The sequence below is a fragment of the Dermacentor albipictus genome, chromosome 5 (genome assembly GCF_038994185.2).
Source record: "Dermacentor albipictus isolate Rhodes 1998 colony chromosome 5, USDA_Dalb.pri_finalv2, whole genome shotgun sequence".
Classification (NCBI taxonomy): Eukaryota; Metazoa; Arthropoda; class Arachnida; order Ixodida; family Ixodidae; genus Dermacentor; species Dermacentor albipictus.
The window spans coordinates 152,715,216-152,837,111 of NC_091825.1; the positions used below are offsets into that span (position 1 = coordinate 152,715,216).

The window sequence follows — 121,896 nt, forward strand, 5'->3', positions numbered from 1 at the left end:
AGGCAAACCGCACCAGCTGGCACTCATCCCGTGTCTTCGTCTGCCGCAACCTTGTCCGGTGTCCTCTTTTGGCGCTGTAACCCTTGTCTCATGGGAAACTCCAAACTAGCTCAATCAAGGACAATTATATGTTATCTCAAGTTCATTACACCCCACCGCGTTCAGCCTACACCACCGGTCGGGTACAGGAAACCGCACCTCAGAGGATGTCGCAACACTTTGAAGGCCGCCCTTGATCCCTTTCGACGACCGCTTCGACAAATTTGTTAAGCCTCAGCCTGAATAACTTCGATCATACTTAGGCTTGTTTTGCTTGATCAGATCATCATGTAAAAAAAAATTATGGCAGACGACCCAACGCACTTGCTAGTATCAGCATTAATTGAAGCTTAAAACTTTGATTGAGATGCTTCAAATAAATGTTATGCAATGACAGACATGACGCTTGCAACTTTATTTCAAGTATACGCACATGGAACTGTTCCGTGTTCTGGGGCCATATAACGTAAAACTATTCCAATATGTTTTTATTCCAAACTCCTGACGTCAAATTTGCGTAACCACCGACGCAAGCACCGGGCGGTCACCTGCATGGTTGTCTGAACACACCAATCAAACGCTCTACTCGTTCACAGGAGGTCTCTTTTGTTTGCTTGAAAAACGAATATTGCCTACACTGAGCGGCTTGTCGTATCTAATTCGCTGACAAGAAGCGAGGAGAACGCTCAAGTGAAGAGGGATTCGATGGGGCAGAGCCAGTGCACTGAAAATTGATAACTGGATGAAGAGGGTGGTGCCGGCGTCTGCGATTGGTCCGCTTTCCCTTACTTGGCTTGCGGTGGCTGTTCGAAAATCGCGGCAGAATGGAAAGGAAGCTTAAGAATGACGCTAAAACGGATCCTCAGCAAAGAAGAGTTGGCAGAAGGAGGTCGTAAACGTGCCGAAAGAGCTCTAAAACGTTACACGGTCACGCAAGAAGCTTTATTATACGCAAATAAACCCATGATCTCCGGCAGATGCGAGTAGCCAGCGCCTGAGCAATCGGCGGCAGCCATCTTGTATTCCTTTCGGAACGGGGCAGCCTGCGGCTATTCAGAAGAAAATTCAGTTTTGTTTGGCATATTAATGCTTCTTTAACGCGTACATGTCACTTTGACGCGGTGAGCTTTCGCGGTTTTGTGACGTCGCCTGACAGGCAGCTGAAGTGGGTGCAGCCCGAAAACTTTTGACCAATAGCCGCGGGCTAATGGCGAAAAGACGTCGAATCAGAAATAACTGTTTTTCTTTATTCGGTCAAATCATGCATAATGAGTGTGTACACACCATATCAGATGGGGAGGTATCGCGCTTTTCGTGACGTCGCGTGACAGACAGGTGAAGTGGGGGTGGTACAAAATAGTTTTTGACCAATCTTGGAGGGCTGATAGCAGAATTAGAATAGAAAAGTTTTGAATAGTTTTACGTTACAGCGCCCCTGCACCGTGTTTCGAGGTTGTCGGAAAGACGACCCATGCGTAACGCGAATAGACGAGGACAGGCGCTGTCCTGTCCTCGCCTGGGGTGCTCTGTCTCGCGTTACGTGCTGGTCGCAGTAATCGACCTTACTCCTCTTAGCTCGTTTAATTGCTACCGCAGCAGCATTACCTTCGCAGCGGATACCGCCATCGGCTCAAGGACGTAACCTCTGGGCGATGCACATCAACGCCGTCCTCCATCTTCCGTCACAGTTTTGCTGTTGTGCACTTCCGTTATTAGCCAATAACGAAAATAATAAGAAAATATAATGAATCGTTACAAATGACGACGTCACGAAGTAAGTTGCCAACACACGATTCGGTCTGCCTAATGAAACGCGATAGTAGCCGAGTGTCGTGTCTGCCACTGCGGTCTTCCACGCTGAACTTTACACAACACAGTAGACGCACACAAACAGACGTGTTCAGTTGTGAGACTGGCTTTCCTTGTCTCGTGATGCGCGATGTGTCCAAGTTCGAAAACTGAAAGCAACCGCGCGTTTCTGAAAGTTCACGTATATTGAAACCTAATCTGCAGTGAGCACTACTTCACAGCTCTTTTTCCTTCCGTTTCGCCGCTTCTCGGTACGTCTTCACGTAAAAGTTGACGAACAGCCCGAGCCCCAAAAATCCTTGCGATATCGCCAACAGCGCGAGCGCCCTCGGATATCCGCAGTCGTAGAACAGCGTGATGGCCATGTGCATCATGAGGCCGACGAACTGCACGATCTGCAGCTGGGTCAGGTGGCGCTTCCACCACAGGTACTTCTGCACCGTAGGTCCCAGGGCGGCGAGGAAGTAGTAGGAGTACATGATGACGTGGACGAACGGGTTAACGCAGAGGCCCAGCAGCGTTTGACCGTCACTACCGAAGTTAGTGTAGATCCATGCGTTGAGCACGACCAGGAAGTGGTGGATGACGTGAAGGTTGGTAACCTTGGAGTTTTTCTTTCGGGCGAGGAAGAAGAACGTGTCCAGGAAGTCGGCGATTCTGACCCAGGAATACCACCAGTTCAAGTTTACGATGGCCGCCGTGTGCTCGTCAAAACTTTTCTCGTAGTCGATGCCCTGGCAGAAGAGGCTGTAGCCGCCTTGCAGGTACGAGTGGCGCACGTACTGGACGCAGAAGTAGGCGCTTGCGACAGCGGTAGCCAAGTTGTAGGCCAGGATGGCTCCTCGCAGGTTGAAAGCTTCGCGGTTCTTCATCCAGCGGGGACCGGCGACCTTGGCTATGTACACGTACCCGATGAGGACCGGAAATACGAACCGAGCGTCGCTGTGGATGCTCCACTTCTTGATCCTCGGATCGCGCAGGGACCAGACGTACCCGCACAGGTTGCGAATGTACGACAGCAACGAAGGAGACGACGTTTGCATACTGGTGTCACTCACACACGCGCGCGCGTTGCAACTGCGACGACGACGTGTCTAGCTGTAAAACGCCAAGACTTTGGGTGACTTCGACGTCCAAATCCCGCGTACACTTAGGAGTTTCAGCTCTGGCTTTTATCCTCACGTGAAACACGGACCAGGTCTGTGAACCGTCTCAGCCGGGGCCGCATTGAAGTGAGCGACGCGTGGGCCACGATGAGGACAATTCTGCTGCCGTCGGCGAGGAACTTATGCGCGATTCAAATGAATGGGCGAGGAGGCTAATCGGATTGCGTCGTCGTCTGTCGATACTGATGTGGAGGAAGGAAAAAAACTACCAGGACCATGACGTCACACAGCCAACGATCGGAAGTGAACCTACTTTGACGCCATTCTCTCCTGTTTTCTTTCTCCATTCGGTGCCGCTCAGTGCCTCGCACGTGGTGGGGATGCGGCCGGCAGACTTCTAGGCACGTTGCACGCCATGTGAAAGACTTCGTCGACAGTAAAACATGAAGGCTCGCGCTTATTTCATGTGGCTAAATGTGGCCCTCCGTTCTATGTGTTCTTTTCTTTTTAAGTTTATTTTCTACTCAAAGGGTGCACATATCTTCCCGGCGCAACACTGTACTTTGTCCCCGTCGTAGCCGATAGTGCCCGAATCGATGCGCGTGGAGGACGAGGAAAGTACTCTCACCCTTGTTCTTATGCAGCGTGGCTTCGGGAACATTAAACGAGGAAGGCACCGAGAAACCGAAAACAGGCTATACTCCTGCGATGCGGCTACGGACACTATAGTTCCGAAGCGACAAATATGGCGAATATATAGCACGGGCTCATGTCAAAATCGGTCGACGCATATTCTGGTTAGTACTGGCAGGAGCAAAGCGATAACTTATGTAGTCGTTAGACATAAATTTCTTTCCTGTCAGATCAGCGGTCCGTGTCGTGTGATGGTTGCTGCGGCCCTTAGAGACGAAAGGATGACTTGGTATATGGCTACATTTCTACGCCCTTTATATACAGGGTGTTCCAACTATTCCACATCGCGTTGTTATTAAATACGGGCCATTCTACGCGAATAAAGCCAAGTACATATTGTTCGCAGTCGAGTAGAGTAGTGAGTACCCGCCGTGGTTGCTCAGTAGCTATGGTGTTGGGCTGCTGAGCACTAGGTCGCGGGATCGAATCCCGGCCACGGCGGCCGCATTTCGATGGGGGCGAAATGCAAAAACACCCGTGTACTTAGATTTAGGTGCACGTTAAAGAACGCCAGGTGGTCAAAATTTCCGGAGTCCTCCACTACGGCGTGCCTCATATCAGAAAGTGGTTTTGGCACGCAAAACCCCACATTTCTTTTTCTTTTTTGTTAGAATAGCGAGTGAGATCACTTTATTTAGAATCCGGTGATTTGGGGCCGCCTAGGTGGGCACTGGGAGCTGTTGCTCCCCCGTACGGCCTCCATGGCTCGCTGGACGGCCCACACATGGCGTTAACGTTCTAAGCGGAACAGCGCGGCCGACCACCGCGCCGGTAGATTTTCCGAGGATACTGCCATTTTATCTCGATATATTTTACATCCCCACAACATGTGTTGAAACGTGGCGCTATAGCAGACTTGCATAGTTTGCTTGCATCGCTCTCGTATATCTTGAGGTAGAAAGTATTTAATTGCAACTTAAATTAATTTATATATTGTTTTAATTGTAATTTCATTTATTGCAGTTTAATTTCTCGCAATTCGCTATGTTTTTAATTACTGCTCTGAATGACAGGCTGTCAATGAAGAATTTGTAGGAAATTAAAAGAAACTTATAGGCATGTTTTCAGCCAGGTACTTCTTGCCCGCTTATTTTTTCCCGGTTGATTAAAAAAAGTCTGCGAAAATGAAAGATTACGCCTGGCTAACCGTCCGCCCGCATCAAAAATGCAGCGCCCCCAAACACGCCTTCGTAGCAGTTGATCGCAAAGCTTTATTTGGCGCGCCCTGCCCGCGACAGCGCGACACAATGGCGCTGACAATAACTGGCGAGGGATGCGCGTCGTGGAAAGACTGCGCACCTGTGTAGCGTCTTTGATGGCGCTGCTTTTTTGATGCAGGCGGACGGTTAACCACGTGATGTTTTTTTTTCATTTTTCGCCGACTTTTTTTTTTATATCAACCGGAAAAAATGAACGCGCAAGAAGCACCTGGCTGAAAACATGCCCGTCTTAATTTTCTTGCAATTTTGTACAAATTCTTCATTGACAGGCTGTCATTCAGAGCAGTAATTAAAGATCAGCTAATTGCGATTTATCATTGAATTGAATGACATGAACGAGATATTAGTGGCGGCGTCTCTTCTCGACTGGGAAAAATATGCACTTGGTTATCTTCGCGTATATAATAGCCCGTCTTTCTTTAAAAACTGATGCACGATGGCTGGGACACCCTGTATAACAGACCCTTGTGCCTATCTATAGTCACGAGTCATCGAGGAACACCCCTCGGATCATAATATTTCTTTCTTTCGTATTTATTTATTTATTTCTAACGACGCTGGGACATTCTACACACGAAGGCACACACGTGCAGTAGTATTCACAGTGCTCACATGTTCTGAACACAAAACTTCCACTGTTAGTCTCTGCGTTAAAAGCCTTACAACCAGGGTTGCCAGGTCCAAAATGTGAAAAGTAGCCAAAAAATCTCGGAAAGTAGCCAGAAAAGTAGCCAACTTTGGCCACATACAGAAATGTAGCCGAAAAAGTAGCCATTGCATGGAAAAACGTTGCATTTTCACTTCTTATGCAATTCTGAAGACATTATCACAGCCAACACTTAAAGTTGCTTTTAGTAAATGTAGGATCATACAAAAATATTATGAAGCGCGTATAAATGACTACAGCTAAGAGCGCTTTGATCAGCACGTAATATGACTAGAATATTATCACAAATTAGAATCACAGTGTAAATGTTTGAGTTAATCTTGGCGCACATTTCTCAAAGAAGGTCAAAGCTCGAGGCATCCTCGAGCGATCGCTTTTGCGATTATTTACGTGCGATTTTGCGTCTTGGCTTCGGATGTGTCGCAGGCCATTTGTTACGCTCTGCAAAGTAAGATGCCCAGTCGCGCGAAATCTCGCAAAAGTGATCGTATTCCAGAATACAGCTGTATATTTTCAAGCTGGGAACACATAAATGGACCGACTACGCCGAGAGCGCGACGGCCAGACCGGCCGCTGACATGCTGGTAGCATGTTTACGTTTATCCCGTGACCACATGTCCAAGTGTTGAATTTTGCAAACTTCGGGCAGCTTCGGGTTGTCTCAGGATCCCACCTCACGTTGCCTTCCCATCAGGACCGGCACTAGCTGGCTGCCGTCTCGCTGCCAGCGGGCTGCCAGAACTCCGAAAATCGAAGAAGCCCTATGCGTGGAAGGTGGAAGGCCTGACGCGGAACATCAGTGCGAAGACGGAACACGCTGTGACGTCACCAGTGCGAAATCCTTTGCATGAAGTGAAAGCGCCACAGTCAGATTGACAATGATGATGGACCAGCTTGAAAAGATTTGAAGTGTCGTTGTTGCGGGTTGGCCTAAATATTTGCTAATGTTGCTGCATAATATGAACTACACAAGTTTTTATCCATTTTTTTACAGTACTCAAGCTATTTCAAAAGTAGCCAAAAAAGTAGCCAAGTAGCCAAGGCATTTTTTCCCCGCCAACAGCCTCAAAAAGTAGCCAATTTGGCGCAAAGTAGCCAAATCTGGCAACCCTGCTTACAACGCATGCTTTCTACTATATCAAAGCGTGATCAGGACAGGCAGGGAGCAACAATGCCTTCCTGTCTGACTTCGTTTGAGATCGAGCGCATGCCGTAGCAAGAAAGGCCAAACCTCAGCGCCGGCACCCGTCCGTTCCTTCGTTTCAGTCCTTCGTAGTATAATTCGGCGGCGAGTTTTCACCATTGCTTTGTGCGAGTGAAGGCCACCATTGGCACATTGGCCTGCGCGGTCGTTTACGTCACATTCCCGAGCGCGTCTAAAAGAAGCGCTTCGTTTTTAAATTAAAATAAAGGTGTCCAAACTTCACACAGTGGTAATGGCCACTCGTTTCGCCTGGGTGTGCGAAACGTACAAGCATGTTGAAGGCAAAATAACCTCTGTTTGCCGTAGTCCAGTGTCGCAGTCATCGCCACGTGCTGCACCGTGCCTTAATCCTTCGGCAGCGGCGATAAGAGGGAAGAAACAAAACACGCTGGCGTAAGCTGTCGCAGCGTTCTCTTAACCACTATACGATTCCGGACATCCTCGTATCGAGTAACGTCGAGGCCGAGCATGCGCGACGGACGTGTCTTTACGTATGCAAACCGGTATATCGCCTGGAGCTCCTGCCATCGTCTACGTTGTTCTAGTTTTCACTAACGACCACCTCCTTCCCATCTTCCAGCAAGGAAGGCGCATGCATGCCGTTCCGTGATCCTTATTGCCGAGAAGTCCACGCGGGTGTGAAAAGAGCACAGTGGCACGACTATAGTAACAGCGCAGTGAGGCAATTTGTTATTTTTTGCATTGCAGACGCGTACCTCTTTCCTGGCAATGTTTCGCACGCTTTCCCTGTGCTTAAGTCATCCCTCTCAGCCCCGAACGAGACCGACGAAGGCCCCACGCACGCCATCTGCGTAGCTATACGCCGAGAGCGGACTCGGGCGTCTGGTCGTCGGCTGCATGCGCTCCGGCGCCGGTCGCTGTGCTTTCCTTCGTTTCCCGGTCGTGTTCGATATGCGAACACGCAGCGCTGTGGCCGCACACTCGTCTTTCCCACGTTTTCTGGTGGTAAAGTTTATGTACCACCAGAATACTCAGGCATTTAAGAATGTGTTTTAGATTTCTGCAATACATATATGTTTATATAAAACGCAGAAACGTTTTCTGTTTTTCGGTAAGCAGCCGTCGAACCGATTTAAATGAAAAAATAATTGCATTCAATAAGAAAAGTACACTTTGGTGTCTGTTGGTAACGAACACTTCATTTAGGCCCCTAAAATTGTTTACATAAATTGTCGAGAATCAGTAAATTTTACTGAATGCAAGTAATAGCTTTACTGAGTGGATGCCAAGGGAAAACAATCGTATTCGAGAGTGTCGAATAGGCGTGATGAGGTTAGTTGAGGGAAGGGAAAATTAATAGCTGAAAGGCAGAGAGAGTAACCAGTATAACTGACCGGTTGGGTATACTATGTAGTGGTGGGAAGGAAACGGCAGAAAAGATGAGGAGCAAAGAAGGGAAATATCATCTGTACGTAGAAACATGACAAGTGCGCTTGACAATGGTTATAGTCATTCGTCCAGTCTCGGTGGGTTCTTCAAACACTTTAGTGCCGTTAATGTAACTCTGGTTGACGTCGGCTGGAACGAAGCTACAAGGATGTTACCGCCCGTGAGAAGCCGTTCGTCAAGTTTTAAAAAAATATATATATGAGGTTTCACGTGCCAATTGATTATGAGGCACGCCGTAGTGGAGGACTCCGGAAATTTCGACCACCTGGAGTTCTTTAACGTGCACCGAAATCTAAGTACACTGGTGTTTTCACATTTCGCCCCCATCGAAATGCGGCCGCCGTGGCCGGGATTCGATCCCGCTACCTCGTGCTCAGCAGCCCAACACCATAGCCACTGAGCACCCACGGCGGGTTGTTCGTCAAGTTTGTCGTGCTTGGCTCAGAGCGCTGTCTTTCGCGCGCCGAAACAGACACATCCGCAAAGAAGGTGCAAAATTTGTCTCTTTGCACGCTCAAACTTCGCATTCGGGACTTCTGGCTGTTCCGATGAGGAAAGAGTAGGCGTTTTTGAACGATGCTCCAAGGCACTAGACGACGCCTTAGAGTTGTAGGTCACGTCATTGTAAGCCGTGCGAAAGGAGGAGCTTCATGTGATGATTCAGTGAACGAAGGCCCTGGTTTGTAAAGTCCGCTGAATTTCATTGGGCCAATGTATAAGTTTGTAGGCGAAAAACTTGCGGGCCTATACGATGGAGTCGACGATGTGCAGAACCTGCAAAGGTACTCATACACTCACTTGGTTCGATGTATCCTAGATTGTAAACCTCTGACTAGAATCGTCATTAAAATGTCTACGTGAAGGCTGGTGTCATCATTCTTGCCGCCCTCCGTTCGCCGCACTGTCCAAGCTTTCAAAACGCGTGTCTCAGCAGTGCTGCTAGCAGGAGCGCGGCCTTCCTGGTTAGAGACGTGCGTAAAAGCATGCCTACGAAACTTTGAACATCGCCGGGAGAGGCAGTATGCAAAGTTTCGTATGCCATGGAACTGCAACGAACCTAACAGGCTAATGATGATGGTGGTGGTATTCTGCGAAGTTAACGCTTCCTTTGAAAGGAGGTAGTAGAGAAAAGAATATAATAAAGACCCGATTTCCCAACCGCGAAAATGGGCGCTTACTGTGAAGCTGACGTCAAGGTGGCGTTCAGTCAAACGTCAGAAGACAGGGGGCGTTCATTTCTCGCCATTGTTTCTCGTCGTCCAGTCCATCTGGAACGGTAATGTGCGCCACAATTCGCGTAATCTAGCGAGTGAAACAGCTCGGGTAGCGGCTTTCGTGCCATAAGCCTAATGTCCCTGCTGTCGGCCCCTCGCGGTGATTTAGGAGCCCGTGAGCTGTCATTCGACGGCGCCGACTATCGCAGTGCAGAGTAGGATGCCCCTGACAACACCGAGTGAAACAAAATAAAAGCACTACTGGAGTGCTTTCTTTAAATCGCCGAAAAATTGCCGCGCGACTAGCCGCTCGAGGCACTTTGCGAGCATTAGCGAGCTCCTTTCATACTTGAAAAAAAAAAAAAAACACTTTTATGTAGCACGTATCGAGCAACAGAGAGCTGTACCGGGAGCTTTTCATGTCGCTCTGCAATTTTCTCATTGACACTTTTCATATAACTATAATATTTGAGAAGTTGGTTAATTAATTGCGACTAGTTATGTTATTAGGCGGAATGCAAAAAAAAAAATTAATCTGAGTGTCTCCAAGCGACGGCAAGCAACATTACCTAGGTTCTGTCCAGCTACGTGGCATTTGCATATTCTTAAAGTTTGGCAAGTTACGTGGGACACTCGGTATATGCGTCACCCTTTCCTTGTGGTGCTTCTCTCTTCTTCTTTTTTTCTTTTGTTTATGTAAAGATTACTGCGATGCCATGTGAGATGGAGGCTTTAAAGTAACGCCGGCTTGTACGCTCAGCGAGAGTTCCCGCCCTTCCAAAGCCGCAGAATCGCGGGTGGGCGGGTATACAAGGGACTGCCTGTGCAGAGCGCGAGACATCAAGCTGCGTCAGTGACTTAGAAATTAAGTGCTGGATCATATACATTATTTACTGCATGCATAGTGTTCTCGGCTTATTTTCTTTTTAATCTGTGCCAGCAGCCGTCCAACATCTCAACTTTCATAACTTCTCTAAATGACGCAGTGGGAACTTAGAAGGTTTAGGTGACGTATAGTTGGCTTGCGTTGACGTAATCATGGCCGCCATTCCAGGGTGCTAGCACGTCGTGTCACTGTGTAAACAAGAAACGTGGCAGCACGACAGACGCGTACTGCAACGAGCGATAAATCGATAACAATGGTAATTCCGTGAAAAACAGTCACAGTCAGAACGCGAAACGATGCGCGCGTGATGATATGGTGCGCTCACGTCATCGTGGCCGTCATGCTTTGGTACTAGAACGGTGAGAAGCTGCGTCCGTGACGTCTTATACTTCTATCTATACTTGAGGTCCCAGCTAGCCTCCGTTTGCACTGGGCACTTCGACTATAGCGCACTGTGTTAAATGTTTACACAGCCACTGCTTAATTAGACTGTCGGAATTTATTTATTTATTTATTTATTTATTTATTTATTTATTTATTTATTTATTTATTTATTTATTTGGTTTGGCTTGGTTTAGCGTAGCAAATAACAACAAAAGCTTCGAGAGATGCGCTAGTACGGGGACCTTAAACTAATTTTGAAGCGTACGAATTTTCGCTGGTTTGTTCATGATTTGAGCAAAAACAGCGCTGTGTATATGTATGTGCTTTGTATATTGTGTACCACTCTGCAAGAAAAACAAAAAAGACGGAACAGGAGCATGCGTAGAAGTAATGTGGAAGGGAATCAATCGATAGGAAGGATACCTCCTTCGGGAGGAGGGAAATCGGAGGGAGTGCATGCACCGCTACCTTCTTGAGTGTCGAAGCTTTCTGACATCAGTCGCGCGCGCTCACCAAAGTATTTTGACACATTATTGTGCAATCTTTAAAAAGCGGCTCACAGTGACGTTCAACGCCATGCAGTGACAGGTTGCTATCTCTAGATTGCTTACTGACTTTATTTGTTTGCGCGTGCGATCATTCACACAATGCCCCGTTTGTCTGAAATATATAGAAACGCCAGCAGGAAAGAGGAATCTAGTAGTCATTGCAACGGCACTTAAACAACCGTAGTCTAGTTAGTGTGTGTGTGTGTGTGTGTGTGTGTGTGTGTGTGTGTGTGTGTGTGTGTGTGTGTGTGTGTGTGTGTGTGTGTGTGTGTGTGTGTGTGTGTGTGTGTGTGTGTGTGTGTGTGTGTGTGTGTGTGTGTGTGTGTGTGTGTGTGTGTGTGTGTGTGTGTGTGTGTGTGTGTGTGTGTGTGTGTGTGTGTGTGTGTGTGTGTGTGTGTGTGTGTGTGTGTGTGTGTGTGTGTGTGTGTGTGTGTGTGTGTGTGTGTGTGTGTGTGTGTGTGTGTGTGTGTGTGTGTGTGTGTGTGTGTGTGTGTGTGTGTGTGTGTGTGTGTGTGTGTGTGTGTGTGTGTGTGTGTGTGTGTGTGTGTGTGTGTGTGTGTGTGTGTGTGTGTGTGTGTGTGTGTGTGTGTGTGTGTGTGTGTGTGTGTGTGTGTGTGTGTGTGTGTGTGTGTGTGTGTGTGTGTGTGTGTGTGTGTGTGTTAGCAACTTTTCTTGGTCTTCGTCTTCCGAGTGACTTTTCGGCATATGCTTGCCAGCCTATTTTGGGCTGTGAACGACAGCCGAGCGCATTCCCGGCTAACAACCTTCCTTAAATTGTTCGATGTCCTGTGCACGTACGGAATTACCGCAACATATTGCTGCAAGCGGCTACCCGGCTGAGTGTCCCCGAATTCTTGCTTTTGAAGTCAGCTGTGAGGCACTCAACGATATATACTCGTCAAAAGCTTTAAGGCTTGCGTATACTCTGCACGTTTCAGCCTTTCTACTTGAGATGTGAAGCTTGGTCTCACTGCGGAATCAGGGCCGCTTTTATGCACGCTCTTGAGGTCTCCCGCTAAATTTTCTTTGAGTGAACAAAGGTGTACGGAAGAAAGCGCTTGCGAGAGCGGGGTCGCCTACCGCCAGCATATGTGATTATCTGAGGAAAAGTATATTCCAAATCTAAAAACAGCACCTTATAGTCCGACGAAAGTTCAGTGGTCAACCCTACGGAATTTCTGCACATGTGTTAACTCGCACCTCGGTTCCCGGCTTCGATTTCGCGCGATTTCCTGCTTAGTGGGCCACTGATATATAGCCACTGGAGTCGCCGCGGCGGTGATTAAGCTTTTGAACGCTTTGCCATTTAAACGTGACTCGCCACGTGTCTAGGTGGCCGCGACTAAAGTTAAAGCCATAAAGCTGCGCATGCGCCGACGGTAGGACGCCCCGCTACCACGTCACTGCGGCGATGGTACCCCAGTCTGACGGCGCTTCGCGCGCCTTGTGCATCGCGTTACGATAAAACCCCTTCTGCTTATCGTCAATAAAAGCCGAGTGAAAGCGAATGTCAGTCACAATTTTTCGCGACAATGCCGAAAAGCTCCCTTTTGTGAAAGAGACGTAAGCTACAGACTATACGCGCAAATGGCACGCGTCGTTTCGCGGCTCGGCCCGCTCCACATCGCTGCCTCGAGTTCAGCCCTGCGCCGCATGCAGTGCGCGCGGTCCTGCCGCCGCGTGTCGGTCATCACTCGCGGACAGCTCCGCTACTCGCGCGCAGAACAATGGGGCTGTAGAGCCATCGTCGCGGCACGCTTCGCATTGTTTCCACGCCAAATGTGCCGCCTGCGGGGCAACGTGCGGCGGGCAGCCTCGATCAACTCGCCACGCGCCCAGCACGCGCTCCAGCAAAGAGGGCCGACGCAGATGCTACGCAGCCGAACGGGCTGCACGCTCGTGCGGGCGAGCTACGATGGGGCGCGCACGTGGCGAGAGCGAAACCGTGTTCGCTCCCGTGCGTGGAACGGCGTAGAGCACGGTGACGGCATTTAACTTTGCCGCTCACCCCGCGCTGTATGCTGCGTCAAAGCATCGTATTCTCGATATTATGTTTCTCAAAGCTTGGGGTTGAAACGCAGGCAAGTGCGCTAATTCAAATGTTCGGTGTTATTAGTGCGACTGCCACGAGCGAAAGTGCTTCGAGCGGCCAGTCGCGCGGCAATCTTACTGTATTCGCGGGCTTCTTTCACACTCGGAATAAACACTTTTCTGTAGCACGTACTGAGCAACAGAAAGCTATATCGGCAGTTTTTGATGTTGCTCAACAAGTTTCTCATTGACACTTTTCATCCAATGATCTAATTGCCTTGGTTCTGTTTATCTACGTGACATTTGCATATTTTTAAATCTTGGTGCATGATAGTTGGAACATCCTGTATATTGAACACGGCGTGGTCGGCTTTCTGTTAACTGTCGATAAACCTTTCTGCAAAAAATACTCGAGTGAACTCTGGCGCTGCCACCTTTCAGCTACTGTTAGAATGAAGGAGTAGTACGTGGATATGTCTAATTTCCGTGTTTGGGGCATCACAAGTCCTTTTGCCATTACTTGTTCAGCTTTACCTTTCTAAATTTCCAAGCAATCATGTAGTTATCTATGCAAAACGTAGGGTGTTTTATTTAAGCTGCGCCATAACATTATATTTGAGTAAAAGTTTATTAATAATAACCACTGCTAATTCGTTTTCTAAGTTATCCACAACTGAAAAATCACTCAAGCGTATCAAAAACGCTACTGTAGACTATGAATTAAGTTTTCCGTGCTCAAGCTCAGTAGTTCGCGGTATGAGACTTAGCGTATCATCAATTATATGTTGTGCATTAGAGGTCTTACATGGTCTTACATAATCTTAACTGAAAGAAGAACACGTGCACAGTATTTCCTCGTCATGAAATAGCAAAACTGCAGCTAATCCTTGCAAATTGTCCAGCACGTTTTTGACACCCTTCGACTCAGCATCGACGTAAACAAATTTTCGAGCGTTCACCAGGTTGCCACTGTGGCCGAAGTTACGTCAAACAGGGGGCGTCAAATAGGAATTGGAAAGAAAGAAAAAAAATAAAGGTAAAGAACAAGAAAAAAAAAGTAAGAGGAAGGGCGTTCCAATTGGAGGCGTTCACACGGGCCGATGAATCTCAAGAAGCACAGTAGCTCTTGCACGGCCTTCCGATGCTATGTTGAGTCCCGTCGATGTAACATTGACCGAGGCCGGTCGCCCAACTGGTTGAGCACAACCGAAAATGATTGTCTCTGCACACTGCACGTACTGCAGGTACTTGCACAGAACATGACGGATTGTTTACTATTTGCCGCAATGGCCACAAGCTGCGGTGTCGGCCATCTCTATGCGGGACGCGTGGACATTGGTCAATGCGGCGCCCAACCATAGCCTGCACAAAATGGTCGCGTTCAGACAGTTACTGCGCTGCACTTTACCCCATGTTTTTCCTTCCCAAACCAAGAATCTCTCTCTCTCTTCGGGGGAAGTCTTGGTGAAGTCGAAGCTTAAGGTTGGTTCCAGGGTGTGTAATCGGGCATTCATGAAATGTAGCTCAAAGACTGAAATACGTCAGCTATTCAAGGCGAGCAATCTGTCGAGCCTGTACGCAGCTTTTGTTGAGCTGAAAATAGAGGCCGTCGTATACGCAGAGAGACCGGTCGTAAGTCAATAGAGCTGCAAGAAGATTTCGCAACGTTATAGCGCACCCTGACCAGTCCCATAGTGGCGACAGTAATCTCGGGCAGGCTTTCCGTGCCGGCCTGTCAAGAAAGTGGAGTGCGTCAGCCTCACGAAGTGGAACTTCGCTCGCCTTGTGCAAATGCCGTGCAGTGATGCCTCCGGCTCGCTCGGGGGTCAATGCGGTAGGACGCTCGACGGTCAGGCGTGACGCAAGGCGCGTGACAGCGGTGCGTAAAGTCGATGGAACGGCGACGAGCGGAGTATTCCCAAGAAGGGTGCCTTTGTGGTTCGCTCTCGTTAAAGCTCGAGGCACGTTCTGCATCATGGAATCAATAAAGTGATAAAAGTTTAGAGGGACGTGCTTGAGAGCGGACGTGCGTTTGAAGCTTCTATTTGCTCTTCGTGCCTATTTTTAATTCTCCCTTCAGCGTCACATGACATTTCGTTTGACCGCGGTCGTAACGAAGGCCATCAGAAAAGTGCTGCAATCATTGTGCACGGCGTTGGTCGAGAGGCGCCCAGAGATCTTGGAGCCCCATCTTTCATTCCCCCCATCCCACTCCCATGTGTAGGGTAACAAACCGGTTAAGCTAAACTGGTTAACCTACCTGCCTTCCTTCTCCACTTTTTCCTTCCTTCCTTCCTTCCTTCCTTCCTTCTTCCTTCCTTCCTAGGCACCCACGTTCGCGCTCGGACTCCAGCCGTTCCCGGTATTATATATATATATATATATATATATATATATATATATATATATATATATATATATATATATATCGAAACCTCAGTCTTGACGCATCGTCGGCACCTGTGCCGTAGAGCACCTTTCTTTGCCTCGTGTTTTGCGCCATTGAAAATGCTGATGCCTGCAGCGGTAGCTTAGTTGCTATGACGTTGCGCTGCTGAGCTCGACGTTGCGGGTTCGAACGCGGTCGCATTGCGATGGTGGGAGACCTGCGAAAATTGCTCGTGCACGTACTGAGATTTAGGCGCATGTTAAAGAACCCCAGTTAGTCAAATTTAATTCGGACTGCGGCGTGCCCCCTAATGCATATCGTGGTTTTGGCACAAAAAATATCAGAGAAAAAAAAACAGATTTTATTAGTATTTTCTCTGGTGCTCGCATTGTCTGTGCGTAGTCGGATCCGAGCGTCCGCATTGTCTGCTTGATTGTGCGTTCTATCGCGGGCTGTACGTCATTTTTCCATTCAAATATGTGTGAAATGCAGATATTATGCTCTTCTTGGGCAGCCACTGAATTGATGTAAATTAAGTTCTGATGGAATATGGCAGCGCACTTCGAAACAAGGTGCACAGAGTGAACAAACATGAGCGCTGCGTTTGCTCGCTCTGTATCACGTCCTTATTTCGAAGTGCGCTGCTATATTCCATCATAATTGACAAACTATAGTCCACCACTAAGTATGAACCAAAATCTTTTCCGTTTTAACGGAGAAGACGAAATCTCGTACACCGACTGTTGCTGGCAAAATTTTGATTTTGGGTTTGAAATATTGTGAAAAAGTTATACAAAATTATTGAATTTCATAAGAGCTGGGACGTTAAGTTTACAGCTCTTTGACTTCTCACCGAAGAACAGGTGTCGATTTAGGGAGAACCGAGTAATTCTGCAAACGGTGTCTCTTAGACCGGCTAAGGCGGATAAGTCTGACATGCTATTTTACATTTTACATGTACTTGTTACTCTGACTACGTGAGTTTTGCTGAACTAGCATTCATTATTTGTTCCTGTGCTTGATAGAATACTTAACGTATCGATTTTGTCCACCTTAGACGGCCGTAATAGGCACATCTCAATGAATGGGGATTGTGGAGTTATGAAGCTGCGTAATCTTTCGGTGAACATTCGGTGAACCGGTGAAAAGTTTGAAGAACTAGGGAGGAATCCGGCTCGAGACAATTCAGCTGTTTGGTATGTAGCGCACGAGATGCGGCTTATACAGCATGTCGATTTAGGGAGAAGGGGGAAACGACGTGCCGGTGTGGGGGTCGAACCGACAGCCGGCACATTGAATTGTTGAGCAAAATAGCATTATTATCGTTATTTTTAGTGTTATATATATATCTCTCATTTAGCATTATATTTGAGATTATATATAGATCGTGTATGGTGCCAGCCAACGGGTCACGCCCAGCTCGACCTTGCGTCGTATTTGCGCCGCGATGCACGTCCAGTTCCGGCAGTCGGCACGTTGGAAGTGCATGCTCTGACGCCTGTCCCGTGCGGAATACTTCTGTGTGCTCGAACCGATGGAGCCCGGTGCTCGTTCCTCTCTCACGCTGCGCAGTGAGCCGGGGATGGAGGTCGAGCAGCAGCCGGTCGGCGACCCCGCGGGCGCCGCGGGCGGCACGGCGCCGGCCTTCGACGCCTTCCTGCAGACGGGTCGCACGGGGCGTCGTAACGCCCTCCCCGACATCCTCGAGGAGGGCGCCACTAACGTCAGCACCGCGTCCCTGCCTTGCTCCTTCCAGAAGCTCTCGTGCAGCGGTAAGACGCGCGCACATGCGCCCGCGCTGTGTGTGTGGCCAAGCGCAGCGAACGCGGTAGCGCGGGAAAAAAAAAAAAAACTGACTGTCACTTTTGCACGCGCTACAGAGGATCCGGAGCCTGTGCGCACGCGAGACATTCATTAAATTATTTTGACATTCTATTCAAATGCGTTGTTACTTTTATATTAGGTGTTTTCTCTTGCTTTTCTCTTCACTTGTTGTCTTTTTCGATCGCCTAGACATCGCCACTGGGTCTGCGTGGTAAATGGCACGTTAGAGCTGTCGTGGCAAGTATGTATGCATACCATTAATGCACATACGCAGGTTCCTTGAAGGATTTTTTTTAACACTGTAATCGACGAGGATAGGTGTACATGGGCTTGTATAAATGGTGCCTTCTAGTTTCTTGTAGCGCAGGCAGAATGAGAGGGACACGGAAAGTCAGATTAGACAAACACACGGCGCTAACTCTCAACAACAGATTTATTTCCTGTTCTCGCAGGTGTACCTATACTCATCAAAATGTACTCATCAAATGAGGGCCCGGAGGGGGGGTGGGGCGAAGGGATGCGGAACGACGAAAATAAAGGGGCAGAAAGCACAGGTACGAAACAAAACGCAGGGTTTTTTCTTCTTTTTTTTTAAGGGTCACTTGAACGCAGGAAGCTCAGGAGCTCATTGATCATCATCTTTCGTTCCGACAGCGCCCCAGGAACGTTTCCTCCCAAAGCGGGCTGTTGTCGGCACAAGCGACAACATTTCTGTAGGCGCAGGCAACTACTTTATCGTCTTTGTCGAAAAATTGCCATATTAAGGCCTGCTCCAGTCCATACGCATACACAGCAAAGAATATATCTTCGACAGCATGTATTGTCGAAGTTGACAATGACACAGGCGGGCGCTGTTGATCAAGGCCCGTTGGCGGAGAGACAGCAGTCTTGATAAAACGCTGGCATAGAAATGTTGCTCAGTGGTATAGTTTAAAATAAAATGTCAGGGACGTATAAGTGGCTTTTATTTCTAAGGCTTTTCAAAGGAGAATTACTCGCAATAACTCGTTGGTGTAAAAATTTTGACGCCGTGGGGGAGGAACGCTATCAAGGCACGTTCGTCGTCATACACGTCAACGTGTCTTGTACGTCAAGTTAGATAGCCCTCGTTGCTAGAACGAATGCTTGAACACAACCGTAATCCTGAAGAGCTCCTGCTAGTGACGTACGGAAGGGGTGAAGTCAAACGGAACCAACCAATGCGTTGGCTGTGAGAATCTTCACTATCCTTCCTTTCAGGTTATATTAATCGCCAGGAAACTTTCGAAAAGCTGTGATCGAGTATTAACCACTGTTTTCGCCAAAATAGGTGCCTCTGAAGCTAACTTTGACTGAATGCACCTGCAAGCTCATTCACACGCTGTCATAAATTTTTCCGGGATGTAATAATTTTTTTAGCATCCATTTTGAAACGTGGTGATGACTTTTGCCAGTGACGGCGTCAGCTGAAACTGCGACTGAATCTTCCGTTTTTCAACCTCTATCACGCGACAAAACGGCGGCAACGGTGACGTCGTCGCTTGACATCCCAGACTTCGACGTGTTTTAGTGAAGTTTGTGGCTAACCTTTTCTAGTGAATATGTGAACTACGGAAAACTTTAGCTCGTGTTAAGTACTTGACGAGGATTTCTTATGTGTGTTTATCTGATGCGCAATATGACATTCAAACTGACACATTGTCAGTAAATTACTCATTGCAAAGGTGGTTAATTACTTTTACTAGTTAGTGCATTAGAAAAAGCGAGCAGTGTACTTGCGAGTACGATAAGCAACTAGTGGAAACGCACATCAAATTACGTTAGCTCAAAACTCCCAACTTTTTTTTAATCACGTAAACTTCGTTTCTTCTTCCTTTCTTCTTTTTTTTTTTTGGGGGGGGGGGGCAGCGTATACGTATATGCCGCCGTTAGCTTTATATTAAAACTTCGATATTTCCGCGGTTTTTCCTGGTTGGCGGACGGCGATCTAACATCGTAGAGGGTGACAAAATTGAATGTTAGCGAGTTAAGAGCGGGGATAAGTTCAAATATGGCAAATATGGATTTTTTTCCTGCTACCATTGAAATATGTAACGCTTTGCCCCGGGAAATTATTGGCATGGATAGCGTAGAGGAATTTGTGGAGAGGATAGAAGAATACCTTCTTATGCTATAAGACATTGATGCGTTATCTTGGTTATATTATGTCTACTTATGTATTATGCTTACTTATGAGGCTTACGTTTTGTTTGTTATCGGTTGTATAGGATGTTGTGTCGATTGCTGTTGTATCGGTTATGATCACTGATGTATAGTTGATGCATTGTACTCCTGCGTGTACCGACCCGTCCACTCCCTGTAATGGCCTGTATAAGGCTGACAGTATTTTTCAAATTAAAGAAATAGAGAGAGAGGGATCGAGGCGTGTGATTGGTTGACGCAGGCGATGATGTCATGCACATATGAGTAGGCACGGGAGCAGAAAAGAGGTGAGAAGGTTCTCCACTTGAGAAATGCAGCTGGGTAACCGGAAAGCTATCGGTGACTTTGACAATCATTTTCGACGGTTTCTTTCGGAGTACATTACTTTATTTCTGTTTTGTCATGCAGACCCGTCACCGAACACCAACTCCGCAGAATCGTCAACGGACAAGCCTTCGACGTCGCAGGGGCCACCCAAGTCCTAGTGTGCCTGCCCCTCGAACACAGGAACTAAGGTGTCTGTGTTGGTGAAAACGTTGTTCCCCATGAACTGGCCCTCCGGCCAGGGCTGCTTCAAGAAGTCCCCAGCCACACCCACACGGCAGGGCGGCCCTCGGCGAAATTCTCATTCGCACGGATTGCTGGTAGTGTCGCTGTTACGCGCTTAATGTTTGCTCTGCACTCCACTTATGATATGCCCGTTTGATACAGCGCAGCTCGAGAGAAAGAAAAAAGCAACAGTATCTGGACAATGTGAACCACTAAGCGGCTATTTCGTGATGTCACACCAGCGGCAGTGTACGCGTAAAGACCCGAATAGCATTCCTGAAAATGGGACTCTACAAAACAGGCCTGCGTTCAGAATCTGGCAACTCTTCGGACACTCGTGCTTTTGCGTCTAGTTCATAAATTCTAAATTTGGAAGTAAAGATCAAAACGCAGAGATCTTGCGCACCCCATGTATGCGCAGCTATGTATGGCAGCGTGTTGGGCATACGTGCTGAAGTGTTCGCTGTGCGCCCCCTTTGTTAGGTGCAGCGTGCTCCGATCCGATCGTTTTCTCATTGCTAAACGCCTCGAGTGTGCTGCCTTTTTGTTACCAGCGTCTACGTGCAGCTCTCACTAATTTGTGCAGGTTTCCACGTAATGCACCTTCCTTAAAGTTCCTCTTTTCCTCAACACGCGCAGTCATGGCAAGGCAGCTTGACACGTCGTACACTTGCCACGGAGTGAGCCCTTCCTTAATGCACTTTTATATTTATTTATTTACTCGTTGTTCGTAACTAAATGTCGTCCGTAAGCTTATACCAGCGCGAGCTCTTTGCTTCGGCTTTCGGGTCGGACGGCTCCGGCCCTGCGCCGCAGCGCGCGTGCGTGCAGCTCCGATCGTGTCAACTGATCCCGATTCGGTAGCGCCTGCGGCAAGCCTTGTTTTTATTTTAGTATGCGTGCGTAAATACAAAAATAGCCCGTTACGCGTGGTGTATGTGTACTTTTCCGAACTGTCTCGTGATGTTATCGCGAAAGCGCGTGATCGCGAACCCAAATCGCGACGTTTTGTGGCATTAGTGATACGTGACCGACTTTCCTTTAATGGCGGACGTGTTGCGCGGGCGGGGGAAGCGCCAGAGAAGCGAGGCGAAAAGAAAAGTAAAAACGCTCGCCTTGAGGTGCTCTTCGTCTACAGAGCTTGTTGAAGGTTCTGGTTGTGTTTTGTACACAGAGAAACGAGAGAAATAAACTTTTCAGTCTATACGGCGGTTTGTGCTCATTGTCAGTCCATCCAGCTATAGACATTCCACGTTAAAGGGATACCGAAGAGAAAAAAATAAGGTTAGCTGCATCAGTAAATTACCCTTGCACAATAGGCCGCCCATAGTTGAAGGTCTCACGCCAGCTCGCCCTGACGGTGTCTTTTCCGGCCCGGTTAACTTGTTTATCGGCAAATGTAAACTACATAGTGTTCTAAAAGAACCAAAGACTAAATCTGTGAGCGCGCCGTGGTTGCTCAGTGGCTATAGTGTTGGGCTGCTGACCACGAGGTCGCGGGATCGAATCCTGGCCGTGGCAGACGCATTTCGATGGGGGCGAAAACACCCGTGTACTTAGATCTAGGTGCACGTTAATGAACCCCAAGTAGTCGGTTTCTTCACTACGGCGTGCCTCGTAACCGGAAAGTGGTTTTCGCACGTAAAACTCCATAATTTAATTTTTTTTTATCTGTGAGGTCACACTGATGTATAGGCACCTTGGTATCGACGCGAAATATTTAAAAAATGTAACTTTCAGCTTAGTTCTCTCTGCTAATAACCAACCTGTTTTCCGCGAAGGTAGTAAAATGCTGTATCAGTCTAAAGTGATAAAGTGTTTGTCTTTATGTAGTGTCCTTTTAATGTTGTTGTCGTATAATATGTTCTGTAATACAAAAAAACTGTGCAGATCTCACGCGCTGTAGCAATCAACGGTACATGAAGCACTTCCCAGGCAGTTGGCCATTCTGCACTCTTTGGGGTTCTGCAAAGTGTTACCAAACGGTCCAACGTTATTGTGAATGCTGTGTGTGTGTGTGTGTGTGTGTGTGTGTGTGTGTGTGTGTGTGTGTGTGTGTGTGTGTGTGTGTGTGTGTGTGTGTGTGTGTGTGTGTGTGTGTGTGTGTGTGTGTGTGTGTGTGTTTCTCCGGCGAAGACACGTTGCAGCGTGTTTCGTTGCACGACTCGAGACGACCCTGAAGGCGGTGCAGTCTGACACAGCGCCTCAATTAAAGTTCGCCAGGAGGGAAGGAGAGAAAGTGGCGCGCTCTCACTCTTATTAGTAACTTGATATGCGACGGGACGCATGACAGTGGTAAAAATGATTTTCACTCAAGCATTTCATTCTCGAGTCAGTGGCTGAAAGGAAACTGGCGCGGGCGTGTGTGGCGTGGGGATGTAACAGACATCAAGATAAAATGGCAGTCGCCTTTGAGCAGCGCGGTGGTCGGCCGCGCTGCTCAGCTCAGAACTACAAGACCAACTTTGGTTGTACAGGAGCAGCAGCTCTCATTGGCCATCTAGGAGGCCCCAGGCGCGGGCCTCCCAATCGCCGGATTCCAAATAAAGTTATCTCGTTCGTGTGATCTCGCTCGTGTGATCTCGCTCGTGCATGCTACTTGCGATACTCGTCAGATGTCTGAACGAGCTAGCTCGCGTTGGCACGAAAGAAGCATGCGTCTGATCGTGACCTAATGGTAACAGCATCGGGCTGTTACCATTAGTCTGTGACGCAACACAAGAAAACTAGAAGCATTTTTCACTTAAAGGAGTGACCAAATTGGTGGCATAGGTCCGGTTGAAACTCGCTTTGGTCGTACATGTCCTTCAAGTAACCAATCATTTGAGCAAACTGAAATTTCGGAGTAACGATCGAAGACGCGCATGTTAGATGAGGCTACATACCTACGCACGGTAAAAGCGAATGATAATCTTATCACTGTTCTTCGCTCGTGCAAGCCAGTACTTTGAGACGATTGGCCCGTGCGTCACGTGGCATGGCACTCCGCTTATAAAGGCGAGTTCGTGCCACTTCCGTCCCCTTGCCGTTGTCGTCGCGCACAGTTTCACGCCTTACACGGTGCATGTTCCACCCTCTAGTAACACTTGCAGAACGCGAAACGATAGTAGATAGCTGGCTACCTTCAAAATGCTTCGCATAACGATTCCCGCAGGGAATGGGATCTGCTTTTGAAAGGTTACTAACCTCATCGAGCCGAGTTTCGCCGTCGCCATCAATTTGACCTTCATTTGACTGCAGCTGCGCCGTAGCCTTGGCAACGCTTCACGTGACTCGCCGCGCCGAGCTCTGGCGCCGCCGCCGGCTTGGCGCATGCGCTCTGCGCAGCTGGGTCGCCGCCTGACCACGTGACTCGCCGCGCGCCTGGCTAAGAGTGTCGCGCTCGCCTAGTCAGTGTGAAGAGAGGCCGGGCTAGGCACCGTAGCCGGGCCGTCTTCTCTGAGCGTTGCGCAGGAGCGGGAGGCTTTGAGCCGTCGTCGCCAAGCGGCGTCTGACCACCCCGCGGATATCGCCTAGCCAGCTGCTTCACTGAACAGGGTCCGCAATGCAACAGATCGCACCGTCAAGATCAATGGAGCGACCGCGTTCGCGCCCTGTCCGTTTGTGCTTCGACGCTGCGTATGATCGCGGCGTCTCTCTGCATGTTTAGCACCTGCGCTTTCCCATGTGGCGCAACAGGCGTCGCACCGTCGAACGATGTGTGTCTACCCAAGCCTCATCACAGTCATGTCTAGCCACCGACCTAAGCACAGCCGTCATACCTGGCTTACCAATTATTGTATACCTTAGTATAACAATTACAGCTAAATCAAAGTTTAACCAAGTGAAACCAAGCTTTCGCTTTGCATATCCAGGCTTAGCTAAGCTAAGCCGCAGCCAATTTTTTATTGTACAAACAATGCTATGGAATAAAAAAATTATGTAGATCCCACGCACTGTGGGAATCGGTGTTATGCGAAACATTGTGCAGGTTTCTGGAAATCCAGCATTATTTGGGGCTCCGCAAAGCGACACCAGGTGGACCAGTGTGTTAGTGTAAATTGAATAGTTGTGTGAGGGTCGCGAGCAGTGGCGTAGCTAGGTCGTCTGGCACCCGGGGCCCATAGGTCTTCTGTCACCCCCCCCCCCCCGGTGTAACCGGCGGAAAGGGTGTCTTCAGGCGTATATGACACCCCCCCCCCCCCCCCCCGCCACTGGCCCCTTGCACCCGGGGCCCACGGCCCCCCGGCCCCCCCTGTTGCTACGCCACTGGCTATAGGCTTACCGTTCTTTCATTTTTCAGAGAAAATTATTCTCCGCTTATTCGCTTATTTATCGCGTAAATCGGCATCAGCACGTGCGTGCGAAGTGATCCATGCAAAGAACGAGCACTTTCAAGGGAGTTTATTGGACCTGCCCAAAACAATTATTTCCCTGGGCTATAGGCTTACCGTTTTTTCATTTTTCCGAGAAAATTATTCTCCGCTTATTCGATTATTTATCGCGTAAATCGGCATCAGCACGTGCGTGCGAAGTGATCCATGCAAAGAACGAGCACTTTCAAGGGAGTTTATTGGACCTGCCCAAAACAATAATTTCCCTGGGCTATAGGCTTACCGTTTTTTCATTTTTCCGAGAAAATTATTCTCCGCTTATTCACTTATTTATCGCGTAAATAGGCCTTAGCACGTGCGTGCGAAGTGATCCATGCAAAGAACGAGCACTTTCAAGAGAGTTTATTGGACCTGCCCAAAACAATAATTTCCCTGGGCTATAGGCTTACCGTTTTTTTCATTTTTCCGAGAAAATTATTCTCCGCTTATTCACTTATTTATCGCGTAAATAGGCCTTAGCACGTGCGTGCGAAGTGATCCATGCAAAGAACGAGCACTTTCAAGATAGTTTATTGGACCTGCCCAAAACAATTATTTCCCTGGGCTATAGGCTTACCGTTTTTTTTCATTTTTCCGAGAAAATTATTCTCCGCTTATTCACTTATTTATCGCGTAAATAGGCCTTAGCACGTGCGTGCGAAGTGATCCATGCAAAGAACGAGCACTTTCAAGAGAGTTTATTGGACCTGCCCAAAACAATAATTTCCCTGGGCTTACCGTTTTTTCATTTTTCCGAGAAAATTATTCTCCGCTTATTCACTTATTTATCGCGTAAATAGGCCTTAGCACGTGCGTGCGAAGTGATCCATGCAAAGAACGAGCACTTTCAAGATAGTTTATTGGACCTGCCCAAAACAATTATTTCCCTGGGCTATAGGCTTACCGTTTTTTTTTCATTTTTCCGAGAAAATTATTCTCCGCTTATTCACTTATTTATCGCGTAAATAGGCCTTAGCACGTGCGTGCGAAGTGATCCATGCAAAGAACGAGCACTTTCAAGAGAGTTTATTGGACCTGCCCAAAACAATAATTTCCCTGGGCTTACCGTTTTTTCATTTTTCCGAGAAAATTATTCTCCGCTTATTCACTTATTTATCGCGTAAATAGGCCTTAGCACGTGCGTGCGAAGTGATCCATGCAAAGAACGAGCACTTTCAAGAGAGTTTATTGGACCTGCCCAAAACAATTATTTCCCTGGGCTTACCGTTTTTTCATTTTTCCGAGAAAATTATTCTCCGCTTATTCATTTATTTATCGCGTAAATAGGCCTTAGCACGTGCGTGCGAAGTGATCCATGCAAAGAACGAGCACTTTCAAGAGAGTTTATTGGACCTGCCCAAAACAATTATTTCCCTGGGCTATAGGCTTACCGTTTTTTCATTTTTCCGAGAAAATTATTCTCCGCTTATTCGATTATTTATCGCGTAAATCGGCATCAGCACGTGCGTGCGAAGTGATCCATGCAAAGAACGAGCACTTTCAAGGGAGTTTATTGGACCTGCCCAAAACAATAATTTCCCTGGGCTATAGGCTTACCGTTTTTTCATTTTTCCGAGAAAATTATTCTCCGCTTATTCACTTATTTATCGCGTAAATAGGCCTTAGCACGTGCGTGCGAAGTGATCCATGCAAAGAACGAGCACTTTCAAGAGAGTTTATTGGACCTGCCCAAAACAATAATTTCCCTGGGCTATAGGCTTACCGTTTTTTTCATTTTTCCGAGAAAATTATTCTCCGCTTATTCACTTATTTATCGCGTAAATAGGCCTTAGCACGTGCGTGCGAAGTGATCCATGCAAAGAACGAGCACTTTCAAGAGAGTTTATTGGACCTGCCCAAAACAATTATTTCCCTGGGCTATAGGCTTACCGTTTTTTTCATTTTTCCGAGAAAATTATTCTCCGCTTATTCGCTTATTTATCGCGTAAATCGGCATCAGCACGTGCGTGCGAAGTGATCCATGCAAAGAACGAGCACTTTCAAGAGAGTTTATTGGACCTGCCCAAAACAATTATTTCCCTGGGCTATAGGCTTACCGTTTTTCCATTTTTCCGAGAAAATTATTCTCCGCTTATTCGATTATTTATCGCGTAAATCGGCATCAGCACGTGCGTGCGAAGTGATCCATGCAAAGAACGAGCACTTTCAAGGGAGTTTATTGGACCTGCCCAAAACAATAATTTCCCTGGGCTATAGGCTTACCGTTTTTTTCATTTTTCCGAGAAAATTATTCTCCGCTTATTCACTTATTTATCGCGTAAATAGGCCTTAGCACGTGCGTGCGAAGTGATCCATGCAAAGAACGAGCACTTTCAAGGGAGTTTATTGGACCGGCCAAAAACAATAATTTCCCTGGGCTATAGGCTTACCGTTTTTTTCATTTTTCAGAGAAAATTATTCTCCGCTTATTCGCTTATTTATCGCGCAAATCGGCATCAGCACGTGCGTGCGAAGTGATCCATGCAAAGAACGAGCACTTTCAAGGGAGTTTATTGGACCTGCCCAAAACAATAATTTCCCTGGGCTATAGGCTTACCGTTTTTTCATTTTTCCGAGAAAATTATTCTCCGCTTATTCACTTATTTATCGCGTAAATAGGCCTTAGCACGTGCGTGCGAAGTGATCCATGCAAAGAACGAGCACTTTCAAGAGAGTTTATTGGACCTGCCCAAAACAATTATTTCCCTGGGCTATAGGCTTACCGTTTTTTCATTTTTCCGAGAAAATTATTCTCCGCTTATTCGATTATTTATCGCGTAAATCGGCATCAGCACGTGCGTGCGAAGTGATCCATGCAAAGAACGAGCACTTTCAAGGGAGTTTATTGGACCTGCCCAAAACAATAATTTCCCTGGGCTATAGGCTTACCGTTTTTTCATTTTTCCGAGAAAATTATTCTCCGCTTATTCACTTATTTATCGCGTAAATAGGCTTTAGCACGTGCGTGCGAAGTGATCCATGCAAAGAACGAGCACTTTCAAGAGAGTTTATTGGACCTGCCCAAAACAATTATTTCCCTGGGCTATAGGCTTACCGTTTTTTTCATTTTTCCGAGAAAATTATTCTCCGCTTATTCACTTATTTATCGCGTAAATAGGCCTTAGCACGTGCGTGCGAAGTGATCCATGCAAAAGAAATAGGCTTACCGTTTTTTTCATTTTTCCGAGAAAATTATTCTCCGCTTATTCGCTTATTTATCGCGTAAATCGGCATCAGCACGTGCGTGCGAAGTGATCCATGCAAAGAACGAGCACTTTCAAGGGAGTTTATTGGACCGGCCAAAAACAATAATTTCCCTGGGCTATAGGCTTACCGTTTTTTTTCATTTTTCAGAGAAAATTATTCTCCGCTTATTCGCTTATTTATCGCGCAAATCGGCATCAGCACGTGCGTGCGAAGTGATCCATGCAAAGAACGAGCACTTTCAAGGGAGTTTATTGGACCTGCCCAAAACAATAATTTCCCTGGGCTATAGGCTTACCGTTTTTTCATTTTTCCGAGAAAATTATTCTCCGCTTATTCACTTATTTATCGCGTAAATAGGCCTTAGCACGTGCGTGCGAAGTGATCCATGCAAAGAACGAGCACTTTCAAGAGAGTTTTATTGGACCTGCCCAAAACAATAATTTCCCTGGGCTTACCGTTTTTTCATTTTTCCGAGAAAATTATTCTCCGCTTATTCACTTATTTATCGCGTAAATAGGCCTTAGCACGTGCGTGCGAAGTGATCCATGCAAAGAACGAGCACTTTCAAGAGAGTTTATTGGACCTGCCCAAAACAATTATTTCCCTGGGCTATAGGCTTACCGTTTTTTTCATTTTTCCGAGAAAATTATTCTCCGCTTATTCACTTATTTATCGCGTAAATAGGCCTTAGCACGTGCGTGCGAAGTGATCCATGCAAAGAACGAGCACTTTCAAGAGAGTTTATTGGACCTGCCCAAAACAATAATTTCCCTGGGCTTACCGTTTTTTCATTTTTCCGAGAAAATTATTCTCCGCTTATTCACTTATTTATCGCGTAAATAGGCCTTAGCACGTGCGTGCGAAGTGATCCATGCAAAGAACGAGCACTTTCAAGAGAGTTTATTGGACCTGCCCAAAACAATTATTTCCCTGGGCTATAGGCTTACCGTTTTTTCATTTTTCCGAGAAAATTATTCTCCGCTTATTCGATTATTTATCGCGTAAATCGGCATCAGCACGTGCGTGCGAAGTGATCCATGCAAAGAACGAGCACTTTCAAGAGAGTTTATTGGACCTGCCCAAAACAATAATTTCCCTGGGCTTACCGTTTTTTCATTTTTCCGAGAAAATTATTCTCCGCTTATTCATTTATTTATCGCGTAAATAGGCCTTAGCACGTGCGTGCGAAGTGATCCATGCAAAGAACGAGCACTTTCAAGAGAGTTTATTGGACCTGCCCAAAACAATTATTTCCCTGGGCTATAGGCTTACCGTTTTTTCATTTTTCCGAGAAAATTATTCTCCGCTTATTCGATTATTTATCGCGTAAATCGGCATCAGCACGTGCGTGCGAAGTGATCCATGCAAAGAACGAGCACTTTCAAGGGAGTTTATTGGACCTGCCCAAAACAATAATTTCCCTGGGCTATAGGCTTACCGTTTTTTCATTTTTCCGAGAAAATTATTCTCCGCTTATTCACTTATTTATCGCGTAAATAGGCCTTAGCACGTGCGTGCGAAGTGATCCATGCAAAGAACGAGCACTTTCAAGAGAGTTTATTGGACCTGCCCAAAACAATTATTTCCCTGGGCTTACCGTTTTTTAATTTTTCCGAGAAAATTATTCTCCGCTTATTCGCTTATTAATCGCGTAAATCGGCATCAGCACGTGCGTGCGAAGTGATCCATGCAAAGAACGAGCACTTTCAAGGGAGTTTATTGGACCTGCCCAAAACAATTATTTTCATGGGCTATAGGCTTACCGTTTTTTTCATTTTTCCGAGAAAATTATTCTCCGCTTATTCGCTTATTTATCGCGTAAATCGGCATCAGCACGTGCGTGCGAAGTGATCCATGCAAAGAACGAGCACTTTCAAGAGAGTTTATTGGACCTGCCCAAAACAATTATTTTCATGGGCTATAGGCTTACCGTTTTTCCATTTTTCCGAGAAAATTATTCTCCGCTTATTCGATTATTTATCGCGTAAATCGGCATCAGCACGTGCGTGCGAAGTGATCCATGCAAAGAACGAGCACTTTCAAGGGAGTTTATTGGACCTGCCCAAAACAATAATTTCCCTGGGCTATAGGCTTACCGTTTTTTCATTTTTCCGAGAAAATTATTCTCCGCTTATTCACTTATTTATCGCGTAAATAGGCCTTAGCACGTGCGTGCGAAGTGATCCATGCAAAGAACGAGCACTTTCAAGAGAGTTTATTGGACCTGCCCAAAACAATTATTTCCCTGGGCTATAGGCTTACCGTTTTTTTCATTTTTCCGAGAAAATTATTCTCCGCTTATTCGCTTATTTATCGCGTAAATCGGCATCAGCACGTGCGTGCGAAGTGATCCATGCAAAGAACGAGCACTTTCAAGGGAGTTTATTGGACCGGCCAAAAACAATAATTTCCCTGGGCTATAGACTTACCGTTTTTTTCATTTTTCAGAGAAAATTATTCTCCGCTTATTCGCTTATTTATCGCGCAAATCGGCATCAGCACGTGCGTGCGAAGTGATCCATGCAAAGAACGAGCACTTTCAAGGGAGTTTATTGGACCTGCCCAAAACAATAATTTCCCTGGGCTTACCGTTTTTTCATTTTTCCGAGAAAATTATTCTCCGCTTATTCACTTATTTATCGCGTAAATAGGCCTTAGCACGTGCGTGCGAAGTGATCCATGCAAAGAACGAGCACTTTCAAGAGAGTTTATTGGACCTGCCCAAAACAATTATTTCCCTGGGCTATAGGCTTACCGTTTTTTTTTCATTTTTCCGAGAAAATTATTCTCCGCTTATTCACTTATTTATCGCGTAAATAGGCCTTAGCACGTGCGTGCGAAGTGATCCATGCAAAGAACGAGCACTTTCAAGAGAGTTTATTGGACCTGCCCAAAACAATAATTTCCCTGGGCTTACCGTTTTTTCATTTTTCCGAGAAAATTATTCTCCGCTTATTCACTTATTTATCGCGTAAATAGGCCTTAGCACGTGCGTGCGAAGTGATCCATGCAAAGAACGAGCACTTTCAAGAGAGTTTATTGGACCTGCCCAAAACAATTATTTCCCTGGGCTATAGGCTTACCGTTTTTTCATTTTTCCGAGAAAATTATTCTCCGCTTATTCGATTATTTATCGCGTAAATCGGCATCAGCACGTGCGTGCGAAGTGATCCATGCAAAGAACGAGCACTTTCAAGAGAGTTTATTGGACCTGCCCAAAACAATAATTTCCCTGGGCTTACCGTTTTTTCATTTTTCCGAGAAAATTATTCTCCGCTTATTCACTTATTTATCGCGTAAATAGGCCTTAGCACGTGCGTGCGAAGTGATCCATGCAAAGAACGAGCACTTTCAAGAGAGTTTATTGGACCTGCCCAAAACAATTATTTCCCTGGGCTATAGGCTTACCGTTTTTTTCATTTTTCCGAGAAAATTATTCTCCGCTTATTCGATTATTTATCGCGTAAATCGGCATCAGCACGTGCGTGCGAAGTGATCCATGCAAAGAACGAGCACTTTCAAGGGAGTTTATTGGACCTGCCCAAAACAATAATTTCCCTGGGCTATAGGCTTACCGTTTTTTCATTTTTCCGAGAAAATTATTCTCCGCTTATTCACTTATTTATCGCGTAAATAGGCCTTAGCACGTGCGTGCGAAGTGATCCATGCAAAGAACGAGCACTTTCAAGAGAGTTTATTGGACCTGCCCAAAACAATTATTTCCCTGGGCTTACCGTTTTTTAATTTTTCCGAGAAAATTATTCTCCGCTTATTCGCTTATTAATCGCGTAAATCGGCATCAGCACGTGCGTGCGAAGTGATCCATGCAAAGAACGAGCACTTTCAAGGGAGTTTATTGGACCTGCCCAAAACAATTATTTTCATGGGCTATAGGCTTACCGTTTTTTTCATTTTTCCGAGAAAATTATTCTCCGCTTATTCGCTTATTTATCGCGTAAATCGGCATCAGCACGTGCGTGCGAAGTGATCCATGCAAAGAACGAGCACTTTCAAGAGAGTTTATTGGACCTGCCCAAAACAATTATTTTCATGGGCTATAGGCTTACCGTTTTTCCATTTTTCCGAGAAAATTATTCTCCGCTTATTCGATTATTTATCGCGTAAATCGGCATCAGCACGTGCGTGCGAAGTGATCCATGCAAAGAACGAGCACTTTCAAGGGAGTTTATTGGACCTGCCCAAAACAATAATTTCCCTGGGCTATAGGCTTACCGTTTTTTCATTTTTCCGAGAAAATTATTCTCCGCTTATTCACTTATTTATCGCGTAAATAGGCCTTAGCACGTGCGTGCGAAGTGATCCATGCAAAGAACGAGCACTTTCAAGAGAGTTTATTGGACCTGCCCAAAACAATTATTTCCCTGGGCTATAGGCTTACCGTTTTTTTCATTTTTCCGAGAAAATTATTCTCCGCTTATTCGCTTATTTATCGCGTAAATCGGCATCAGCACGTGCGTGCGAAGTGATCCATGCAAAGAACGAGCACTTTCAAGGGAGTTTATTGGACCGGCCAAAAACAATAATTTCCCTGGGCTATAGGCTTACCGTTTTTTTCATTTTTCAGAGAAAATTATTCTCCGCTTATTCGCTTATTTATCGCGCAAATCGGCATCAGCACGTGCGTGCGAAGTGATCCATGCAAAGAACGAGCACTTTCAAGGGAGTTTATTGGACCTGCCCAAAACAATAATTTCCCTGGGCTTACCGTTTTTTCATTTTTCCGAGAAAATTATTCTCCGCTTATTCACTTATTTATCGCGTAAATAGGCCTTAGCACGTGCGTGCGAAGTGATCCATGCAAAGAACGAGCACTTTCAAGAGAGTTTATTGGACCTGCCCAAAACAATTATTTCCCTGGGCTATAGGCTTACCGTTTTTTTTTCATTTTTCCGAGAAAATTATTCTCCGCTTATTCACTTATTTATCGCGTAAATAGGCCTTAGCACGTGCGTGCGAAGTGATCCATGCAAAGAACGAGCACTTTCAAGAGAGTTTATTGGACCTGCCCAAAACAATAATTTCCCTGGGCTTACCGTTTTTTCATTTTTCCGAGAAAATTATTCTCCGCTTATTCACTTATTTATCGCGTAAATAGGCCTTAGCACGTGCGTGCGAAGTGATCCATGCAAAGAACGAGCACTTTCAAGAGAGTTTATTGGACCTGCCCAAAACAATTATTTCCCTGGGCTATAGGCTTACCGTTTTTTCATTTTTCCGAGAAAATTATTCTCCGCTTATTCGATTATTTATCGCGTAAATCGGCATCAGCACGTGCGTGCGAAGTGATCCATGCAAAGAACGAGCACTTTCAAGAGAGTTTATTGGACCTGCCCAAAACAATAATTTCCCTGGGCTTACCGTTTTTTCATTTTTCCGAGAAAATTATTCTCCGCTTATTCACTTATTTATCGCGTAAATAGGCCTTAGCACGTGCGTGCGAAGTGATCCATGCAAAGAACGAGCACTTTCAAGAGAGTTTATTGGACCTGCCCAAAACAATTATTTCCCTGGGCTATAGGCTTACCGTTTTTTTCATTTTTCCGAGAAAATTATTCTCCGCTTATTCGATTATTTATCGCGTAAATCGGCATCAGCACGTGCGTGCGAAGTGATCCATGCAAAGAACGAGCACTTTCAAGGGAGTTTATTGGACCTGCCCAAAACAATAATTTCCCTGGGCTATAGGCTTACCGTTTTTTCATTTTTCCGAGAAAATTATTCTCCGCTTATTCACTTATTTATCGCGTAAATAGGCCTTAGCACGTGCGTGCGAAGTGATCCATGCAAAGAACGAGCACTTTCAAGAGAGTTTATTGGACCTGCCCAAAACAATTATTTCCCTGGGCTTACCGTTTTTTCATTTTTCCGAGAAAATTATTCTCCGCTTATTCGCTTATTAATCGCGTAAATCGGCATCAGCACGTGCGTGCGAAGTGATCCATGCAAAGAACGAGCACTTTCAAGGGAGTTTATTGGACCTGCCCAAAACAATTACTTTCATGGGCTATAGGCTTACCGTTTTTTTCATTTTTCCGAGAAAATTATTCTCCGCTTATTCGCTTATTTATCGCGTAAATCGGCATCAGCACGTGCGTGCGAAGTGATCCATGCAAAGAACGAGCACTTTCAAGAGAGTTTATTGGACCTGCCCAAAACAATTATTTCCCTGGGCTATAGGCTTACCGTTTTTCCATTTTTCCGAGAAAATTATTCTCCGCTTATTCGATTATTTATCGCGTAAATCGGCATCAGCACGTGCGTGCGAAGTGATCCATGCAAAGAACGAGCACTTTCAAGGGAGTTTATTGGACCTGCCCAAAACAATAATTTCCCTGGGCTATAGGCTTACCGTTTTTTCATTTTTCCGAGAAAATTATTCTCCGCTTATTCACTTATTTATCGCGTAAATAGGCCTTAGCACGTGCGTGCGAAGTGATCCATGCAAAGAACGAGCACTTTCAAGAGAGTTTATTGGACCTGCCCAAAACAATTATTTCCCTGGGCTTACCGTTTTTTAATTTTTCCGAGAAAATTATTCTCCGCTTATTCGCTTATTAATCGCGTAAATCGGCATCAGCACGTGCGTGCGAAGTGATCCATGCAAAGAACGAGCACTTTCAAGGGAGTTTATTGGACCTGCCCAAAACAATTATTTTCATGGGCTATAGGCTTACCGTTTTTTTCATTTTTCCGAGAAAATTATTCTCCGCTTATTCGCTTATTTATCGCGTAAATCGGCATCAGCACGTGCGTGCGAAGTGATCCATGCAAAGAACGAGCACTTTCAAGAGAGTTTATTGGACCTGCCCAAAACAATTATTTTCATGGGCTATAGGCTTACCGTTTTTCCATTTTTCCGAGAAAATTATTCTCCGCTTATTCGATTATTTATCGCGTAAATCGGCATCAGCACGTGCGTGCGAAGTGATCCATGCAAAGAACGAGCACTTTCAAGGGAGTTTATTGGACCTGCCCAAAACAATAATTTCCCTGGGCTATAGGCTTACCGTTTTTTCATTTTTCCGAGAAAATTATTCTCCGCTTATTCACTTATTTATCGCGTAAATAGGCCTTAGCACGTGCGTGCGAAGTGATCCATGCAAAGAACGAGCACTTTCAAGAGAGTTTATTGGACCTGCCCAAAACAATTATTTCCCTGGGCTATAGGCTTACCGTTTTTTTCATTTTTCCGAGAAAATTATTCTCCGCTTATTCGCTTATTTATCGCGTAAATCGGCATCAGCACGTGCGTGCGAAGTGATCCATGCAAAGAACGAGCACTTTCAAGGGAGTTTATTGGACCGGCCAAAAACAATAATTTCCCTGGGCTATAGGCTTACCGTTTTTTTCATTTTTCAGAGAAAATTATTCTCCGCTTATTCGCTTATTTATCGCGCAAATCGGCATCAGCACGTGCGTGCGAAGTGATCCATGCAAAGAACGAGCACTTTCAAGGGAGTTTATTGGACCTGCCCAAAACAATAATTTCCCTGGGCTTACCGTTTTTTCATTTTTCCGAGAAAATTATTCTCCGCTTATTCACTTATTTATCGCGTAAATAGGCCTTAGCACGTGCGTGCGAAGTGATCCATGCAAAGAACGAGCACTTTCAAGAGAGTTTATTGGACCTGCCCAAAACAATTATTTCCCTGGGCTATAGGCTTACCGTTTTTTTTTCATTTTTCCGAGAAAATTATTCTCCGCTTATTCACTTATTTATCGCGTAAATAGGCCTTAGCACGTGCGTGCGAAGTGATCCATGCAAAGAACGAGCACTTTCAAGAGAGTTTATTGGACCTGCCCAAAACAATAATTTCCCTGGGCTTACCGTTTTTTCATTTTTCCGAGAAAATTATTCTCCGCTTATTCACTTATTTATCGCGTAAATAGGCCTTAGCACGTGCGTGCGAAGTGATCCATGCAAAGAACGAGCACTTTCAAGAGAGTTTATTGGACCTGCCCAAAACAATTATTTCCCTGGGCTATAGGCTTACCGTTTTTTCATTTTTCCGAGAAAATTATTCTCCGCTTATTCGATTATTTATCGCGTAAATCGGCATCAGCACGTGCGTGCGAAGTGATCCATGCAAAGAACGAGCACTTTCAAGAGAGTTTATTGGACCTGCCCAAAACAATAATTTCCCTGGGCTTACCGTTTTTTCATTTTTCCGAGAAAATTATTCTCCGCTTATTCACTTATTTATCGCGTAAATAGGCCTTAGCACGTGCGTGCGAAGTGATCCATGCAAAGAACGAGCACTTTCAAGAGAGTTTATTGGACCTGCCCAAAACAATTATTTCCCTGGGCTATAGGCTTACCGTTTTTTTCATTTTTCCGAGAAAATTATTCTCCGCTTATTCGATTATTTATCGCGTAAATCGGCATCAGCACGTGCGTGCGAAGTGATCCATGCAAAGAACGAGCACTTTCAAGGGAGTTTATTGGACCTGCCCAAAACAATAATTTCCCTGGGCTATAGGCTTACCGTTTTTTCATTTTTCCGAGAAAATTATTCTCCGCTTATTCACTTATTTATCGCGTAAATAGGCCTTAGCACGTGCGTGCGAAGTGATCCATGCAAAGAACGAGCACTTTCAAGAGAGTTTATTGGACCTGCCCAAAACAATTATTTCCCTGGGCTTACCGTTTTTTCATTTTTCCGAGAAAATTATTCTCCGCTTATTCGCTTATTAATCGCGTAAATCGGCATCAGCACGTGCGTGCGAAGTGATCCATGCAAAGAACGAGCACTTTCAAGGGAGTTTATTGGACCTGCCCAAAACAATTACTTTCATGGGCTATAGGCTTACCGTTTTTTCATTTTTCCGAGAAAATTATTCTCCGCTTATTCGATTATTTATCGCGTAAATCGGCATCAGCACGTGCGTGCGAAGTGATCCATGCAAAGAACGAGCACTTTCAAGGGAGTTTATTGGACCTGCCCAAAACAATTATTTCCCTGGGCTTACCGTTTTTTCATTTTTCCGAGAAAATTATTCTCCGCTTATTCGCTTATTAATCGCGTAAATCGGCATCAGCACGTGCGTGCGAAGTGATCCATGCAAAGAACGAGCACTTTCAAGGGAGTTTATTGGACCTGCCCAAAACAATTACTTTCATGGGCTATAGGCTTACCGTTTTTTTCATTTTTCCGAGAAAATTATTCTCCGCTTATTCGCTTATTTATCGCGTAAATCGGCATCAGCACGTGCGTGCGAAGTGATCCATGCAAAGAACGAGCACTTTCAAGAGAGTTTATTGGACCTGCCCAAAACAATTATTTCCCTGGGCTATAGGCTTACCGTTTTTCCATTTTTCCGAGAAAATTATTCTCCGCTTATTCGATTATTTATCGCGTAAATCGGCATCAGCACGTGCGTGCGAAGTGATCCATGCAAAGAACGAGCACTTTCAAGGGAGTTTATTGGACCTGCCCAAAACAATAATTTCCCTGGGCTATAGGCTTACCGTTTTTTCATTTTTCCGAGAAAATTATTCTCCGCTTATTCGATTATTTATCGCGTAAATCGGCATCAGCACGTGCGTGCGAAGTGATCCATGCAAAGAACGAGCACTTTCAAGGGAGTTTATTGGACCTGCCCAAAACAATAATTTCCCTGGGCTATAGGCTTACCGTTTTTTCATTTTTCCGAGAAAATTATTCTCCGCTTATTCACTTATTTATCGCGTAAATAGGCCTTAGCACGTGCGTGCGAAGTGATCCATGCAAAGAACGAGCACTTTCAAGAGAGTTTATTGGACCTGCCCAAAACAATTATTTCCCTGGGCTATAGGCTTACCGTTTTTTTCATTTTTCCGAGAAAATTATTCTCCGCTTATTCACTTATTTATCGCGTAAATAGGCCTTAGCACGTGCGTGCGAAGTGATCCATGCAAAGAACGAGCACTTTCAAGAGAGTTTATTGGACCTGCCCAAAACAATTATTTCCGTTTACCGTTTTTTTTTTCATTTTTCCGAGAAAATTATTCTCCGCTTATTCGCTTACTTATCGCGTAAATCGGCATCAGCACGTGCGTGCGAAGTGATCCATGCAAAGAACGAGCACTTTCAAGGGAGTTTATTGGACCGGCCAAAAACAATAATTTCCCTGGGCTATAGGCTTACCGTTTTTTTCATTTTTCAGAGAAAATTATTCTCCGCTTATTCGCTTATTTATCGCGCAAATCGGCATCAGCACGTGCGTGCGAAGTGATCCATGCAAAGAACGAGCACTTTCAAGGGAGTTTATTGGACCTGCCCAAAACAATAATTTCCCTGGGCTATAGGCTTACCGTTTTTTCATTTTTCCGAGAAAATTATTCTCCGCTTATTCACTTATTTATCGCGTAAATAGGCCTTAGCACGTGCGTGCGAAGTGATCCATGCAAAGAACGAGCACGTTCAAGAGAGTTTATTGGACCTGCCCAAAACAATAATTTCCCTGGGCTTACCGTTTTTTTCATTTTTCCGAGAAAATTATTCTCCGCTTATTCACTTATTTATCGCGTAAATAGGCCTTAGCACGTGCGTGCGAAGTGATCCATGCAAAGAACGAGCACTTTCAAGAGAGTTTATTGGACCTGCCCAAAACAATTATTTCCCTGGGCTATAGGCTTACCGTTTTTTTCATTTTTCCGAGAAAATTATTCTCCGCTTATTCACTTATTTATCGCGTAAATAGGCCTTAGCACGTGCGTGCGAAGTGATCCATGCAAAGAACGAGCACTTTCAAGAGAGTTTATTGGACCTGCCCAAAACAATTATTTCCCTGGGCTATAGGCTTACCGTTTTTTTCATTTTTCCGAGAAAATTATTCTCCCCTTATTCGCTTATTTATCGCGTAAATCGGCATCAGCACGTGCGTGCGAAGTGATCCATGCAAAGAACGAGCACTTTCAAGGGAGTTTATTGGACCGGCCAAAAACAATAATTTCCCTGGGCTATAGGCTTACCGTTTTTTTTTCATTTTTCAGAGAAAATTATTCTCCGCTTATTCGCTTATTTATCGCGTAAATCGGCATCAGCACGTGCATGCGAAGTGATCCATGCAAAGAACGAGCACTTTCAAGGGAGTTTATTGGACCGGCCAAAAACAATAATTTCCCTGGGCTATAGGCTTACCGTTTTTTTTCATTTTTCAGAGAAAATTATTCTCCGCTTATTCGCTTATTTATCGCGTAAATCGGCATCAGCACGTGCGTGCGAAGTGATCCATGCAAAGAACGAGCACTTTCAAGGGAGTTTATTGGACCGGCCCAAAACAATAATTTCCCTGGGCTATAGGCAGTGGCGTAGCTAGGTCGTCTGGCACCCGGGGCCCATAGGTCTTCTGTCACCGCCCCCCCCCCCCCGGTGTAACCGGCGGATAGGGTGTCTTCAGGCGTATATGACACCCCCCCCCCCCCCGCCACTGGCCCCTTGCACCCGGGGCCCACGGCCCCCCGGCCCCCCGGCCCCCCCTGTTGCTACGCCACTGGTCGCGAGGCTACTTGTGTGTGCCGACAGCAGCACGGCCTCGTTGAAGATGAACGTGTGGTAATACGTTATAGTTTCCATTTATTAAAGCGACGCGATACAGGAACCTGCCTACCGCAAAGTTCCACGAATCGGGCAAAGCCAACCATCATGGCAGGGTGTCTACCAACCGGAAAAACCGGGAATTCGCAAGGATGTTGAGTTGTCTGGAAATACTCAGGGAAAACTCAGGGAATTTGTGCTTCAATCAGGGAAAATTCGCTGTAATTTTATTGAAAGGGAACGAAAGTCGCGGTAACGCTGACTCGAGTAACAGAGAGGAATCGTAACGAATGGTCTTTGACGCCGTGTTGTCGGGTGGAGGAGCTGCCAGTGTACAATCAATGACCACCGACCTTCCGGACGCCTTCGTGGCACCACTACGTACCCCATAGGGTCAATCTGTAAAACCGTCTCAAATTTCGGACGTAAGAACACTTCGCCGTCCGATTTTCCGAACTGTTTGCCTTGACCGTAGATCCGAAAAGATATTTAATCAAAGCGAGCACCGCCGCCATTTTGATTACCTCGCCGCCTCGAACCGGCGCTCTCGCATGCAGATCCGCTGGCAGCCGTAGCCACCATAGTAGCCACCACTGCGGCAACGCCAGGCCTAGCTGCTTCGACATTCGCTATTAAAGGGCACTTCACCATGTCTGGCCATGTTGAGGTGACAAGCGCAGAGCATACAATGCGCGTTAACGATTGCGTGTGCGAAGAATTACATCGCTACGCACCGCGTAAAGGTCTGAAATTTCAATCCGAACGCTGTTTTCTCTTTCCCTCGCGGCGACCGCGCTCCAAGCCGGACGGTGACGTTCTTGTGTTTCTGCGCCTACTTACTCGGGTCTGCAGTGTGACGTCGCTCGTGGTGAGACCTGAATTTGAGCATTAATCAAGGCAACATCTGTTATTTGTGTGATCTGTTGCTTGAATTGACAAATTGAAGTTTTGAAAAATAATAAAACACACAAACGGAATGTCTGCGTGTTTTTTGTTTTACTTCGCACCGAAGCAAGAGAGATGTACTTCTGCTTCGTCTGCTTGTTCCCACGGTCGTGCAATCACGTGCGCAGGTACCGAAACTGCCATTTTCTACCGTGTTCCAGCCAGTGATCATGCTCTGCGATCCGCTTGTTCTGCCTCAGTATTCGTGTAGCATGCATTGGTAGTCATGTGTCCTTGTACACAGCGCGCAAAATCGTGCGCTGCACGAAACCGGACAACGCCGTCAGCAGAGAGAGAGAGAGAGAAGAAAAAGAAAGAAAGAGAACGAGGAGAAAATAATGAAGGTGGTGCCCGTGCTAGAGGACATGTAACAACTTCCAGCGTACAGCCAAAATTTTCTATGGGACCTGTTGAGGGGTCTTTTAAGAGAAAGCTTTAGCTCGGGTCCAACTCCGACTCGGCCTATTCAAATACATGTAAAACGCGAAAACGCATTTCTGAGATAATTTCTAGATCGATTTTGATAAAATTAGTTGCATTTGAGAGAGAAAGTTCAATTCTAGTGACTGCTGGAAGCGGAATTTTGATTTAGAGGCTGAAATTTGTTGAAAGAATCTTCAAAAATTCGAACGTTCGACAAATATAGAAGCACGAAGTTTACAAATTAATAGCTCTCCGTCAAGAATAGATATCGCGGTTCTGTAAACGTAATCCATTAGATCATTCAAAGCGGACAAATTCTCTATGTCAACTAATATATTACGTGAATTTGTTACGTTGTGTACAAGGGTTATGCGAAAGCTGTACTTCCATATTACTGAATTTCTTTAGATTCATGTTTAACATATCAATTTTGTCCGCTTAAATGTACTATGAGATGTAATTCACAGAATTGTGATATCATTTTTCATTGCTCAGTTACGGAATTGTAAACATGATAGTTTCGTTTTCTGAAAATTTGCGATTTTTGCCAATTTTCAGTAAAAAATTGACAACCTAAATAAAAAATTTGAAACCAACAGTTACTAGATTTTAATTTTTTTTCTTTTAAATGCAACCAACCTGGGCAAGTTTGGTGTAGTGGTTGCCGAGAAAAACGAATTCTCATTTTACATGTATTTAGATAGAAGCACCCGTGCTAAAGCTTATGGCGTTTTTCACTGGTCGATCTGGAGCGGCCGCCGAAATCCTCGAGCGAGCGCTCGGGTTTCGCGAATCCGAATCGGCCAGCGGAGCGCACAAATGCTCCGTGGGGGATCACACAGGAAGTCTGCGTGCACGTCGCACAAACCGGTTCCGGAAACCATGCCCGACTTCTGCTCTCTACGTTTCCACGGCAACCAAACTCACCGTCCCCCGTGCGTAATTTGACCACGGCAATCGCAGAGTCCGTCATTTCCAAGTCGCGCCCGCAAAGATTATGCATGGACAACGTGCATAGAAGGCTTCGTACAGCACCTGCGTCACCTAGTAATCGCTGTCGTCCGAGCTCTCATCGCTAAACGCGAGCTCTGCAGCAGCAACGAACGCAGCCATTTTGCGAAGCAACACAATGTTGTGCCAAGGAGGCATTGGTTGTGCGTACCAACCGGTACCGATTTCGCTTGAAGACGGAAGTGACGCGTGCTATTTCCGCCCGAATCCGCGCCTCGGCGGCGGAGCAAGTGAGAGCGATCCGGCGCGGAGCGAGTTGATCCGAAACGACCAGTGGAACGCGCGAACCCGCTCCAGATCGACCAGTGAAATTCGGATTCATTGCCGCGGAGCAAGAAATCCTGCTCCGAATCGACCAGTGAAAAACGCCATTAGCTTCTTGCCGTTCGGTGCCGTGTTTTTCATTGACAGAATTCGGCGCTGTCAGCAATGGCACCGACTCCGCCTTTGTGATCCTCGCGATTGTTTTCCAAGCTCGGAAAGCACGGCGCGTTGCACAATACCGGTTCCCAAAAGTCAGCTTCGCCTTAATACAGCAATGTTACGCTGTGAAGCATAGACGAAATTATTTGCGGTGAAGCTTAACAAGCTATGGAAGAGGCAATTGTGAAAACAAAGTGTCGCCGTGCGCCGAGATGCAGGTGTTTCTCATCCAAACCAAAATGAACTTTTTAAAGCGGTGAAACGAAACTCTGAGACGTCGTGCGCGGGCTGAGAGTATTTCAGGACAGTTGAGGTTGACTTACCAGCTGTTGCGAGAGAACCTCAGTCGTGACAAAGTTCGGGCCTCATACCAATGAGCTTGCTATCAGTTGATCGTAATAGCTCATATTCGAAAATATTTGCTTTTGTATGCATGTCCTTTTTATTCGTATTTGAGCATGTCCGACTCGATTTGCTATGGGTATTACCATTTTTTTTTATATTCTATTCGCTGTGCATTTTACTAACCCCTCCCTTCTGTTTTCTTCTGGTATAAAATAAACGCTACTCCTTGCTATTCAAACTGGATATAGTCGTTTTTTTTATTTATAGATAGCGACAGCATCGGGCGATGTGGTGTCAGCCCGTCTTGGCATAAAAGAAAGTTGTGTGTCACTTAGGGAATTTTGCAAAGGCCCTCAGGGAAAACCTGGACAACTCGGGGTATTTGGAAATGTCAAGTTTGTAGACACCCTGCACAAGCTTCATTCTCTATGGAAGTTTCCTAGCTAAACATCACAGTTGTCGGATAAATCCGTGTTTAATAGCTTTCTCGCTTCTTAGTACCCCATGGCCTCCAACCTACGCGGCACTTTCGATACCGGCGTGCATGGCCGCTTCGAAAGACAAAGAGCAACACTCAGCGTTATCGCGCTGCGTCCTTTACATTTGCGTTCCCAAAGCATCACACGAAGCCATCGTCACCGCAGGCCGCTTCACAGGCGATGGCCTCTCGGTGGTACTTTCGACGTGCCTCCCAGGTGCCGCAACATGCGCGCTTAGTTCGATCGACGCTGAAAGCTGGGCCCTTTGCATTAAGTTGCCAGGAGAAGCCGGCTATTCTAAATGCCGTCGTTTTACAGCCGGTGCATTTCGTATACCGTAAGTATTACGTATGCGCGTAGCATAGAATGTTACAATAGCAACGATGAAAGAATGTGGGCCTTCAAGGTTCTTATACCTATATGCTCAGCCGATTGTCACAGTTTTTATGTCCGCTGCCGACCTGTTTTTATGTCCACTGCAGCACGAAGGCCTCTCCCTGCAATTTCCAATTACCCCTGTTCCGCGCCAACTGATTCCAACTTGCGTCTGCGAATTTCCTACAATTTGCTGCCGTCCTCGACTGCGCTTCCCTTCTGTTGGCACCCATTGTGTAACTATAACGGTCCACCAGTTATCCATCCTACGCATTACATGGCCTGCCAGCTCCATTTTTTTTTCTCGTTTATGCCAATTAGAATATCGGCTATCCCCATTTGCTCTCTGATCCACACCGCTCTCTTCTTGTCCCTTAACATTGCGCCTAACATTTTTTCTTTCCATAGATCTTTGCGCGGTCCTTAACTTGTTCTCGAGCTTCTTTGTCAACTTCCGAAATTCTGCCCCTTATGTTAGCACTGGTAGAATGCTTACATTAAGAGTATAGTGCCTCTTAAACCGCAGTCAATTAATTAGGATTGCAGACCTGAGTGAGTGGTGTAATACGCACTTTTATTGCTATTATTATTACTGTTTTATTGAGGCTGCTACAGAGATTCACCAGTCGCACATACGAAGAAAACCCAGGGATCGGTCCTAATGAAGCTTCCCAATAATAAATTTTTGTGCATCTCTCGCACTCTGGGAATCATGCGAAGTATCACTCTTTACGTTAATGCAAGTACTTCCGCCTATTTACGCTATGACTAAACGTATATCACCGATTGGCCTTTTCGGGAAAAAAGGTAAGCCCATTAAAATGTCAGCGCAACCAGATCCACTAACTTCCCTGGAAAGCACCGGTTTGGCGCATACATCACTTTTTCTGCTAATGCAAGTGTTTCCGCCTATTCAAACGATGAATAAACGTATATCACCGAATGGCTTTTCAGAAATAAAGGCAAGCCTACAGCCCATTAAAATGTCGTTGCAGATCCACTAAATATATATGTAACGATGTCATACGTGCCCGCAGGCTCGATATGCACCCTGGAAAATGCTGGCTCAGTGCATACATCACTCTTTTGCTAATGCAAATGTTTCCGCTTATTCATGCGATAAATAGGCGAGTCACCAAGTCACCAAGGTGGTTCAGGACCCTTTTAACCCTGTGATACACAATGTATACTGCGCCGTTTGAGACTTCGAAATTCAAATTTGCGCACGTGAAACGCAAGTAGCGACATTGTTAGGCTACAGCTAACTGTCAGTTGTGCATAGCTTATGAAGCTAATTGATAACTGCAGTGCTAATTATATTTACTCATACAATGTGTTGCATTAAGTACATATGTACCCTCCATGGCGAGAAATAAAGGTGAATAAATTATGTGTATTTTAATTGATTTAGAACTGTGTGTGGGCATTACAGGGTTATAGATACCCTCCAATATTGTTGGTGTCAATGTTGGTGGATACCTTGAACAGCAAACTCTGCAAAGTAAGTATTTGAAAACTTCAGCAAGCAGCGGCATATTAAACGGACAGCGAAGCCTAAAATGGCACGTGACTTCTACTGCAATATTCACAATGCATCTTGAAGACATACCACAGGTATACAGTTCATTAAATATCTCTGGATGAGGCGCCTCTGGAATGGCGTCTGTGTATTGATTGCTGAACTGCAAGAGGTACACATGGCAAAAATTTGCTTGTATATCGAGTGTTGATATACATTTCCTATAGCAATAAAAATGAAACTATCAGGTATAGAATTTTGTAGCTCAGTAGCGAAAAAATATATAAAAATTCGGTCACCGGCATTTGAATTTATCTAAAGCAGACAAATCTGATGTACACTGTTGAGAAGTAGAGTACTAATTTGTGAATAGGACGTTTGAAAAAAAAAAAGAAAAACCTTGTACAGTAAAACCCCGTTAATTCGGATTTCACGGGACTGGAGAAAATGTCCGAATTAACCGAATGTCGAATTAACGAGGTTTCGACAACAATAACTCAAAAAATGCCAAAAATATCAACATACCTTTACTTCACGAAATAACTGGTTATTGTTGCTTGTTCTGCGCGAGAAATTTGCGCGGAAAGCACAACTTTTCAGAGTCCATGTAGGTGGTGCAGTCCGCGCAGACTGTCGGGAGAAACTACACAGATGTCCTCCAAAACTCGAAACTCCAAACGTCATCGACTTCTTTAGCAGTGCGGCGCGGCACTTCACACGCATCCATGACGGGCGCATTTTCGCTATCGGAGTCGGGCTCTTCGTCGTCGTTGAGGCGATCGGCAACGTCACTATCGATGTGGATGTATATTCGTCCAGCGGGACGTCCGGAGGCAGAATTCTGTCGAAGCGACTGTCATCTTCCTCGGCCTTTTGGTTAACATCCGCATCCCCGGCTTCCAAAGAATCACCGTCACGGACAAAGCCGCTGTGTCAGGAACCAGTTCGCAATTAGTGCGGGAGTCGCGTTGCTCCACACATGCCCCACCATGTGCACTGCACTGAGCAGAGTTGCATCATATTTTTTCTTTGCCTCCATACAGAGCAACATGCGCTCAAACACTCGTCTTCTGTATGCCGTCGTGTTAGGCGGCAAGAAAAAAAAAAGCAGCTGCATGTTTGTCAGCCCCTACACATTATTGTGCGCACTACAGTTATCTAGAACAATTAGCGCTTTGTGCGATTTTGCACAAAAGCGGCGGTCCAGACAGTTCGCGCAGCCAGGCCTGAAATATCGCTGAGGTCATCCACGCATTCAGATTCGAGCGATCGTCTACGGGAAGTTTCTTTATGCTTTTGAAGCATCTCGGCTTTTCTGCTTTGCCGATTATCAATAGCTGTAGTCTCTCCGTGCCAGTCATGTTGGCAGCCAGCAAAACTGTTATTCTGTCCTTGCTTCGGTCCCCTCCCCCTTAAATGTGACGGTTTTATCCGGCAGGGCTTTGTAGAAGAGGGCCGTCTTGTCTGCGTTAAAAATGTTGCAGGTATCATAATCGGCTAGGCGTGCGGGTAATCTGGCCCTCCAATCTTCGACAACGCCTTCATTCACAGCCCCTTTCTCGCCGCACACGCTTCAGAAGACCAAGCTGTGTCTTTTCTTGAATCGGTCGATCCAGCCTTCCGAAGCCTTGAAGTCTTCGATGCTGAGCTTCAGCGCGTAGTTTTCGGCCTGAGCACAGATAAGGGGGGCCCCTCAAAGGCAGCTGTCCATCGCGCGAATCGGCAAGCCATCTTAAATTTAAGGGACACTAAAGCGAAACAATAAATCAGTTTAGGCCAATGAAGCTTTGTTTGAGAACCCTGCAGGCAGTCATTTCAAAATAATAGTTTGATCATTAGATCAGAAAATGAAGGTCGAAGTATCAGTATTTGAATTTCGCGCCGAAACACCGATGCAGCTACGTCAGTCTGGCGTCAGGGATACCAAAGTAATGTTTTCGCTTTTGGGCCACGTTGGCTAAGTAAAGGCTCATGAAACTTGCCATGTTTAATATTCGGTTCCATTAGAACACAATGTAGTCAGTCTGTATTGCTATATAATTAAATAGGCCCTAGAAGGTGCCATCAAAATCCATGACGTCACAGCGAGCAGGTGCGGGAACTTCCAGGAGGCGTCGCCACCCGTCTTTCGTTTTTTCGCTTTTTCTGGTTTAGCAAGCGTCTTATTGTAGTAAGAGTGGTACTTTTAGTGTCGTAGAAAGGTAATTTACTGATGCAGAATAAATTATTTTTCTCGTTAGTGTCCCTTTAACAATGCTTCTTCAAGTTTCAGTTGCGCTGCCATTCACAGTCTCTTCCTGTTGTCAGCGAACTTGTCGCTGTCGTACGCCTTTGTACGTACGTCATTGTCGCCATGTTTTTTTAGACGTAGGTTTGTCTATTATGTAGCAATACAACACACATGGCGGCCCTGACGTATATCCGGCCTTTCGGCACTCCTAGCACATGCAAGCATGGCCTATGAGATCAGCGCACGCTAATCGGACACGCCATCGCTGGCGGTGCGATTTGAACACCCCCTAGTGCCACCCGATCCTAATACGTCACGTGCCTCTGAGCTCCGCGAACTGTCCGAATTAACCGAACACGACCAAATCTGTACGAATTCACGGGTTTCGTGCCATAGGGTTATGTACGTGTTTGACGGGACCAGTCGGCGTGTCCGAATTAGCCGAATTAACGGGGTTTCACTGTACAAACATTGTTGCAAACCCATATTAAGCTGTAAATATACATTTGCCCACTTTAGATGCTCCGACGGATGCAGCTTACAGGACCCTAAATCGGTTTGGTTGCATAGCTACAAATTTGTAAACTTTGCGTTTCATATATACTATTTTCGATATTACAAATTGTTTTCTTTTGTAAAAAAATTTAGGCCCTTAATCAAAGTTTAGCCTCCTACAGTCACTAGAATTTAAATTTCTGAAAAGCAACTAACTTTATAAAAACCAGTCCAGGGTTTATCTAAGTAAAGCATTTCTGCATTTTCCATGAATTTGAAAAGGTGGTGACATAGTTGGGCTCGAGCTAAAGCTTCCTCAATGCAAGAGGCCAAATCTAGCTCCGATTGCGTTATGGCATGGCGCAAGAACTAGTGCCATCTGTGCATGCGACTCATGCATGATCCAAGCAACGGCTTATCTCCTCTAAAACAATGATACCATGGTAAGCCACGTGGGAGTACGGTGGCCAAGATACAAGCGATATTCGGATTACGTTCTCATTACACGTGGTTTTAGCAAGCAACCCCCCATGCTGGCCGAACTGCACGTTTCACATCAAGATGTGCATTGGATTTGAGCAATATTTTTTTTTTAATTCTTGACAGCATTTAGTTGGAGTAGCCAATTTAGTTTCAGTTTGAGTAGTTGGAAGTATCCACTTTCCTGAATATAATCGCGGGTCATGACCAAGTGGCCAAGGCATAGAGAAATGTAGCTCCGATTGGTGCTGGGATTCCCTTGTGATCTGACCGCTGGTGGGTAGCACACCCTCTTGTGCTTGTTGCTAATGCTTTGATTTTCACAGTGCAGGGGATCCGTATAAATTGGTTGGCATTTTTTCTAGCTTACCAAGCCTCCTCCTACGGTAAAGGTGGCCGTTTCAACTATGCAGGCATAGTAGTTATTGACACACCATAATTAATATTTCTCTTTAGTCTACCTTTGAATAGGAAATGACTATATGCAAAGCAGTACAAATTTATTCAAGAAATGGGGGAAAGATGGCTCTACTCCATGGTTTCAGTGTCTTTCGATTTATGCTTGTGCTTGTGTCTACTCTTGTGGTGATGAGACCGATGATGCTTTTTGTGCTCATGACGTTCTGTTGACCTGCAATAACAGACACATTGATGTTAGAGCCTTCAATTCAAAACAACATTGACCCTATTTGTTTCAGTCTGTGCTGTGGTGTCTTGACCTGAGTCATCTTACAGAACTAAAGCCTGCTTTTGTACGTAGACTCATGCTCCAGGTAAACAAATTAACACGAATAATCGAAATAGACGAGATTGAGCAAGATATTCAGGGCGTGTTGCAAAAACATATTTTCAGATTATCACAGTTTCAGGCTCTTTTACTGACTAGCTGATTTGCTATGCTAATTTCAAGCTAATTTCCTATATGGGCAGTGGTGGTGGACAGCAGCTGTTCTATTGAAATGTCCCAGGCAGTTAGTCTTGCAGTGTTCCTACAGACATTTGCCCCTCCCATGTTACGCTAATAACACACCTGAACTAACTTGCAGCCCTATTGCACATAGTACAGCAAAGAAGAAACAAAAACTGCACACTAGGTAACAACTGCAACAGCAAGCTAACTGAAGTAAACTTTACAACCTAAGTACTATACAATATAATTCAGGAAAGGAAAAATTGCCATCCACCCGTATGCAACACAAAGCTACAAAGGAAACCCACACGGGTTTCTTAGAAACAAAGTGTTGTAGTTGAGGAAAAATTCGTCCTGGTCTGGAATTCGAGCCTGGGACCAACGCCTTTCTGGGGCAGTTCTACTATCTGAGCTAACCAGGAGGCTATCCAGGATAGCCAACCAGGAGGGCGAAATAATCAATAACTTGAAGCACAATGACACTAAATATGGCAGTTCAGTTCTGATTATTTTTTCTTTTATGAACCTTCCTCCACCTTGCGGGAGTCTGCAGAACTGATTTGCCATATTTAGTGTCCTTGTGCTTCGAGTTGTCGATAATTTCACCCTCGCGCTGCGATCTGCTAGCCTCCTGGTTGGCTCAAGTGGTAGAGCAATCGCCCCAGAAAGGTGTTAATCCAGGGTTCGAATCTCAGACCAGAACAAATTTTTATTCAACTATGAAGCTTTGTTTCTGAGAAACCCATGTGGGTATCCTTTGTAGCTTCATGCTATATACGGGTGGATGACAATTTTTCCTTTCATGAGCCTTCCTCCACCTTGCAGGATTCCACAGAATTGATTTACTAATCTAAATTCAAACATATCACTTCCACACAAAGTGCACATGCATCACAGCAAATAAAGAGTTATGCCAATGGCAGAGAAGCTCAGCATGCTCAAGAACACACAACCACCCTAAAATCCACAGGAATTACTTGCAATTTTCAGTGTGACCTAGAAAACGAAGAATTGGACCACTGCAACATGGCTGCCATCATTGTAAAGGCCTATTCATAGCCTTGATAACATTGCAACAAGATCAACATGCAAATTGAGATAGCATAGAGCATTTGACAGAAAGGCCTTTTCAAATCAGAACTCAAGTCAACACTGTAGGTAATATTTCTGCACTACACCAAATGATTATGACACCATTCAGTGTGCCTGAAATACTTATGTACCGTACATTGCGTTTGCATGATCAGGAAATGTGTTTTAGAGGTCAAAGGAGCTCAGCGGTTGCATCAATGTTCTCTCTGTAAACTGCTCCGTAACAAGCTCTCGCATATGCCACACACGCACACATGCACACACTAACCTGTGTCTGCTGTGGGATTCATCGGAAGGCTTTCTGTCGATGCTGCGACCATTAGTGTCGGGGCTACGACTGCGCCTCCATTTTGATGACATTGATGACACCACAGATGACTCCCTCTTATCCCTCCACTCTGATGCACGAGGCAGTGGCTGTCTTTCGATGTCATCCTTTTCTTCCAGTCTGAACATGAACATAACAAAAATTCACATTCTGATGAAATTTGGAGCTATCTACTTGCAGTCGCCAAATGAAATTCTGAGGTAGCTATCCTTCGCTCCACAAAGCAATGATGATGCCAGCTTTATTACAGAGGGATTTGTACATAGAGTAGAACCACTTTGATACATTCCTGCTATGCTTTCCTGGCTGTTACACTTACGGCACACCACTAATGCAGCACTGACTGCCATCTGTCGCCACTGGAAAGCCACTTCGCAGCACCTGTCAGGCGGCCTAGAAAGATTGTGGTTGACACATTCAGGTCATCATCAGTCACCAATTTTTGTAAGTGCTCACGAAGTGAGAAGCCAAGAGGAGGTGGACAAAGGGTCATGGATGCTATTGGATTATTGTTAATTTTTTGCGCGGTTACTTCAATACACAAAGCTGTGCAGTAAGTGGAAAAGGGGTTTCAGTGTGCGAAAACAGGCTGTTATTATTCACAACTGTACCCAAGTGCCAGATGTAAATTACAAGCTTCGTTAATTGTGACTCGCTGCTGCCATTCCCTAAAATTTATGTAATAGTCTGGCCAGCTGGAAATATGGCCATGCAAAAATACTGCAAGTAAAATTAATTTATTCTGGTATAAAAGGTGAACAACAAGTCCAAAACACAAAAAAGCTGCAAGAAGAAATTTTCATGCAACTCAATGAATGACAAGTTAAATTTAGTTTGTGGTAGGTGGAAGCGGTCCCCTGCTTACTACTTTCTTGCCTTTTCTGGTAATTTCAGTACAGGTCTATTATTTAGGACTTCTCATAAGTTGCCCTGCCTTGCAAGTTCAACTTGCAAGACAACTAAAACTCATGAATAATCTAGATCTCCATGATGCAATCAGACTCAATTCAAAATAAGATCATACAGTGTGTTTCACAGCAAGAAAGCTCTGTAAAGGAATTTGGTATGTGGCATTACGATCAGGGATAGCCATCACTACCGAAAGCAAATGGCAAACAATAATGACAGTGAGAAAACTTGCCTATCTAAATGTGTACTCAAGAAAAATAATAAGAGTAAGGCATAACCAGTGGCGTAGCTAGGTCGTCTGGTACCCGGGGCCGATAGCTCTTCTGTCACCCCCTCCCCGGGTGTAGTCGAGGAAGGCGAGGATATCGACAATTTTCGGGTGTCTTCAGACATATATGAATCCCCCCCCCCTACTGGGCCCGTGCACCCCCCCCCCTCCCATTGCTACGCCACTGGGCCTAACAGCTATTACCTTGGTGAACACCCTGCTCCTTCGTCATTTCCTGTTTGAAGTTGCTTGAGGTACTCTGTTTGGTTTTCTATGACCTCTCTGAGGATCTGGAAAACCAGGATGTCAAATTTACCATGGGAACATGAAACTCATGTGACAGGAAACTCTTGACCCTTACAAAAAAAGTGCTATACATATTAGCTAATTCAAGCCATAAACTCACTAACACATTGCTTGGCTAATGTTGAGTCAAATGTCTGCTGATTTTCATGAGAACAAGGTGCCCTTTTTTTTAAATTTGCAACGTACTCTTCTGAGGCAACAAGTTTTTTTTTTTTTTTTTCAGACAAATGGCCCACCAGACATGCCTAACATGACAACAAAGATAAATGACAGCATATGGGCACTGCTACTGACAGCATAACAGTAATAAGACAAAAAAAGCTTAACAAATCTGCAGCTACACTGCGACTCCTCGTCACTGAATAAGCTAAAATTTTTTCATGTTCTAGATAACCTTATGTAAGTTCTGTTATACTGGTTAGCCAAACTGCATCCCAAATAAGGCTGACACGATCTGCCATAGTTTATAAAAAAAAGACAGCACAAGAGAGAGCTCAAGGCTATTTGAACAAGTGGAGACAAAAATGCTTAGACACCACTATTCAGTCAAATGCCATACTAACAGAAAAGGAACCTTGTCTATTTGATAATGACAACTCTTCTCATCTGTGCAACAACTGGCATGAAACCACTATTTGACTTATGTCTGTAGTTCACTAACCTGCCCACGCTACAATCCTGAGATTTGGGGAGACTTGAGAAGCAAGCAAAAGAATTAAAATAAGGTGATTGAGAGAAACACTCACTACAATTGAATTCTTTCTGTGCATTAGTGAAATTGTAACTGCCACAAATAACAAAGCAGGTAAGAAAAGATAGGACATCATGATGGTCATATCAATGCCAGTGCTGCCTTTTACAGAGAGATGCTGTGGAAAAGTGTGGTAATAAGTATGGACTCAGAGTTACTCAATGCAATGGCGCAGGCATTCCTTGGCAGTAGCTTGATGTACAAAAATTCTCTTAGCGCTGTTGTTAAATGGAGGAGCTACAGTAAAATTATTGCGCCACGGTAATGTGTCAATTCACTTCAGCTACACTGACGAGCCTTTCTTGTATATGGCTAGACTAATGCCAGCATTTGAGGTGATAAATGGGAATCTACAGTTTATGGGAAATGCCATTCTCATCTGTACAACTGCACCATGTCATCAAACTCTGCTCATTGTACAGATAATTCAGGAGACTTGGCAGGTATCGTTACAGCATCTGAAACTATTGCTTTTTAGACCAAAACATGCCCAAACAGCTGTTTGCTGTATTATTCAATAGAAATGTTGCCTGTTACACTTCATTAACAACCAACATTTTATTACACTGAAGCAATATCATTAGGGATCATACCAGGAAATCTGCAGTTATTCCAATTGGGTGAGCAAAAAAAGGAATTGCAGATTATGTCACGAATCGCCAGCTTTCTTTATCATGCAGACATATTTCCAAGGCACTAGGAAGGCACTAAAACTAAAATGTGTTACCTCTGTGTATGTCTTCTGTGTAATGTGGACATTCTTAGCCCTATAAGACTGCCTTCGACGCTTGTAGTCTCGCATCTGTCTTTTCAACTCCAACTCACTGGGCGGGTGTTGTTCATCTGAAAATTGCAGCATATCTTGTATATGATACGACATTATGAGTGTTCTCAAACTGTGTCCCCCCTCCTCTCTCATTAATGGCACCATCACACAGTTGCAAAATGTTTAGTACACATATAGAAAGGAAAAAAAACAACAACGTGAAATGAGCATATACATCCCAGTGAAATGTGTACCTAGTTTTGTTCAAACATGGAGACAATGCACAGTACAGTAAAACTTCATAACAGTCTATCCAGTACTTTGCCAAATATGGCAAGTCTGGAAATGGAAAACCAGGAGCATTAACAAATTTGAAACCTCATGAAATCCAGAAACATTGCTCCCTGTTCACTGCATATGAAACTCTGCAACAATATGAAGCGCGAAATCTTTGGGTCAAACAATTGAATGCAGTGGATCAATAACATATATCTAAATCTCAATGCATAAGCATTTTTGAACTCTTCCCCTCATTTGAATGTGGCTTCTCAGGTCATGTTTCAATCGTACGACATGTCACTTTGCTGCAGAACACCACAGTAATTGAGCCATTAGAGCGGATAATACTAGTATGAACTGAATCAGAGGCTGTGGTCCAGAGTTGCGGAGTGGGGCCAGTTATTCCATTCCTACTCCATTTCGAAGAGTGGCGATCCCCATAATTCTACTCCCTTTAACCCCTCGGAATGGTGAGAGTTGAGCCATTTACACTCCTGGAGTGGCTGGGCCGGTTCATTCTATTCCTCTAATTCCAATAAATGAAGTGCCTTCTCTATAATTGGTTATACTTGCACTTGCATGCCTAGTGACAAAAAAAAAATGTCTTAATACTTCCAACAATGTAACACACAATGCTACATATGATTCTTTCAAACAATAATAAACATTCTTTGAGGTCTATTATCTTTTCAGGGTGTTGTTGAATGTAAACTATCTAATTAATAGAGGTTGGCAAATACTCCAAAGTTTCAAATATGAATAGAATATTTCACGAGAACAGACTGGCGGGCTAGTTGGTACTGAATAACCTGAGGCAAAGCGAAAAAAAGCACAACAGAAGGGATCGAAGATACAGCGCTACAAACAACTTAGCAGCGCTGTGCCTTTGTTCCCTTCTGTTGTCGTAATGCTTTTTTTGCGCTTTGCCTCAAGAATATTTCACAATATTCACATTCGTATCAGAAGTGGTGAATATTTTGTATTTTGAGACATTAAAGTATAAGCAAATACTTTGAAACAACCGAACGATAAAGTATGGTTACTGCTCTCTGTATGCTAGGCAAAGTGTCACATTTTATCAGAAGTGAAACAATGAGAAAAGCTTTCAAAGCAATGCAGAAACAAAATGGGCAATGCAAGCTTTGTTTTAGGTCTTGCAACTGAAGCCTACATGACGTGCGACTTTTACTTGTATTCTGTCATTTAGTGTTGTTGGTTGTCAAATCATGGAGATTTTTCACACTACGTGTAATGTTTCTTTTACAACAGGGCCTTTTACATACGTCCATGGCAAAGAAGTCCTTGAACAGCTTCTCTCTCTCTTTTCTTCCCCTCCATCTGTTTTTTTTTTTTTCAGCAACCACATATTTCGCATTCTTGGAAAGCTAGACATAAAGCAGCCAATAATTTGTCAATTTTCTTTGCAACCAGGTTCTAGAAGTGGTTGAGAGGATATCCGTGCAATTCTTTAGTGACATATTAGTGATCTAGCGTTTAAAACTGATTCTTTGTACCCGATATAGTTAGCTGTCCTTCTTTCACTGATCAGTAAAGGCGTGGTACCTAACTACATTGCAATAAGTATTCCTGCTGCAAATATATGCATCTACGTTTGACTATTCAATATTCTATACTTCTTATTAGCATTCAATTAATACTTAACAGAATTCTTTAAAATATTACAGGGTTTTATATGCCAAAACTAGTTTATGATTATGAGGCACGCCGTGGCGGGGGACTCAGGAAATTTTGACCACCTGGGATTCTTTAACGTGCACCTAAATGTAAGTACACAGGTGTTTTCGCATTTTGGCTTTATCGAAATACGGCTGTCGTAGCCGGGATTCGATCCCGCAACCTCGTGCTTAGAAACCCAACACCATGGCCATTAAGCAACCACAGCGGGTACTTAAAGGAATTGATCTTCGTCCACCTCTGCTTATTAATTATTGGAGTAAAGCAAATCACAAATTAATCCTATATCGTGTGCCCTGCAGTGAGTGAACAGAATTATTTGAGGAAAAATCAAGCAAGATTAAGATGGTGATCATCAAGAAGAATGCTGCTGTGGCACTACACGAGTTCCTAGCCAACAGAGTCACTGAAGCCTGCTGCCTCTTTTTTGGTTCACATTTACTGGCATCTTAACAGGCACAATTTTCCTGCCCAATTCTCCTACCACCTGTTATCACGCCTACTGGATACTCAGCAGTGTGCGAAAAAATATGGCGTGCTTTCCAAACCACCGTGGACTTGCACAGGGTGCAACCATTTGCATACCTGCCAACACTTACGATTTTATCGTAAAATACCCAATTTTTAGCGCACCTTTACAATTGTTGTAATGGCACAAACATTACAAGATTTTTCATTTGTGTATACGTTTAGGGTAAAAACAACTTTAAAAAAGACAAATACTATTTCTGAGTGATTTTTCATGGTCAATTTTTTTATTTATTCACTACATATATAAATGTGCCCACGTGGCAGCAACATCAACTAATAGAACCAATGTATAACAGCAACCTGATCATCCCTTCAGAACAAAGTCTGCGAATCACTGATAAACAGCCAATATATATATATATATATATATATATATATATATATATATATATATATATATATATATATATATATATATATATATATATATATGTGGTATTTTTACTAATTTTTTTATACTTTTCTAGCTTCCACCGTCGTGTTTTTCAAATTCTAAAGTTGGCAGGTCTGCATTTGCCATGTGGTACTTCTTGGCCTACTCCTTTGTCGTAGGTCTTGCTTTTGCTAAATCGAATCATTCTTTACAACTCCTCACTAAAACTAACAAGTTATGAGCTTAACTCCCAATTAACAGTTCAGGAATTAACTCGGTAGTAAAGGTTGCCATCTTTAAATGCACTTCAATGTTGTAACGAAGAAAGGTTTCCGTATCACCAGAAATGTGGAATGAGTAGAATAGCGTGTTATCCCCATTCCATTCCAACTACATTTCATAATCTCGGACTCCCATTCCAGTCACACTCCATCTGTCCCAAGGGTGGCACCCTTCCATTCAGAGTATTGGAAAATGTGGAATGATTCCGGACTCATTAAAATTCCGGAGATGGCACTCTGCAACTCTGCTATGGCGAACTCGCTAATGGTACTGCAAACCATGAGCTCTTGCACCACTCAGGCCAGTTCAGTGGTAGTAGGCCATGCAGTGACCACACCGCTAAAAGCAACTGTATTGAGCAAGTAACAGGAAAGAAAGATGAGAAGGATGCTCTATGTTCCAAAGGCAGAGAACTATGCTTATGCCATGTAAAACTAGAAGATATGGGTTACTGTCCTAGCCCTTGATTCCAGAGCGACATTCACCACTAGTCAGCCTACCTTTGTCAGGCTTCTTTTCAAAGTTGACTTGGAGGTCCTCGAGCTTCACAGCAGATGCCTTGTTTGTGGCTTTTGCTCGCTCAACCACATAGTCGTAGACTGCAAACCTCTCTGCAGCAGTGAGCTCCGAAAAGCAGCGTTCCATTGTCAATGGCACGCCATTCTTCACCTTCTGGCAAACTTCGGCTGTTTGCAGTACATAAGCAGTGTCATTTCGTCAAGAACTACCCTACCATGCCCAGCAGGAAAGAGAAACTGCGACTAACCAGTACGGTGAACACATGGATCACACACAGAAACACAGCCCATTTACACTGATGGAGCTTTCTATACTGGATGATGTTCAAGTGAAGGTTAAGTATTTATTAAAAACCATGTATTAGAGATACAAGGATTATGTTTTCTGGTGACATACCACTCACGCTAGCAGAAGTTAGAAATTTGTGATCACTTTCTATTAAGTAAATTCACAACTTTGAATTACTTTAGAGCACACGTTGGAAATATGAAACTGAAGCGAGTTCTCACAGCCTACCTGTGTAGCTGGAATCCTAAGAATACCAGCAGTTTTCATTATATTAATTATCAAAATCTGCATCAGAAAGCAATGGTTGGGCGACATGTTTGCTCTAATATGACCATACAAAGCACCACACAAACTTTAGGTTCAGAAAATACCCTGTGCTAAATTGTAGAATATTGCCACTACACAAGCTTCTCCTATCAGATTTCTCCATTTCTTGCCTGGGTTCACTGTTTTTGGTGTTTCTACTGTTTTTCTTTCTTCACGACACTGCACAAGCTTTATGCACTGCGATTACAATGAATGCAAGATAGAGCCACGAAAAAGTCAAGCAAAGGCATCTATGATGCATTTATTCATTACAGTAGTGCTGCCAAGTTCCAAAGAGGTACCATTCAGTAAAAAATAAAAGGATATCCTTAAGCGAGGATACACAAGTCTTGCCACAAAGAGCATCATTATGGTGGCCGTAGCAGAGGCAAGATGAGCTGAAAGTAATCTGCAGTGTTAATACGACTTTCTATGAATGGTTAAGCATGATTGAAATACAACATTAGCAAAAAACCGATGACAGCTGCTCAATTAAAATAAATTGCACCATGTTATTGGAGGCTTTACTTGAACCCAACAGCAATTTTCCTGTTAAAATATGCATGCAATAGTTATGCTCCAAGTAGACAATCGCTGGGCCAAATATAAGATATAAATGAATGACACCTGTAAAACCCCGGTTGTTTAACACAAATGACAAAAACACATATCAAAATAAGTATATAGATAGTACATCTGCCAAATTTTGCTAAACTGCTGTAAAATTACCTTTTGTTATAAGCCATAACTTGTAATGAAACCAAAATATTCTTTGTGGACAACGCAACACATCACACTATAGCTTGGGACCATACATGTTTTCCATTTGCACAATAGGCACACATCCTGTTTTTGCTAACTACACTGCCAAGCATCATTTCCCTTGCTTTCGTATGGCTTTATCTGAAAACAGCATAACTTATTGCTTAAGTGCAGCTCTCAAGCTTAGTTCAGTACAAAAGAAAATTTCCACCATAACCAATTTATGCATTCTGGGCAGCTATCAGTCTGTTAACATATTTCTCAACTCAAGTAGCATGCTGGCAGAACTATAAATATATCAACAAAATAGTGAAGACAGAGTAGTTAGTTGGGAGCTTGATACTATTAATTTTTAGAAAACAAAGAATTTGCATCAATCACATCAAGTGAATTTCTTAAATAGGCACAATCACTCTGTTTTTTGTTTGCAGTAGCCTACCTGGAACATCTCCTCTGAATGCTGCATCTGTAATTATCTTGCTTTGAGTTTCCCTGTCTGTAATGGAGAATGGATGAAAGCTGGCAAAATCAATTCACTTAGGCCGCATCACACATCACCTTACCTATTAACACAGGAACAACTGATGTGGACCTTCCATAAAAGAAATGTGAGCTTGGTGGGGCAGCCTCCTGCATTTAGCAATAGGGAAAAAGGATAGCACATTATAAAGGCAGGATGCTGATGTCAACAGAAAAACTTGGGGAAGTTTCACCAACATAAAAAAATTCATGGCTGTTCTGCAGTATTATGGAAAAAACTGCTTTTTATTGGTATTTGAGTAAAGACATTTAAAGGAACTTTAAAATGAAGTATGAAATCGGTATGGACAGGTATAATCTTTGTTCAAAACTTTCTTACACACACACACACACACACACACACACACACACACACACACACACACACACTATATATATATATATATATATATATATATATATATATATATATATATATATATATATATATATATATATATATATCTTTGGCAGGAAAAGGCTGATTATTAGTGGAGAAAAAGTAAGGCCAGAATTCTATGACTGCGTTTAAACTGCAATGCTGATGACATCACCAGGACATCATGAATTTCATGGTGTTTCTGTACATTTAACTTCATCATCATCATCATCATCAGCCTGTTTTATGTTCACTGCAGGACGAAGGCCTGTCCCTGTGATCTCCAATTACCCCTGTCCTGCGCCAACCAATTCAAACTAGTGCCAACAAATTTCCTAATTTCATTGTTCCACCTATTCTGCCTTCGTCGACTACGTTTCCCTTCTCTTGGTACCCATTCTGTAACCTTAATGGTCCAACGGTTATCTAACTGGCACATTAAATGACCTGCCCAGCTCCATTTTTTTCTTTTGATGTCAATTAGAATATTGTCTATACCTGTTTGCTCTCTGATTCGAACCAGTTTTCTGTCTCCTAATGTTATGCCTAGCAATCCTCGTTCCATCGCTCTATGCACGGTCTTTAACTTGCTCTCTAGCTTCTTTGTCGGTCTCCAAGTCCCTGCCAACTATGTCAGCACTGGTAAAATGCACTGATTGTACACTTTCCTTTTCAGTTGTAATGGTAAGCTTCCAGTCAGGAGCTGACAATGTCTGCCGTATACGATTCAACCCATTTTTATTCTTCTGTGTGTTTCCATCTCATGAATAGCGCTCCCTGTAACCAATTTACCTAGGTAAACATATTGCTTCACAGACTCTGGAGGCTGACCGGTGATCTTGAACTCTTGTTCTTTTGCCCAGCTATTCATCATTATCTTTGTCTTCTGCATATTAATCTTCAACCCCACTCTTACACTTTCTCTTAAGGTCCTCACTCATTTGTTGAAACTCGTCTGCATAGTTGCTGAATAGAATAATGTCATCAGCGAACCGAAGGTTGTTGAGATATTCACCGTCGATCCTTACTCTTAAGCCTTCCCAGCTTAACAGCTTGAATACTTCTTCCAAGCACACAGTGAATAGCATAGGAGAGATTGTGTCTCCCTGTCTGACCCCTTTCTTTATAGATATCTTCCTGCTTTTCTTGTGTAGAATTAAGGTAGCCGTGGAATTTAAGTAGATATTTTCCAAGGTATTTACGTAAGCATTCTGGACTCCTTGATTACGTAATGCCTCTATGACTGCTGGTATCTCTACTGAATCACACGCCTTTTTGTAATCTATAGAAGCCATATAGAGAGGCTTATTGTACTCCGTAGATTTCTTGATTACCTGATTAATGACATGGATGTGATCCATTGTAGAGTATCCCTTCCCGAAGCCTGCCTGTTCCCTTGGTTGACTAAAGTACAGTGTTACCCTTATTCTATAGGAGATTATTTTGGTAAATATTTTATATAATACTGGGAGTAAGCTAATGGGCCTACAATTTTTCAATTCTTTAACGTCTCCCTTTTTGTGGATTAGTATAATGTTTGCATTCTCCCTGTTTTCTGGAACCCTTGCAATCGATGGACACTTCTTATAAAGAGCCGCCAGTTTTCCAAGCATTATGTCTCCTCCATATTTGATTAAATCGACTGTTATTCCATCTTCTCCTCTCGTTGTTCATAGTTTCATCTCTTGCAAGGCCCTTCTGACCTCCTTGCTAGTTATAGGAGGAGTTCCTGTATCCTGTTCATTATGATGCTATCCCGACTCCTCTGGGAATTGTACAGGTCAGTATAGAATTCTTCCGCTTCTTTTACCATATCTTCGAGATTGCTGATGATATTACCCTGCTTATCTCTCAGCGCATACACTGCTTATGTTTCTGCGCATGCATCTTGGTTTGTCCAATAAGTTTCTTTCTCACCGATTTCAGGCTGCGTCCATTTTTTACAGCTTCTTGTCTGACATTATAGTTTCGAATATCGCTTATTTTCGCCTCATTGATCAGTTTTGACTGTTCCACGAATTCTATCTTATCTTTTGAGTTGTACACTTTCATTCTTCGTCGTTTATTAGGACCTTTGTTACTTGGGAGAGCTTACCTACTGGTTGCATTGGTGCTTTGCCTCCTGCTTCAATTGCTGCCTCTGAAGCCAGCCTAGTTAAGGTTTCATTCATCAGCTCTATGTCATCATCATCTCTCTGTTCTAAGGCTGCATATTTGTTTGTAAGTACCAGCCTGAATTCGTCTGCTTTCACCCTTATTGGCTCTAGATTTACCTGCTACTTCTTGACCAATTTTGCTCTTTCTCTCTTCAAATTGAGGTGAATCCTAGCCCTCACTAACCTATGATCACTGCACTTTACCCTACCTATAACTTCTACATCCTGCACTATGCAGGGATCAGCAGAAAGTATGAATTCAATTTCATTTCTTGTTTCACCATTACGGCTTTTCCAGGTCCACTTTCTGTTGCTACACTTCCTGAAAAAGGCGTTCATTATTCGAAGCTTATTCCTTTCTGCAAATTCTACCAGCATCTCTCCTCTAACGTTCCTAGAATTGGCGGCGTAGTTGCCGATTGCTTGTTCACCAGCCTGCTTCTTCCCCACTTTTGCATTGAAGACGCCCATTACTGCAGCATACTGAGCTTGCAACTTTTCTCATTGTTAATTCAATATCTTCATAAAACTGATCTACTTACTTCCATGCAAAAAAAAAAAAAAATTCTGGAAGTTCTGAGACTGCCCAATTGATTTACTTTCAAATTCACAACTCCCGGAATACAGGAGAAAAGAATCAGAGAGAAGCCAACATATACACTTTGATCAAACTGAGAGTTTTGTGTGTTGGCATGTGAATGAGTTCTGCAAGGTGCACTTGCAATTTTTACATGAGGAGAGCCTGCACACTTTCATTCAGATACAGTTCATACACCACAGGTTAACCTGTTTGAATAAAAAAAAGACCATTAAAAAAGAACTATCTATGAATAGATATTACACATATTATATTTATAATTTCAGAAGGAAATCGAGCTGAAATTTCAAAGCAATGCGGTTGCTGCTCCTTGGTTTTTATTTCCCTTCAGGTTTAACGACACTTTGTTCCAAAAGTGTGCTCTACTAATACAATAAGACAATAGAATATGATAAGGTTGTTGCCTTCACATCTAGAGACCATTAAGGCACATAACAGCAAACGCTAGACTCTGGAAATATAAAAAGACAACACTCCTTTTACACAACATTCGTCTAGTGACACTCACCTTCTCTTGCCTGCTATATCCCTCCTTGAGCCAAGCACAGAGGTCAAGGTGTGCGCTCAATGATGCCTCGGGCATTGTGTGCCCTGGATCTATAGGGCACACGACATATCCCTTCTGGAAAAAAATTCAAGGGACACTGAGAAACTCTGCCGACTCAGCGATTGATCATTTGGTCAGTTTTCATGTCATCAAGCTGCACATGGGGCTATGAAGAACATCACAGTTGCGTCCCTCATATCAATAATCCAACATGGTTCGCCTAAATTTTCGACTGCTGTAAATTTTACTGCGAGAAACAGCATCACGATCAGAACAGTCCCAGGGATCCAATAAACTGCTACTTCTTGGCCAATTTTGCTCTTTCTCTCTTCAAATTGAGGTGAATCCTAGCCCTCACTAACCTATGATCACTGCACTTTACCCTACCTATAACTTCTACATCCTGCACTATGCAGGGATCAGCAGAAAGTATGAATTCAATTTCATTTCTTGTTTCACCATTACGGCTTTTCCAGGTCCACTTTCTGTTGCTACACTTCCTGAAAAAGGCGTTCATTATTCGAAGCTTATTCCTTTCTGCGAATTCTACCAGCATCTCTCCTCTAACGTTCCTAGAATTGGTCTACGTACCTTCTTCAGGACCTCGTCCTTCGACCATTTCAGTTTCTCTAATACAGATGTTAATTGTGTCTCGCTGTTTTGTATCAAAGACTTCAGTCTTCTCAACTGCGTTTCACGACTCGGGTTCATTGAAAATCGCGTCGCAGCGAAGTGCGCACTACGTAACCTCGCGCTTCACAGGCGCAACGCCACTGCAATCAGAGGCAGGCGAAATTGCAGAAATGCTGGCAGGGCTACCTTGCGTTAAAACTTTTACGTTTGGTTTGGACACGCGCTTGATGATAAGCAAACCCAGCACGCTACCTCGCCTACACAAGCACGCGAGCGCAAAATTGTAAAGATGCTGGCGCCATAACAGAAACTACTTGATGATGATGATAATGAATTTCTGGTTAGGAACAGGATAGATGGATGCACGACCTACTGTATATACAGTAGGTCGTGGATGGATGAATGAGACTCAACCCTTTTAGTCCATAAATGGATGGATGATTGAGGCTCAACCCATCAACCCTTTGAATCGGATGGATGGTAGGGTGTATATTATGAGCGTCCCCTTTGGAACGGGCCGGTGGGTTGCGCCACCAAGCTCTTGCTATTACAGTGAAAGTTCGTTAATTCGAACTTCAATAATTCGAACTGTACGATTTGGTCCTGCCAAGCTCCACAGAAGTCTATGTATAAAAAGTCCGTTAATTCGAACGCGAGAAGGTTCCCTCACTGATAATTCGAACTACGCTCGCCTGGCACACGGCCAGAGAAACGCGCCTACTGCCTGCACTCAAGGCTGTATTGCCTCCGAAACGGAGAAAACGGCGAGAGAAGGCAAAATCGGAAAAAAATCAAACCGACGCGGGGTCAGCCAGAAGGCAGCGGCGGCTGCCGCCTCTCCGTTCTACGTAACCTCCGAGACTTCTTGCCCGTTACGAATCTCGGAGGCTTTGCAAATCTTGTACAGCTGCTAATGTGCGGAGATAGCACGGCAAGCGCCAAAACACAGCGAATCAAGTACGTCGCAGCTGCGCTTGCAATCAAGAACCAACAAATCAGGACCTTCGCCCCCTTCACATGTTCAGCGTTCTTTTTTTTTGTCTCGGCAGTCTTCATCGGATGTGCACCTCTGTTTTCAGCTTAGGAGGTATCGGCCGTCACGATTCATTGTGATGGTGTTAAGCCTCGGCTTACGTTCGTTTCGGTGGACATCGGTGGTGTGGCACAGTCGGACCCAGAACTTCGACTTGAAGATGGCGTGTGCCCGCGGCACACGCCATCACTTTCTGACTCACCAAATTTGTGACATGCCCTACTGCTTCCAAATCGCAGTGTACTGTTGCTCTCGTTCACTTTCGTTAGTTCGAACTTTCGTTAATTCGAACTGAAGCGACTTCCCCTTGCGGTTCGAATTAACGAGCTTTTACTGTATACTGCCTAATGCCCTACCTAGGTTAAACAATGAAAAAAAAAACACTATGAACTACCAAAATTTTCTGATCCCCTATTGCGAACTGTGCTTTTGTATGTCTCCGTCTTTTGTCGTTTCCCTACTTTTCTTCCACCAATCCTCCAGTCGCGTCTTACTAATGCAATAACTAATGTCTATTGCGGACATGTTTGCTTTACCACTGCTCCCTCTGAACCCAAGGGCTTCAAGGAGGCCAGTGCATGGTGCCTAAATCGACCTCTGCGTAGACGTCTTCACATTCTAATAAAACATGCTCCGTAGTTTCCTTAGCTTTACCGCAGCAAGCACATGCTTCTTCTTCCTTCTTATATCTCGCTTTATAGGTGCGTGTTCTAAGGCATCCCGATCTCGCTTCGAAAAGTAATGAGCTTCCCTTTGAGTTGTCATAAATGGTTAATTTCTCTCCTGATTTCGTTCTTTCCTCTTAAGTAGTTACTCATGGCAGGTTTCTTTTCCATTGCCGCCACCCATGAGATTAATTCAGCCTCTCTGACTTTCCGCTTGACCGTCTTTGTTGCTGTGTTGTCCACTCGATCTACAGGCCGCATATTGCTGGTAAGCTTCCTAGTTCTTTTCCTCCACTGTGAATCAATGTTTTTCCTGTACAGATACCTGAACACTCTCCCAGCCCATTTACTTTCTTCCATATTCCTCAGCCGTTTTTCATACTCAATTTTACTGCGAGCTTCCCTCACTTCAAAACTAGTCCAGCCCATGTGCATATCACCCTGCACAGCTTCATTTGTAGTCTTCTCGTGAGCGCCCAATGCGATGCGACCCACTGACCTTTGGTTCCCGTCGAGTCCTGATTGAACCCCTGATTTATAGCAAACAACCGCATTTCCTAAAGTAAGTCCTGGAATCATTACACCTTCCCACATACCTCGGAGGATCTCGTACCTATTGTGTCGATCCGTGTGTGCGTGCGTGCGTGCGTGTGCGTGCGTGTGTGTTTGTGTGTGTGTGTGTGTGTGTGTGTGTGTGTGTGTGTGGGCTACGCAACCATGTACGCCACCCTGCTAGGGCCCCTCTAGGCGTTTCGATATCACGCTGGCGGCGCTGACATCGAGACACCTATTATTGATATATAAGAGAAAGGGGGACAAAGCTGACATAAATAACTACCGGCCTATGCAGTGACGTCAGTGATTTACAGGGTGGTTATGCAGATTATAAAGGACAGACTGCAGGCATGGGTAGAGAACGAGGGGGTGCTTGGAGAGCTACAAAATGTATTCCGGTAGCATAGGAGGCTAGAAGACAATCTGTTGTCACTGACACCGTGCATTGTAATAGCTGAAAAGGAACACAGACCCCTCACTGACACCGTGCATTGTAATAGCTGAAAAGGAACACAGACCCCTATGGCTGGCTTTTTTGGATATCAAGGGAGCCATGACAGTGTATTTCAGGAGGGCTTGTGGGGCATTTTGGAAACTTTAGGAGTGCAAGATGGAGTAACCAATTTCTTAAAAGATATCTAATGTAACCGGGTAATTATACAACTTGGGCAGCAGTGGGAGTACAGGTAAGGAATCATCCGTCAAAAGAAAGGTTAAGGAGACAGAGAGGGTTATGTGGAAAACAGAGATGCAAAACAAATCAGCATTCAAGAAATAGCCAAAGAAAATATTTACGATAACTCTAAGGGAAGCTCGTTGACGTATGAGGCCAGGACAGGTGTACTGCGGACTAAAACGTATCGATGCCAGATACCAGGAAATAGATTTGTTGTGCGGGGCGTGTCGAGAGGAGGAGGAAACGGCTGAACACCTCATATTTATTTGTAAGCAACTTCGCCCTGCAGTTGAATGTAACGGGGAACTATTGAGTTTTAAAGACAGTGAAAGTAAAATAGACTTTGAACAGGTAGAAATAACTAAACAGAGGCTACAAATATATATATATATATATATATATATATATATATATATATATATATATATATATATATATATATATATAAATTACCAAGGAGGCAGGAAAAGTGGGCACGGACGCCCCATTTGGTGATCGCTGTCTTTGAAGAGGCAAGGTTCTGACCGATGTATAAGTCGCGGGTCGCTTTTTTCGTCGCAACGATAGACTGGATTTTTTACAAGCACTGATCCAGGAGGGCGCATGTAACCGGCAAACGGAGGCCTCAGGAGAGCACCTGAGGTTTTAAAAAAACCCAGACCCCGACAATATACTATCTTCGGGATCGGCCCACGTACGGCGAGTGCGTAACGCCTGCTTCACCTCTGCTACACTGTACACTGTACCTCCGCTGCGGGTCGGCCCGGCATTGCGCTATCTTCGGGATGCGATTTTACTAGCAGGTACAGCGGGGCGTGGCGCTCTTCACGGCGCTCGAGGTTTCTGCGCAGGCGCGAGTAAGAAAATCTGGGGGCCTTTGCAAACACCCCCTAGACAAGTTGCTTTGCCCCTTGAATGTGCGAGTCTGCCTGGGCACAACGGAGGGGGTTTCTTAACGCGCGTTGTATGCGTTTGTCCCCTAGGTCGTTTATTGTTTACGCTCCGCCGCTGGCTGCCCGCGCAGTGAGGCAGTGGGCACGGACGCCCCATTTAGTGATCGCTGGGTCTGAAGGGGCAAGGTTCTGACTGCTGTATAAGTCGCGGGTCGCTTTTTTATACGCGACGATAGATTGCATTCTTTACAAGTACTGCTCCAGGAAGGCACATGTAACCGGCAAACGAAGGCCTCAGGAGAGCACGCAGGATCTCCAGGGTACCCAAGCGGTAGCGGGGGATAAAAGCTGGAAGTAGGGCGGCCCGTGGGTTGGCGCCGCAGAGGCCGAAGCGTGCCAGGGGATGTTCGCTATCGCGAACAGCTGATCTTGTACTCCCCTGGCACGCGCAGGCCTTGGCGAGCCCCAACCCTGGACCAGTCCAGGGCACCCATCAAAGCTGAAAGCAGGGCGGCCCATGGGTTGGGCCTCAGCGAGCCCCAGCCGCCAATAATGCGAAATAATGACACGTTAAGATTACGAGTAGTAAAAAAACACAATTGATTAAATACACTGTCCAGCTTCTAGCTTTGATGTCCTCGTTGCCGCTCTGGTGTCCTGGAGGCGCCGCCAATAATGCGAAATAATGACACGCTGTTTTAATTAGTAAAAAGAACACGATTGAATAAATTACGTCCAGCCGCCAATTGCGATGTTAAAGGGGTTGGGACACCAAATTTCGAGGCTATAAAAAGCATGTTGTAGGCTGCTTCCGTATGCAAGGACACCCAGAACGAGGTATCAGACGCTGCAAACATTTCAAAATAATTTTAATTCAGCTCCAAAAAGTCATTAAAAACTCCTTCTCGTAGTCGAGACCCATCGCTAGCGCGGCAGCTACTACGTCACAGAGGAGGAACGAAAATATTGACGTCATAGCACACCAGCACAAAAACGTGACGTATGATGAGTAGCGATGAAATGCCGATTACGGAGCCTGCTGAGCCGAGCGACCGAGCATAGCCTCCACTATGACCGAGCTACAGGCATATAGAAATCCTTTCTTAATGCAAAGAAGGGGTAAGGCGTGCAGACACGGGGCGCTATTCTGGACATTCCGCCATTTTCTTCGGTGCGTGACGTAGGCGCGACGCAAACAAAATGGCGCCGGTGGCCCAGTTTTGCTTACGTAACGTGACGCCAACTTGACGTTTCGCCTAAGAAACTGAAATGAAGGCACTGAATGTAGCGTTATCGGTAAAGCAAAACAGTTTTCCTCCGCAGTAAAAATAAAGCAGCTATCTCAAAGCGTATGATTATTCCGTCGAAAACGCTTCTCGCTTCCGTCGTCTGCTGCGTACAAGCCGTCGTCTGCTTCAATAGCTAGGATGCGTGTCCCTGGAAAATGCAATGAGTCATCGCATGTTGGCGCCAATGCCCTTGTTTTCTTGCTTGAGACAACATACGCGACCTACCAGTGGTGATGCGCGCACGTTCTAGGCCTCGTTATCGCTATTTCGTGAAACGCAAGTGACTCAGCCCGACTCGGCTGGCTGAGAGACGGCTGAATATCACCGATAGCGTTGCGCGCGCCAGAGATATCCACTAGAGCGACGCAAGCGCCGGCGCTGCCATCTCTTGTTCATTTCGCTGGTTTCTCGCACCGCGGGAGGAAACTTCAAGGCGCCGCCTTGCGTACATTTCTTTTTATAAATTAGAAAGATGCCGTTGTCATAACGTCTGATTGTGCGAAAAGGCATTAATCTCGATTACAATACAAATGCAGCAGTGAAAAGTGGACAACATTGCTGAAAGTTTGCTATATTCAACCAATATTATTTCGTATAAACGCGTTCTTTCAAAAAACGATGGCCCCAAACACAAATGCCAACACCACCCGAGAGCGATGCAAATACTATGAGCACGCGTTTTGAACAAAAGATTTTCGTGGCGCCAAACGACGGGGAAAATGTGGCGATACGCATTCCTCTCGGCTGCCATTGCATATGGCTGCCCATTAGCATAATTCGCGCGGCTCGTCGCAGCAAGAATTATGGCGGAAAATCTCAGCAATGGCGGCCCAGCGCAACGTCACGCATCGTCAAAATGACGATTACGAAACAGCCCTTCCTGTGACGCTCCTCACGATATTCCTTCAGCCAATCAGCAAGCTGGCATGGCGCATATCTTGGATCGCCACCACATATTCGCGCAATTGCAGATGCATTGCACTGGCTTGTGCACGCTACCGCTCACATTCTTTTTGAAGCGCTAACATCACAATATATCTGCCAAGGACCAAAAAAATGTATTAGTTCATAAAATTTGCAGCTCCACGTCACGTTTCGTCATCTTGATGAAAACGCAAAATTGCATTTTGCAATACTTCCGCTTCCCGGCACAAATTTCAAAACACGTGACCTTTCGACAGCCAATCAGAGAGTAAACATGGCGGATAATGGCGGCCGTGCAGCCGCCATGCGTGTCCAGAATAGAGCCCACGGACACAGGAGGAGAGAAGTGGACAGCACGAACGCCGCACGGCGGCCCGCGAATGGCAAACTGCGTGCAGCGAGTTGCCGTGCCTACTCAATGTGAAGGCCCGTCCACGTTAGCGGCCCGGAAACTCGCCGCACGCCGTTTGCCGTTCGCGGGCCCCCGTGCGACGGCGGTTTTGCTCGCGAACGGCGAGATTTCCTAGCTGTAGAGAGCACGGGCCCGGGACCTATTTGTGCGGCAGCCGTACGGCGAAGCGGCCAATCAGCGTCCGAGGAGTGGTCACTCTGTGCACCGACGGCAGCTTCACCGCCTCTGATCGTTCGGCGCCGCCGATATCGTGGCTAGGCCTTTTCCGGTTCACTTCGAAGCTAAAGCTTACGACGCTTCGGAATGAATCACCGACTCTCACAAACCGCAATATTTTCTTACCGTTGTTGTCGCTCTTCGCAATAATTATAATAATCGCGACATGCACTTCGAATCGCCAGTTGACCTCTGCTGGCAGAGCACGCGTATGAGCGAGCAGACGACGCAGCATAGTTTTACGTCACTGTTTTTTGTGGCTCACGTGACCAAGCCATGTTGCGTTTCCTCCTCTGTGACGTCATAGCATCCCCCAGAGCCCAGAAACCGAAACCGAAATCGCTCGGTATAATAATGCTATCATTAAATTATTTACCGGATATATATGAATCCCGCTGTGTGTATCGTGCTCCCTGAAGCATGACGCAACGTTTGAATCAACAAACGCATGAACGAAAATTTTGATGTCTCCACCCTTTTAAGTTCAGCACTACCACGCTCTGCGACTTCTGCCAGCACGCCTAGGGACAAACGCATACAACGCGCGCAGAGCAAAAGTATCCACATTTCCTCTCTCGCACCCGCTCTTACTCGCGCATGCGTCCGTCGTCTCCGCAAGTGCCATGCCCTGCTGTACCTACTAGCCATAGCCTCCAATATTTTTTTTATAATAAAAATATATTTTATTATACGAAATATAGGAAGCTATGCACCAGCAATTGTGCCTCCGGCGTCGGCCCACGTACGTGGAGTTTTTTGCTTACCACAGCAACCACACGAAAATTTCCTTCGTCGGTAGAGGTGAACAGCTTCGCTGTAATAAAGCAGGCTATGCGGGATCTCCAGGGCACCCAAGGGGTAGCGGGGGGATCAAAGCTGAAAGCAGGGCGGCCCATGGGTTGGGCCTCAGCGAGCCCCAGCCGCCAATAATGCGAAATAATGACACGTTAAGATTACAAGTAGTAAAAAAACACAATTGATTAAATACACTTACGTCCAGCCGCCAACAACACGAGCGCCACAGGTGCGAGACAGTTTATTTGACACAGCGGTCGCCAAATCGGGCGTCAGTGCCGAGCGTAAACGCCGAACGCCTGGCCGAGCGTAAACAAACTCGACCCCCCTCCACAATGCCAGCACGCCTAGGGACAAACGCCTACAACACGCGCTTAGAAATCTCCTCCGTAGTGCCTAGGCAGAGTCATATATTTAAGGAGCAAAAGCACCCAGACTTTTCGCTCTCGCGCCTACTTTTACTTGCGCCGGCGCACAAATGGCTGGCGATCCTTGCTTTTCTCTGCTTAAACTTCCTGGGGCTCTCAGATGGACTTGCGAGCTAGAAGTCTGGCGATACGAAAACAATGTACGCATTCTCACTGCACTGGAGACACGCACGACACACTGACCCATTTGTGATCCCTCTGGAGTGTATGAGCATAAACACATTTTCTCGCTGTGGCTTGAGGAATCATCGTGCTTTACTGGACAAATTTCAGGTGGCCGTGCATCACTACCACAGCACGCCAGCGAGGAGGCAGAATGTCATTTCTGACCACGTGTTTTGATTTATTAACTACGGCCTGAGGTGCCTTCTTCCCAAGGTAAGTGAAGCTTCACAGAGTGAAAGTTTTGAGCCAACATCTGAGCTAACCAGGCTAGCTGCCTGGTTAGCTCGGATGGTAGAGTGGCTGCCCCGGAAAGGCGGTGGTCCCGGGTTCGAGTGCCGGATCAGGACGAATTTTTCAACTGCGAGGCTTTTCTTTCGAGGAACCCATAATGGTTTCCTTTGCAGCAATTGCTACGATTGGGTGGGTGTCTCGTCTTCCCTTAACAGAAATGCTAAGTGATTATATACACATAGTAGTGCTTATCAGCAGTGCCCTCACAATAATGGTTGCAGATATATAGGCCATACCGCTATCAATGCCAAAAATGCGGCCAGCATGTTTTGAACACCTTTTGTACAGTGCTCCATCCTTCTCTGTAGAATACTAGAAATGCCAATACATTCTTGGGTGACTAACATGAAAGATGGACACAACATGGTGAAACCATAGCATTTAATTTCACGTGGTTCTGGTCTGATAGGGCCTGGGCACTTTTGACAAGCCTACAATCAACCAGACTCTGTAAAAGTGCTTAAATACAAAAAATCATGGTGGAATGGCACAGTGGAAGTGGTACACTATGCATGACATGATCCTTATTTGATGGTAGCAAAAGGCATTGGGACACAATACGAGTGTACTAGAAATTTTTAAGTGGTGTGACCACATCCCTCGGCCTGGTGCGTTTTGGGTTGCCAGTAGCGGCAGCACTGCAGTTACTGGTGTCTGACCAGTTGTGCACTCCAGACCAGCCGTGGCTGGAGCTAGATCTCCTAGACATCTTCAATATTGAGCGACGACATCACCGCGCCTACGAACACCATTTTGCACGATATGTGTGACAAGACACAGCACACATCAATCGGCACATTCTAGTTCACTGTAACAATACTTTGTAGTATGAAAGTATCATATGACAGTCCACACAAATTGTTAACTTAAGCTTATGTTCTTTCCCCTTAGTAGTGCCAGTCATTTAGCATGTCTGACACTACAACCTATGCAAGTGGGCAAGTTCTAATCCTACACAATTTGTGGAAACTTTTACTTCAACTTATGCTTTCATAATCAAGTTTCTGGCTAAAGTTGCGGGCAAGAAAACTCAGCATCCACAGTTATACGAAACCCATTCTTAAAGGTACCTCAAGTTTTTTATAACATACACACGTCCCTTTATGTAAATCACTTGCCAATCCAGTTCATAAAGAGAGAACCACAGATGTATGTCCAGTTATGTTTATTCCAGACAAACACTTCACCTAAGCCCTAAGAGGACACTTCATAAAAAGGATGCTTGTCAACCCAGTGATAAACACAAAAAGATGGTCACTAACAAAGGTGAAGGAACAGATATGTTCTCAAAGCCAGTGACAAATACATAAGATGACTAGAAGCGAGAGCCTAGCAGAGGAGGTCTGCCAAGAAGCCCTCCAGATGGTGAGTGTGCACTCTGTCGATAATCACCAGACTCTCTAGCTGGCAGATCACGGAGGTGGGTGCCACTGTAAGCTTTGCCATAGTCATCGAGATAGTCACGGCTCCTTCTCTCTCCATAACTATCAATTCCAGGTCTTCTCTCATCTCTTCTCTCAATGCGATAATCCTGCTCCCGATCACCAAAGACTGGTCTTGACTCGCCAAGCAGTGGTGGCCGTCTTAGTGCATGGTCTTCATAAGAATCCCGCAGAAGCGGACCTTTATCATGGAGGAGAGGAGCCTTGTCATGAAGCAATGTGCGCTCTTCAAGCAGTGGCGGTGTGTCACCAAGCAGTGGCAATCTTTCACTATGTGGCAGTAAGCGTTCATCTTCTCTGACAGGGCGACTCAGATCGGTGGCCATCTGCCGCTGGCGGCTCAGTTCCTGGGTTATATGATGGCTCAACTGCTCACTGAGCTCCTTGCTGAACTCTGGCCTAGACAGACGCTGAGACAGCTTGCTGATCTCTAATGCCAAGTCTAGCTGAAGCTTCGAAAACTGTTGTGTTGAAGACAGACCGTAGGGCCCCTGCTCCCTTGGGGTTTGTACAGGAGGGTCCAAGAGACCAAAGCTGGTGCTTGGTGCTGGCTCAAGGGGCCTCTGGCTTGGAAAGGGTGGGGCAGGAGCAGGCAAGACGGGGCTTTTCCACTGCGACTGGACAGGAAGGCTTTGCCACAAATTTGAAGGATGTTGGGCAGGTGCCCTAAAGTGATCATCAAGGCTGCCAGAAGGCTGTGGTCTGTCCCGGTACTGTCTGCTGCTTGGTACAAATTCATGTTGATTTGCACCCTGAAAAAGGGCTCTGCCATAACTACCTTTGCCGGACACTGCAGAAGGAACTGGTCCTCTTCCAACCTGAAGCAAGCCACAATGAAGCATGACATTCGGCACCTACGACAACATTCATCCTCATTCACTGCAAGACAAAGGTCTCAAATGCACTTCAAATAACCCTGTGTTATGCAAGCTGCAACCACTGCACTCCTGCAAACATATTAGTCTTCATGACCTGCCTAATTTTTTAACATCTCTAACTACTGTAAAAACCTGGAACATCAGTAATTTCTTCTCTAAAAAATATATTTGTGGAAAAGTGCTCCTCATCTGATGTAGAGTAGTCTTTGGCACAATTTCAAGTTTTGTTTAGGGAAAAAACTATAGGGAAAGCACTATGTATAGGGGAAGCAGCTGCTGCAAAAGCACAAATTTTGCAAACAGTAGGCAAATGTGCTTGGTTACTGCCTCAGGGAGCAAAATTAACAGGTCACAGCTCAGCTTTACCCATTCCATAAAATTCGAAAATGATGTTATATAATGTATGGAAGTGACCAGGAGTTCAGCAGCACTGCACCATTTTAGGATATCAGCGAACAAAAAGTGAAGCGTTGCAACAATCGAATTTCACTGCAAACTAACTGACTTTCACTGAAAACTTCATCTTGCAGCTGCTACACTGTTGATACTGAACTTTAAGATACCATGGCAAGATTTCTTCGTGAAAATTGTGCAGAAGTTCTCTAGGTATACTATTTATTAAAATGGTAGTTAAATTCACTTTGCAAAGCACAATAGCATGTCCTTAGGGCAGAGGAACTGCGCCTGCAAATGCCATAAGACTGCATAGAAGAACCACATCTTAGGACAGGTCGGCAATGCAGCATCCACAGTTATACGAAACCCATTCTTAAAGGTACCTCAAGTTTTTTAGAACATACACACACGTCCCTTTATGTAAATCACTTGCCAATCCAGTTCATAAAGAGAGAACCACAGATGTATGTCCAGTTATGTTTATTCCAGACAAACACTTCAGTAATTAACTAGTAAATTAAATTCAGTAACTAACTTCAGGAAGAGACGTTATGTCAACTGAAGTCTGCAAACTTGGCGAAATAGAATGGCCAGTGAAAGGCCAGCAGTAGCCTTAGGATGCCTGCAGACTAGCTGCAGTAATTGCAATGTGTGTAACCTCGAGTTCCCAGTTAGTGTCGCTCATTACACGATGGCATTGTTGTGCATGCCTATTCCTGCAACAGATGCCTTGGACATCTGTGGGATATCAAAGCAATCAAGCAGGCTGCTCTCAGACGAGAATCCTGACGGTTCACATGCATGCGCGGTTTTATTCTCTAAAGATGAACAAGCAAATTGAGTGAATAAAGTATGTTCCGCAGTTAGTACTACAGTCGATTACATCGACTTCATCGATGTAATCGGATTACATCGGATTATTCTTTATATCGAACAATTTCTGAACACGGTATAGTGACAATGAGTATATATAGCAAAAATTATGCTTACATCAAACAAAAATAGAAGCGACTCCCGATATATCGAACGACAAGCGGCGCGAAACTGCCCCCAGAAGTTGGCTTTTCCCCCATAGTGGCGGGGAAACCCGGCAGCGCGGCTCCGTCCAACCGCTCTCCCTACCGTGACCGCACTGCGTCGGGCGAGCCGTCAACACCCCCCTGCAAAAATTGATCCTGGCCCGACCGCAGCACTTGCTCAGACAGCCAATCGGAGGCTCTTGTGTCATAGTCGTGCAAGATGGCGCAAGTGCGAGTTGTCTCGCTGCTTCTCTGGATTATTGTGTTTGCGCCTTGTGGGCCTTCTCCCGCAGTGTTACTGTGATGAAGTGGCAGAATTTGCTTTTTGCCGTGAAGCTTGAAAACATAAACCGGGTCTAACGTGGTGAGAAGACAGATCACCCCGCTGCGTGCAAGATTCTGAGGCGCACTCTCAGAATGATCTTGAAGAATAAGGGTGAGATTAGGGCTAAGTGGACATACTCGCCACCCGGTGCCCGTGGCGCTCGACATGTATGCATGGCCGTGTACAAGTGGTTTATCCGAAATTGCTTCAGACGTGCCAGCTTCCGCATGCCCGGTGATGACTAAATTCTGATGAGTGCGATGAAGCTGTTGCCGATATTGCTGAAGTTTGGAGCAAGCTGTCAGAATTTCCGGAAGCCGTTGACGAGTCAACAGTCGACGAGTTTGTGAGTGCAGATGATGGTGTCACGACCACGGGACATCCCGAAAACGAAGACTACGTTGCCGACATCATACTGAGCACAAGTGAAACTGGGCACAATGAGGAAAGCAACGATGGTCCTTTGCCCGCATCCTCCGAGGTGATTGGTGCACTCATGCTATTTCGGTGCTTCTGCGCAAATGTGGAAAGTTGCAGCCTCAGCTGCTCCGACTTTTTAGACAATGTGGAGAAGTGCGTGCGTCGCAGGCAGCAAAATTGCTCAAGCAGAAGTAAATACAAGCCTATTTCATGCAAACTAAGCTAGTTTCATCAATAAAGTGATTTTATAAATGGTATGTGCATTTATGATGTTAAATTTTTTAGCAGGCTTGGGTCGAATTATGCCCTATATCGAACTGATAGGCGTTTCTTTTTGCAAGTTCGATATAGCCAGGTTCGACTGTACCTGCAATGCGTACTCTCGTTTTCCTTTTTTACCTCAAGGCATCAATACAAACCTACATTCGGTATCAACCTTTATTCTGATTTACATGGTATGTTTTTTCCTTCCTTTTTGTTCCCTACAATGATTCGACAGAAAACAGATTATCTGTTTTAAGCACGCATATGCGGCCCCAATTTTCTTCTTTTAATTTCAGATACAATGTGTGCACTGCTAATGAGAACAAAAGCAGCATTGCTTAGAGCACGTACTCAAAATACATGCAAATAACCAGAAAAGCACAAAATGTTGCATTTTGTAGTATAGTGAAGAAGTACTTACATGAGCCAAGTTTTCACGATGACGGTTACTTCCCATATGCTGGAGAAATAAAGAGGTGGGGGGAGGAAAGCGGGGAATAAGATGCAACATTTAGAGTATTGCCTTATCAATGCAGTCATAGAAGGCTGTACTTAATTAAACTGATAGTTCATACCTGGGTGAACTGAAATTCAGACTTGATGGCGAGTTGACAGACATTACACCAGAATGGAGTGCCCCCCACACCTGGTTTTGGCTGCTGCTGGCCCTTTATTTTTTGAGCTGGGTAAAGAGAGAACAATGAAAGGGCATAAAGTGGTTTCCCTTGGGCAGTTTGTAAGATTGCAGTAGATTCCACTTAATCTCTGAAAAGAAGCTGCAATGTTGCTCCACTCTATTAAAGTCGTGTTTTTGCGCAGTTCATCTGGTGCACAGTTCATCCATGTGCTTACTAGATGGAACAGTTTAAGCTCACATACAGTTGAACCCACTTATAACAATATTCAAGTGCCACGAAAATTCCATAGTTATAATCGAGTTGCATGAAAAAACAATCAAAATGGCGGGTAGCGTAGCTGTTTCGAGAAAACCATAACGGCTGGGAGGACAGTTCTCCTCCCCACCACCTTCCTCCATACGGCTTCTGATTGTATTGACTCTAACTGTTTAACTCTGCTTTCTGCATGCTCTGATCGCGTGTTGTTAAAAAGCCGCAGCTGTCAGCGTTCAAGAATGGCACTGCTATAATTGCAAAGAAGAGTCACAGGTGGCAAGTGACATATGAGCTCCGCTGAGGCATTGCATTGGGGGCCCCAAAAGACACCTTTTAAGAAATGCGGGAAGGTTGCTGCAGCAGCATCTCAGCACGAGAAATCCAGAAGAAACACTGGGATGTGATCGCCACAAGCCTCTTGCCACATACTTCCCACTGGCTTGTACAAGAAAGCCGCATGTTCGTCAGCTTAGCTTGCCTTATGCGAAGCTTGCTGACATCCTTCTCCAAGGCATCCAGGTGCTCCACATAGGGAAGCAGACAGTCCCTCGCGAGAACAAGCCCATGAGGGACTGCATCATGTACAGAACTTCCCGCGGGGAGAATGTTGAGGCAGCCTGCCCTACTATGTCAGCACTGCCGTTGCGGCCGTCACTGTTGCTATCCGATGCAAGCACGTTCACGACGATTGCCTCATCGGTTAGAAGCACTTAGTTTTCAAATCTATAGCAATTGTCTTTCTTTTCACCGGCAATGTCGTGCATTGCCGATGATCAGCCATCTTCCGTTTTGGTGGCAAGTCAAACGAGGCTGAGAAACAACTTCGACGCAACGAACAAAGGCAAGCATGAGTGAATTAATCCGTTAGCAGAATTACGCAGAATGAGACCCATAGAATAAAGAATCAACTGTGAGGGCCCAGCCATAGAAATGGCCCATCGAGCTATCTCGGAGCAGTGCCGGCAGCGTAGTTGGCGCGGACCATACGTGTTTCGGAGGGTGGCGTGGCGCAGGGCTATGGGCGCAGCCCATTTATGTTTGGAGGAGTGGAAGGGTGACAGGAGAGGTGTGCGCAAGGCTGGCGTGCATCTCTCACGGAGAGAAGTGCGCGGCAGCAGTTGCAGTGGCATTGCAATTGTGCAGTGGCTTGCCTTTCACTTCTTTTCTTTTCAAGGATTTCGCATTCCATTACCTTTCGGCACGGACACCCAGCAGCCAGACTTCATTGTTATAACCGATAATGCAACACGGGGACATTGTAGTAAGCTGGTTATCTCCCCATAGAAAACATACAAAAGTTGACGGTGAAGCAGCTTTTTGTTGTTATAACTGATATACTATTAAAACCGGTATCATTATAAGTGGGTTCGACTGCATAGGCAAAAAGCTCCAAACTAAATTAATGCAATACAGCATAAAATCCCAGGGTAAAAGCTGTTGACTGATTGGTCAATGACGGACGATAGCTCCATTGCGAGGCGCTGATCCTTCCGTGAAGGTTCCATTCAGTTGGCAACGCATGGAAGGTGATTAGGGGTGGACAACGCAGCACCCTTTGTTCTGATGTGCTGCCGCATGTCCTGATGTGCTGCCGCATGCCCTACATGTGCGTGTGGTGTGGAGCTGGTGAAAGTACCGGTCAAGGAGGAGAGAGCACTCACAAAGAGGAGCGAGAAACCACTGCTGCCATGTAGCCGTTTATCAAAGGCCTATACCTTTGCTAATACAGCGTCATTAAAAAAACGATTGTATACATATGTTCACTATGAACTGGTACACAGATACGACTACATAACAAGTTTTCAAGCTCTGAGTGGTCTAGGGCCCTTTAAAAATACCACGTTTCACTATTTGTGATACATGACTACATGACTTTGTGTAGAACTTTGTTTTCATGTCTAACAGAAAGCCTTCAATATTTAAAAAAACCAACTTGACCAATTGCACTTGACATATTGCACTTGCAGGCAGTAGCAGTGCAAATCGTTAAAAAAGATGAAACTTGTCACATCAAACAATGGAACTAGTATTGCCACACCAGCTTTACTTTACCTTGTTTTACACCTGTAGCATATTGTGATTTGCTGCCCAGTTGAGTGCCCTAAAACAGAAACGAAAACAAAAGAGAAAGAAAATAAGATTTTCTTCAGCAATTCTGAAATAAAAAACAGCATACATAAACAAAGACCAGAGGCATGACAATGTCTACATGCGAATTGTCAAGGCATCATGCACTGAGGTAGGAAATGAAAACACATGCCAACAGGTCACTGGCCCTACTCAAATGCTGTTCTTAGGTATGTTCTCTAAGTGTACACAGAAAAAAAATTCTCGCAACTACGGCAAACTACTGGCATTCCAATTACCTTTGTGCCACGCTGCGTGCGAGAAGCGTTTCACGAATATAATGTGGAAGCCGAATTTATTTGTGGTTAATTTCAGGGATGAACATCCGAAGCAGTGCTAGCCGTGTTTGACATAACTTTATTGCTGCCCGGTTTTGATTATGTTATTGCTACATGTGTCCTAAAGGAAGATAATGACTAGAAAATTGTTATTTGCCAAGTGAGCACTACAATTTGTTATGCAAATGATTTCTGCCCGTTCAAGCATTCCACCCGAAGAGAGGAAATTGCATTATGTGCAAAAAAAAAAAAAAACTTTTTTGATGTACCTGTGCTCAGCATATAAGTAACAAATTAACTTTTTTTAAATTCTAGATTGAAAGCATGAAAGTAACACACAGAGGACTCATGATAATTCAAACCAGAGTTGTGGTGTGGGGCCCTCCCCTCCATTCCGGGGAGTGGAAATCCCCTGTAATTCCTCTTAATTCCTCAGAATGACGAGCGTTGGACCACTCGCACTCCTAGAGTGGCTGAGCCAATACATTCCATTCTTCCAATTCTAGTAAATGAAGGCTTTCTCTGTAATTGTTGACTACTTGCATTTGTCTGCCTATACTAACGAGGAACATAGTTTTTAAGTCTTAACAACGTTACAACATTATGTAAATTTTTAGCACTTACAACATGCTTTGAGGCCTATTACAGTCTATGCTTGTTACGATGGACCCGTGTACAACAGACTTTTGGATATAGTGGACCTTAACTTGTTCTACCTATTTTATTATTGCAACAAAGTTTGCTTTTCAGGGACCGCGCTACAACGGACTATCGGCTACAGCGGACGAAATTAGCATCAATTTTTGTCAAAATCGGGCATATAAAACGTTACTTTTGCCGTGGTGACACGGGCTGACAACTGACTTGTGAGGGTCAGCCGACGATCGTGGCTCAATATCGCATGCGCGAGGGAGGAAGGTGGGGTGGAAACGCAGCATCTTCTTTTGTGCGCGAGGCACGAGGGGCAGTTTTACTCTAGCGGCTGCTGTTTACGGCATGGCTGCCGATCATGAAAGTGATCCGTAATGTGGACAAACTGTGCCCAGTGCCAGTAGCTTCGTATGCACTGTGCTTTCAACATTTAGTTCGTGTTGAAGTGAGAGACAGCATAAAGGTCAATTCGCTCGCTGCTACTGCTGCACTTATCTTGCTAAATTTGCTATTGCAATCGATGCTTCGCCTTTCAGGTGAAACTGCAACTTTTTTTTTGTTTTTTACTTTGGATGTTCGTCACTCACTTTTGGCAATAAAGTTGTTAGACATCGCAATGAAAGTTTCGGAAGTGAGACGTTTAGGATATTACGGACTTCAGATAAAATTGACATCTTTTGTCGGATTATCAGGGTCCATTGTAACGAGAGTTGACTGTATCTCTGCGACACGTTGCCTGTATTGCCTGATCAGGTGACAACATATGGGCTGCAAGTGGCAAAGACTATGCAAGGCTTGCAAAGTCACAGGTTGACTACCGATGACACGTTTGCCTATAAAATACAGTGAACAAAGTAGTCATGCCTACTCTGGCAACAGCTGGCAATGGGCATGTTGCTTATGAGGCAAACCGAGCAAGGGATATCAAGGGCAGTACAGCTGCTGATACAAGGCAAGAGATTCTCAACTGACAGCATGCCTAATCAATGATGGTAGACTGTATTCACTTGGGCATTCTAACCAGGGGTTGTGGGGCCTGAGCATCTGCCATACTCGCCTGTTCTCGCTGTTCCGGATTATTTTTTGTTTGCACAACTGAAGTGCACACTCAAGGAAGTTTTCTGCCATTCAAGACAATATGACGAACTTGAACACAGTCCCAAAAGGAAGGATTTGCTCACAGTTTTCAAGTCTCGTAAAATTGATTGTCAGACCTGCACTGCGATAGATGGAGACTACTTAGAAGGACCGTAATGAATGTTTCGTGTATTATGGCAAACTTTCAAGTTCTTGTATTATTCATTGAACGTACTGTTAGAGATTGAAGTTTAAGAGATTGAAACAGGCAGCAATCCAAGGCACTGAGGTTCAGTACAGAACAGCCTGACCGCAGATTTTTCACTGTTGCTAGGTGACTACCTGCTGTGGCCCAGTTTTCAGTAGTGGGCCTCCGGGCTTGTTGACACCAGCTCCTGGTTCTCCTTTCACCTCGGCAAGCCGATCCTTGTGCACCCGGCCTTTCACATGCTGCAAAAAAAAAAAGCGACAAGAGAACACAGCTTTCAGTCACATGCTGCACCAACGGTACAGAAAACAGCATAGAAAAAAGTCAGCCAATTCATAAGGACTTGCTTTCGGAATAGTTGGCACTTTTAAAAAATCAGTGTTCCAGCACGACACCAAAAGCACAGGTATGTATGTATGTATGTACGTACGTACGTATGTGCACCCAGGCACAGTGCCTATGTTTGTCATTTGTGTGTACTGCCCTATGTATTCGTCTTGGTCACTAACTTTCCCACAGTAAAGGAACGCATACCCAAAACAAGGAGAGAGATGGAATGAGTGCTGGACTTGTATACATATATATATATTTTTGTCAGGGCCTCATCCCCCTTTACAATGTCTAGAGCAGTACAATATATGTAAAAAGTATTTTGACATATATATAAAAAATACCAGCACAAGAACAATATACATACAAAAGAGAAATTTGTATAAAAATCGAAATGCAATTTAGTCATGAAGTGCCACTGCTTACGCTAAGAGCAAACAGCAAATAATTAAAATAAAATCCAGCAATTGCACAATATAATTTCTACATGATAGCAAACTGTTATACAAAAACTGTGTACGCATCCAAAGTGACAAAGAATGGTAAGAAACAAAATGCAGTATACAATATACAAAAAGAGTCCCACATTGATGGATATCGTTTCTTGGCGCAAGGGCCAGAAATGGCCAAATAGCGCCATGACACTTGGTGATGAATGGCAATGAGTATCGTTGAATATGGGGGAAATCAAGTGGTTGTATATTGGCCTAAAATATTCGCTGTAAATGGTGTAAAATATGTATCTATTAAAATAATGTCAATCAAAAGTAAGTCCTATGGTTGCAAAAGTACGTTGTGAAGGATTACATACTAAAACGTGTTAATTTATAGCAGCACCAGCAGTGCCTCTGCAGAGCCCTTCAGCGCAAGGGCTGCGAGGCATGAGCTCTGTTCGTGATTTCATTGCAGCTACAGCCTCTATACAGAGGCTGTGCTACAAATAGCCTGGCCAAATGATTTCTATGGTATTCGTTTCTTCTAAGTACTTGAGTACTGATTTAAAATTAAATAGAGGGTCATTGCCTAAAAAGACGACTGGATGCAAAGGTATATTATGATGGCATAAGGAAGGGAAGAACTTTTTTCTCTCCTCTTCCAATAATGGGCACTGAACGAGAACATAAAGGACTGTAAGTCTACTTCCACACCTAGTACATGTCGGAGGGTTAGTTCCAGTTAGAATATATAGCCGCGTTTACATGAATGCGACAGTGTCGCATCGCATCGCATTTCTAGCGCATCACATTCATGTAAACAGCAGTAATGCGCTAGGAAGGCGCATCGCATTAATGCGCCAGGCGAGGGTAGATTTACGGGCGTGAGTCGACTCTCGCGGAGCATGTAAACGCAGGATCGTCGCATTAGGAATGATGGGAAGGAATTAGCCATCAACATGGCGGCGGTCCCGGCTGCCCGCTTCGAATTGAATTTGGCGTTGCTTTTGTAAAATGCACTTCGTTCGCAGCAAATGATTGTGTAAACAGCTTTCGCTTAGTCTCAGGCCGCTTCGACGACAGAGTATTATGGATACCCTTGTGGTGTTTTCGAGATCGCTTCTCGTTGCGAACGAGTCAAAGCCTAACGAAAGAAACATTCGAGATGTCAGTGCTACCTATCGCTAGAGTCGGAAAATAGCCGCAACGATGACATATGGCCTCTAAAATCCAAAGATCTCGCCGGCCAACTAAAGCTGCAAAACACGTGCGCGGCTTTGCGTCCGCTACACTACAGCGTACGCTATAAGTTGCGTACGCTAAACTAAAACTCTCTATGGCACTCAACCACCAACGTGCACTCGGCCTACTACCGGAAACCAATTACAACGGAAGTCGGTTGCACTTCTCTTATACAACACCATGTGGTGCTACGTTCTCGCGAGAGTTAAGGCGCTACATGTAAACGGCGTCGCATCGCCTTTCCCAAATGCGCTTGGAAATGCGATGCGCCACTGTCGCATTCATGTAAACAGGGCTTATGAGTGAGTGCTATAGGTGTTCCCAATTCTTAATCTACAGAGCAGTACTTCCTGGTGTCTTGTTTTCTCAGAGATCCAGTTCCCTATTTTTGGTTTGATTAGGTACAGTTTGTTGAATACTTGATTGTCCCATTACCGTTGCCAATATTTCCGTAGTTTATACTGTAAAAATGGCTTAAGGTCTGTGTAGGGTACAGGTATATTAATGTTTGCATCACAGAAAGGTACGGACGTAGCCCTTTTGTCAGCAGCTACGTACGTTGCCCTCTAGGCCTCTATGGCCAGGCACCCAACAAAGAACAATCATTTGGTTCGACATGTATGCTGAGCATAGAAGGTTCTAGACTTCATTAGGGATAAAGTTTTTGTGTTTTCGTAGACTTGATATGCAACTAACAATGCTTAATAAATCTGTGAATATGACAGCCTTTATACCTGTTTGTTTTATATGTTTCACAGCAGAGAGGATCGCGTATGCCTCTGCTATGAAAATGCTGGCGTTTGGATTTAATGCACCGGACGTTGAAAATGAAGGTCCGAGTGCTGCATAAGCTACACCATAAGTAGACTTTGAAGCGTCTGTATAAAACTCCGCGCAGGAGTACTTTGCCTGGAGTTCGAGAAAGTGTAAATGTATGTGCACCTCAGGCGCATGTTTTGTTATTGCAACGAAAGACATATCACACAGGATTAGTCTGCCATTCCCAAGGTGGTGCAAGGTTAGTGGGTGACATTAGGACTGTTTCTCGACGTTGAATACCGCTTTCATTAGCCAGCTGTTCTAAGCGCACAGACAGAGGAGCTTGAACAGATGGGCGGTTACGGTGAAGTCTTGCAGAAGACAAGTCAAGTACAGTTAAGTAACACGGATGTTCATTATTCGATTTACATTTTAAAAAGTAGCAGGAGCTTAGATATGTTCTGCGGAGGTGTAAGGACCATTCGTTTGCTTCTACATACAGACTTGCCACAGGACTTGTCCTAAATGCGCCTGTTGCCAGCCGTATACCTAGATTGTGGACTGGGTCAAGAATTTTGAGAGCACTGTCCGATGCGGATTGGTACACCACAGTTCCGTAGTCGAGGCGTGATCGTACAAGGCTCTTATACAGGCTAAGGAAACACCTCCTGTCACTGCCCCAGTTTGTTTGAGAAAGTAGCTTCAGCAGGTTCATAGTCTTCAGGCACTTCACCTTAAGATATTTCAAGTGGGGAATGAAATTAAGTTTTGTGACCAAAATAATACCTAAAAATTTATGTTCAAGGCTGACTGATAGTCGTTCTCCTTTAAGGTCAATGGCGGGTTCCGGTGACATGCCTCTCTTGTTTGAGAAGAGAAGACATGTGCTTTTTTGAGGGTTAAATTTAAAACCATTTTTTTCTGACCACTTCGAGAGTTTGTTTAGGCCAAGCTGTAGCTGTCTCTCGCAGATGCTGAGATTTCACGACCTAAAAGCTATCTGTACCACATTATGGCGTTACTGCACTAAAATTTATTAGTGCGCCGTACAAAGTAGTATGTAATGGCACTTGCAACAAGAAAACTTCTACAAATATTTCTTTCAAATGTAGAAAAGGTTTTGTGAAATCAACATTCTAATACTCTCTGTTTAGAATTCTCGTTACATTTGAACATTGTTATAATGAGACAGGATATAATGAAATAATGAATATAACAAAGTAAATGCAATTCCCGTTGAAATTCCCATAGAGATCTATGCATCAAAACCTCGTTTTATCAAAGCAAAATTGTTCTGCCAATGCATATAACGAACTAGATTAGTGTCTTAAATAAGAAATACCGACTATTGCACAAACAGCATATCGCTTTCCGCTGGGTTCCGTGTTTGTTCAGAATTCCAGCATTGAATATGCCGTCAAGCAACACTGGTCTTTCTCACTGTCACATACAAGTAGCACTTCTTTCTTATCTCATCACACCTCTCCCTCGCTGTGGAATCTATATATAGTTGTCAAAGCTAGGCGCAGTCTCCGAGAGCACAATCTCCGAGGCCACACACGCCTAGGTGGTGCACCACGCCCCATATCGATGATGATGCTTGTGTGCGGCATGCTAAAAACCAGTGCCTCCACTTTTTGCTCACACTGTGGTGCACCGTGCTGTGCTAACGCAGCTAAGTGCGACCTCCGCGATTGCATGAAACCGGCACGAACTAGCTATGCCAAGCTGGCATGCTCACACAGCAGAGCTGCGGGGCCACGAGAAAGCGGTAAATCGGATAGTTTCACTTTCAATAGCCGAATGGAATGTGTGCGCGTTTCTGTCACTGTGCCAAGCGCTGTTGGCCGTATACTTCAACGGGTTTGATAAATCTCGCAAGAGTGAAACTATCTTCAAAATTCATGGAGGTTGCTCGAGAATACCGCCCCAGCTGTGTACTTAGCCGGCGCACAGTGCTGTGTGCCACACGCTGCTCGGACATGACATTCAAAGTTTGTTTGTTTTACAAGCGAAGCTTCTATATATCTAGCCTAAACATCCGTGTCTGTTTGCAAATATCCAATGGCTCATACCCCCATAAGCAAGCAAAAAATGCAATGGCTCACACGGCTGTAAAGCACAGGCTACAAAAGTTTAATGTGGCCGTTTTCAAACCAGAATGACAGTGGCTGATTACATTCATGTTTGAACGCTTCTCAATTCGGTGTTACACTCAGGTAAACGTACCCGCTACTTTAAGACATACATGTGTAGATTTGACATTTGCAAACGACATCTGTGACATCGAGATGACCGAAATCCTTGCAGTATACCGCAGCAATCACAAGGCTACTTTGCTCACTAGCAAAAAGTTGACAGGTGAAGTTTCTGATGTTCAATAAACTTGCACTTCACTGCCAACTAAGCAAGGTCAGTGGCTGATAACATTCATGTTTGAACGCTATCCGCTTCCGTGTTTCATTCAGGTGAACGTGTGTGAAGGCGGTACCGGCGCCATTGCTAACAGCGGCGAATTGTTTTAAGGAAAAACATGGCACTGAACAGCAAGAAGCTTGGTAATGAACGTTGAAGCAGCTAGACCTAGCGTTGCCGTAGTGATCGTGCATGCTTGGCGGTGGTGGTGGCTACAGTGTCCAGCGGACCTGTGTGCGAGAGTGCTGGTTCAAGGCGGCGAGATAATCAACATAGCGACAGTGGCGGCTTCGATTAAGGGGGGACGCGGGGATCAGATCGCGAAAATCCCCAAAAAGATCGATTTTTGGCAACTACGCGTTTCGGTATCTGCAATGCCTAATCTACATTGTATCAAAATGGTTTGACTGAAAACGCGCTAAAAGTGGCCAAAAAAAATTAATTTATCGGTGCGTAGGGCGAGAAAACGGCTTAAAATCGCGTAAAATCATCGCAGTTTGCGGAGCCCTAACTCGTCTTTCCCGCCACCGAACGCCGCCATCTTGGTATCATTCAAAAGCTAGAAGTTTCGCCATTCCGTTTCTGAATTCTTCGGTCGTCGCCATCTTGTAACAAACACACAAACACAAAAGAAGCACGGGTCTGCTAGAGGCGGTCACACGGGCCCTGCGATGAAAGCGGGCCTCCGATTGGTTGCCGTACTGAAAGGCGTCTCGCCATTGGTTGCTGCTGCAGCAGCGGGGAAGCTGGCAACCATGGCGGACCGCAGTTGTCTGCTTTGAAAACCACGCCGGCGTCTCTCTTCGTTTGACACTCGCAGAATTCGGATTTATGAAAGCTCCCAGGTCAGCGATGGATCGTCGCTCGTTCGAAAAGAACTTTTAAATGAAGCATGCCTTCGGAAAACGGAAGCGCAGGCCTCCTACGGCGAGAGAAAGACGGCGGCCAGCGGGGGAAGCGGAGAACCCGACTGAACACGCAGATAACGTGCCGCGTTATCTTGCAGCGTGCGATTCCAGCAGCGAAGCCGACAATCGCACTGGCAGATCGACATTGATAACCAAGCCATCGGAAAACGTGCCAACGGAGGCTCTCGCACCTGTGCGTACGGCCGCGCCAGTCGGCAAGCAAGCCCGCGTTGTTGGAGGCGACGCGGGTCGAAGGTCCCCATCGCCGGCAGAGCCGGTGTGCGTTTCCGATGCATCGTGCGACAGGGACACGCAGCCTGCGAGTGAGCCCCAACCGTCGACGAGCTACATACTGTATGGTGACTCAAGGCTCACCAGACGAATCGTCGCACGATTCAGACGCGCCTCGAGCCGCGTTTTGTGTCAGCGGCGACTGCAGAAGCGCAGGCATGCAGCGTTCGCGACTCCCTTCGCGCAGTGTCCGCGACTGAGCGGAAGCAGCAATGCCAAGAACAAATTTTGGCCCCTTGTGACTGTGAGTTCATTATTATGCCTGTTTCCGCGATGAACTCTTGGATCGCTAAAACTCTGTGCCCAGGATGCCAACAGCGTTCTGTGGGTGTACACTGCGATACCAGGCTCGGTCTGGCAATGAAAATGGTGGTCATGCACTACTCCAGACGGCGCAAGAAAAGGATAAATAACGCCTGAAGAAGGCATCCAAAGCCCACCAAACAATGAGGCAAAGGTGTAAGAAGATGCCTGACAGCAATGATTCAAAATATTACAGCCCTGGTGCTTCCTAATAAACTTGCAGTGCTTTTAAAACTTTGCAGCCAGTTTTCTCAATTGCATTTTTTTTGTCAATCACCTCGCTTGTGGAAAGCGTAGCACAATAATGGCTGGACCGATTTTGGCCCAGTTTGTTTTGCTGTGATCCACAAGCTGTGCTTTACTTAAAGACAGTCTTGAAATGTTTCTTTATCTTTCCATTATTTAATTATTTCACAATTACTACATGGCTCCGTGCAGTGAAGCACAGTCATGTGCATGTTATGTTGAGCAAAAAATTATTAGCGCACTAAAAAAAAAATCGAACACTGTCTTGATGTAGATTAGACATCTGGGCAAACATGCAAAGCATTCCCAGCTCCCTATCATGTTTCGTTACTGTGCCAGACTTTCCACAAGCAAGGAACTTATAAATTCTTATAAAACAAAAACTAATTAAGATATCCTAATGAAATTTTATATTTGTCTCTTTATTACAATGTGCAGTGTGTGTGCCAAATTTCAGCCCTTTCTGTCAAGAAACAAAAAAGTTAATTCTGATCCCCTCCTCCCCCCTTAATGCCGTTTCAGACCTGCGATCACAGCAAAAAGTCCTGAAAATCGGACAGCGAAGGGTTCTTGAGCCAGAAATTTCAGGCGTTTTTATACACTGATCCTATGGGGCAGGTGGCAATGCAGCAAAGGCGTCCAAAAATCTGTTGTTGACTGTATGTGTGTGTGTGTGTGTGTGTGTGTGTGTGTGTGTGTGTGTGTGTGTGTATATATATATATATATATATATATATATATATATATATATATATATATATATATATATATATATATATAATGCAGTTTCAAATGTACAGTCATGGCAAGAAGTTCGAAAAATCAACTGCGGCGGGTTTCAGCGCCTGAAATTTGAGATGTCCTCATACATTGGCTCTACAGTATACATGGTGGTACTGCGAAGGTGTCCGAATTACTAGGCATGCCCAAAAAATAGGTCATTGACTGATCATTCAGATGCTGGCTGAACCACCATAATTTCTGTAGGAAACACTATGGCCTGAGTTGAGTGACAGTGAGTAGAGAGTAGCTACTAAACCGTACCAACAAAAGTTGACAGCTGCCAGCTTACCTCATTCATTTGAAATTCAGAATTCAATTTGATTTTACAGATGTCACACGAGAACAGCTTCTTGACAGCAGGTGCCCCAGAAGGTGCTGTTGAGGCTTCTGCACATGGGAGAACACAATGGAAATTATAGACTGCAGCACCTTAAAAGCCAAGAGCCTCAGTACACTAAACATCAAGGTGGCCTCCTTACAGTGTGATTGGTGCAGTAGCAGTTCTTTGCACATGTCACCTAAGGTGAGCTCCCATAACCGAGAAAATTTCTGAATATCTTACTGTCAGTGGGTTTGCCAGCAATGACATTCTAGGCAAAGGTCATCGCAACATATTTAAATAGGTCCTGAAACACTCTTTGGACATAGTAAAACATTGTTGATTTGTCAACAAGCCTCCTGTGAACATGCGAGCAAAATATTACTGCACTGCATGCAGCAGGGAATTTGCAATTTTTTGTCAAAAGCAGTGAACAATCGCTTGCTCTTGCTTCCACAACGTCGACATGTAGTGCCATTGCAAGCAGTTCGAGAACATTATCTGTAATACAATCATTGCTCATTTGAGTGAAACAGACGAAAAATATGTCTGCAATATCAAAAAGACCAAAAAAAAAACATTTCATCTATGCACTGCCAGTCTACTGTAGCTCAAGGACTATGACCAATAAAGTAATAAATAAAATAAAAGCCAGACTCAAAAGTCGGCACAAAATGTTCTCGGTCACGGAGTCCAAGGCACCTATGCTTGTAATGCTTAGCTGCAGTCACAAAGAGTAAGTAATTCGTTGCGAAGTTAAAAGTGCTGATGCTCAAAAGGCTTAGCCACGGGTTCGAGGATTCCATGAGTGACATGCTTGGTTTCCGAGTGCAAGGAGCATATGTGCGATGTGCTTGTTCGTGGAGCCAGAAACGCCAATGTTTATCAAAATGCTTAGAGCCACAGGTCGAAAGGTTCTGCACGCAATCTGCTTGGTCATGGAGCCTGAGACGCCAACGGTCGAAATGCCTAGCCGCGGGTGGAAGGAGTACGCGTGGGATCTGCTTGGTCGCGGGTCTGAGATACCCAGAGACAGAGGAATTAGCTGTGCTTCTGTGATGTGCACGACCCGATGAACATCAGCAAAATAATGTCGAAACCTGGTGGTTGATCTTTCTTTGCCTACGGCTGTCAAATTGATGTGCAGTTTTACACTGACTCCTAAAAGGTTGCCTGTCCATGATCACACAATGAGTGTGAACATGTAACAATGTAGCGCTATGTGGTCAAGACATCGAGAGCTCGAGAGGTCAAAGAGCAGGCAACGCCCCTTGAAGCGAGCACCGAATTAATGGCAAAGCATGCTGGAGTCGCATGGTAGCAGTGGCCAATCGGAGACCTGAGAATTACCTCCAATGACTTGCTTTTTGTGCACTTGTTGTTGTGTGGAGATCAATGAAGCAGCAAATCTGAAGATGGAGAAATGAGCTCTCTCACGAAACCAAGATGGCGGTGCTCGATTGCACCATTTCGGAGGTATCAAGTAAGTATTGTGGACTCAAAAGCACAGTCATTTCATGATTTTCAAGGTATATTTTGACACATTGGGTGATAAAAAAAATTTAAGAGCACTTCAGTGTGGTTTTCAGCGAAGGTACTTCGGAATGATAGTGAAAGTTATAGAAATTGAAACTTAGATTTTCAATAAATCAACGTTTTCGCCATTTTTAGCAATGCAAAAGCCGAGTCTCCCGTATGTTGAACACATATTAGATGCCACCTTTAGTCTGCCACATCATGGGCACTGCCTTAAATGACAATGAAGGAACTGCTTGTAGCACACTGGTTGCTCAGTGGTTATGGTGTTAGGCTGCTGAGCATGAGGTTGTGGGATTGAATCCCAGTCACGGCGGCCGCATTTCGATGGGGGCGAAATGCGAAAACACCTGTGCACTTACATTTAGGTGCACATTAAAGAACCGCAGGTGGTCAAAATTTCCGGAGTCCTCCACTACGGCGTGCCTAGTGGTTTTGGCACGTAAAACCCCATAATTTAATTTAACTGCGTCATACGCATGCAATGCAAACAGAGTAACGCATTAAAAGGTATGATTGTAAAACCTCATTAATCCGTTAAAAGGACTGCAGCGCTAAAGAAAAAAAAAGAAAAAGGAACAAGAGAGAACCTTGCAATGGCTCTTGTTTTTGCTCTGGCTTCGGTTTCTTGGCTGGTCCAGAAGTAGATCCACCAGCTGGAGGGGCTGGCCTTTTTACTCCTTTTGCAGCAGGTCCCTAAGACAGACACAGTCTCGTAAGAAATCTGCATTGTAAATTGGAAGTGCAATAACAGTATAGCATACCCTCACCACTCTTTTAAAGACAAAAGTACTGTTGTGGTGAAAGTATTATGGCCATTCCCACTAGCATGCACAATGTAAGTTGATGTACTTGCCGTGGCTAGGGTTGATGTTTCAGTAAAAACTGGCACATGCCAACTGCCGATTTTTGTTATACAGTTGACTTCTGTCAATTTGATCCTGACAAGACTGACAAAATTTATCTAATTATCCGGTGAATCAAATTTAACAAGATGCCTGAAAAACGGGAAACCACACTGCTGATTCATTCAGCGGTATTCGCCCAGCTCCAACCCACTTTCATATCGAATGTGCCTGCTTTCTATGTGTCAAAAGCAGAAAAGTAACATAGAAATAACACTAAAGCTTCTAAACAAAGCAGAAATCTAACATGCACCCAATTTTTCAGAAAGAAAAATGGGCAAGGGTCTAATGTTTGTTGCACCTAGGTGGTCGGCTTCCTAAAGTCAGCTTCACCACAATACAGTTGTTTTGCAGTAAATAGGGCAAAGGTAGTTTTGGTTTCCTATTCAGTTGCGCCATGTAGATAATTTCCGACCTGATTTTCCTCGAAATAAAAAAGGTGTGCATTTGAATCAGATAAATACCGTAACCAGACATTGTGAGCTACAATTATTGCTTAAAAATCTTCCTAGGGCAGGCAGAAAATAGTAAGCGTTTTCTAGGGGAAATGATGCGTGCTCAACGCATCCACTGTCCCCTAAGCTCTGCCGAGACATGCTGCCATTAAAACATGCTGCCACTGGTGTCGCCACAGGGGCTAGGCTCATTAATGTTGACTGGTCAATTTCGTATTATCCAGCGAAGGCCAATTTCAGGACAGAAATAACGAAGTCTGGGCCAATAGAAATGAATGGTGCTAGCCAGAAGGACCTCCAGTTGGGATTGAATGAACCAAAAAATTTAACGGGCATTGAATAACCAGAAGTCTACTGAATGAACTAACTAAATACCAACAGGTTCAAGAATTCCGAAAATCATTTGGCGACTGCACAATTAAATCAAGCTCAGGTTGCGCCAGTGAAGGCTGACGCATGAAACTGCCAGAGCTATCAGTGTAAATGATGTTGGTAATGATGCTGGCTGCAAGTGAATCTAGCCTTGAAGCTTTTGCTGGCAAACACTCCGTCCTAGCACCACCTTTTGAATGCAACCTCTGAATGTGCAAGCAAGGCCTGCACATCATAAGAGGCAAATGAACAAAAATAAGAACAAAATGGCCGAGACAGAACGCAAGCTCTCAACCAGCAAATACCATTTACTACCAAGTTCAGCACAAGTGAGGACCTTCAGTTCCTCAACACAGAAGAAAGGTAAAGTATCTATGGACACTGCAATGCTAACAAGCAAAGTCTACATGACGAACTCATTGTGCCCTCCATTGGCCCCATAACCTCCACATCCAATGATACCGCATAATCATGTGCGATCAGAAGGGTCACCTTCTGATCCCACGTATAATCATACAATATTGCTGGATATAGAGTGGTGGGAAATATGTCCGTTTTAATAAGGTGGCAGCATGAAGTCAACATTGTTGCACATTGTTAAAGGATGATGTAGCATCAAGTTAAGCTGCACAGTTCAATATCCCAGAAATAACTTCTGAAACAAGTGAATGGCATTTTACCAAAACATCTTTTGGCCATGGCTTGTCGCTTCTTGCAGCACTACCAAGTGTCGCAGATTAGCTGCTAACCGTGCTGAATTATGGTGTTTTTTGCATTTTTGTGAACATTTGCAGAGTCATGTTGTGCAAGTGTAAGTGTTGCTGGGTCCAGCTGCCCACATGCTGACAATGCTACAGAAGTATTGTGTGTGGGCAAATTATTGGATATTTATCTTCCCAGCAGATGCAGTAACTCCTTTATTTCCAAATTTGGCCCTGCTGCAGTAGTATCTGTATGGCTGATGAAGCTACAACACTTGCATTGTCAATATTCACAGCTGTTAAGCTACTACGATTATTAGCCTAACAGCATCAATGCAGCACTGGCAACAACATATCAGGAAACTGCATCAGGTTCCCAATTCCCACTTTTGTTACAGGTTCCTGCAACAGGAACCTGTAACAGGTTCTTCACAAAGCTGATATATGTTTGGCTTGCTACTGAGGCACAACATGGAACACTGCCAAATGAGTCAGGCTATAGGCTTCATCAAAACGGGGTGAAGCATGCAGCCTGTTCGTAGCCTGTTGAAGCTTGTAGCCCTTCATCACAACAGTGATGTGAAATGCTGCTTGAAGCATTTGCTCATGCCAAGTTAACACTGTGCAGAGTGCAATGGACCTGTCTGAAGCAAGAAACATTTTTAATTTCATCACAGCTCTGTGGCTGCTAGAGAAATGTTGGTCAAAAAGAGTTACTCGGTAGCAGCAGTGTGCTCCATTAAAAACTTTCCTAATCCCCAGAGAAGAAACCATGAGTGAGGAAAGGTCCCCCAAGATGAGTATTTCTCATCTTGGGAACCGCTATGAATGTAACTATTCCTTTCGCTTGATTCTATGCCACTCTTATCATCCACTGTTCAAGGCTGGCTGATCCCGTCGATAATGCAGGCAGAGCGCTGCTCGGACCACTGACAAAGTGCGCCAAGAAATGGTACTGGCATAGAATTGCTACATTATACAGACCCTGGTATATTTGTGCTGAAAGAAAGTTCTGCTGTCGAGAGTGTGAACAAGCGCACTTGCCAAGGCTCAGCTTCAGCACGAATCTTGCTACCACCAATGTTAGTTGCCAATATGACCATCTTAATCTCTAAGCCAAGTTTAACTAATGATGCCAGAGCCCTGCTTAATGTTTCATTAGAAAGTCTACATACTGTAAAATTCCACATATGTATAATTAAGATCCAAATGAACCACAACGGGCAACTTTGGGTCTGCAGCTGTTTAGAGCTGCTTAGTCTTTTTCAGCGATTCACATTAACTACCTACGGTCTTTCCTGCAGATAATAGCCCTCTGACCACGCATATTACTAGTGCATTTTTCTAGACTAAGATCAACATGCTTAACTGATGCAAATGAAATTATTTCACATTCTTAACTAGTTAACTTGGTACAACAGCTGCTTAACCTCCACGCACTCGTTACAAGATTCTACGCTGCCCATGAACAAGGAGTATGTTATCGAGCTTCCACTGCAAAAGTTTAGGAGAGACTACACAGACGGACGAATTAGAACAAACATTTACACCAACATAAGTTCTGAACTCCCTATGCGTGCTGAGCTTAACACTACATGGCACACTAATGGTACATTCAACTGGTTCCTACAGCACTTCGCCTGTCTGCAATGATGTGGAGTTCTCGTGAGATTGGAGCCAGAAGTTTGCTTAAGCCAAACACTCAGCTGCTGCTTCATGACCAATTGGTTGAGCCACAGGACCAGAATTATTTCAGATTTCAGTCATACTCCCAAAGCAATGGTGAGAATGCCTCCAAGCAATCGAGCTGGCACACGGCACCTTACATGAACCAGGCAAATGTGTTCCAGGTACTCGATTTTGACCAGCCAAATGTGAAGCAAGCCACAAGAGCACCTGGAAGCAACCAGTCAAAGTACCATAAGTGAGCCACATACAACCACCATGACAACACGGTGCTTAGATGCGACACTCCAGAAGGAGTGTCTGCACAGTATGACAGAACAAAAATGGTGAACCTGAACCGCTAGTTGCAGGCACAACCTGCAAAAAGCTCCTCCCGATTTCAGGAAGAACTTTTGACATGCCACTGCTTTTGTGGGGGTATTAGCTCCCTCAGAGGCGGACGCCTAAGGTTTTCATACCAGTATTTTCATTTATTTACCTGGACAGCATTGCCAGGCTTTGGAGCTGGAGCTGCTGGTTTCATGGCGGGGCCAGGTGGTGGCTTGCCATCTGTGAGCCAGATGGCACACTGCACTTACTCCCCCAGTCGAGTGGGCACAAGTCACAACGTCCGAGAAACAGAAGTTGGCATGTGAAACCACTGTTTCATCATGCACTCTTTCTGCACTCTGTACGTGTGACCCACATAGGCTCTCACAGGCTCCCACACCCCTGCAGCAGCAGCCGTCTCAGAGAGACAGCCACGTTGACTGCAGGCGTCGAAGAAACAAGTACTGACTTCTGCAGGAAAGCTGGGCAAAATTTCTGTTATAGTGCATGGCAGCACGCTGCCCTGCATCACCCACAGTTACCCCAAGCACCATTCTTCTATAATCCGATTTTCCAGCCAGTGAAAGTAAAAATGAGCAATGAATGGTTCAGTTAGGAAATGGAGACAAAAATAAAAAGAAACCATGTATGCAAAAGTGCTCAAGGCAAGCCACTGGATGTGGTCACAAGTGTGCCTTGGACAAGTCACATCCAGGTTTTGAACACCGAACTGCTTACATGCAAACTGCAACAGTTTGTAAGCCACATTGGTTAAAGAATGCAGCGAAGAAGACAAACTGGCAGTCACAATTGCTGAGCAGCAGTTTAGTAGTACTATGTTACATACAAGTAAGAGACAGAGTACAACTTTCTCTTGCGTGATGGCAGAAACATCCTGCAAGCCCTATCTACACACTACTCAACAAGGTGCTAGCTATAACAGCACTAAGGGAGAGGAGGACTGAACAAGGTACCTCCATAGTAGAGACAGATTAAAGCATTTTTATTGAGGAGGAAGAGAGGTGTAGGAGTCACCCCTAATCCAGGGTCTCGAGGATGACACCAGCAACATCTCAGGCCCACTGCAACATGGTACGGGCAAACCTCAGGAGGTCCATCATGGAGCGCATCAGCCTAAAGCGCTTTCTTATGGAGGGGGTAAAGGAGAGCTGGCAGGGGAGGGAAGGCTCGATACTGGAGATTCCAGAAAGTGATGTTGCTCTTTTTCTTGGGCAGTAACAAACTGCTGCACCAAGCACTGAGCCTAACTGCATTAACAGTGCAATAATGTTCACTGTGGAGAGAGCTATGTGGGAATGTGGAGTCTGGTTACTTATTCACTTGTGAAATCACAGTGAAGTTGAAGTGCAGCCCTCTTGGTTCCCCTAGCAGACACAGTGATTGTAGCAATGAGTGCAAGCAACTAAAAACAACCAACTTGTGATGCAGTTGTTTTAGTTAAGCATGATCAACCAAGTTTATACACTTGGCTGTACAATGGAATACGTGTGTCCTGCATCATGCATGCAGAAAAAAATTTTCGCACACCATGCAAAAAGGACTGTTTCACATGTAGTTTCTCATAGATTTGCACAGCTCACGTCCAAACCATGTTTGCTGCGCCCATGGCATTGCACAGACTGATGCAACATTTCACCATATTGTGGAACAGTCAAAACTTGAAGAGTCTGCTATGAGGTGTGTGCACAGCTCAAGAGCTCAATCCTTGTATGACCTTGAGCATTGTTGCTTGACAATGCATGTTGCTCATCGCAGTTAGGCATAAGTTTCCTTGTGCTAGCAACAACTCAGAAACCCTTTGTCTGTGTCTCATTAGAATAAAGCAAGTGAGGACTGCTCATGTACAGCAGAACTTTGCTCATTCAAGTTTTCTTGCACCCTGAAAGATGTTCAATGTATTCAAACAAATGGTTTTTTAAATGGCCTGAAAAGGAGAAAAGACAGGAAAAAACAAAAACAAAGTTCACACCTTCTATCACCTCCACCCATCGGCTTGTAGACAACTACTTCTAATACTCAATGCTGGACTCTAGAATCGCACAGCTTGCCGAGCCTAAAGTTACCTTGAAACCATTGACAAGCAGTAAAACATTATTCTTTAATAAGAACTTGATTCCACACCAGTTCAGTAAGGCTAATGCTTATCTTATACACGTAATAAAAAACAAAAAGGCCAACTGTGTAAAAACCAAGTAAAAAATTTTCTTCAACTTGTTAAGACATCAGGATGCTGGGTACTATAAAGAAGGCAATCGAAATACTAAATACAACAGAAAGAAAGAACCTTGAGAACACAAACAATACCATTCTTTTGGAGCACTGTCTTCAACTGGAAAGGTCTCATGTTTGGTGGAAGTTTCTGCAAAGAAATCAGGAGTTCAGAAAGTGCACTTTGGTGACTATGCAGCCAAGATAAAGCAACACAACACGATGACTGCTTCTGGTATCTTATTTTAACAGTGGTACCAAGCAGTTAGCTCCTTAATGTTGTAATGAGTGGTGGGCACTGCTACAGTGGTAATGAAAGGTTGGAAAGGGTAAACACATGAAGTTGGCACTCTCTCTCAAACTTAACAAGGCAATGTGGGGGACTAGTTAGTTGCTCCTTGTAATATTATTTGTAGCGTTGTGATAATGTGGATTGTGTGGCCCTGACGTGAGGAAGAGGAAACGCATGGCCACGAAAGCGAGAGTGGTGTGTGGTTCAAGCGAATGAAGTGTGGAACGATTCAGATGGCAGCCCATCGACCAGCGGTTCGGGGAGGGGCAAGAATATCATGTACATCTTAAAGCTTGCCTCGAGCACATGCCTTCTGAGGTACAAATGCACACGTGATGACGATTCACTTTTAACAAACTTAGAACTGTAAAGACTGACAAGCAACACATTGTTTTAGATTACAGTGACTTTTTCTGCCATTCTGGTGTTGCAGACTTCATCTGCTTCAGGAACATGGCTGTAAAACTTCCTCAAAACAAGCACCTCTTTGGCATCCTTTCACTGTCAGAAGACTTCCATCGAAAGGTTTAGAGAGCAACAAATGAAACCTTTTTCTCAACCGAATTTATGTTTTGTAAAGCTTGACGCAACATTAGCAAAATCGTAAAACAAGCTTAAATTAATAAACTTTACAGAAAATTCTGGAAAGTTGCCAGGTACAAGCACTCCTACGATTTCTGATCTGTCAAATACAGTCGCCAACCGATAAATCTGGCACCGATAATCCGGACATGCTTGGTAATTCAGACAGCTTCGCAGCACCGCGAATGGCCCCATAGACAATGCATAAAGACGACCAAAATTTCGGACAGCTGTCAGCCCTACATTCGGTGATCCAGAGTCTGTCCGGGGCTGTAGCATATGCAAACTCTGTCACTATTACCTGCTCTAGCAACCTAGACAAGACATCAAGTATGGCCTCAGGGATTACATGCTAGACAGTAATCTCCGAGGCTTTGCCTTGATCGCCGCTCTACACCTCCGAGATTTAACTGCAACTGCCAATCTTGGAGGCTTTGCCTGAATTGTGAGGTCACATCAACATTGCGATCATGACATCCTTTTCCAGCACTCCTGCACATGGCGCGCTTCTGTTTGTTGAGTTTGCCTTGCGCACAGCGATCTGCCATGCTGTGCTTGTTCGTTGACTTTGCGTTGCAGACAGCGCTCTGCTGGCTCCAACAAGACTTTCTCATGAAGTTATAGATAGGCCACGTCACATCGCACTAACGGTGCCCTTGCAGTCCGAATGGGCCCGACTGCGCAACTGAAGAGGCTGAACTGCTGCGTACCACAGCGAGCTCAAGTGCGGACATCATTGATCACCTGCTGCACTGCCATGTGCCGATTCCTGCCTCAGTTAGATTTGAAGAGTTTGCAGACGTAAACAGCACGGTTTCATTGTGTGCTGAACTGAACTATCAGGAAATAATTGAGCAAGTTCTCCCACCATCAAACAGCAGCTCTGACTCGGATGATGATGTGCCATGTGCTCTGGAGCCTTCCACATGGCAGATCTGACTCGAGCCTTTGCAGTCCTTGCATTGACGTAGAGCGAAACTCAAAACTGGCAGAAATACAGGTGGACTCGGCTGCACGTAAGCGGAAGTGCGTGCAGCAGCGTGCAGCAACGCATCGACCACTTGTTCCGTGCACAGGGGCCTTAAAACGTAAATAAAGCGATTTTTTTTTTTTTGGATACATTAGTTTTTTTCGGACACTCGATAGTTTCGACTTACTATATATGTTCCCCGTGGAGTCTGAATTATCGGTCGTCAACTGTATTAGAAAAGTAAGGTATCAAAGTTTAGTCAACTGTTAGGTGGAAGGGAAAGACTTTTGGGCAACAATAGCATAGGCAGCTGAAGAAGTTTCAAACGTCATGTTTCTTGCTAGTGAACCTGGCCACAAAACCATAGGTGTGGAGTATTGCATATGAATATGCAAATAAAAGAGATCAGCCTGGCACCATGGTTACGCAAACACTATTCCGATTCATCATAAATACATTTAATAAATGGCAAGAGTTCAGTGCATGTGCATCACGAAATATATGCGTGAGAATTGGATACCGTTGCCATGGGTAATTATATTTTGTACATGATTGGAACATGCAGTGTTATGCAGTGACGTAACAATGCTGTACATTTTGATCACTCCTGACATTTTTAATAACTTTGCTGACTGCTAAGCTCAGGAAATGGTAACATAGTCATACCGGGAGGTTTAACTGAACTATTTATTGCTATACAGCGAATTTTTAAAGGCAGATTAGCTCCAACAATGCCACAAGAACAACGTCAAGAACTGTCTTACTGAGAATTCCCATTCTGTCTTGACCATCATATTGATGGACTTTACACTAGCTCCCCAAACCATTCTGGTTTACTCATGAGCTAGTTTCAGAGGCAATGAAGGAAGAGCTAAGGGGGCTGCTGAGTCTCTGCACCTGTGTTTCTGAGCCATGTAGTCCGGCAGTTCTTTTGGTTGCTTGGAACACATGCTGCATCAGGGTAGCTTTAACGTGCGACAGTTTTGCATTTGCCCAAATGCGGAAGAGCAAGGCAGAAAAACAAGTCAAATTTACAGCTCAATGGCATATTTGGTCTTTCTTAGCTTTTATAAGATGTTTGCTTTTGCTCTTTTCCAGCCAAAACTAATGCAGATGAGAATGTGGGACAACTTTCAGCACTCTTACTCATGCATGATTTGTCTCCGTAGCTTTCCCTACATTGCCACAGAAAGTTGTCCACAAGTATAGCAATCTCTATATGATGATTCAGAGATGCAAAAATACGAATATTGTTAAACACAGTATCTATGAGCATTAGCCATGCCAGAGCTCACATTTCACAGGTAATAGACTTACCATCAAGTTAACTATTACAGCAAGTAATTAAATGGTTGCCTTTCTCAAATGCTGAGACATGTGGAGGAAAAGTTAAAAAAAGAAAAGACACTGCATACCATTACTGTTTGCTTAAGAACATTGACAATCTCCCGGTGTCGCCTGCCGCTGAGGTGCTGTGAAATAAAAAAAAAAGGCTATTAAGGAGATAATACAAGCAACATTAGTTAGGAAGCTATTATAGTAGAACTCCACTGATATGTTTACCATGGGAAGGTAAGAAGAAAAAAAGCAAGAGCAGAGAAACGGGAAAAACCGAGCAATAAGAGTAGTGGTGAACTGCACACAATTTTATTTCAATGCTTAAGTTTGAAATAAAAAGTCGGAAGTTTCACAGAAAGGCAAAGCATCAATAGAAAATTAGTAGACAGCTATACAAAGTAAGGTTATGTGTAGTTTTATCGTCCGTATAAATATGCACACTTTCGCTTATTAACTAGGTTAACGAGCATGGTGTCCGAGCACACAGGCAAACACGAACACATCACACTCGATCACCGCGGACATTCGCAATCAAAACACTGTTGTGAGGAAGCGTGGCAGCAGCGAGCGAAGTAACCTTCGTGCTGTCTATCGCCTCAATGCAAACTGAGTGGCGAAACACAGCACACACGAAGCTATGAGCCGTCAACATTGGGGGCAGACCCCAACACAGGTCGCTTTCAAGATATGGGCCACATGACTGCACGATATGCAGTTGCTGCCAGAGTACAACGCCGCCCTCCCTCTCTCCTCTGCCTGGCGCCTCACGTGTGACAGAAGACTGCACGCTTCCTCCCTGACTTTTTCTTCCCCAGGTCTATTGGGGGAAGGTTACAGATTCCCGGATGGTCAAAATTATTCTGGAGTTCCCCATTAGATTGTGCCTCATTATCAAATCGTGTTCTTGGCACGTAAAACCCCAGAATTCATTCATTCATTCCTCTTTGCTTTCCACCATTGTGCACGTGAGATTGAGGCGCGATCGTCGGCTCCTCTCGCATGCTTTTACTAACGCATAGAGCATGCGGCCCGCGGCGACAGTGTTATCGCCCTTGGATTTTATACGGAACATATCTTGGCGCATACATATGCACAAAAAAAAATGTGGGCCCCAATGCATCACAGACACCATCTTTAGATAGGAACTGTAGATCTCAAAGGCCATGCCTTTGCTGGTGGAAACCAAAAATATGTCATAGGTGCCGCCCCTGGCACTTGGGGCGGCCAATCTCATCAGCAAGCCACCAAGCCAAGATACATGAAAAGCCAACATGGCCGCTCAGGCCGGTGCGGAGTGGCAGTTCACAACGTGTGATGCAAAAACGGTCCCACAGTTGTGACGCAACGATGGGGTTCACAATGCACTGGATCCTATCAGAGCTATGACAGGACCGGCCAAATATGACGTAACAGCCAGAAAAACGCAGCACCCAGGAACGAAACAGCACGGTTCTACTGTATTATGTCCTAGAACTAAGGAAGGAAAATCTCACTTGCATACAAAGTTGCATCTAAAATGACATCGTCTTCATTTCAGCTCATATACATATCACAATAGATGCACAATTGCTGGACTGCCAGTAAGTTGAGATCTGACATTGTGATGACTTTTTTAACGCACAAAACAGTAATGCCACCATCTCACCTGCATTAGCTGATGTACAGAGCTCAATGTTATGTTGCAGACATCACATACAGGCCTCTCAGGCAACACAGCATCTGCAACAGAAAGATGTTCAGCAACAGCAAAAGAAAAAGTTTTAGCGTAGTGAAAACATACTAGCATAGACATAGTGCATACCGAACTACTCAAGGCTGCACCGCACTGATAACCAATAACACTTTAAAAGCATTTTTTGTACTGCCTTTCTTTTTGAAGATACAAAGATATTGTCACGGCGGCTATGTTGCTGCTGGCGCACTTATGTCATCAAAGAGTGTAAAACAGTCAATCACTCAATCAAAATTTAGCAGCATTTCCGTTGAACACACCTTCGCAGAGTATGTGTATGTTTCGTTTCCAGATATATATATATATATATATGCAATAATCGACATAGAATCGTGGTGAACCGTCTTGCTTCTTAACTAGTACAACAGGTGAAGCCAAAAGACTTGTCGATGGCTGAATGACATCACCATCCAGCATTTGTTTAACTCGACAAATAGCATCCATTTCTCTGTGACATGATCCTGTGTTTGGTTAGAGGAGTCTTAGAGGAGACTGAAGAGCTTCTCCCTTTTGGGTTGTTCCAGCTGTGGACTGACATTGATGTCACTGGTCAAGTCTACATGGCTGTGTTCATGAAAAAGATTGTCGTCTCCGAAGCACAGGCGTTGGACTCGTCCAGTGTTTCAATGTAGGCCATGGTGGTATGCCTCGCAAAGTGCTTGTACTTTATTCGTTACTGAAGTTAGTAGCTAGGATAATTTTTTGCCTATTTTGGAGCTCTACAAGACCTTGTGCAATGCCAATGTCTCGGTTCAGCAAAATAGTGAGGTTACCTTCGGCAACGCCTATATCTAGTTAGTCTTGCGGGCACTTAACGAGAATGAGATGCTACTTTGAGGCAGTAACATTACGCAGTCATCGACCACGCATAAAGCCATGCCACGATGTTTATCTTATACATTCGAATCCGAAGAAACAAAGTTAGAAAAAGTCCCCAACAAGTCGTGCAGATGAATGATCGCCCCATATTCTTGAAGAATATCTATGCCCAACATAACCAGCTGGCAACACTTGGGCAGCACAAAGAAAGACGCTACGAAAGTCGATGCACAAATTGCAAGTCTGGCGGTGCAATGTCCAATGGGTGACCTGTGGTGTCCTCCTACCATGATCAGATGTGGGCCGTCCCATGCTGTCAGCACCTTGCACAGTCGAGTGGCTAGTGAGGTACTCATAACCGAGTAACCAGCTCCCGCACTGACGGTAATAGCAGCAGAAATTCTTTTGGCAGTTTCAAAGGAAGGTGTCAGCGATACGTCGCAAGGGGGTGGTGTCACCGGAGGATATTTGACGGTCCGCATGACAGCGGCCTCACCCCCAGAGGTCACCGTTTTCAGTTTCCCTGGCACGGCTTCCACCGTTGACTCCAGTGGAATCAAAGGTGGAATGAGTGTGCTTTGGTGACGCATGCCGACGAGGTGATGGCAACAGAGACTGTCTTCGCTGCAGGGCAGGAGGAAGACGGTTACTTTCCAAATATTCCTCGATTTCGTGCAGGCGTTCGCCATAACGCAGGCAACAGGCATCCAGGTGGTAACCCCGCAGACCTGTCGTTGGTACAGGCAGTCGCGATACAAGTGTCCAGCCTCCCCACAGTGGTAGCATAACGGACTGTTGTCGGAAGCGCGCCATACCGTGGACTTCTGCAGACCAAGATGAAAGGCTGCTTCCAAAATTGTGTGGTGGATTGGACTTGGGAAGTGTCCAGGAATCCCAGCAGGCGGCTGCGAGAAACAGGCTGTCGACGGTGTACAAGCCCGAAGAGCACCCGCGTACAAGACCGTGGGGGGTTCGGTTCGTGTTGGTGGCGAGGGATGAACTACCTGTCCGATTTCCTCCCAAATGACATCCATAAGAGCCGCGGCACTCGGAGATGCCGGAGCCGATGCATAATACTTCGGGAGTTCTTCTCGAACAACCTGCCGTATTAGTTCGGTGAGAGACTCGTTGTCATCATTTGCAGGTATAAGCGAGCACGCAGCAGTCATGGTGGTCTAACGTTCATACTGTGAGAGCCGCTGCCAAAGCATGCGTTCCATGACTGTTGCCTCACAGACGAACTAGGACACTGTTGTAGGAGGACTGCACACGAGGCCTGCAAAAAGCTGTTCTTTTAGGCCTCACATTAATAGACACACCTTCTTGTTTTCTGGCATTAGTGAGTCGGCCCCACGGAACAATCATAGCATGTCTTCGACAAACATGGCGACGGTTTCGTTCGGCATTTGGAACCTCGGAGATAGTGCCTGTTCAGCTCTTCCTTTCCTTTTGGGGGTGCTGAAGGCGTCGCAAAGCAGTCAGTAAAACTCCTGCCAGCTGGTAACTGAAGTTTTGTGGTTCTTGTACTACACTCAAGCTGCGTCTAAAAGGGAAAAGTAGACGTTCCTCAACTTACAGCAATCGTCCCAGTCATTAAAGGCGGTGGCCTGGTAAAATGTCCTCAACAGTCTTCGACGTCCTTAAAAGTGTTGCCATGGAAAGGGCTAGGCGTGCGAGGCACGTTGATAATGCATGGTACAGCAGCATTTGGGACCCCCTCAGTTTGGCTTGCGATTGTTGTTGACATCTTCCTTGCAAAGCTTGCCAGGGGACTATATTGTGGTGCAAGACCTTGGAGGCAACAGCTGCTTCAATGGATTTCTGCAGTCCCCGACGTACTGGCATTGGTAGCTTGTGGTTCAGGATCAGCATGCATAGAGCGTACGTATACGCAGCACCTCCACCAGTTTGTCATGAGAGGAAAAGGCAAGCAGTCAGTTCCAAGCGAACGGTCGTTTACTATTCGTTTTTTGCAGCAGCTACTACATCCACTTCTTCATCCTCAGCTTCCAACGTTACGAGCGCAAGGCGATACTCAAAAGTTTCGAATATTCACACCTAAAAACTTACAGTGAAACAGCACCTTTTAAATTCCTGTACCCTATCACAACATAGTCAGAAAACTGTTTCCATGGTCAAGGAGATGGTCTTGGTTCATCATCATGATTGCAAGTGCAGTCCACTGCAATTACATGTACATACAAGCCCCGACTAGTCATCTCCTCCTATTAGATATGCGCATTACCAGTCATGAAATCTTTACGAAGCATGCAGTGCAGATACATCAAAAGCACACGAAATAACACTCAGTCATTCCTAGCTCACTCACACTTGTAACTGCTCACACGTCACAGCACATTCATATCAGAGCCAGACATCTTTCTTACAGTGGCTAATATTTAAACATACCCATTCATGTATGAAAAACAATTTCTTTACTAAAAGGGGCTGTCTGCCAAACATACAAACGAGTTTTCTTTTCATGGTACTGCAGAATATGAGGGGATCGCATAGTGTTGGAGAATCTTCTTTTTCTTTGTATACAATGCAACACTGCTTCATAAGAGCAATTTGTTATTCTATACTATCAACAGTTAACACAACAAGCCCATTCCCTCTTGCGTCAATTAAGGCATTCAGCTGCACTCAGAAGGCATTTTATTCGGTTGGAGCCAGTAGTGTCACCTCTTTTGCACTCCGCAATCTAGTTGCTGCAAACAGTCTATACCTGAGTGCATAGTACATGCACAATTTCGGTACCCACTTGGATCAGGTGGCCCAGCAGGCTTGCCCTCAGCTGTGCTGGGTGGCTGCACATTGCGGTTCGTCCCTGGGAGATCCAAGGCCGAAGGGGGAAGCCTGAGGTTGGCACAACGCAACTTGTGTTTGGCTCCTTTGACGTGCATTTGCATTTGTGACTTGCTCACTGCCGAAACATCACACAGGTAGCATACACTGGGCTGGAACTCAGCGGCTGCAGGAAAGCAAAAATTCGCACAGCTCTAGGTTGCTATCATTCATCAACCTACATGAGGAGGCACAAGACACTTCCAAAGAATACGGTCTGCGAGTGTTTGTGAATAGTAAAATTTCATGAAAGAATGACAAACTTACTGTCAATTTGGGGGAACATTATTCCCTTCACTGGGTGCCATTTTACCAGCTTGGTGCTATGCAACAAAACAGCGTCATTCGGGATTGATAGTAGTGATAATACACTACAAAGAATGTCAAAATCATTATTATAATTTAGAAACAGGGTCATTCACAATGTTTCTAATAAAGAGTACATAACAGCCCAAGCAAGTAAGACTTTTCTATTTCGCGGTAATCTATGCATGCACAGACCCAAGAGGGACAGCTGCTAAAACTGAAAAGAAGAAGCTCAAGACATTAATTTTTGTTGACTGAAAGAAATTAGTAAGACATTACAGGTACTTGCATAGAAATATCTAACTTTCTGTTTCTTGTAGTTATTGGGACTACCCCATTTTGGGACCTGGGAAAAGTGTAGCAAGTTCACCAAATGGCCTCACAGCAGAGTGCATTGATGCCAATTTCGGTTCCCTGAAACACCACCAGATGGCAATGTCCTCCACACATCATGTTACAGCATCCGTTACATGCATAGGTAGCAGTACAAGGAAGACATAGAAGTTTTGAAGAAGAGAAAAAAGATTAAGGAGACGTATACAAAATGCTAGAATAAAAAGCATGTACTACAGCCTACTTGATTAACTCAGGCAGGCTAGGTGACTATATTTGTCACTGCTCCATTTAAAAGGGGATGCCAATAAATCTTCATCATTATGAGCGGCAGAACACCGATTGTGCTCAGAGTATCGTGGAAGTTTTAGCACGGTGTGGTCATGCGTTGCTTTCCCTTTGTGAAGCGGAGGCACCATCGTGTTTAACAGATGCGGGTTTATTAGGGGAGCACTAATGGCTCAGTGTGCGGCTGCATGCCCAGATGTGCCAGTGTGTGCTTAAGAACAGCAAGCACACGAGCACCGGAAAGGAGCATAGTACATAAAACAGAATGCTATAAAACATCCATTGCACTGAACTGTCATGAAGGAAGCAGGGCTTTCAGACCCCCAAGTGATTCAGTGAGCTTTAGATTGGGCACAGTAATGCCTAGCCTGCACCAAAGTTAATGCTGACACATTCATGTTGTGCACTCGCAACCGTCACGTAATTTTTCTTTCATCTTTAGTACAAAAGAAATGAAGATAAGGTGGAGGAAAAAAGTAAATTGTTGCAGGTATAATTTGAAATGAGAACCTCCATATGACACTAACAGTGCTTTCCACGTGAACTTATTGTTCACAGAGACCGCTAGCTTCATCAACAGTGTCACTAGTGTGTCTTGCTTCATTGTTTTCTGCTTGTGCTACTTGATGGGTCATCAGCAATATTAAAGCTTGTATGCTGAATTTCTGGATCACATTCTTTATGGCGACTGAATATGCAGCAACACAAAATGGCACTGTTGAATTGCTACCTGGGGTGTTTTAAGCATTCTCATTCATACTTCACTTGTCTGGGACCGCACAGCATTATAACTTCAGAAAATTAAGACTTGTATATCTCAAACAGAGATGGGTCATCTCAGATATTCATGTGAGCAGAGTGATGTTTGCACTACAAAGCAACGTGTGTTGGTAGTCTACCATTTGTAAGAGCTGTGACTCGACAGTAAATCCTGCAGACCATTCTTTTATGCACGGAAATCAGCCCATGACTGACAATTTCTTCTGAAAAAATTTAAGAAATGTTTCGATTACACTGCATTTAATACCAGTCAGATGTGCCCTTTGAAAGGACCTTGAAACAGTTTTGATGTTTGTGTACAAATGTACTGGCTCCATAGGGTAGGTCTTTCTAATTATTAAGAGAAATAGTATGTATTTAAGCATTCTGCATAAAGCATGTAACTTATTATAAGGTTTTAGAAAATGTGCATCGCTACCGAACACAGCGGCGCTTTTCGAATGAGTTTTCATAGGCCCCTTCCCACCCTGCAATGGCAGCAGATCGCTTGCTCGTGAAAGAGCGAAGCCGAGACTGCAATGCAGCTTTAAGGTCTCCGACACTGAAAACCTTTTTTGTGGCGGCAACCTCAAAAAAGGGGAGTGTCTGCTCCCACACGTATACAGTGTGCAACAACTTGATAAGTGAAAGTGAGTATTGCAAGTAACCAGCAGCATTTTCTAAGACACGAAGCTTGAGGTATACACCGAATTCAGTAATGCTGTCGCAAAGCGATTTGGTTTGCAGAGATGTGCTGGGACGCTGACAATTTTTGTTGATTTGATTGATAGCTGGGTACGCATAGATGGCAGTTCCTCTATTGTACAATGGGCCTAAATCTTTGTTCAAAGCAAACCCTTTGGACAAATGCTCCCACAAGGGATTGGATGAAGAGTATACTCAACAAAATTTGTAAACAGGGAGCGTGTAGCATAATGTGGAAGGCAGTAATATTTTAAAACATATAAAAATTTATAACATTGAAAGCATGCCAGCACAACAAAAATTAGGCCCTAACACCTCGAGCGGCCACTTTTAGCACTGCTTCCCTACGTGCGCGATGACCCTGGCTCACATTAAATACACATTTCCAGCACCGAAAATTGCAGCATCTGAAAAAGGCTAGCCAGCCCGCACACCACATTAAAGTAATTCTCGTCAGCTCGTCCCTGCCCATTGTGACTAGTTCAGAATCATAGGCGCATCAGTACACAAACATTGTACTGCAGTTGTCTATGCTTGCCTTTGGTTCCTCTCGTACCACTTCCGAAGAAATCTATAGAACTTCACGGGTGGGTCACGAAGCTTTGTATTTTCTAGACTGTTGTGGCGATCAACAACACAAGAGTACTGCATACCAGCCTTCCAGGATGATGAGGTCATACTTGTCATAGCAAAAACAATGCACACGACCACTAGCACAATATGAAACAAGCGCGGGCCGATGCCGAGGGGACGTTCGGCACACTTGCATTGCTCTGCTAGGGGAGCAATCGGCACTGGTGTAGCAAGTGGAAACTTGAGGTTGCCTCGCCTATAGCCAGAACATCTAAAGCACATTTGCCTATGGAAGCTGGCATCAATAACAATGCACAAAGCCGTAACCCTGGCTGCTCGAAGAAGACTGGACCCTATTGCAATGCACATTTTTTGTTGGGCATCTGAGCATAGAGGTTGAGTGCTGTTGTTTTCTACTATTTCGCTGTTCTGATGATGATAATGACAAAACCTAAGTCCTTTCGTGTTTCTCACTGAAAGATTTTTATGCTAAAGTAACAAGAAAGCCAATGTTTATATGAAATAGCACTAAGAAAGGCAATTTCTGTTTAAAAAAAAATTCTTTTTACCTTTTTCCATTTTTTTTTTACTTTACAGTCCCAGTGTCCACGTGAGGGAACATTAATTTCTGATTCCACTAGAAACAAGGAGTCATAATACCCCTCCACTGTCAAAGAACCTGCACCTGGAGCACCATATTGAGTGCAATTATCATGACGCAGAGGGCGTGGCCTACGTAGACGACGTAGAATATAGAAGACACAAAGGGATGTCTGTTGTAGCGGTACACGCTGATGGAGAACCCTTCGCAAGAGGAACCACTAACTCCAACAACCCCAAAGTTATGGAGGAATCGGCCACAGCATTAGCAGTGGCCTCCACCAAAGCTAGAATCATAAACAATTCAAAGATCACGGTTCATAATTTCACGAAAAGACGCATCTCGCCAGAGGGGCTCAAAATTCTAAATGATAACAGTGATCATGATCGTGGAAATATCTAAAAAATTTTGGCGCCCATGCACTCTTCTCTCCCCAGCAAGAAGGCGGCTCACAACATAGCTCGAGCACTTGTTTGGCGAGCAAGTGCTCGACCATGCGGTCTTGACCGTATGGTCAGGACCCTCTCATCAGGTCAGGACCCTCTCGGTCAGGACCGCATGTCAGTCTCCTGTCGGTCAGAACATGCATGTCAGTCTCAATGTCAGTCTCCTGTGTCTCCTCTCGTTGCCGGCCCAGCCGGCAACGAGAGGAGACCGCATGGTCAGCTGCAAAGAAATCACCTATTACTATCGACTGGTTTTTCTTGGTTAGCTCATCCCGAGCTAATCAAGAAAAAGGCAGTGGCCTGATGCTTCCTGCAAACAAACCGGTATCCTAACCCGGTGGCCTGCAGCAGATTTTAACCAGGGCAATACAATGATCAATGTAAATTATGTAAAGGTAGGGCAGATCCGTCACATATTCTATGAGCATGCTCACAGGTGGCTCCTTTTGAGAGCCGCAAAATTCAAAACCAGCCGCAGTGGGAGACCTTGCTGCTCAGCTCAGACCGGTGAGACCAGGTCTGGGTTGTCTGGCTAGTTGAGGTAGCCGCTGAGACCCAGAGGATCTCAGCCGTCTGCTAGGTGGAGGGAAGCTGTGTCTACTCCGATGATTGCTGGCATTAAGTTTACTCTCTCTCTTTAAACTACAAACAAGTAACGCCACATTTTTTCATAAATGATTTAAGTCCCTGCAATGGATTTTTAAGACCTTTAAATGATTATTACAACAGCAGGGTTTTTCTTGAGGCTTAAGAAGTGAAGTTAAGCAACACTTTTTCTTTAAATCTGAACACACGCTCGAACAAGTGCAATTTCCTTCTGTGAAGATACTGCTAAAGAGATTTTTGAAAACCTAATAATAAAGTATATATATATTCTGTTCAATCTTGACTTTCTCACTACCCCCTCAACGTTTCCTTTCAACTCAAATACTGTTGCTTCTTCTTTTTATTATTTAGTCGCAATGCACTTGTGGTAGCTCTATAAGGTTGGTGTCTGACAACAGTGCCCAGAAGTAACATATGAGTGGTGACAGGACAGGCGGGATGGGTTCACAACTGCCACTTGCCCGTTTCATAAATTGGAAAAGTGCACATGCGTTATTGTCACTTAGGAGTAATTTATGGTCATGAATAATCATGTAATGTCTGGTGCCTATGGGCTATTACGCTACTTATAACATCATTAGTGGTGAAGGGAGCTCAAAACTAAAAAAAAACGCAGGAAAGAGCAACTAATCTATTATGCAAGATTGTGGGTCCCTGCCACAAGCAGAAGATGAATATATGGCTCGAATGTTCATGGAATAATTGTTTACAGATCACATTCTTTTACTCTACAGCACTTACCAACTGCTTCCAGACTGCCAAATTTTTCAAGTCTCACTGACATCTTAAGGTGCTTCCGCGACTTCAAGTGCACCTCCTCTGTCTCTTGGAATGTTTCCTTGCACATGTCACAGGTGTAAGACAGTTCCTGAAAAGTGCAAGAATGCTTCAGGGACAGAGTAATGATGCATCAGAAACGAAACAAAATGAAGTGTAATGAAATAACAGCAGAGAAAAAACAGTGCATGGGACAAGGCCTAGCCCATCATCCGCTGTTCAATTGCTGTGTTTTTCTAAAAGTTCTTCAAAAATTAAAAAGCTTTCATATGCTCTTGAAGTCACTAATGTTAAACCTAATAGAGTAAAACCTTGTTGATACTATCCCCTTTAGTATGATTTCCTGGTGCCAATTCTTGCAAACGAGAACAAAAAATGACCCGATAATGTTATGCTTCATTTCTGTCAGTTGATACATCCCCAGAAAACATGATCTTTCAGCACTGACGTTCAGTGCATCACCACACTGTGATCATATCAAACGTTTTCCGACCACTAGATCTCACGTAAACAAGGAAAGGCGTGATGTGCGCACAACTGAAAACAGTAGCTGCCAGCCGAAGCAGCTTCTTCACAGTACTCACTTGCCCATGTCACATGACCACGCTGGCCTGCACTCAGTTTCCCATTCTGCAGGGGTGGGACTGCTTAAAGTCATCTTGGAGCAATTCTTGGAGCAAGTAAAATTGTATTATGGAGCAGTTTGGAGCACAAAAAATTGCATTTTGGAGCAGCTTGGAGCAGACTAAATCTCATTTTTAAGCAGTTCGGAGCAGGCGAATCTCAATTTTGGTGGAATACGGCAGCACACTTTGAAACCACGACAAAACGCAGAATAAACCAACACGAGCACTGTACTGCAACTGTACTGTACTGCAGTCGAGTCTACTTATAACAATGTTCAAGTGCCATGAAAATTTCATTGTTATAACCGATAATTGTTATAAACGGGTTGCACGAAAAAAAGCATAACAACTGCAAAGAGGGGTCACAGACGGGAGAAGTGACATGCCGGCTCTGCCGAGGCATCGTTTTGGTAGTCCAGAAAGGGACCTTGTAAAAAATACGAGAAGGTTGCCGCGGCTGCTTCTCAGCTTGAAAATCCCTTAGCGCCCCCCCCCCCCCAAAAAACAAAGAAAACATGAATACCTAAGAGCATTTAATGAGGGCAAAATAGCTTGCACTTCTCACTTCTTTGCTGAAACAAACCCGTAATCGGCGAGTTTCCACTGCTTCGCGGCAATCTTGCTGCGAAAAAGCAACAAAAGCAACAAAAGAAATGCCTTCCTTCCCTCTCCTACTCTGCCCAGAGGAAAGCGTCCGTCTTTTCTCCTGCTTCTCCTGCTCACCCCATTCTCCTCGCATGCGTCGTCACGTGAGCTTTTCGCCGCCCCTGTGCGGGCGGCTCCGCATACACGCGCGCGCTTTTGGCAGAGTAGTTTGGCCGGCGTGGTCGTTGCGTTTGCGCATTTTTTTTCTGTGAGGGTTGGCTCCAAATGACTGCATTTAATTGTTATAACCGACAATTTAGTATGATAGCATTGTTATAAGCAGCTTATTTTTCCATAGAACACACTGCAAAGGTGACGGTGCCGCAGCTGTCCATTGCTATATCCAATATATTGTTAAAAGCGGTATTGTTATAAGTGGGTTTGACTGTATTTTGAGAGCACTGTCTGAAGCTGATTTTTAACGCAGATTACCCCGAGACTGAAGCCGTCTAGTGCTATAATGTTTGGTAATAGTGCCTGTAGGCGAAAACACCTGTGTACTTAGGTTTAGGTGCATATTAAAGAACCCCTGGTAGTCCAAATTATTCCAGAGTCCCCCACTACAGCATGCCTCATCATCAAATCGTGGTTTTGGCACATAAGAACCTCATAATTTAATAGTGCCTGTAGATATTTAATTAGTGGTAGAAATCATAAAAAACTTGCATTCTGCAACAGGGAGTCTGAAATTTAGAAAAGTAGCCGAAGAGATTTTTTTATAAATACATCCTTCTTTACTGGCTCCACAGAGCGGGTGAAGTGCCTGGAGATGCGCTTCACCAAGAGACTGTATGGAGAGGCCAGGGTTATATACTGTGGTTTACTGAAAGCCATTTCTACATAACATACCAAAGCCCCTAATGCTTAACTTTCCGGTATAATGTAAAACTATTCCAATACGTTTTTGTTGAATGGCTCAGGCCTCGCTCATATGGGGATAAAAACAGATTGTAATAGTTTTATGTTATACCGGCCCTAGGGACAGAGACGCCTGTCTGCTGCAACACACGCCTCCCTGAAAATTTGGAGGATGCTTAAGCTTTGCCTTTAAGAGTGGAATGCAACAGCATTCAAAGATCCCCGACTGTTTCTCACGCTTCCCGGCAACTGCAGCTGATGTAACCATAATGTTTTCCTGGAAACACTGGCGGTGAATGCTATGCACGAAGGTGAGCTTTCTGGTTCTTTCTCCCCACACACACACACAGCGGGCTGTGTGTGTGTGTGGGGAGAACACACACACTGCCACGGATGTGAATGCCATTTAGAAGGTGTTGCAAGAAACTGAGTGGGGCGCGCCGCTCCTACTAAGACAGACCTCAAACAGCAGCCAGAAAACAGGTTTGTGTTTGTTTCCGTGTAACAGAACTATGTTTTCCCAAAGATTCAAATTGCAATCCGACACTATCATGTCTGCAGGTCACATGTAAGTTGTCCTCTACAAATTTTCTGACACAATGTACTTTGAGAAACTGAATTAGTTCAGTAACGCCTATGCACCACATGGTGGACTTGCATGGGTCGGGATGCATGGTTTGGAATTATTTTTCTTATACGGACACAGCCACCGCCGCTGGATTTTCTGTAACACGAGGCCCTTAATGCTTTTGCGTTAATATCTAGTTTGCTCATTGTGCCCTCAGCCTACTTTTCGTTGTTTTGCACCGAAACTAGGGAGCGCAGCGCCGCTGAGCCCACTCAACTGTATCCTAGTACGCTTTAAATACAGGTGCCCTGGCCATTCCGACAGCCACAACAGGCAGGAGTGGCCGCTTGTGCGCCGACTACTTGCCGGAAGCACCAAAAGGTCCAGTGTTACTATACGAAAATTACAAGGAACTATGTGGCAGGCGCTGTAGCATGGTGCGCGGAATGCGAACGGCTGCACTCTTTTCGGAGAACAAATCTGCTTACTGTTCGTGGCAACCGCTGAAGCACACATGCCGAAGCTGTTTTGGCGCAGCATGGCACAATTTCGGTCAATTTTCTGTTTTTGGCGTAGGAATTTGCATCTGTATGAAAAATGGTGCTATTGGTGCAGGAGTCCCCCTCCCATATTTGGGTACCAGCAAATCTCCAACGTCCACCAACGATCTAGAAAGACATGATTAATAACAGACTGACCAGTCGCTGTGGGCATTGGCCTGGGTTTTCAAACGTCCCGATTTTAGCAGTCCAGTCCAGACGTATGCGTAAACGTCCAGAGCCCTGACTATAACGCCTTACAGCTAGTCGGCTCATTCATCATTTTTTGTCTTCTGTTGCATTGTCACAAACATGAAGGCAGGGTTGATCACCATTCTAATTTCATTGTAGGCCCTAAACGTTCACAGTACCTTTATCCGTATTGGTATCTGTGCTAGCCAGGCAACAACACAGTACCTTTCCTGTTGTTAATCAAGACACCGTAGAAAAAAAAAAAAATTTACTTCGTTACACATACAGAGTGACAGGTCCTAGTAGGTCATCACCAGCCCTCCTCCCCCAGCCCCAGTTCAATCTTCATTTATTCAAGATCTGGCAACCTTAAAAGGCCCCTCACCAGGTCTGGCCATTTTGAGCTGACAAGTGTCATGCATACAATGCATGCCGCGGAAAGAGCTGAAATTTCAAACCGAAGGCAGTTTGCATTTCTCCTCGCGGGCGCCGCGCTCCAAGCCGGAGGGATGACATATACGTGCTAGTGCGCCTACGTACGTGTCTTTGCTGCGACGTCACTCTTAGTTGCTTGTGACTTCAAGAATTATTCAAGGCAACATTATTATTTCTGTAATCTGTTGCATCGATAAACAAATTAAGGTTTAGGGAAATAATAGAACATACGAACCGAGTGTCTGCGTCTGTTTTACGTTGCACTGCAGCAAGAGAGATGTACTTCCTTTTTGTCTGCCTGTTCCCATGTCGTGCAGTTGTAAGCGCTGAGAGTGAAACCATGCAATTTTCTACCATGTTCCAGCGCACGTTCATGTTCTGTGATCCACTTGTATCTTCCTCAGTGTTCTCGTGCATAGCGCGCACAATCGTGCGCTGCACAAAATGAGACAAACACAACAGCTCGTGCATGACGACTTCAGCAGAAGTGCACCACGCAACAAAAAAGCGATGGAAAAAAAAAGATCAAGGCGGGGACCGTGATGTGTGTGTCACATGATCTTCGAGGTCCGGTATGGGAGAAAGCAGGGAAGGAATTTCGCATGCGGAGGATAGACGGGGCAAGCAGGGAGAGAGCCTCTCTTGGCAGTGGCGCTCGCCTCCTGATAGCATGGTTCGCGGCACTGAAACATTTCTATCTCGAATATTAATGAGCCAATTCGAAAAATTCTTGCGGCAGACCACTCCTTAGAGGGCACGTAACAGCTTCCAGCATATAACCGAAATTTGCTATAGGGCCTGGCGAGGGGCCGTTTAATTAAGGTTCATTCAGACTGGCGACTCACAGCAGGGGCACGACCAAGTTGGTTGGAAAGTGATCAGCTGCAAATGGCCACTTTTCTCAAAAAGCGACCATTTTGGACCAGTCACTTGCCGATCGATTTTTCCATTGCAAAACTGCTGAGCCAATCCGCCTGCAAGAACACAACGTCGGTACACGGTCTTATTTTATGTGGCGATGCAATTGTGAGCAGATGGCGACTCACTGCCATCTGCTCTTCTTTGTTCGCATCGGTCGCCTTCAGTCACTTCTCGATCGCCATTCGCAAATGGTCGGCGGACCTCACCAAGTCGCCGGTGTGACTGAGCCTTTGTGGAGGCAGTGTGACACCTGGGCCACAAGGCCCTACGGGAAGGGTCTGCCTATTACCTATAGCTTTTTGTATGGCTCTCATCCAAGCCGTTACTTAGTGCTGTAATTTCCAAGTGCATAAATCAGCTTATGCTCATTAAAGCTTTTATTTTCGCACACCTTGAAATAATTGGCATGTGCACACACAAAACGCTGATCCAACATCAGTGTCACCTATGGCTACATACTGAAAGGCATTTTTGAACAGCAGAAGTCTCGCCCCTCAAGAGCAAGAATTCTGGGGTTTTACGAGTCAAAACCCTGATCTGATCATGATGCGTGCACGCCGCAATGGGGGACTCCGCTTTAGTTTTGACCACCTAGAGTTCTTGAATGTGCACCTAAATTTAAGAACACAATCCTTCTCGCATTTCATGCCCATCACCCTTGAGAACAGCCTTCAAGGAAGAAAGATTATGTAAGGTACATACACTTTTGTCTTCAGTAGAGTTGTTCTCCGTTTCTGCACCTGGACACTCTTCCTCTGTTCCTTCAGCAGTAGCCAAACCTCCTTCACCTTGCTTTTCCTCCTCTACCATTTCAGTTTCACCATCAGCTGATGCAGTTGCTTCGTCCTGCATTCCCTCGTCAACCACGCCTGCTTCAGCATCACCGCTGACAGCATCCCCGTTCTGTACATCGTCATACTCGTGCTCCAAGGACCTAAAAGAAATAAATAATGGAAATGTTGAACTGGCATCCCACTGCACATGGTTCTAGGAAACGAAAAACAAAAACGAAAAGACAGCTGTTGTGACATGACAGTTACAATGAACGTTGCAATTAAGGAGGGCAAATTTCAGTGAATTTAAACAGAAGGTCAGTAAGCAGACTTTGAGCTTTAAGCAGCAGCAGACACATGCACAGACTTTACCATTGGACTGTTGCACCTAAATATAAAGTGCAGTGCTGCTGTCACCTGTGCTTTTGTCACCTGCCACTGTCACCTGACCAGGTGCTTGCATGCATTTACAGAAGTCTAGAGGGCATTAGGGCAATGACCTGGTTTTCTCTTTAGAGAGGTCTATAAACTGTACATGCCTAGAGTGCCCTGTACACACTATGTACATTAGCACAAACAAACTAGCCCAGAGACAAGCAAAATTGTGCATTGCTATTATGACCCTTGTAAACATGGGTAACTTGAATTATGGAGAACTTTTGTGGGCATCAAACCTTTCTCATGTATTTGGGCCTCATTAATGTAGGAACTAGCAGTGCAGACGATGGATGGGGAGGAAAAGCACAAAATTACTATCAGCAGCACATGTATTTCTGTCTCGGTAATTTGGACAGCAATGATATGGACAGCATCTCAGGTAACTAAAGGAACCCAAAATCCCCGCTCAAAATGGCAACAAAAAGTCTGCAACATGCCGCTGGCAGCAAGGTATGTCACCGTCGGCACAACCGCACTGGCCAGCATATCTTTTGCTGTGGCTGTCATCTGATAGCTTCAGTGCTGACGTGTTTTCTGGAGCTCTAGCACTTTCCGAGGCAAAAACTGGCGTTTCTACATCCTCCAATTGTCTACTGGCATCCTGTACACAAAAGTCCAAGGAGACAGACAAGAGCAGTTTTTCCTCTTACATGCCAACTTCATCAACAAGCTGTAGCTGTACCACACTCTCCCTCTTTTGATCCCGCCTTTTCCATGTTCCTGCGCTGCTTTCTGCCGCACACCACTGGAAACGTTTTGGACGGGTGCCAGGGCTTTCGCCGGATGATTTGTGTACCCGTGCCCATGTAGAGAGTGCGTCGGTTATGCATTGTGCATTGTGATTGTGCAGTGCATTGTGATTAATTAATGGCCTCTCCGGGGCAGCATCTCGTTCCTGGAAGTCATGTAGCACTCACTGACTACTGGTTGAGCAGGCCTGAGCGTGCTGTTATGCTAACAATGTAGCCAATGAAGGCAAGCGAGTTCCCTCTGCCGACTCAGCTGCTTTGGAGTTCGTTGTCGCTGTCTTCCTTTGTACTTTGCTTTTTGTATTCCTTTTACACGATCATTAGACATTTCACATGTTCAAAGAAGTCTTAGAATGCAGCCATCCGCGTTGTACTTGCCAAAGCGGTGCATTTGTTTACATCAACATCTACAGCCACAGATTGTTGCTAGCACCGGATACTGTGGAAACAGCGCATCACTGATCTGAAATGATGTCAAAACGCATCAAAACATACATATCTGCGCATATGAGCCGCGTTGTTCTTCCCTGAGACCAGTCAATATGAGCGGCTGAGCCACTTCAACAACAGCAACTGTGATCCAGACACATACGTTATGGGCTGTTATTATCGATTCTTGCTTTTCTTTAACTTCTTCATACTTAGTTTGTGAGTGCCATAAAAAATTATTCGAGAAAATTGTGCTCGGCATGAGCGCACACTTACACGCCATGTACTTCTCTTGCGAAAACGCAGATGCCACTGCTGACATCTTTGGTAACTGAGCAAGGCGGTTGTTTATGCTGCTGTATGAAATGCACTGTCTCTTTCGTTTCCTATTTTATGCAGAGGTGTATCATGCAGGGCTTCGCTGGAATTAAGAAATGTGTCAGCATAACATGTACAGGCCCACTTATCTACGCGGCAAATGCGACCGACAGCCTTCGGGCACAATGACATACATACAATGGTTGGCAAAGCGCTGTGTCGCAGCTTGCTGCTTATTGTGTACGTGCCGTGCGAAGTGAGCAGCGGTCCATATCAAATCGCTATATTGCCACAACTGAACTATAAGAGCAGTTTCCTTCATCGTAAGTAAAGTTCAGGTTCATCGTTGCCAGATGCACAAACTTGACGGGAAGGCCAATTGTGTGGGGTTCGGTCGAGCGATCATGGTAGGCACGCTAATTTTGCCAGTGCCATCGACAAGGAAACTCGTCGCGCTAAGACAACTCGCGTCTACTGGTTGCATCTGCAGTGGCCTAATATGATAAAATGGTCTCAGCAACACAGTGTGAAGAATAGTTCGCATCAATGTCTTGTCGGTCTCGTACCAGCCGTGTTACCACACCTTAAATAAGTATGTGAAGTCAGGCACGCTCTGCTACCACCAGCAAGAAGGGCGACGCTGCAAGAAGACTGTCAGCAAAATGATGTTTTTAATGTCAAAGTGTAACGGAGGGGTTTGATAAACTTACTAGCCATCAATGCAAGGCAGTAACCACATACAAGACTTACGGTGCAGTCCGCACAAAGCCCCGACCACTTTCTGTTTTAAAGTGGAGTTGCAGTCTTACAGTATGCACGTTTTCGGAATTAATCGACGTAGAGCTATATACTAGTGGGATTCCAACGCGGTACACGGCACGAGTGTTTGCTACAGTGCGAGCGCGTACGCAGGCTTCTTTTTACGTTTCGCAACTAATCCGCTAGGTCAGGCCATCGCGCCGTGAAAAAGGCAGATTAGTGGTAACTCCGTGCTGCGTCATTATGGAGCACATAGATAGATTCGAACTGCACAGCAAATGTTGCACCGTGGCGACCAGAATAATGCAATTCGCGAGTATTTCTCATTTCAATTCCACTTCGCACTGCAATGTGCAGGAATGAATTTGCATGCTAATATTTCATGACAAATTCCATTAGCTTTTTGCAAAGATACATGTTGGTAGGGAGCACATATGCCCAGTTTAACAAACGACAATCACGCTGTCAGAACGGGTGTGCGTTTGGGCTAGTTGGTATTCCGACTAGCGCACAACATGCATTCTACTTTCTTGCGTTTATCGTGCGTTAGTGGGCTAAAACCACTGCCCATTTGCGCACCGGTGAGTAAGTCGCATGGCATTCAAGATTCCGGTTCGAGGTGAGGTTGGCAAGTTCCGTACGACTTCTTCCATCGGCGCCTCCCGCGCGAGGCATAACCGGGCGTCTTTCATCTTCTACTGTCGTTTGCACCACGTAGGAGTTGCTCATAAAAGGTAGATACATCACGCACTTGATAGCTCCAGAAATATGATAGAGTATAGTCGAGGCTGGCAAATGGAGCGTTTATTATGCACTGTGATTTGCTTTACAACCCCCCCCCCCCCCTTTCGTTTTTCATTTCTGAATGTGAAACTTACGTTTGCTCGAGCGGCGTCTCATCATCCCAGTCCTTAGTGTCCGTAACGTCTGCGGTGAAGTCGACGTCTCCGCCTATTCCAAAGCAAGAACGAAAGATAACCGTATAGCTGAAGCAAAATGCAAACCTAACACTTTTCACTCGATTCAGGCCTAGCAGCCCGCGCTGCAATTAAGAAAACATCGTAAGACAAACACCGTAACCGTAACACGACTGCAAATTTATTTCTCACCGGTGTCGCAGTTGCCCTTCACTTTTTCTGTTTCAGACACTTCAGCCGACATTGCGCGCAAGAGCCGCACGAATACAGAGCACCAGACCGGTAGCTGCCACCCACACGAAACGATATCCAGTCGAACGCGCAAATAGACTAACAACGACAGCTGGGGATGTTATGAAAAGTGAGGGAGTGAATGCTTGAGGCTACAACATAAAAAGGTATTACTGCAGAGGGTTGAGAAAAATAGAAAAACGACCAAGACTACGCCGTGAAGTGGAACTTTGGTACGCTTCGCCAAATCCCGCGCATGCAGCTGCCAGATTCGTGAAAGCTAGAGGAGTGGGTCCAACGAAAGCCCCGACAAGCGGCGAGGGTGAAGCAAAAAACATTGAAATTTGCGGCGGCGCTGCAGTCGCCTTCTTCTGATGTTCCGGCCAATCCGGTGCCTCGGCGGCCCGGCGGAACCACGCCTACCGACGGAGGTACGGCGGCGCCCAGCTGTCGTCTGCTCGACGCGCCGCCGTCTCCTGAACACGCCGTCGTGCTTGTGTTTATTGTTTATTTCGGCATTTTCTCCATAGTTGATTTTTGTACTTAGTATGTAAAAAAAAGAGAGAATTCAATAAAATTACTGCTTCGTCATGACTGGAGGTTCGTCGCTTCTGTCAAACGATGCCGTCTGCACGATGTACACGCGCGCAGACGGCCCGTGCGCAAGTCTATGGTTTGTCTGGTAACTCGGCAGAGTGTTTGAAATATGAGAGGATGACCACACCTAGTACATCCCGGCGAAAGAACTACTGTTGCGTAGCGGGTTGTGAATCCGCATACAGTAGGTTGAAAGGTGAGGCCAAGCT

At 44.9% G+C, this 121,896-nt stretch overlaps 4 protein-coding genes across 9 annotated transcripts in view; 1 reads left to right on the forward strand and 3 right to left on the reverse strand.

Annotated features, from left to right (window-relative positions):
* LOC135902392 (uncharacterized) overlaps positions 1-21,360 on the forward strand; it is a 553,623-nt gene extending 532,263 nt beyond the window's left edge. For 3 of the 5 annotated variants that reach the window (XM_070539204.1, XM_070539202.1, XM_070539205.1), the window contains 2 exons: positions 17,173-17,372; positions 20,014-21,360. In XM_070539204.1, the coding sequence (XP_070395305.1) occupies positions 17,183-17,372; positions 20,014-20,090 (267 nt within the window). In that variant the 5' untranslated portion in view covers positions 17,173-17,182 and the 3' untranslated portion in view covers positions 20,091-21,360. Of the gene's footprint in view, positions 1-17,172; positions 17,373-20,013 lie in introns of those variants that run through there. The other 2 variants (XM_070539206.1, XM_070539201.1) reach the window with 1 other exon arrangement.
* On the reverse strand, positions 2,064-3,809 carry LOC135902366 (very long chain fatty acid elongase AAEL008004-like). The gene has a single exon (XM_065432379.1). It carries the CDS (start codon positions 2,889-2,891, stop codon positions 2,064-2,066), a length of 828 nt encoding a protein of 275 aa, XP_065288451.1. The 5' UTR covers positions 2,892-3,809.
* Positions 21,361-48,461: 27,101 nt separating the features above from the next.
* LOC135902360 (U11/U12 small nuclear ribonucleoprotein 48 kDa protein-like) lies at positions 48,462-63,503 on the reverse strand. Of its 2 annotated transcripts, XM_065432373.2 has the most exons (10): positions 63,134-63,503; positions 62,504-62,617; positions 58,907-58,973; positions 58,783-58,839; positions 57,884-57,979; positions 56,969-57,154; positions 53,270-53,385; positions 51,690-51,775; positions 50,249-50,428; positions 48,462-48,609 (listed from the first exon to the last, which is right to left on the reverse strand). In XM_065432373.2, the coding sequence occupies exons 1-10, from the start codon at positions 63,251-63,253 to the stop codon at positions 48,507-48,509; spliced, it is 1,125 nt and encodes a 374-aa protein (XP_065288445.1). In that variant the 5' UTR covers positions 63,254-63,503; the 3' UTR covers positions 48,462-48,506. The 2 variants fall into 2 exon arrangements, with proteins under 2 accessions (XP_065288445.1, XP_065288446.1); XM_065432374.2 differs by lacking the exon at positions 57,884-57,979 and having other exon boundaries at positions 63,134-63,502.
* A 9,164-nt stretch (positions 63,504-72,667) lies between these two features.
* Positions 72,668-121,409, reverse strand: LOC135902359 (uncharacterized). The gene is made up of 16 exons (XM_065432372.2): positions 121,052-121,409; positions 120,821-120,893; positions 117,179-117,410; positions 111,657-111,783; positions 106,216-106,425; positions 102,546-102,619; positions 100,978-101,034; positions 97,815-97,869; positions 95,659-95,729; positions 91,652-91,757; positions 89,496-89,593; positions 81,630-81,737; positions 79,207-79,255; positions 76,837-76,943; positions 76,683-76,721; positions 72,668-73,777 (listed from the first exon to the last, which is right to left on the reverse strand). The coding sequence occupies exons 1-16, from the start codon at positions 121,101-121,103 to the stop codon at positions 72,833-72,835; spliced, it is 2,403 nt and encodes an 800-aa protein (XP_065288444.1). The 5' UTR covers positions 121,104-121,409; the 3' UTR covers positions 72,668-72,832.
* Positions 121,410-121,896: the final 487 nt, after the last annotated feature.

Bases quoted from the DNA above. Each gene is read 5' to 3' on its own strand.
- LOC135902366 (XM_065432379.1), bottom strand. From the start codon at position 2,891: ATGCAAACGTCGTCTCCTTCGTTGCTGTCGTACATTCGCAACCTGTGC.
- LOC135902360 (XM_065432373.2), bottom strand. From the start codon at position 63,253: ATGAACCCGAGTCGTGAAACGCAGTTGAGAAGACTGAAGTCTTTGATA. The intron at 62,618-63,133 runs GTACGTAGACCA...ATTTTTTTCCAG, and splicing joins AGGACGAGGTCCTGAAGAAG to AAGGGATATGTCGTGTGCCC. The intron at 58,974-62,503 runs GTGAGTGTCACT...TGCTAAATGCAG, and splicing joins GATATAGCAGGCAAGAGAAG to GAGGCTGCCCCACCAAGCTC.
- LOC135902359 (XM_065432372.2), bottom strand. From the start codon at position 121,103: ATGTCGGCTGAAGTGTCTGAAACAGAAAAAGTGAAGGGCAACTGCGAC. The intron at 101,035-102,545 runs GTGAGATGGTGG...TTTATTTCACAG, and splicing joins CTGTACATCAGCTAATGCAG to CACCTCAGCGGCAGGCGACA. The intron at 97,870-100,977 runs GTATGCAGTGTC...ATTTCTTTGCAG, and splicing joins TTCTTAAGCAAACAGTAATG to AAACTTCCACCAAACATGAG.